Source organism: Rhipicephalus sanguineus, chromosome 5 (assembly GCF_013339695.2).
Source record: "Rhipicephalus sanguineus isolate Rsan-2018 chromosome 5, BIME_Rsan_1.4, whole genome shotgun sequence".
NCBI classification, from domain to species: Eukaryota; Metazoa; Arthropoda; class Arachnida; order Ixodida; family Ixodidae; genus Rhipicephalus; species Rhipicephalus sanguineus.
In genome coordinates, this window is record NC_051180.1 from 19,815,177 (window position 1) to 19,950,409 (window position 135,233).

A 135,233-nucleotide genomic window follows, 5' to 3' on the forward strand; every position below is an offset into this window, starting at 1 on the left:
GTGAGCACCAGTGTGTTCGCGTAACAAGATGAATTATTATAGCATTAAAAAATTCAGTAATCGAAACGGCGATAGCGGGAACTGCAGCGTTCGCTCCTCCATGTAGAATTTACAGCTCGTGTGCGGTTACGCTCGACGCTGTCTTCGTTTTAACGCAGGAGTGCGCAGGAAAACTCGAGTTTGTGAATAAGTTTTGCACGCAAGAGGCGACGCATGCGCGACTTTGTCAGGCACTAAGACAGGGTTCAAGACGAATGTGTCATCGGTTCAAGACGAATGAAAACGTGTGCCCCTGTCTTGACACATAAGCCGGTACACAGACACACACACACGCGCTCGCACACGCACGCACGCGCACACACATACACACACCCAACGTCACAAGTGGGCCGCACGGCAGGCCCAACGTGTTTCGAAAGCAGGAAAACATTTGACACGTGCATTTGTATATGTTTGTGCGCGACGACCACGCAACGCGCAGATGCGGGTCTCTCGTCCCTGTCTTTCTTCTGCGATCTGTCATACCCTCGCCACGGAGAAATCTCGTTCTGTGCGACAGGCAGTGAAAAGGATTCACTTTCGTAACTCGGCTCATCCTGAATGGGTGCTTCCAGCTGCCGCGGAAGTAGGTAATGACACACTTTCCTTTCAGGTCGGCACTATATACGTCTCGTGTTTCCTCGTGCGGTAGCACGCCCCAATCAGTGAGACACTATAAGCGGAAGACAGCGGGGAAACGCACCCCACGTGCGTCTTCCCAATGCGTGCAATCATGCGATGACGTCCTTCTGTCAAGGAACAGATATTACTTTCCCGCGACAATGGGAGTCAGCTCTTGTAATATCCGCAAAATGGCGGCTACAGTGACGTCAGCGAGCCACATTATCAAGCGTAGGTTGATTTCCTTCTCTGTGCATGACCGTTCCTTCAACGAATTAGAAGCGTTATCGATCCGTCATAGGCGCAACACGCGCCTGTCACGCTGTCACGTTTCTCTTTGCGCAATTTCTAGAAGTACCCAAAGATGGCGCACACGATGACCTCGACGGAAAATATCTGTACTCAACTTTCGACACGCTGCCGGCATTGTTCGATTTTTACGTATACGTTTCCTCTATATCGAGCCCCTTCTACCACTTTGACTGCTCGAACGCTGCGATACCCCGCCACGGTGGTCTTGTGGTTCCGGTGCTCTACTGCTGACCTGAAGGTCGCGGGATCGAGTCCTGCATGGCTGCGGCGGCCGCATTTCGATGGAGGCGAAATGCTAGTGGCCCGCGTACTTATAGATTTAGGTGCACGTTAAAGAACCTTAGGTGGCCGAAATTTCCTGAGCTCTCCGCTACGGCGTCCCTCGTAATTCCCCATTTTTTTCCCCGCCCTCTTCCATCATTATTACCTTTATAGCGCAGCTCTTAGGCGCCCGTTCCTGCATTGAGCGTCATCGCCGTTGGCGTCTGCGTCGTAACCGATAGAGCGAACGAGAACGAAAGAGAGCGAACGCGAAGTCTGTCGATGTCACCAGCCAACGGCCTCTAACCTCGCTTTCTTCCTCCGTCACGCGCGCTGGCCCCCCGGTCGGACCTAGTGCTCATGCAGGGCTGGCACGTGCACTGCGGCTGGCTTCGCCTGTCCTAACGGGGCTGTCGGCGTTTCGCTTGGTTCGTGACGCCTGCAATGCACAGACTGGTGTGCGTAGCACTCGAGCGCTGGCAGTTTCTGTATAAATAGTCAAAGTCGAAGTCAAAGTCAAAGTTTATTTTCCATTCTGTCGTACAGAAAGAAAGGACTGTGAAAAAAAGCTGTGTTAGACAGCTTACATTGCCACAACTGCGGATAGCCAAAACTTCCAGCACAGTTGACGTTCCCCCAACACGAAGCTGCGCTCAGCTATTCGCATTAGCCGGCATCGTAATCGTCGGTGAATTTTTAGGGGCGAAGCCCCTTAGGATCTAGACTTGTCCGTTGTGTCGTGTCCGTGCTCACGGCACATACCCGATGTTTATACTCGACGAAACATCTGTGACACAGATGTGTCTATGTTGCGACTACGATTACGATTATATAAAGTCTCAGATAAAAGTCATATGCAGCAACCAGAACACTCCTGAAATATCTTAATAAGAATTAAATCGAATAATAATAATTAAAGGCACTATGTTCCCGAAATCAACAAATCTGGCTAACACAATTCTTAAGGACGTGCACAGTGGGATGTGGAAGGTGTGCCTAACAGTTTGACCACTGGCTCTCCTTTTCACAGACCACAAAGCAGTAATAATAAAGGAAAAACGGAATCCAGAACTCAAGACGATGTAGGAATTATAAGTTGCGATTACGATTACAATTATGAAGACTCAGATAAGAGTCATACGCAGCACTCAAAACATTCCTGAAATATCTTACTAAAAATGAAATCGTATAATAATTAAAAGCACTATGCTCCCGAAATCAACAAATGTGGCTATCACAATTCTGAAGGATGTGCACAGTGGGATGCAGAAGGTGTCGTGCCTGACAGTTTGACCATTGGCTCTCCGTTTCGCAGACCACAAAGCAGTAATAATGAAGGGAAAACGGAATCCAGAACTGAAGACGATGTAAGAATTATAACAAGAGGATTAAAATAGAAGAGCATTAAAGAGGAACCAAGTAAATACATTTGCATACGTATATATATACACTTTATGTCACTCAATTTACATTCGCAGTGCCAACGCGCGGGTGACGTACGGTGACATACCGCTACGATACCCAGTGCTTCGCCACTCGTCATGATTCGCATTGGTGGAGACGCGGTGATTTATTTGTACTGATGACGAATAAGAAGCTGCGCCATTATTATTATTATTATTATTATTATTATTATTATTATTATTATTATTATTATTATTATTATTATTATTATTATTATTATTATTATTATTATTATTAACGCTGCGACTCCTGCCGATGCGTCATCGGGTCGTGCTCATATGTCATACGTTGACCTTGAGCAAGTCCTTCATGACGTCCTAAAGAGGGGATTTCCCCGCTGCCCACTTCTCTCATATGCAGCATTGCTGACATATGCATATTTAAGCGTTTTTAGGGCTTTACGTGCAAAAAAAAAAGAAACACCATATGATTATGCGGCACCATGTTTGTGGCACGAAGCCACAAGGAAATCCATACGGATTTCTCAGGAAGAAAGCTTATTAGCTGCCGAAGAATTCGTCCTGGTCTTGGGATCGAACCCGGGACCAACGCCTTTGCGGAGAGGTCTCTCTCAGTTAGCATTTGGCAGCGCGAGGGCGAATTAATTGACAACTCGATGCTCATAGACACAGAATACCACATTGAATAAAAAGACGGGGACGCCGACCACAAGAGAATCAAAATGTATTGACGTTTCGGCGCCCAGAACGGGAGCCTTGTTCACAAGATCGTGAACAAGGCTCCCGTTCCGGGTGCCGAAACGAGAAAGGGTTAAGAAAGGGAAATTCACATTCCTTGCGGCTATCCTTTGTGGCTTCGTGCTACAAATGGCTGGTCGTCAATTTTACCTCTCTCAACCCTTCCGCCACCTTGCGGGATTCCGCAGAACCGATTCGCACTAAATACACTAAAGGTAAAGATAAACATTTTAATGAAGAGCTGGAGATATTTGCCTGGCTGTCCTGGCATGCTGCTCCAGGTGCTGGGTGACGATTATGATATATACAGTGATAAACGCATAACAAATGCACTGGTGTTCATGCATTGAGTCTCTATCCTAATGCGGTCACCATGACCGAGAATCGCACCCGTGTCTTCGAGCTTAGCAGCGAAACACAGCCACTAACCTATTACGGAGGGTTCAAATGCATATTGACAGTATATAGCGTTTCTGTCACCGACAGTTTACAAAAATACTGAAATTTGACATTTTTACAAATGTAAATTAGTTGCAGCAAGTAGGAACTATATGCCGATATTCATTGTACCACATGTTTCTTTTCACCTGGCAAAGAATTTCATGCGAGTTATATGAACAGAGAGAAGCTCTCTGTTCATATAAATCGACGAAAATGCGTCACTGAAGTCTTGGTGGACCGTGGAATAAAACACTTTCGTGTTAAAAAAAAAGAACTTAGGAGATGGTTTCTCTCTCTGTGTGTCTTTTATACCTTTATTCCCTTCCCCATGTGTAGGGCAGCAAAATGGACGCAGCCTCGTTAACCACTTTGCCTTTACCGTGTTCCCTCTCCCTGTCCCTCTTTCCTGGTCGACGAAAAAGTAATCTTTCGTAAGCCATCTCCCAACTTGCGGAATTCCGCAGATCTGATTCCAATCAGAAGAGGGAAAAAAAAGGTATACGAATAAACCCGCTAATTATGTTGAACGGAACTGTTAATGGCGATCTTCCAGTTCGAGGGTCAACTACAAGGTCGCTAATACGTTATCTACGGAATGAGTTCCCCGTTATTGTCGATATAATGAAGAATTATTTGAGTTTATAATCGAATGTGAAGCTTGATAAAAAGACATGAAGCTATTCCGAGAGCATGCTTTCTAATGTCTTTTTATCATAATTATGCGAGATGTAGTTTTAATTTTATAGTATGGGCATATAGGGTGTCATGCCGTCGAAAAGTTGTGAATGTACAATAAGGCATCTTATTGCGTAGCGTTTCAAATGCCATTTTGCATCATATGGCCCAGTAGCTCCACGAAGGTGTCAAACATTTTTCAAATCATTAAATCGTTATCAACGTTACTATCTGAAAGGATGCCGCACTAAACCAAGTGAAATACGCGACTGCCTGGTGACCCAAGTGTATACTCTTCTGGAAATAGCTTTTAAATTTAAATTACTCTTCAGCAAGATACAAATGCTTGACTTGCATATTTTTCCACTTGTTTCATACGGCTGCGGCCACATTGAGCAGAGACTCAAGCACAACTGAATACTGAACTCCGTGCGTTTCCCATTTGCTTCAAGGATATAGACGAAAGGTTACGAACGTTCGCGCTATGCCACGTAAGATTATCGTGTCATCGGTGGCATATACGGTCGCCAAATAACTTGTTAGCGGAAAAGAATGCTCACCATTTTTATGGACTTCTTGAAAGATTTGCTTTGTTTGTTAAGGAAGACCGGCCTTGTTCTGTAGGTCCAATGACCTTTCAAATGTTTTCGTTCCGATGTTTAGGCTGCTAAAACAGAGGGCAGTCGTTGACACCTGGAGGCTCAACGACCCGAAGGAACTCGCGTACAATGGGCGACGGTGAAGCGTAAAGCTTCCGGTTCACGTCGACCTCCTGTGGTTCTCAGTCGGCCTCTCAATGCATGGCATACTGCAGCGTCGCAGAATTCTACTCACTGAAGTGCTTCCGCTAAAATTTGAACCCACGAACACGAGTCAAAGCTACCTCTGCGATTCCAGGACCGACGTCATAGGTTCCGTACGTCATTCCGCATTCCTCAAGAGGAATGTGAGATACATTCAGAAGGTGCTGCGACCGCAGTGGCGACGCTGGCGAGACCAGAGATCGCTCTCAATATTAACCACGATTGTTGAGGCCTTACGTCCCAAAATCACGATATGATTATGAGGGATGCCGTAGTGGAGGGCTTCGGAGATTTCCATCGTCTGGTGTTCTTTAACGTGCACCTAAATCTAAGTACACAGGCCCCTAGCATTTCGCCACTATCGAGATGCGGCCATCGGGGCCAGGATTAGATACCGTGACCTTCGGTTCAATAGTCGAACACCATAACCACTAGACCATTGTGGCGGGTAGAGAAATCACCCTCGCCTAGCCATATAGTTACAAATGCGGTACGTGTCACAAATGTAATACGTGAGTGATAATCACCCGTCTTCACTGTATACAACTGCGGAGAAATTTCACTTCTTCAGTACATTCTGCCATAAAAGAAATCACCCAGGCAGCGAAACATCCTGGAACAAACGAGGCGAATGGTTGGAAAGCGTTCGTGCAATTCTGCGTGCAAAATAACCTATCGCAACAGGTCTACCTTCTACAAGGGGCCAAATAAAGAGTGTGCGCTCTCGTATAGAGCAAACTACAAAGGTTACTAAATGCTACTACTGGCGCTAATTTCGCCTCTGCACGCGTATACTACTATATCGCGTTAACCTTTTATGAAGCAACACACTCACCGCCGCCATTCGTCAAGCTTATACACGATGTCAAATAGACCGGATTTCATTAACCGCTTTATCACAAACTGCGCGAGCTGCTAGGAACGGATATAAAGTCGCGCGCGAAACGCTCACGTGTTTATGTAGACGCTGAAATGAATGGGCACAGCGGCTGGCGCGTTGATGCGATCCGCGGTAACGCGTCGATTTCATTACAACTTCATTTACATTATTTCTCAGCATTCTGCAACAAGATGACGCAGCTTCCAGTTACAGCTTGTCCCTACTGTGGGAAGCTGCTCAATGGACCGCTTCGCACGCTCTGCTTAATTGCGTGCTACGTAAGGCGCGGTGTGAAGCGTGTATCAACACGGGCGGTAGAGACGCCCTTAAGCTATCGTCATGACATTTTGCCGAAGCCACGTTTAGTTCTGCAACGACCGCAAATATTAAAAACGCCAGGCCTGCGCGGAAAGCGCAGCACAGTGACAGCGAAAGCTGGAAGAGCGGCATTTCTAGAGCCCGTTGTAAACTCTCTTAGGGCTACTAATACAAGTACACTAGCAACGTACCCAATACGCCATTATTCATCATTGTGCGCAGAAGCGAGGTTCCAGCTACACATCTGTAAGGCATTATGTGCACTTTCTTTACGTGACGGCTGATGACGATGAAGAAATGTGGCTCAGCCCTTGTAATTGGTTGGAAGCTTTAAACGGCTCACCAGTTACGTAATTCGCATTATGTGACGCCCAGTCGCTATTTCACTCTCCCATCATGCAATATAACATACGTTGACGTGAGAAAGAGAGACAGAGAGAGGAGGGAAGAACTTTATTGAGACCCTGAGGAAATGGATGATGGGCATATGGGCTTCCTTGGCAACCAATGCAAGTGCACTTGCGAGGAATCCACTACGCTATAACTCATCATAATTTCTGTGAAGTAGGGAAACAGCCACTATGCCATTTTTCGTCATTGAAAGGAGAGCCGTGGTACCCGCTAAAAACATGTAAGCCATTATGCGCTTTGTTGGTGCTGTGCCTGATGACGATGAAGAATTATTGCAGAGCCCCTTGTAATGGGTTGGAAGCATCCAACAGCCCACTCGTTGCGCAATTCGCATTGTTTGACGCCTGGTTACAGAATTCGCGTTGTGTGGTGCGCGGTTGTTATTTCACTCTTCTACCACACTAAATTACATATGTTAATGTGGTTCCTTCTGGACATGAAGCCTGTATAGCGTCTTCTTGCAAGGCAGTTAGTTCCAAGCACCGGCATGGCTCTAAGGGTCTTTTCATTGCTGTGCCGCCAGCGTTGCTCCCCGCTGTAGCTCCGGCGTTCCGTGACCCTTCTTCTGAATCCAAGTCCGTGCTTGCACTCGAAGCGACGCTTGTGGCTGGACGGTCCTGCTTAGAAGCTGGTGCGGACGCTCCAGTAACCTGCCAGCTTAAATCTTTCGTCGCCTCTTCCGATGGCTTGGCCGGTGCTGCAGCCGGTTCTAGTGCTCTTTCAGTAGGTTCGGGCGTAGCGTCTCCTGCAGATGTTGACGCTTCACAGTCAAGTCCGGCTACACTCCCATCTCCACTACCTTCCGCGGCGTCCTCCGCCTCTGTTACGTCCATAATGTGTTGCGTTGCATCCTCTGTCTCCGCTGATCCCGTCACTGAGGCGTAGGAGCGGACGCACTGTGCGTCGCCGTGTCCAAAACGCCGGCAGCGTGAGCACCGCGGAACCTTACACTCACGACGCACATGTCCCGTTCCGTTGCACCGCAGGCACTGCATCGGCCGACCGGGGGCGACCACTAGGGCTAGTTCACCAGCGACTCGGATCTGGTGTGGCAGGTCATCCACTCTCATGCCACTATTGAGCTTAATGAGCACCGTGCGTGTTGTCGAACTCTTCTCAGTTACTCCTTCTACACGCCAACGCTCCCGGGTCACTTCCGTCACTCGGCCAAACGCCGCCAGCGCTGTGCGCACGTCGTCGTCAGCCACTCCGTGCAACAGCCAGTGCAGCCGTAACCTCACTTGCTGCTCCTGGGGGTCGATGACAAGGCAGCGTCTTCCCTTCACCTGAAGTTCCTTTAGTTGAACCAACTTCTTCGTCGCCTCCGGGCTGTTTAAGGTGACGGCCCACACGTGGTTGATCTGGTAGGCGCCCAACGCCAAAACGTCGGGAAGCAGCCGTTCCTTGTCCAGAGCGTCCCGAAAATCTTCGACCTTGAAAGGCCTCACTCGAATATCTCCGTGCAAAAACACCGTGTTTAAACAACGCGCCCTGTTGGCAAATTCGGCAAGATGATCTCAAAATCCTTGTCAGTGTCATCTGTAAGCCTGTTTCCGCGGCCGCCAAGAACCGCTCCTACGCAGAGGGCCCAGGTTCGAACCCCGTTCCATCCTGGAAATTTTTTTTTAGGTCGTTTTTTTTTTATTTCGAGCGATAGTGGTTACGGACACCGGCGGCGGCGGCGGACAACTACGGCGCCAAAAACGGCCGCTGAAATGATCTCATAACAGCTTTCGCTGTAACATGCCGGAGCTGCGAAGATCAATCGTATCCGACCAGTGCTCTGCATTTACTGACGCAGGTATACCTTTATAAGCGAGATTCAGCTAAAGCGCGGCAACACATGCCTCGAAATCATATCGAATGATGCGTCACCGCGTTTTCGTGGGATCTCGTTTCTATAGGCCCAGTCGTGTAGTAACAACCGTACGAAATGCGCACGACTACGAGCGGAAACAGTGGCATCGCCGACTGACAGGCGGGCTGCTGCAGAAAGACATAGCCTGACAGCCAACTGGCGTCAACTCCAAAACGGTGAGCTGGCTTTGCTTTCGGGGCCTTAGTTTAATGGAGTGGCGTATTGGAGTAATGAACAAACGGGACGAAGCGATGGCACAAGCCGTATCAGCAGAAATATAGGTAAACTTGGGAGAAGGCTCGCTGGTAGGGGCTCGTGTTGCAAATTAAGCCGCGAAAAATAGCAAGGACGATAAAGGAAGCAGGCATACAGCACGGGTGCCGATCTCGCGTTAGCAGTTCACTGTGTATTTGAGGAAAATAGGCACGGCGCTAAAAGGACGGGGACTAAGTGAACACACGAACCGACAAACGCGGGCGCCAAAGTGTGTGTGTGTTCTCATCCGCGTCATTTTTCGTTGGCTACTTTCCAGTTCGAGTCGATAGCTACCTAGCTGCTTATGAAAGTTATCGTAAATGAAAATGATAATATGATAAATGCGTGCGACATAAAGGTTAAAATGAAATTTACGTATGCACACAATTTAGTCACGCCGTGGTTCATCCATTTATTAAGCGCTGCAATGAATGAATATTTGTTCGCTGAAGATGTCGGCGTCGCCAAGGTATACCACGGTATACCGTAATGTAAAAAGTGTCTCGCCTAATGTATGAGCTGTAGCTGTGTAGGATACATTACAGTTTTAGAATAGGGTGAGCTGTAGCTGCCGTATGCAATCATGTTGGGTTGTCGCTACAGCACATGCATCAAATGCTAAGTACTCTTTGAATTAGCGCCCCGGCCTCTATTTTTCGAAAATAGTTAGCCTATTCATGCCGCCCCCGAGGCTCCTGTGCGTTGATCTCGTGAAGATTCGAGCGCGATTTGCTTGCATTTCGGTCTACGAACCCGACGCCTGCATGGGTACCCAATCCAAAAACTTTCTATCGTAGCATCCGCAGATATGTGCGGTGTTTGTGACGAATATATAGCCCACGTCGGCATGTAGCGTTTGAAGCCGCACCCGCACAGGTGGCTATGGCGTTGCGCCTGATGAGCACGACGTCCCAGGTTCGATTCCTGCCTTGTCTGCCACATTCTAATGGAGGCTGAAAGTACGAACTATCTCGTACCGTTCACCAACAGGTAAAATTATTCGTAGATCACAGTTTTTTTACGTGAAACCCCACAATATAACTCTGATAGGCTTTGACGCAAAATCATTTTAAGCACGTCAAAAGCGACTAAACTGGACGAGGTTCCTTTTCCACTTGTGGCGCGAATTACAAAATAGTGGTGCGTGCGCTATCTTAGCTCATGCTCTGTAAACTTGTAAAATTATTCAGGAAAATAGAACTGTAATACATACGAGTATATATGCTTCATACTGATACGAATCGGTCCGTTATGACCAGTGGCGATCTTGTATAACTTACCACGAAGTCTACTCACCGCAGGGCAATGCACCCGCATGCATTCCCTTCAGGTCACTGGGTGCCATCTTTTAACAATCTGTATGCGAAAAAATGTTGGCCGTTAAACGAGCCTCACCGTTTCCACCATGCCGTCTTCGCAGGAAAAAATGCCGTGTGGGTATGTCAAAACGATAAGAGCTGTCTGCATTTTTTTATTCGCGTTGCACGCGTCCGAGGAGGCGTTTGACGTCTAAGATCGAACAGTCTCGCGCATGTGCCGAGAAATAACACCATCAATAAAATGCATCCTTTTCATTGACTGTATGCCTTTCTTTTTATTTGCGCTGCACGCATCCACGGTGTTTGACGTTTACGATAACAACTGCGCGCTGACGCCTAAAAGTAACAGCAGAAATAAGATGAATTGTTTCCCTTTACTTAAGCGCGTACTTCGACTCTTGCTGCGTTCGTTCGCAGTTTAAGCTCTGAATGTGAAAAAAAAATGCACTTCGTGGGCAGATTCCACTCCGGGAGGAAAGCAAAGCAGTGAGTGCTGACGATGGAGTGAATAGACCGCACTTCCAACCGATTTTCACTGCCGCCCGTCGAGCCCCGTGGAAAGCAAGGAATCTTTGAATCACTCTCTCGTGGTCTGGCCAAGGTTGCAGTAGTAAGTGAACTGGGAATGCTTGCCACTTTTTTGTATAGTGTAGTGTCTACCAGCCGCTTCCGTTCGCTTAGTTCCCGTGAGCAAAGACGAAGCAGGTGGTACGCTGTATCAGCTACGTGTAAAGTTTGGCACACACCGCACTTCAGCAGATCCTGCGAAGCAGTGCCACGTTAAAAAAAATAATAATAATTGAGACGGTTTGGCTCAGCCAAGCAACGTAATATTGCGCTAGCAAATTCGAAATTCACGTTAGGCTAGGCTAGGCCGGTGCTTAACAAGTCAGTTTTTGTGGTGTGCCAAGTCCATTTTGGCAGTAGGCAGATGCGCTGTCGAGGATGCCCTAACCCAATTTCGGGCATGGGCCAAGCTAATTCTCATTCACGCCCAGCTAGAATTATAAACTGCCAAATTCGGCAAAGGTGACCCCAAATCCCAAAGTCACATTTTGGGTGAGCCATGACAGGTTTCGGGCATTTCAAACGTACTATACCATGCATTCAAAAAACGGCATTAAAAAAACGGCAGGAAAATGCCAGTCCCAGCCTTGAAGAAGACAAGTTCACTTGTCTAAACGTCGGCTCGAGCACCCACCCCCTGTTTACGATTTTTTTTCTTACCATACATTGCCATTCATATCCTACAACGTCATTGCTGAATTGTCCATTTATTGTTGCGTTGCCTTGCCTATCTATTCATCCCCAATGAGTCCAGTTAAAGCCTCGTGTGCCTGTGTGACATCCGCGAATTCTTGATAGGTAGGGTAGAAGTGATTTCTCACTAAGAATACTAACAGGATCCAGCCTGCGTTGGCGGCTAAGTTGAATTCCGGTTTGGGAGGATTGTTCTCTTGTCGCAGCTCTGACGTTCGCAGTAACGGCAAACGTGTCCTCCGGCCTGGCGTATGGTGCAGTGACAAGCGCACTGTCATACAGGCGTTTCTTATGCAGTGAATTTCAGCTTCAGTTTTCCTTTATTCATATTTCGTCGCTACATTTGGGCTTTTTGGCTATATTTGGGCATTTGGGCTACATTTGGGCTATAAAATAGGCGACATAAGCTGAAAACTTACCTCGGGGTTCAAAAAACACTTCAACATTGCAAACTCCATCCCGTAAACGGCAGAGCAGCCTCTAACCTATAGACGGAATATACCCTATTACCACAAAATTTCCTGCAGCCAGATGCTCTAACGTTCAAGTTGTTTTGAGCGGCCCCTCGAAAGCTTGTCAGCCCCTACCACTGAACTGACTACAAGACTAATGCTTGTGTCGAGAACAACACCACCACTGCACAAACGGTGTCGCTTACCGGATCCTCCTCTCCCATGGCAAGCAATATGTTGCGCAGACGAGACGCTGCCTTAATGACAGTTTATGGGAACATTGCAACAACGTCAAAAATGCGCGCGATGGGTGGCTCGCCATTTACTGTATGGCTCTTGCAATTGTGAACCGCTGTTTCTAACAGCTGTACTGTTGTTAGCAGTACGCATGAAATGCTTAGTAGAGCTGCTGTAGAAGCAAAAGATGTTCACAGTCTAGGCCCCGAGTGCACTAGCACCGCCCCTTACATTACTCAGCAATAAAGAATATGCTTCTCTCCGCGCACGTTATGCGATACTCAGACTGCGCATGCACGCCTGTAATTTTATCGCAATTTAGTGCACTGTATTGCTGTCTGTGCATCTCGGGTCTGCGTTCGCTTATAGTCACTTAGTACATGCCATCTATTCTACAATTTCCGCACTACATCTATGTCACTGCGCGCCATAGATGACATAGTTACTCCTAGAATCTAATTAAACTATATTGCTAATTACGTTCTTTACTTTCTTAAATGTAGTTAAGTTATATTACAAATTATAGCTGGCCGAAAGTAATGGCATTACCCGCTACAGTGGTTTAGTGGTTATGGTGCTTGACTGCTGACCCGCAGGTCGCGGGATCGAATCCCGGCCGTGGCGGCTGCATTTTCGATGGAGGCGAAAATGCTTGAGGCCCCTGCGCTTAGATTTAGGTGCACGTTAAGGAACCCCAGGTAGTCGAAATTTCAGGAGCCTTCCACTAGGGCGTCTCTCAAAATCATATTGTGGTTTTGGGACGTAAAACCCCACAAATTATTATTACAGTAATGACATCGCATAACTATGACTTTCGAAAAGCGATTAACTTCCCTTGAAATTACTTTAACTAAAAGTAGGCGTCGCTATTCTTTTTGAGCATTAGCTGCTAAACCATAGCGGCGACAACTTGTCTGTGTTTTGATGATGCGTCTCTCCAACCTATCTCAAAGCTTGATTGACTTTTTTAGGAGAATTTGTTTACGCGTTTGAAACGTTTACGCGTTTGACACCTCTGCATCCTGTTGCTGGACTGTGCGACATCAATGCGTGAAGCTGTCCTCGACTCCCACATGTCAGGAATTTCGAGCACCATGGCCTTGCAGCAACGTTATTCAAGGCTTCGAGTTCGGCTGCTGCGTGGCTTTTCTGTGGAGCCCGCCTCGTTCCCACGTTTGAAGTTTATCGCTTAGATTTAACTTGTCTTTGTTACTTTTCCTTCCGTTTTTTTTTGGATAAATGACTTGCGTCATAAAAGAAGTGGACATGGTATATATTAGCAAAAGCGATTGGGAAAGTATTGAGCAATTTTCTTGTAATTACTCGCTTGAAGTAATCTTGCCAACAACAGCGCGGAATTTTAAACGTGGACAAAACTAAGAGGAACAACACAGGACGAGCGCTTTTTTTTTTCCTCTCCGTTTTGTGCACGTTAAAAATTCCGCGGTGTTCTTCACATGATGACCGATCACCAACTCGACCAAGCGTGCACCCTTCGCTCGAAGCAATTCATAACATTACTAAATGACCAGCCCACAGCAGTAATCCATTACATCATGCATTACAGCAGAAAAGTAATTAAATTGCTGCAATTCCATTACTGCATCCAAGTCTGCTGCGCGTGTGCAATTTCTTGGAAAATTCCTGTAGGGATGATGAATGCCCCATTGTCGCAAAAGTGGTAGAGAAGCCCCAAACTAACTCACGCTTGCGTCATATACGTCTTTATACGTGCACCTCTCATCAACATCCTGCGCTGCCAACAGCAGTGATTTTTGAGGGCGCGGGTTTGATTCACGGCCCCGGCGGCCGCGTTTCGATGGGACGAATTGCAAAGGACACCCGTGCTCTTAGATTTAGGCGCACACTAAAAATCACCAGGTGGTCGAAATTGATACGGAGTCTCCTATTACGGCGTCCCTCTAATCACATCGTGGTTTGGCGCGTAAGACCAAAGCCAACTATTATTATTAATTCCAGTAAAGTGCATTACAGGGCATGCTTGTATGCATTCGTCACCAAACTTATTAGGCACTGAAAAAGCACGAGAATAATGACAAGACGCTTTTGGCCCAACACATGTAAGCTAGAAGGAAGATTGCCTTGCGTGGTACACTCAAACAAAAGAGTAAAGAGGGAGTCTTTTTTTTTTTTGTCCCACAACGATAATCGTCATCTGTCTTGCGTGCCTTTCCTTGCATTATCGTCGCGCGCCCGGCACTTCTGCAGGTCACGAACGGCAAGCGCGTTATCAGCGTGACACCGCATTCTTGATAAAAGAGTGGCGAACACCGAGTTTTCAAGAAAGGAAAACGCTAGCAAGGTCAGATGACGATTATTGTTGTGGGGAAAAAATGTGCCCTTTTTACTCGACCTTTTCTTAGAGTGTATAAATGTATTGCTTCAAAATGGACGGCTGGGGCTGGTTGGTATCTTCGAAACAATTTGTCCTGCAGTGTCTTGTGCCCCATTTTTAGCGGTGATTGTGTGCACGTGGTTGTATCTCTCTCTCTCTCTAGCTAAAAAAATCTCTAATCGCAACGACTTCGGTTATCAGGGCATCAGGACGGTCCTAGCGCTTTGTTCACTGATAGGGCACTAACGGTCGCGAAGGCGAAACCACTGCTGGTTGCAATTAGGGCACCCTGTGTAGGTATATGATAAGATTATCTAGGTTAATGTCAAGATTGCCACAGATAGAATACTCTATACAGGGGTATTCTTTTGATGTTCCGAACAAAACAGAAAGGATGAGAGGGGTTTCTTAATGACTGCTACAGGGGAAGTGCCGCTCCAGATAAGTACGGTGAAAAACGAAGCGATAAGAACAGTGCTCGATAGATATATAAATACGCGACCCACACAACAACGCTCAGGTTCGAATGTGTTCTTCTAGCGTGAGTTGCACAGGCAGTGTTTGTTCCCGGGCCGAAAACGTTCCTTACAGCTCATAAGACGACTACGTTTAATGAATGTTCACTTCTCTCTCGACTAAATGGCCGGCGAGGGCAGAGTCAACGTGCCACGTCTCCCCGTAAGTTGAACAAACGACGCAGTACAGACATTTGTTTCATTTTACGCAGGCAGCTGTGTTTAGTGTGGGCGACATTTAGTCAAATCCGGGTGTAAGCATGCTCGATCATGCCTGTTCAGACCTCGCGACGTGCGAAGCTCGCTTAAGATCGTAAATGTTTAGAGGGCATTACTGCTAGTCAGTCCAGATAGCACAATAGTTATACCTGTCAGCTACGCGTAGATGTTGGAAATTTCGCTCTTTCTATTTCTTTGAATAACACTCGCCTATCGTCACATCGCATGTCCCGTTTTTTTTTTCTTTTTTTAGGAGCACTCGTTTGTACTTTTGGTCTCTTGATGTAACCTTTTTCGTACATGGCCAAGCGCGATTCGTTTGCAAACAAATAGTTCTTGATATCGAAAATGCCGTTCGTCGGTCGCCCTTCATTCTTCTTTCTGTATACCGAATCCTAACGCGACGTACGTCACACTTCAGGATGAAAGGTTTCAGTCGAAGGATGTTTTCAAGTGCATACGCCACGCATGCGTTCAGCAAGGTTTTGCGAATGCGCAGTGTGCGTCGCTGTTTTGGTGCACTGCAACACGCACAGGGGTGGTCAAAAGTTCGCAGGCCGCTCTCCCATGTAATTCTACGGCAGCGTGGCCTGCGAACTTTTGAACACCCCTGCACATATCCTAATTTCAAGCGACAAGCCCTTGCGATAACAGCACCTTGCCTTATCGAAAAATTTGTAGTTTACTACATAGAGGAAAAAAACAGGTATATGACAATCTCTAGCCAGCTGTCGGTGTGCGGTTAATTTCAGTGCAAGTGGACTTTAACTTGCTTTAACAATGAGCATTGTTTGCGGTACGCTTTGCGAATAACCATCTTGAGCAATTTTGTTCATCAGCGCCTACGCCTTGTGTTCCTTCTGGCCGTCTTCGTGAAGTGTGCGCTATTTTTCCTTATGACGCTTCGCGAAAGAACGGCTGAATCAGCAGCGCTCGTAGCTAAAACCTCGGTCGGTGAACGAGCCCGGAAGAGTGAGTCATCCTCATGACGTCATATCTCAAGACACAACTGGCAAGTAAGTACACTCATGGCAGCCATATGGTTTGAACTAATTGGATGAGTTGGTACAGATGCATAATAAGAGCGCGCTGGCACAATGCAGAAATAAAAGGAAGAACACAGCTGTTATTGTGTTGTTGCCTTCTTTCCATTGTACTTTTTAGGAGTTGGCTCGCCAGGTTCTTAAGCTGGGGCAATGTCCCGCGCCGTAAGCGTAACCTTAGTTCCAGAGGCGACCGCTACAGGCGCAGCTCGCGCGAAAGAGAAGCCTTCTTCCTGTTGTTCTTCGAGCGCCTTGATGATGACATTAACGCAGGAAAAACCACATTTCCTCGATTTCTTCGACCACACGTTCGGCCACAGCTGCAAGGTCTGCGACCGCTTGTGGTTCGACAACAACCTGACCACAATCGCCACTATAACAACGTGTGACGTCTTCACATGATGGTAGATGACTTGTACGGAGCATTCACGATTTACCCGATTACCTCCGAGCCAGCTCCTCAATCATCACTCACTTCGTGGATATGGCGTGATTTTTTTTTTTTTGCCATTGAGGTGTCAGTGAAGCAAGCTATCCCGCAACAAATTTTCTATTTACCTTCGTTATTTCTCGCGTCAACCTTTTGGAACTCGTCTTTACCGGGCAATTGGTCCGACGTCGTACCCTAACGTCGTACCAACAAAGTAAAGCATATAGGCTTTCTTATATTACTTATTAACGTATGAATGTATTCGAGGGTGTGAGCGGCCCTTCAGACACACACGTGTACTACGTATAGAGGACCTAAAGCGCACATCCAGTGTGCGTGTCTCTTCCTTCTGGGATTGCTTATTTGCGCTTGTTCAGATGCGCAAGTTCAGCTGCCACAAACTAGGCCAAATTTCTGCGTTGGATAGCCTACGTATGTGTTTCGCATCCGACTGCCTTACCTTGCCACGACTCCACACATACCCACCTTGCTCTACGCTACTCTGTGAGCATGGAAGCCGGCTTGAGAACCTCTACGTCAGGTCGACCTTTCAGTGTTTACTCAATGGGTTATGTTCCTCTTTCCGAAAAGCCACGGTGTCTCTTTATGTATTTTTTTGTCCTTTTCCTATTATGTTTTGCGACATTTCGCAGCTGTCAAGAGATGCAGCGAACCATAGCCCCGACTTGCACAAGCCATATCCCTGGTGTTTCACGGTTGTTTGCAGCGTTGTACTCTCCTGCCACTTCTCACTCACGCTATGGCTTTTAGAAAACGACACGCCAGCGCCGCGTCGTCGAATACCGCTTGCGCAAGAACGCGCAAGCGGTATTCGACGACGCGGCTCCCTCCTCGTCGCTTATAAAGCGGCTTGTCGCGTGCGGCACAGCTTGAATTCTCGCGAGGGGATCGGCGCATACGCGCGAGACGAGCAACAGTGCAAATAAGGAAAAAGTGCCTGGAGTAAACGATAGCGCGTCCGCGCGCCGTTCAGGTATTGTAGCAACGTATAAAGCGCATTGCTATCCGCCGCTCTCTGCAGGGCACCTTTCTTGGCAGCGCGTAGCTTCCGCGAAAAAAAAAAAAACGAGTGAGAGGGAGAGAGGCACGTAGCTGAGAGGCCGTGCGATCGCCGGCTCGCGTTATTCGCAGACGCTCCAATAACGGCGGCTGCGGAAGAGGCTGCGGCCAGCGTATCCAGGGGTTTCGGAACAACGGTTACATCGTATTCGTCGTCATGACCGTACGGTACTTTCACCCGGCCGACTATGGCGTGCTGGTAGCCGTGATGGGCCTTTCGTCCTTCATCGGCGTCTACTTCGCATGGAAGGACCGCCGCAGCACCAACAACAAGGAGTTCCTCGTGGGGAATAGACAGTTACAGGTAAGCGAGGATTTCGTAACATGCGCTTGCACGCAAAGCTAACTTGTTTCATGATGCGTAAAACGTGTGTTCTTTGCTTTCTTCGTTTTTTTTTTTTCGTGATTTAAACCGATTTCCTTTGGTGCCGCCTTTAGCGGAAGACGCGAGACCATTTTAATTGACGTAGAACAATGTTTATCTTAGGATTTCATGTTTTCGGCGTTTATTCTCGGTGACTTGGGCTGATGATCGGTGGCACTCACTTCGTACGTTAAAAAGTGGTCGTTGTCAGCGTCTGTGTTACTTATTCCCGGCCTACCTTACGCTTTACGCATTTCTTCTAACTTAAATAAAGTGCTAGTTTGTTGACGACATTTTTTTAATATACAACAGCTCGACCACACGAAGTAACATATCATCGCGTGTGGAAGTTTAGCGATTTCGCCATGACCTTTCCTTTTTTTTTTCGAGTAACAACAACATGAACACAAAGCAACAAGATCCAAACGCATGTGACGTTTGTGTCGTTTCTTTCCCTATAGGTGTTGTCATCAATCTTGAAGTGTCTACCTATTATATCTTATATCAATTCCGTCTTATGTATCAGCGAAACCACATAATTTTTCGACCCCACAGAGGCCCGTGCTAACACCTGCATTGTACCAAGAGCGAAAATTCAGCGCTGCTTTCCGCAACTCGTGGTTTACCAGAAATGTTGCGCTGTGAGCGTTGAAGGCCCTGACATGTACTTTCATTTGTAGGTGCTTTAGAAGCGCAATACCCGCTAAAAAATTGTAAAAATAGCGTTGATTCCAGCGAATTCGTCTTTCAATCGAAATATGCAGTTGGTACTTCGTATATATCATCGCGATGTTGAACTTCAGGTACCATGGCTACAGGTCACGAAATACCACTGACCTGTAGCTGTTCGGCCTCATTGACCCTTGTGCAGTAAAACACCATATTCACCATCATCGTGGTTAGGCGCCCTCATGCGTGTGTTCATGCATGCGTGCTTGTCTCTTTGCCTGTTCTATAAGTTTGTTTGAGGCCCGTGTACTTAGATTCAGGTGCACGTTAAGGAACCGAGGTGGTCGAAATTTCCGGAGCCCTCCACTACGGCGTCTCTCAGAATCATATCGTGGTTTTGGGACGTTAAACCCCAGCCATTATTATAATTATTATTATGTTCTATAAGTTTCAACTGAGGGTCACTATTAATAAATCCGTTACCCTGCCCGCATCACTGAGTTTCTGACAGACAAGGCTTGTCTCGAAGCTCTGCCTTCTTTATAGACCATCAGACGTTTACAGACCATCAAAAACAGGATAGACAGTGAGCACAAGGCGAACGCTGTTCTGCCGCCCTTCCTGTCCGTGTTTGTTTTTATTACACTATAAACGTACGGCCTCGTGGGTGAGCTCTGCTAGAAATAACGTGTGGCTGAGGCAATATGTTCTTGATCTTTGCTCCGCTCTCTCTATGGCTTTTCTGGAACATACGTATCACGATGCGGTGCTTGTATAGTCGCCATAGGGCTCTCTAGCAGAGGAGCCTTGTTATGATAGAACGAAGCACTAATTCAAAAGCACAGGCACCTGTGTATTTTTTTTTAGAAGCTATTCAGACGGAGGGAGATGGTGCTATGGGACGTCCTTCTGTACATGTACACCCAGGCGTATGTTTGATTCTGAAAAAAAAAAAAGTTTATTTTTTTAAAAGAGGAAAAAAGGGGAGGCTAACCAGGGCGCAAAATCAAGTTTGCTACCCTATAATAAGGAACGATTGAATATTTGATTTATTGAAGGAAAGATTACTTTTAAGGGCTCGTTTTTTCTTTGTTATACACAATATTAATGAGAACTAACAGACAGCAGTGCCAAGGAAGGTATAGGGGGTGTTATTTGTAGTAATTAGAATATAAATGTGAAGAAAGTAAAGTGGACGAAAAGATAACTTGCCGCCGACAGGGACCTGTTAGTTCTCATTAATATTGCTGTCTGTTAGTTCTCATTAATATTGTGTATAACAAAGAAAAAACGAGCCCTTAAAAGTAATCTTTCCTTCATTCATAGCGAGGGTCTCGTTATGGCAGACTTGATGCCTTCAGGTAGTATGCGAGGGATTATTGGTCAGCTGCCTGCTCGTAAATAGATCACGTGCTACGTGACGCCAAAATAGGCAGAAAAAGAGTGTTCCACACTCGCCGCCATGGCTGCGACTGGCGCTGACTAACACTCCTAAGTTTAAATCCACATATATACCCTATAAAGTGGACGGGGAGATGACCGCCGCTGTAGCTCAGTGGTAGAGCATCGGACGCGTTATTCGAAGGTCGCAGGTTCGGTCCCTGCCGGCCGCAAGTTATCTTTTCCTCCACTTTACTTTCTTCACATTTATATTCTAATTACTACAAATAGCATCCCCTATACTTTCCTTGGCATTGCTCTCTGTTAGTTCTCATTAATATCTGTTTTACTGATACATATATATACTTCAGACCAACATTTTAGCCCTAGTCTGTAGCCACTTTCTATCTATCTATCTCTCTATCTATCTGTCTATCTATCTATCTATCTATCTATCTATCTATCTATCTATCTATCTATCTATCTATCTATCTATCTATCTATCTATCTATCTATCTATATATCTATCTATCTATCTATCTATCTATCTATCTATCTATCTAGCCGCCTACGACTGTGTGCTCTCCTGGTCGCTTAGTTAATCGAATGTACACCAAAACTGCTATGGCGTAACATGACTGTATGACGAACATGAATGACAAGTCATAACATGAAAATCATGACACGCATGTCATGTACAGCATGGTTTACATATGCCACGCTCATGGTGCGCTGGTGCCCGTTTCGCTAGCTTGATATACACCAAAATTGGTATCTTGCGACGTGACTGTGTGACTAACATAAATGACACGAGTTAACATGAAAATCATGACACGCATGTCATGTACAGCATGACTTACGTGCCACGCTCATGTTGCGCTGGCGGCCGTTTCGCTAGCTTGATCTACCCCGAAATTGGTATTGCGTGACGTGACTGTGTGACGAACATAAATAACACGAGTTAACATGAAAATCATGACACGCATGTCATGTACAGCATGACTACGTGCCACGCTTATGGTGCACTGGTGGCCGTTTCGCTAGCTTTATATACACCAAAATTAGTATCTTGCGACGTGACTGTGTAACGAACATAAATAACACGAGTTAACATGAAAATCATGACATGCATGTCATGCACAGCATGACTTACGTGCCACGCTCATGGGGCGCTGGCGGCCGTTTCGCTAGCTTGATCTATCCCGAAATTGGTATTGTGCGACGTGACTGTGTGACGAACATAAAAACACGAGTTAACATGAAAATCATGACACGCATGTCATGTACAGCATGACTTACGTGCCACGCTCATGGGGCGCTGGCGGCCGTTTCGCTAGCTTGATCTACCCCGGAATTGGTATTGCGCGACGTGACTGTGTGACGAACATAAAAACACGAGTTAACATGAAAATCATGACACGCATGTCATGTACAGCATGACTTACGTGCCACGCTCATGGGGCGCTGGCGGCCGTTTCGCTAGCGTGATCTATCCCGAAATTGGTATTGTGCGACGGGACGGTGTGAGGAACATAAAAACACGAGTTAACATGAAAATCATGACACGCATGTCATGTACAGCATGACTTGCATGTCATGTACAGCATGACTTGCGTGCCACGCTCATGGTGCACTGGTGGCCGTTTCGCTAGCTTTATATACACAAAAATTGGTATCTTGCGACGTGACTGTGTAACGAACGTAAATAACACGAGTTAACATGAAAATCATGACACGCATGTCATGTACAGCATGACTACGTGCCACGCTTATGGTGCACTGGTGGCCGTTTCGCTAGCTTTATATACACCAAAATTAGTATCTTGCGACGTGACTGTGTAACGAACATAAATAACACGAGTTAACATGAAAATCATGACATGCATGTCATGCACAGCATGACTTACGTGCCACGCTCATGGGGCGCTGGCGGCCGTTTCGCTAGCTTGATCTATCCCGAAATTGGTATTGTGCGACGTGACTGTGTGACGAACATAAAAACACGAGTTAACATGAAAATCATGACACGCATGTCATGTACAGCATGACTTACGTGCCACGCTCATGGTGCGCTGGCGGTCGTTTCGCTAGCTTGATATACACCAAAATTGGTATCTTCCGACGTGACTGTGTGACGATCATAAAAGCACGAGCTAACATGAAAATCATGACACGCATGTCATGTACAGCATGACTTACGTGCCACGCTCATGGGGCGCTGGCGGCCGTTTCGCTAGCTTAATCTATCCCGAAATTGGTATTGTGCGACGGGACGGTGTGAGGAACATAAAAACACGAGTTAACATGAAAATCATGACACGCATGTCATGTACAGCATGACTTACGTGCCACGCTCATGGTGCTCTGGCGGCCGTTTCGCTAGCTTGATATACACCAAGATTGGTATCTTCCGACGTGACTGTGTGACGAATATAAATAACATGAGTTAACATGAAAATAATGACACGCATGGCATGTACAGCATGACTTACGTGCCACGCTCATGGGGCGCTGGCGGTCGTTTCGCTAGCTTGATATACACCAAAATTGGTATCTTCCGACGTGACTGTGTAACGAACATAAATAACACGAGTTAACATGAAAATCATGACACGCATGTCATGTACAGCATGACTTACGTGCCACGCTCATGGCGCGCTGGCGGCCGTTTCGCTAGCTTGATCTATCCCGAAATTGGTATTGTGCGACGGGACGGTGTGAGGAACATAAAAACACGAGTTAACATGAAAATCATGACACGCATGTCATGTACAGCATGACTTGCGTGCCACGCTCATGGTGCACTGGTGGCCGTTTCGCTAGCTTGATCTATCCCGAAATTGGTATTGTGCGACGTGACTGTGTGACGAACATAAATAACACGAGTTAACATGAAAATCATGACACGCATGTCATGTACAGTATGACTTACGTGCCACGCTCATGGGGCGCTGGCGGTCGTTTCGCTAGCTTGATATACACCAAAATTGGTATCTTCCGACGTGACTGTGTGACGAACATAAATAACACGAGTTAACATGAAAATCATGACACGCATGTCATGTACAGCATGACTTACGTGCCACGCTCATGGGGCGCTGGCGGTCGTTTCGCTAGCTTGATATACACAAAAATTGGTATCTTCCGACGTGACTGTGTGACGAACATAAATAACACGAGTTAACATGAAAATCATGACACGCATGTCATGTACAGCATGACTTACGTGCTACACTCATGGTGCGCTGGCGGCCGTTTCGCTAGCTTGATATAAACCAAAATTAGTATCTTGCGACGTGACTGTGTGACGAACATAAATAACACGAGTTAACATGAAAATCATGACACGCATGTCATGTACAGCATGACTTACGTGCCACGCTCATGGTGCGCTGGCGGTCGTTTCGCTAGCTTGATATACACCAAAATTGGTATCTTCCGACGTGACTGTGTGACGAACATAAATAACAGGAGTTAACGTGAAAACCATGACACGCATTTTCCTTAGTGACATACAAGACGATGTATGCAGCTCTTTGCTGGCTGCTTCGCATTACATCGATTCCCACAATGCGTGGGATCTGCCGACTTTTGTTGCTGTTTTCTTTTGTTAAGGTAGGCTTTTTTTTTTCTTCTCTTCGTAAGAGCACTATTGTCACCAGAGCAATCTCACGGATATATAATGTAATAGAGTTCCTGGCTTGACACAATGTCATTCACGCGACAACTATTGTTAATCAGCCTAAGCGAATAGAATAAGTCTCAGTTGTGCAGATAGTTGGCACTGAAGTTTAATGCATCTTCGACGTCAACTAGGCTCATTACTTTAAGTGCGTACTCTATTACTGTCCATAACACAGCTAATGCTACCGAAAAAAGAATCGTATAGGAAACTTGCACGGCATACTTTTTCACGGGCCTATTTCACTGCCACGAAGGTCGAACGTGAATAAGAACAGCTGTAAAAACCTGCTTTGTTTTTGTATAGTACCTCGCGCTAAGAATAAAGCATGTTGACTGCGAAGTGACGGCGACAACAATCGCGATTATTCTTACTGCTCTCGCATTGTTTCCTTCCTAAGAACACTTAAATAAAACGAAGATTGTTGCTTTGTTTCAGTAAGTCCCATTCGCACGCTCTCCCCATGCTCTCCCCTTCGCAGAAACATGCCTGCACGAACACTTGCGCTTACTGACTGGTACCGTTAAAAGGGATGTTACATATAGCTTTTTGTTTTTAATCCTGAATATATCATCTACGAATACTGTGGTAAAATAGCACGTTTAAACCGTGCTAACACCGTCAGCAATTACACTCTTAAGAAGAAAAAAACAATACCCGTTACTCTTTTTTGGCGAGTTCTGACTTGCCACATATGTAACTCTCTTTAAATATAAACGCTAACTCTCTTTCAGAGAGTCATGACTCTCCGAAAAAGAGTTAACAACTGTATTTAACGAGTGTTAGATATGTGGCAAGTCAGCACTATCCAAAACGAATAACGGGTAACCACGTTCTTAGAGTGCATATATTGTCGCGTAGCACTTTCTGTAGAGTATGTGATGTGCTTGCGTCACTCTATGACAAGCGTTTACGCAATTTCTCTATTATTTATGTTTATGACTATTTATATTGTCCTTTCTTGCGTGTTTTCAGCTACAATTTGGGGATACCGGGCTCATCAGTAGTCAATTGCTTCATACTGTCGCAAAAAAAAAAAAAGGCTGCATTACACTTTAAACAAATCTTGCACGGCGAAAAGCGCGTAAACATTTGACGTAGATCGTCGTTCAAGCCTAATCACAGAGCTGTAATAATCAATGTACTTACAGGGCAATGACTGCACTGAAAATAGCGGTCTTACATACTGCAGGCCGCAATAAATATTAAACGACTCAAAGCGTCAACGAGATTCGCGGTATTACCGTAACGCGATACTGTGGAACGTGAACGAAGCCTTTGCTTGGCCCCCGGCTATTCTTAACCCAGTTATATTCAACGCAGTTGTACTTAAGTTACAAGGGCTAATTACAGGTTGCCGCTGCGACGATCTCAGTGAAATAGATTCTTAGAAGCGAAAACGGCATTTTATCGAGTGACGCAATCGTATATCTTTGCCTTGCGTGCGATGAAATCTCACGCGCTTCCTGTAATGTACTGTTATCACTGCAGGCAAAATAGAGCATGCGGAAATAGCTACATTGCTTCCGGTTGTTCCAATTGTCATTGCTTGGAAAGGGGCGCTTTCTTTGGGCGAAGCGTACCAGCAAAAAGAGCTTGTGGAGCCTCCAGCGTTTGTACACCTGGAATTGTCGGGAAAAAGTCGGTATTTACAAAAAGTTCGTGCTCTAGTAAAGTTTTATTTAAGGGAGAAAAAAAAAACATTAGCAAAGGCCTTCAAGAAATCGGAAAAAAAAAGAGCTCTTACGAACAAGAATATTTGTGAATTCGTACCTTGGTGCATCATTAAAGTCGCCACGGGTTACCTTATCACTCCTGTCTCATCAAAGTAGCCCTCGTCTTGTTTTTATCTGGTAAGCAAAAACAAAAACGAGTGTTATTCTTATCTTTCGGTCAACCCTGACCCCAGTGCATGGTAGCAACCCGGATACATAATGTTCCGGCTAACATACCCGCCTTCCGCATGTCGTTTATCTCTCTAAGTCATTGCGCCAGCTCAACCGGGCTTAAAGCAATGAATGAGACACGAGACTGTTTTTCCGAACTTGTCAAATTGTCTGATCGCAGCTCTTAAAGCATTCATTGGGCAGCCAAGTAATTGACATATAGAGAAATTTGACCTTAAGTTGTTGCATGATTCACAAAATTATTTGTCCGAAGAGTCGAATGCTTGTTGCTACGAAAGGATCCTTTCACCTTTAGCGTCTGTAAGATCAGTACCAATTAGCCCGAACTCGGTGCATGCTTTCACCTTTCTCGTGGAACAGATCTTGTCAGAAGAGCGTTAAACGAGTGTTTAAACATCGAGAGATTATTTATGAGTATATTAAAACCAGAGGTAAATGTAATCTTCCCATCAATCACTATGACTTAAACAGGCGGTAAAGAAAAAGGAAAGCTTTCTTTTTCGGTATTAGGAACTTGCCCTTTCTCGAATATCAAAGGCCCCGCTTTTGCAACGAGACGATGATATGCAAGGGATCGAGAAGACGAGATAAAAACAAAAGGAAATTACAGGAGACGACGTCGCCTTGACATTCCCGCACATACTCGCCGTGACGTCAGAGATGCTGACGGCGTCTGCTCAGGCCGACATATATATTTTTTTGTTATCGGTAAAAATGAATTAAGCTACCTGCTAAGGGAGCGATAGACATGACATAGCAAAATTTCAGGAAATCTTACGGAGCCAATGTGGGCAAAATACGGGGGGAGGGGGAATGAAATTACGACCTTCATTTTCTCTTCTAATTGAGTATATGATGGCCAAATTATCCGCAAGGGCACAAATGCAGCCCTGTTGGTTAGACATCATCTTCATCTGCACTTCATCTGCCCACATAACTTTCTGCCTCTCCCTCGCGCGCTTGCCTTCTCTTGTAATCCAGTCTCCTACTGACCAGCGGTTATCTTGCCGACACGCTACATGTTCTACCCGTGCCGAAGCACAAATATGAGTGTGGGGGGACGTGGTCGAAGTTTCACCGCAGCGACCCCACCCCATAGGTCGAGTACAAAGGACAACATGCTTCCCAATAAATGAAAAAAAAATTGAAACGTAGCGATGAAGTGCTTCCCACAATGTCCTGCCCTCGGTCCCTGGCTTTCTGGCAGTAAAGATGGGAAGTAAGCAGTTCAATGCAACATCGTGAACCTTCGGCCACCATTATCGTCAAAAGCCTGCGTGGCCATAACCCTGCTTTTTAAGCAATAACGGGACAGGTCCCATTGAGTAAACGTATGGGGCAGACTTCTGTCCCCCCCCCTCGTGCGCACTCCAGTGGAAGCACAGAAATCTAAAGGGCCGTATTAACGTGGCCGTTGTTGTCGTTCTCACTGTGTCACAGAAGTCGCCGCAGTTTCTTTTTTTTTTCATTAACAAATAAGCGTTTCCTTTACGAGTAGACCATGCACAGCACGTCGCTGGGTTAATTCGCAAGAAGGTCGTTAGTGCTGGCCCGGTATTTCAGTCGCGATGAAAGGAAACCAGATTGCTGGGTCACTTTGCGTCCTTTCTACTGCATGCCGCCGGTGACACAGGTGTCCGCAATCGAACAAGAGCAGGTGCTCTCATTACGGCCCGCTATTGAAACAGCGCCTGCACTCGCTCCTGTGTAGCTCCCAATGCGCACTCATAGTGTACTCCTTTCGCCGATTGTTTGCGCAGGTGTTTCCGGTGACAATGTCAATGATGGCGAGCTTTCTGTCGGCGGTCGCTATACTGGGCGTGCCTTCGGAGAGCTTCATGCACGGCTCCCAGTACATGATCAACTTCATCGGCATCGTCGTCGGCATCATTTTGGCAGTCCATGTGTTTCTGCCCGTGTTCTACGAGATTGACATGATCAGTGTCAATCAGGTGGGGACTATTCTAGTACACTATAGTGGGGACCGTGTTTCACTGCTTCAAGTCATACACAACACAGGCCTTGTAGTATACATATAATACACACATACACATAAAGCATTATTCCTTAAAGAAAAATAGGCGTTTTACAGCTTCAACCCGACCGCAATAGCAAAGAGTGACGATGATATTTCAATATCGTATACTATAAATAAAGGCTGCTGCATTCTTATTTTACTTTAATTGTAAGCAAGAATCATTTTCACACGCGCTGCTCATTTTAGTATCCCGCATGCTCGTTTTGTGTCTCTTGTAGCGGTTACCTGCAGCTCCTTGAAGGGCCCCTCACCAGGTGATATAACGAATTTTAGTTAGACATTGGAAGTTGTTGCGAGCCCAATAAAGAGCATTACGCCACAAGAATGTTTCTAATCGGTCCCTTAGAAGCTGAGAAAAACCATTTGTAGCGGCGCGAAACCATGATGCGGGGAGGCGAGCTGCAAATCCTTACCGCTCGCCCCGTGGAGCCTTCGCAAACCAAATCCCTTCCCTGCCCTCGTCGGCAGGCGAGCAGAATTATCACATAACGCATACGCATGAACACGTCATGCGCACAAAATGTCACGAGCGCATGACGTGCCCGAACCAACCCGTGCCCCCGAGACGTGAGCGGTGTTGTGGCGGCGTTCTTTGCGCTTCATCTCTGCAAGTTACGCCGAATGCGCCCTCGCCGATCACTTGGCTTTCAACCTATTACTGAGCACGAAAGCTGCAACATTTGTACGGACGCGAGACTAGCGGTGTGTCTCATGAACATCTAGTTAGACGCGGGAGGATAAGTTAGCCTAATGAGCGCTGGAACGCGGTAGAAAATTAGTTTTGTTGTAAAGGGTGGCGTCTGCACGATATGCACGATGCGCAAAGCACGAGAACACGAACGCGTGCGAAACGGAGGTACATTAGTCTCGAATCTCGCTGCGATTCGCAGTAAAAATCAAAAAAGAAAACGCACACATTCCGTTTGTGTGTTTTATTATTGCTCTGAAGTTTTATTCATCCATTCAAGCAACAAATTACACAAACTACACGTCGTGTCAAATAATTATCGCAGTTTCACGTGCTACTGTTGGCTACGTCAGAGCACAGTCGTCTACGTAGAGGAGCAACGTCACAGCACTACCATCTACGTAGGGCCATTCCACCATGTACGTCATCCCCTCATTCTCTGGGCGCGCGGCCGCGAGAAGAAGGGCAAGCAGCATTCAGCTTTAAATTTGACCCATTTACGCGGCGCTTAGCGTTGCAAATTTTGGCAGACGTAATCGTGAACGCCCAGTGCATGCATTGCGCTCATCAGCTCAAAATTGTCAAACCTGGTGAGGGGCCCTTCAAGGACTTGGATCATGCAGCCTGGAAGAAGTGTCTGGCAAATAAAATGCATTGAATTGAATTAACCATCAACATCGGATTGACTAGCATTAAACTTTTTGTTATGAACAGCAGTGCCTATGCAGGTTTTCAAAGGAGCAATTGATCGGACATGTCTATGCCATGTTAGGGTGGGCGTCTAGGCGTGTTGGTTGAGCGTGATTCGAGGTAAAATGCGCAAAGACGACGACGGACAAGGACACACACGCACACGCGCGTACACATATATGTCTGTGCTTTATACATCACGTCTGACTTCCACTGATAAACGAAACATGAAGCCGTAATTTTTTACAGCGCTAAGGATCAGTTACGGCACTACTGACCTGGCTCTTTCTCATGCAGTACCTGGAGAAGAGGTTCAACTCTGTGCTCATCCGCAAGCTTACATCTTTGATGACTACGATCCAACTGGTATAGTTCTTGCTTAATTTTTAAACGCCCGTTCGCACACATTCCCACATTATTTCATTTTTGTACATTTCAGTGTTTCTACATGGGAGTAGTGCTGTACGCTCCGTCGCTTGCGCTTGGGTCGGGTGAGTGACGTACCTTTGGTTAACACTTAGTGAAACGAAATTCCGAACACATTAGCCTAAAATCGTGCTCGTTAAGCGCACAATGAGGCAGTCTTTAGCACCTTTAACGTCTTCGTACGGTATTTATTTATTCATTTATTTATTTATTTATTTATTTATTTATTTATTTACCACGCCTGGCTAAGCTTTTTCAGGTCTGAGTGCAACTCAAGTCACTGATACAATCACTTTTCAAGTCAGCTTTTATTACTGATTTGCAAATTAAGAACACGAAAATCTGTTTTTCGAATAACATACTTAAACGCCAGCAGCAGCATCTCCATGTATGTCTTCCTTGCGCGGACAAAGTAGCCATATCCTTATGTTAGGTACTGTAAAAACTGCTTTTGTTCGCATGAACACAGAGATAAAGCTGCAAAACAACCTTGTTAGTGGGTCAAGTGTCCACGGTCATCATTTCAAGGTCATTACATAGTGTCCGAAAGGAATTCCGCGGTTTGTTTTCATTGTCTGTTGCTTTCATTCAGTACTTTCATACAGTGCCACGTATAAAGTACCTTCATGCAATGCTTTCATAAAGCGCTTTCATAAAATAATTTCATATAGAGTGTCGCGTGCTCTATGACGAACACGTGAAGTCATCGATTCCTAGCTGCAATTGAGAAGGGTTGTTGTCGGTGTGGAATCTAACGTGCAAGGTCTGTCAGGTGTACTACCATTTCCCGCTGATCCTCGGAAGAATGAGATATTGCCTGTATTGAAAACCGTGCTTTTTCTTCCCATGCAGTGACAGGACTTCCTGTGTGGCTCTCCATCTTACTGAACGGTGGTGTTTGCGCCTTTTACACGGCAATTGTGAGTGCTGACATCTCTCTCTCTCTCTCTTCAGTTATCGCGACATAAAATTTAATGCTGTCGCGCCTTATAAGAACAAGCTTTCATAATCAAATACGCGAATCGGTGAAATCATCACTCGCTGGTGAAATAATAATTCTCTGAAAACAACTCCAAAGCTGCATTGTAGAAAGTTATTTATTTATTTGATTTGCATACAAAGATACACAAGGACACAGAGAAAAGAGGGAGAGAGCAAGCTGGCAACTGCTACATAGATGGGCACAACGCCTGCCTGCTCTTTCGGGAGGAGACAGAGGAAAGGAAGTTAGGAGGAGAGAAACAGGAAAGAAGATAGGAAAGTAAAGAGAAAAAAAAATTCACGAAGACTTGCATAAGAATAGGTAAAAACACACACACAAAAAAAGAAAAGAAAAGCTTTTAAACAGATGGCCAGATCTGTTTGGTCCAAAAATGTCAGCAGAGCTCGGTGGGCTTGGTCGCGTTGGAAAATTGACCTCAGACAATTTCGCTACGTTTGCTAGAACCAAAGTCTAAAAAAAAAGAGAATACCACTCTGGTCGACATCCTAGTTTGTGCACGTGCTGCCAACAATATCGCGCGGAAACTCAAACTCAATGGCTTATCGCGGCGCCCGGTTGGTCTAGTGCAAAAGTCAACGTGCTTCACAATGGATGAAAAAATGAAAATGAAGCAGTGACGTACTTCTCACCATGGCCTGGCTTTCCGGGAGTAAAGACAGGAAGTAAACAGTACTTGGAAGTTCATTCACTGACGTCTGCTGCGACTTGGAATGCTGCAGCTGTAAGAGCATCAATGACGAAAGCATTCATATCTCACAGGGAGGGATCAAGGCCGTCGTCTGGACCGACGTGATACAGATGGTGTTGATGGTTTCTGGGCTGCTCATCGTCTTGATTCAGGTAAGAACACTTCCACTGAAACAATCCGAACACAAGCACGTATCGAGCGTGCGCAGTTCAATAAAGCTGATGAAAGCGCATCTAACACCGAGAACTTCATTTTCAGCAAATTTTGGGGAATTCCGCCCACCAAAAGCTGTGTCAAACAGCTTGGAAGCGTCTAAGGGGAACAGAACAGAACAGAAACACTTTATTGAAACATAAGTTATTCTTTTAGGGGGAGCCTTAGTGATTGAACCCTTAATGAACCCTTAATGATTGTTCTACGTATACGGGTGTTTGGCGTTCTGTTCGCTTCGAAATTACGCTCGCAGCGTGCTGGGCTCGGACCGCGTATACAATAAACACCGCATGCAAAAATTAGGCGATCAAGCACAGTTCGGTGTCATACACTCCTCGCCACTGTTACATTGCAAACCGAACATGAAAGTTAAAACTGCTTTCCTTACATGCAGGGCTTAATTATGACTGGTGGACCTGCGCCAGTTATTGAAGCCGTGGACAAGCATGGACTACTGGAGTTTTTTGAGTAGGTGTATGATACATTACGATTCTCGTCTAACAAAAACTTCGCCCTTGTATGCTAATCAGAGCGAGCGTTGCGTCAAAGATGGAGAAGTCTTCGTCGGATGTACCAGGGGTCAGTCAGCCTACTGTTCTTAGTAATATTTTTCGCCGCCACTATTGGCATATACGAACGCTTCAGAGCAGGGTTGCCAGGTTTGGCTACATTGCGTCAATTTGGCTACTTTTCTAGTCCGGCGGTGGCAGAAAAACGTCGTGGCTACTCGGCTACTTCTTGGCCAATTTTTTCTTCCCTCGACTGGAGCCAAATTATGAATGTCTGATGAAGCCCGCAACCGTTGGCGTTCGAGAATGTGATGCCAAAACATAGCGCCCAAGCTGTCTTTCCTGCTCCCAAATTTGAATTAGTCGTCTGCACTATGAAAAAGCAAATGTTTTCGGATGCATGGCTGGAATTCTGGGAAAACTTTCGCATGGGGCCTGAATTTTCACACTGATCATTGCTGAACGCGACTTTAAACCGAAGTTGGAAGCGAACACACTAACAGCAAGCGTTCCGTATTCCGCATCGAGGGCGCTCTGCACACAACCACATTACGAATCGCATGTCCGACTAACTGCTTGCGTCGTTTCTTGGAATTAGGTAGGGGCTGCGACTGAGGAATACTAACTGCTCAGATTTCGTCATCAATCAAGAAATGTTCATGAAAGTTCATCTGGGAAGCACGCGTCGGCTATCTCGGGATAATGCCGCGTACTGCGCAGTTTAAAGGAGCAGACGGCGCGTTGCCCCTGTGGCTGACCCGAAGGATGGATGCGAAGCCGGGCAGCTAAGCCGCGGCAGCAGCTATCGGCCAAAGCGAGTGGCAGTGTCCATCCAGATAGCCGGTGCACGTAGTTCCCACAAAATGAATTCTACAATGTGTGAATGAATCACAGCAACTTTTTTAGCACACTCATGTTGTGGTCGTTTTACAGCGAAAGCTGTTATGAGATCATTTCACCGGCCGTTTTTGGTGCCGTAGTTGTCCGCCGCCGCCGCCGCCGGTGTGCGTAACCAGTATCGCTCGAAATAAGAAAAAAAAACGAAATAAGAAAAAATTCCAGGATGGAACGAGGTTCGAACCTGGGCCCTCTGCGTGGGAGCCTAGTATTCAACCTCTGAGCCATGCCGTTTTTTTTTTTGCTTTATTGCCTGCTTCCAGACATAAACCACATCACAAACACATAGAATAAATAACATCAAATGTTGTCCGTCCTACTGGACAGACCTCAATTTTAAAATTCCTTGAGCACTGTCAAGGGTTCCACTCTCGATAACCACTCACGTACAATCTCCTGAGTTTTCTGCAATTCAACAAATTTCGACATACACTCTCGAAAGTACATTCTTGCGGGCCTTGCATCTGGATCGCGGTGAAATCCTGCCATACGAGCCCGCCATAGACAGTGGAGGCCGGTTAACATTATTAAGTCTAACGGCAATCCATTCTCATTATCTATTGGGAGAAACCTGATACCGTATTGATCTAACGGGAATTCCTTCTTGATTGTCCTCTGTAGTACATCCCAAAAGTACACGCCCTCCCAGCAATGTAAGAAAACATGGTCAATAGTTTCTGGCTTATTACAGATAAGGCAGTCTGAGCCCCAAGGTAAGAAAAAACCACGCTCCTCAAGGAATACCTTGACATGCAATGTGCCTGTGTGAAGCTTAAAGAAGAAGGACTTCGTGGAAGGCGCCACTTGCATTCTTTTAACCCTTTTTAGCACGTCCTGCCCTTGGCCTCTACTGTGCATGGCTCTATACAGAGGGACGGGTAAAATTGCATCACACACATCTTTGTACAGCTTTTTACGTGACACTGAGAACAGATACTCATTAGAAAATCTAACAGACAAAAAGCGAATACTTAGAATCACCTCCTTGAGATACCCGCAGACTGCGCCATTCATGTGATCTGTACCAACTACATATCCAGGTAGAGCCCTGATGAGCCTCAATTGGCACACCGTGCGCAGGAAAGGGTCACTCACATTACGGAAAAAGAAGAACCTGTTTATGATTTGCCGAATGAAAAGATGTGGCAGTCCCAGACCTCCTTTCTTTACTCGTCTAAACAGATTGGTTCGACTGCATCGTTCCCAACTAGAGGCCCACACGAAAATTGCGAAGACACGATGAAATTTCTGTATATTTGCCCGTGAACAATGCAATACCTGCATCACGTACCACAGTTTCGACGCGAAGAATAAATTGCAAACCGTAGCTCTTGAGAACATTGATAGGTGATTACCCTTCGACCTATTCACTTTCAACTGAATTACTCTTGCCTGTTCTTGCCAATAGTTATCATTGTCTTTGTAGTATTCGAGCGGTACACCTAGATATTTGGCAGGTGTCGTCCCCCACTTAACATTGGCGAAAAATTCTGGTCTAGATGACCACACTCCGTGCCAAAAACCCAAGCACTTTCCCCAATTTACCAGACTACCAGTTGCATTGCCGAAATTCTTTACTACAGTGATAACCTGTGCAACACTTTCTTTGTCGGTGCAACAAACTGCGACATCGTCCGCGTATGCCAGAATTTTGACTTCTGATGCCTGCAACCTAAAGCCGTGAATGCTGCTGTTTTCACTTATTGCCAAGCACCGGCATGGCTCATTTTTCAGCATCTACATAAAATGAGCCATGCCGGTGCTTGAAACTGCTTTGCAAAAAGGTCCTATACAGGCTTCATGTCGGGAAGGAACCACATTAGCATATGCAATATAGCGTGGTAGAAGAGTAAAATAAGCACCAAGCGTCGCACAACGCGAATTCTGTAACCAGGCGTCACACAATGCGAATTGCGCAACGAGTAGGTTGCTGAATGCTTCCAACCAAGGAGGTTTAAACCTCCTTGCTTCCAACCCATTACAGGGCTCTGCCATAATTCTTCGTCGTCATCAGGCACAGCATCAACAAAGTGCGCATAATGCCTTACATGCGTTTAGCAGGTACCGCGGCTCTCCGTAGAATGACGAAAAATGGCGCAGTGCCTGCTGCCCTACTTCTCAAAAATTACAATAATTTATAGCGTAGTGGGTTCCTCGCAAGTGTACTTGTATTGGTTGCCAAGGGAGCCCATAAGCGCATGATCCATTTCCTCGGGGTCTCAGTAAAATTACAATGATTTATAGCGTAGTGGGTTCCTCGCAAATGCACTTGTATTGGTTGCCAAGGAAGCCCATAAGCGCATGATCCACTTCCTCGGGATCTCAGTAAAATTCGTCGCCTCCCCCTCCCCGTCTCTCTCCCACGTCAACGTATCTTATACAGCATGACGGGAGAGGGAAATAGCGACCGGGCGTCACCCAATACAAATTACATAACTGGTGAGCCGTTTAAACCTTCCAACCCATTACAAAGGGCTGAGCCATAATTCTTCATCATCAGTCGTCGCGTCAACAAAGTGCACATAATGCCTACAGACGTGTAGCTGGTGCCTCGCTTCTCCGCAGAATGACAAATAATGGCTTAGTAGGAAAGGGAAAATAGACAACCACCCGTTTGTAGCACAAAGCCATGGCTTAGTCGGTGCTTCCCAACTTGACAAAAATTGTGATTTATGGCGTAGTGGGTACCTTTCTAGTGTACTTGTATTGTAGCCCCAAAAGAGCTTACAACGGGCTCTAGAAACGCCGCTCTTCCAGCTTTCGCTGTGACTGTGCTGCGGTTTCAGCGCAGGCCTGGCGTCTTTTTATTGTCACCAAAAGGGTGTTACTTCCAGTACTTTTCAGAAACTCACGAGAAACGCGCAGAGAGTATGCCAGATTTGAGACAGCGGAGGACACCTCATTAGACCGAAAGAAATTACTGTTAAAGTGAACAATTAATGATTGCATCTCAACAATTCCAATTATGAAGTATTCGCACCATACTTAATTGCATTTTCGCCAAAAGGCTTTTAAACTTAGCCGTTTAAATAAAAACTTCGCAGTTGCTTCCACATACGCGTGGCTACTTTTGGCTATTATTACTAACCGTGGCTTAAGTTGGCTACTTTTTGTCGTTTCGACCTCGCATCCCTGCTTCAGAGCTCCAATTGAAGCATCGTTGATTGATGAAAGCAGTAATAACACTGATTTACCTAAAACATCGCGACGAGATAAAGGATTTGGAAGGGTTTCCAAGTAAAGCTTAGATACCACTTGCAAAGGAAAGAGAGGCCCCGCCCAGATGACGGAAGCGCGGCAACTGACTGACACCGCAACTGCAGAAAGAGCCCCGCTCACGTACTATAATGTTCTCCGGCAGGGGTTAGGGGAGGAGTCACCAACCTTGCGGCTTATGACGTCAGTCCACAACGCGCGCTCATTGGTGCAGGTTTGTGTGCCTTTGAGGGGGACGCTATAGCATCGACACTTCTTAAAGCATCATCATAGAGTCTGTGGAATCGGAATTCATTGCGTTCGACCGCATCTATTTCTCCGTGTCGTATGAAATCTAAAAACTGAGTTTCTTACCGTCGTACACATTTTTCAGTACCAGGATACCAATGCCCGTAAGCGCATAGCCAGCAAATTCCTATGAGATCAAAACAGCAAGCCCTTGTTATGATCTATGGTTCTCATCTTCTTTTTTAGGAGGCCTGCCTACGACACAAATTAAAGAAAAACTAAATATGCATGGTGACCGCAGCGCTGTAAACACGCTTTTATAAAGGTGCACGTATGACATTTTTTTGTGTAGTTAGACTACGTTCTTTACCGTCGATAATGTCAGGAGCTGTGCGGGCATGGATTATATTTTCCTAATTTAGCTGGTTTTAAATGCGAAGCATTTCTTAGCGAACCTCTGGCACTTTGAGCGTTTCTATCTATCTATCTATCTATCTATCTATCTATCTATCTATCTATCTATCTATCTATCTATCTATCTATCTATCTATCTAGCCGCCTACGTCTGGGTGCTCTCATGATCGCCTCCTTAACTTGGTGTAGACCAAAATTTGCATGGGAGGGTAAGAGGATTTGACGAATATGATTGCCGGGTCATGACATGACTAACGTTAAAATCCTGTCGCGTACGTCGTCAAACCCTTTCCACTAGACACGTGTGGCACATACCCGTTTACCATGGGCCGCGGTGTACGGGTATGCGCCACAGGTGATTGACAGTTTATATCTACCCAGGAACGGCGAGAACAGACATTGGTTACTTAAATGCTAAAGCGTTAAGGAAAACCAACATCGGCAGCATTGACTCAACGAATAGAAAGAATGAAAGTTAGAATCCCGGCAGGAATCGAACCCAAGAATTCTGCGTGGCCATCAGGTATTCTACCACTGAGCCACGCCAGGTCTATAAACTGGTTTGAAAAAAAAAACAGCCTACGCAGGCGTAATTCGGTACAACGTCAATTGTGGTTGTGGTGCTGGCTATCTAATTTTACAAGAAAGCAATAAACGCTGCATGATACTCCTACGATATGTACTCCTTCGATACAGACGTCGTATCAGATTAACGTCTGTAGTTCCAGTGTCGGCTCCGCTTTTATAGCAGTCTAATAAACATTACGTTTGTATTCCTATGATTCAGCAAGCTATATTGAAGCATTGCTCGACCCCGGAGAAATACATTAACGAAAGTTACATATGATATCCACATCACCACACCGTAAAGTGCACTTCGTCCACCAGAACGGCGCAGTGTCCTCTTCATTTCTTACGAGGCTGGGCGATGGCCTCATGCTGACCGAGGATGATGCCAGATTGATTGACAGCCGCTTTGTAGATTAGGCTACGTAGGCCACACACACCCAGGTAGTCTACGAACACGACAAACACCATCCACTGATGTTGGTCTACGTAGCACTATCCAGGCCTACCAGCCTCGACGGCCTGAACCCAAGGAGGTTAAACCTCCTTGCCTGAACCTCACCAATGCGATGAGTGGCTTCAGGTTCCGACATGTCGCCGGCTCTGTCGACAGACAATTTGTCGACGAAATGACCGAGGCATCCACGAACTCCAACAGCTCTACTATACCACATACTTCACTACACATGGACCCCTCGTCACCACGATCACGACCGGATACTATAACAAGTCATGACCAGCTGCTGGTGCTCACTGATTACGGTGATGATGCCCTTGTTCAAGAGCTGTCAAGAACTTCTTGCACACATGTACACGGGATCCTGAAACGTGCGTGCGTTCTTGAGACAGGTATAAGCACTACGTATCAGCTTACCGCTACAGGTGTTGGTAATACCCACGTTGCATACGTAACCGTAAACAACTGGTTATATAACACATATGCGGCTCTGCAACATATGTGTGCGTATAAAATTTACACAAATCTTTAGCGTCATTTTGTAACGTGTCGCTCAGTAAAAAAAGTTACGCCACCGTCCCCTACCCGCCGCAAGCTTCGCATAACGTCGACTCCCATGGTACGTGGGATCTGCCGAATTTTAGGGGCGTAGCTCCTCTTAGTCTAACCTTGTCACGTCTCCGTTGTCCGGCGTATCTCCCGGCAGCCTGCAGTAAACGGCAGTATCTGTCCGGTGGCGGTGGTGGTGGTGTGCGGCGTGACCACCCTTACTGCGCATGCGCATCCCCTCGCCACACACCTCCTCTCCACTCACCCTCACCATTCCCCATGTCCTCTACCCCTCTCACCTTCCCCTCTCCACTTCCCCTCTCCCATACCCCTCTCCCTCCCCCTTCCCACTCTTCCTCTGAAAAGCGGGCTAGACATGCCGAAATTCTCTCCTGCGCAACGCCGCGATAAGCTCGAGCGCATGCGCGTCCCCTCCCCTTCTCTCTCCTCTCCTACGCTGCCCCCCTCTCGCCCGCCTGTCGACCGCATTCCCCGCTCGCCCTGTGAGAATTAACGGCCAGGCTAGATGGAAGATACGACGCGCGTAGCGTCCCTCTTCGCATTCCACGACGCGAGGTCGGTAGCATGCCCAACGAACGCCAACAGAACGCGATCGTGCAAGTGCTCCGGCTTCGCATCGCCTCATGGTCCTCCCACGGTTCCCCCCCCCCTATCTTGCCTCGCGGCGCAGCGGCGCCGACGCAGGCAGCGTCTTGATTGAAAAAAGCGACCGCTCGCGCTGCACAACCGTTCACTGACCACCCCTTATATATCCGCCTCGTGCGCTGCTGCTTTCAGTGGTACTGGTGGCGCCACCAACGGCGGACGGTGGCGATAGGTGGATCTGCGCACGGCCACCTGGATCGGGGCGCGCGGCGGTGTTGCTCCGGCCGTCCCATTCGGACGGAGGAGGCGTAATTGCAGAAAGGGGCGTGACCGCTCCTTTCGCCGCACCGCGGCGCGCGCCTACTACCCCTCCATTCCTTTGCGCTCTATGCGGGAAGGTTTGCGGCGCCTTCAAGATATCGCTGTAGAGTAACCCTGAGTTAGCATAGCACTTCCCCCACCCTCACAAAAAGCACATAAAAGGATGAATGGCGGCTATCGCTATATTCTTTATTTTTTTGTGTGTGTGTGTGCGCCAGTCCTTGTCGTGATGATGGTGACCGAAGCGAAAACACCCGCGAGTCACATTTCAAGAAAATTGTTTTGGTGTTCTGAAGTGCAGCATATCAGTAAAAAGTATACATGCGAAGGAAAGCACGAGATTTATTAAAAACCCCTTTTTTTCTGAGTGCTTCCAGAATTGGGGAAACGATCCGAGGGTTGGTTCCGCTGCTTAAAGGAGGTTGGCGGATTTCCCTTGGGATGCTGCGGCCTTGAGTGCGCGAGCTTTACCTGCTGGAAGGAATGCCACTTTGGCGTCGAGGCAACGTAATCTTTCTTGGTGTTGACTTACAGTAAGGCACGCAGCCGTACGGCACGTTTCTGAAAAACACGGTAAATGAGGCAAGCGAGTGAAAAACTCGCAGCTACAGCTAACAGGCGTAACCTCGTGGTACGCAGACTAAAAACAAATTACTTGCCTGAAGTCAATGTGGTATGACAATGTGAAACATCTAAAGAGAGAAAACTTATATTCACGTCTTTCTTTTATTGTGTGTTACGTATTAACACGTTAATTAGTGCAGACCGTTAGAGGCGTTTATTTCCGTCTTACATGTGCACTCTGCCCGTAATTAATTCAGATAGAGTTAAACGCCTCTATAAACTGCCCGTTCACATTAAATACGACACGCACCAACACAACAGAAAAACAATTGATGCGTTTTGTTAGAACACGCACAAAAAATAAGAAAAAAAAGCAGAGCAATACTAGCGAGAAACGTCCGCAACCGATCTACGGCCGTCGGTAAATCGACGCTTATGTAACGTCGGGCCTTGGTCAACCCGCGAGCGGCATGCACTCGGCATCGTCGGCCACGGTGGACGGGCCTACATCGGGTGCCGACGCAGGCCCACATGAGGCCAATGTCAATCCCCAAGACCGGCCCTACATTGGTTGCCAAGGTTGAGCCAACGACAGTGCAGTTGGCCAGCGACGTCAGGCCGACATTTTGCCAAGGATAAAATGTTACTTGGGAAACGGGCTCTTTCATGCTGTCGCGTTAAAACGACAATTCGATACCAAAACGAGAAAAAGTGGCCATTGCGCGACCGACCCTTAGCTAATTCGCAGGCGACAAGCGTCACTCATCGCTTTCGCGTTCAAATTCGCCTACATGCGACCTGCGCTTAAATAAGAACGTCGCATTCACATCACTGTCGTATCGTGGGAACTTCAGAATGCAAAGAGACGTGCCCATATCAAAATGTTGCCTATCATCGGCAAGGAGAAAACGACTACAGCATTATCATTACCGCAATTGTTTTCCAGCAACGTGATGCTCTTAAGACAGCGCTCGACCGCAGAAGATAGCTATGCAGTGCCGACGACGACAAAATGTATTTCCTTTAGAAAGAAGCATGGCGCGCGCCGGTCCAGGCGGCCGTGGGAGAAACGATTGCCAAAACAAAGAATGAGAAGCACGGAAAATCACGTACTCGGCACAATATATGTGTCATGGCACTTATGTAGCGGCCGTGGTCATGGCACATGAACGCGCCGCGCCACACGAAGTCTCTTAAGCACGCTGCTTGGCTCTATCTCGATTGTAACATGTTACAGAGAACAACACTCACTGTGTAAAGCCCGATTAACATTACATAATAGCGTACCTTGATTCCAGTCACCACGTGCACGATGTCCAGTGTGCATTTTTCCAAACACATGTGCGGCTGTCTACGGCGCGGTCAGCGCGGCATCATTCGCAAGGATGGATGGATGGATGGATGCTATGAGCGTCCCCTTTAAAACGGGGCGGTGACATGTCTGCCACCAGGCTCGAAGAAAAAAAAAAAAAAAAGCTTCCTTGTTTCATGTTGGCCTAATACCTTATCTACATTGATTAAATCTATGTTATTATACCAAAAAATATAAATTCACGGTCCATCTCTCTGCCTCTTAAGGCAGAATGACCTTATTTTTCCCCCATTATTTATTTTTGTTCTTTATCTCTACTTTTCTGCCACCAATACTCTAACCGTCTCTTACTTATTTCTATCGCGGACGTGTTCAGCTTTCCATTGTTGTCCCTAAAACCCAAGGCTTCATGTAGACTCGTGCCCACACGTATACCTGGGTGAATATCGCCACATTCAATCAGTACATGTTCCATCGTTTCCTTAGTTCTCCCGCAGCATGTACATTGTTCTTCTTCGTTACTAAATCTCGCTTTATAACTACGCGTTCTAAGGCAGCCCGACCTTGCTTCAAACAGTAAAGCGCTTCCCCTTGAATTATCATAAAACCTTTCCCTCCTTATTTCGTTTTTTTCCTTTTCGGTAGTTACTCAGAGCCGGCTTCTTTTCCATCGCTGTCATCCAATAAGTCCTCTCCGCCTCTCTGACCTTCCGCTTAATGCTCCTTGTTGCCATATCGCCCGCACTGCCAGCCGTATATTTACTGGTGAGCCTCCTAGTTCTTTTTCTCCACTGCGTGTCAACGCTTTTTCTATACAAATACCTGAAAACCTTCTCTGCCCATCTACTCTCCTTCATTTTCCTCAGCCTCTCTTCGAATCTCATTTTGCTCTGCGCTTCCCTCACTTCAAAGCCTGTCCATCCCATATCACCCTTTACCGCCTCATTTGTCGTCTTCCCGTGAGCGCCCAACGCGAGGCGGCCCACCGTCCTTTGATTTACATCCATTCCTGATTGCACCTCTGACTTCATGCACACCACTGAGTTCCCAAATGTAAGCCCCGGAACCATCACACCTTTCCACAGCCCTCGAAGCACCTCGTACCTATTGTATCCCCATAAAGCTTTGTGCTTCATAATTGCAGCATTCCTCTTTCCCTTTGCTACCGATGCTTTCTCTTGTACCTCCATATATCTATCCCCCTCATTTACCCATACTCCGAGGTACTTGTACTCGCTTACCCTCGGTATTTTTTGGCCCTGTATTAATACCGTATGGTCTCCGTGATCATTGAATACCATCAATCCACATTTTGTTGCACTAAATCCTAGTCCTAGAGCCTCACACTCCCTTCCGCATATATCTGCCAGTCGCTGTATATCATCTTGACTGTCCGCAAATAAGACAATATCATCAGCATAAAATAGACCTGGAAGCCTCTGCTCAACCATCGCTCCGACCTGTTTGTGTGACAAATTAAATCCAATGTTGCTACCTTCTAGCGCTTTTTCCATCCTCGCCATGTACAGCATGAATAACAGCGGGGACAAAGGGCATCCCTGTCTCAGCCCCTTGCTAATTTCAACGCTGTCCTTGCTACTTTTTCCTTCCCATTCTATACAAACTGTATTTCCTCGGTATATTTCCCTCAAAAGCTGTACACAGTCGTCACCTATGCCCACTTCCTTCAATATATCCCACAAAATTTCCTGATTAACGTTGTCATACGCCCCGGTGATATCTAGATAAGCTACGTATAAGGGCCTGTTTTCTATTTTAGATATTTCTATACACTGGGTAAGAACAAACAGATTATCGTCTAACCGCCTGTCGATTCGAAATCCATTCTGAAGTTCTCCCAAAATATCATTTTGTTCTACCCACGCTTCTATTTTTAATTTTACTGCCTGCATCGCCAACCTGTATAGCACCGATGTAATTGTTAGCGGTCTATACGAGCGAATGTTATCCTTTTCTCCCTTGCCTTTATAGATTAAGTTCATTCTACTTTTTCTCGGGGTAGGAGGAGAGCGCCGCGTCGCGGCGCGCGTCTGAACTACCTCAATTACAACTTTTCAAAGGGGCGCGCGCCGAATGGGACGGCCGGAGCAACACCGCCGCGCGCCCCGATCCAGGTGGCCGTGATCTGCGCGGCTCAGAGAAGCCGTGGGTAAAGCGCCTGTTACTCTCCGTTTTTCTATTCATGTTTCATTCTGGTTTGATATTTGTACTGCCGACGCTGCTCCACTAGACAACCATGCCGTCTGTTACGTCCATTGTTCTATATTATTTGTTTTAAAATGACAGGCCCGTTTTTTAATGCGTGCGCGCGATGCACTGCGTACGTTTCTTACGTGCACGTGTCCAAGTTGTTTGCGTGATCTGTTAACACAGATGAAATAAAAATTGTTGCAGTACAAAACAGCATTCTTGTTTTATTGAACACCCCAAACAGTACAACAATGACTATTACGGCTGTATGCCTGCTTAAGAAACGCACAAAAGACACGCGATTTTATCTTCGCCCAACACTCGTAGCACTCAACTAGGCCAAGAAAACCAAAATCTAACTTGCTGAACGTTTTAACAGCCGTCACACAGCTGCATAATAATGCGTGAAAGTACTGTAGCAAATGACCAACAAACATTCACACAGCGTTTTTTTTTTTGTTCACAGACCGTATTAACATATGAGAAAGTTCTAACTGCATTGCAATCACATAATTCGGAATATCTAATCACTTTCACCATTGAAGCCACAATCCTCTAACACATGCGCTTTAAATTGAGCATGGTATTACTCAGACTTATACAGGAAATGCGCACCCGTGGCATTACTCAGATTTATATAGGAAATGCGCACGCGTGCAATGTATCTCGTATGCTAGATTCTCCTTTGGTACGTGCAGCTCAAAATAAAATGCGATTCTAGAAGTAATGTTCGTGGAGTAGCGAGCATATAGCAGAACAACTACTTACAGCTTCACTTACCTTTGCCAAAACGGTATTCCAATTGCAATTCAATATTAACCGACGCAACAACGATAACAACACGCCTGTTGCACACAGGCGTACCAGGTTGACGCTCGAGGCCAAGCGCGGTATTTTAAGTGTAGCACAATCGTGCGCGTACAGTACGCTAGAATATACTGGCACAATGTCGTCAAGCTTGCAGTCACTTCAGCGGTTCCCACGATGTAGCACCAGTTGACGTCCTCGTGTCATCAAACTGCTACGACGCCGAGAACTACACACACAGCTGACTTGGAAAAACGCGGTCTTGCAGGAGGCCATCTTGTCCCGCAACCAACGGACAAAAGTACACAACTGAGGCGTCTGAAACATTGCCGTTGATGAGATGGCAGCTGAACGAAATCAGGGCTCGTCATCCGACGTGTGGCCACCGCCTTAACACAATATTAACGTTGCAACGTTCAAGGAAGACGCGACGAGCCCAGCCGGTCTTGTCGGGTACGCTACAGCACAGTGCACAGCGCGCGCTCTCACGGCCACCGAAAGAAATAAAAGAAAGTGGAGAGAGGAGTTAGCTTGGAGCATGGCCAGTCGGTGGAAGCAAGAGGACGTGTTGCGTCGTCGGTGTGGCGTATTGTCGAGAGATGGCGCTAGTTTGTTTTTGCGCAACGAAATCGCAAACTTGATTCAAAATGCATGGGATCCTATGGGGGGTTGGGAGAGGGCACATCTTCCTTTCTCCTCGCTAGTCACCAGGGGAGCCGAGCGGTGGCGCCACCATACCGATGCACGAGGCGGATAGGCACTGGATTTTGACCTCCAAGGTAGTGTGTGTGTGCGATTTCTCCTGTGCGTGATTAAACAATGAAAATTCACAGCGTACATGTAAAATTAAAGTGAGCTGCAAATCGTCATAACTCTCATCGAACCTTTAGTATAAACGCGCCCGATCTCACGTCGGTGATGATGTACTGGGCAGAATTCACGGAAGATTCACGGTTTACCGATGAACCTCCGCAGCTTCGCCCACTCATCATCATTCACTCCGTGGATATGCTGCGATTTTTTTGTAAGTTAGCACTCTTTCCTGACACTGCTTGGTCCATGATAGGTCATCGTAGCGCAAGCGCTTTTGCATGAGGGACACAACGATGGCGACACATACAAGCGCTTATGTGTGTCGCCTTCGTCTAATTCCTCGTCGAAAAGTTTTTGCGCTAAGACGACCTGTCATGTGCTACCAACTAGTCCCATCGAGCACTTTACTTATAAGCCATCCTTCTGTCGATCGTTGCTGTTGACCTGAAGAAAAAGTACATGTTATCTAATAAAACATTGCGAGGAATTCCACTCTGAGAAGGTGAATGACCAGCGATGCTGTTTAACATACGACACAGAAACTGACACAGAATTTCGAACCATAGCGAACCGCACACCCAGTAACTCAATCCGAAATATCTGTACAGAAAGTCCCTTTTGAATTAGCGTACGCTCTTTTAACTTTTTTTTTTCGAGCAGCATGGTACTTGCTTGAAATACGAGCGCGTAACTACACAGGGACGCAAGAAGACAGGGACAGGTTCATTTTCCCTGTCTCCTTTGGCCCCTGTGCATTTACGCGCTCGTACTTCAAGTATGAATCACCAAATCGTCCAATCAGCCATTCTGACGTGGTACTTGCGTCTTGTCGCATTCTTCGTTTCGCTACATGCGCCGTCATACCTGGCTTGCCGCATGCGCTTGACGTGCTGCCGCGGGTGGCCGGTGTGTTCCCTCCTCAATTTTTAATGACCGATGTAGGGATTTACGCAGTTTACAAGCGTTTTTGCTGACGCACACAGAAAATGCATGGGACCATACAGGTTTGCTATAAAATGTGAACACTTTTTCAATGGTACCATAGTTTGAGTGTGTACCATGGTCGATCGATCTAGCTAATCAGATTCCTTTCCTTCTCGGTGGCAAGCATCAGCTTCGACATGCAGAAGACCTTCACCTTCTGGAGTGTGGTCATCGGCTGCTCTGTCACCTGGAGCATGGGCTTCTGCACCAACCAGAGCATGATTCAGCGATTCTGCGCCCTCGGCTCCATTCGCAAGGCACGCACGTGAGTGATCCAGAAGGCGACTGTGTTCGATGACACCATTTTGTGAGAAAACAATGCAAAGGGCCCCGTTGTTATCCCGTCTCCATTGTATGTAGCTGACCGCGCAGATAAAATCGATGTGGAAAGCATAGACTGTGTGTCTTTAGGATGATAGTAACTTCGATTGAGAGTGAGCGTATACACTTAAGATATTTGTCAGATTGTGTTGTGTACAACCAATATTATAGCTCGTGCTTGTTCAAGTCTCACAGCAAGTATATATCTGCCACTTTAGCGAAGCTCTTCTTCTTCCATATAACCTGGTTTCTTCTTTTTAACTTTCGGCTATTGCCGTGTACCCGCCATGACGGTTAGCAGCTACAGCGATTCGTCGCTAAGCCTGATGAGGACGCAGGTTCGATTCCCGGCCCCCACGGCCGCATTTGGAGGGGGGCGAAAGTCCCAAGACGTTGTTTTGTCAACCAAACTATTGCCTGATCATTCTATTCGTATTCAAATTTGATGTCGCCAATATTTTTTTTTTTTAATTTAAGCATTACGACAATTTCTATGAAAAATTCGGCGGATCCCACTCCTTGTGGGAATCGGTTTCATGCGAAGCAGTCAGCGAGTACTTCTATGCTGTATTTTATGGCCATTATGGCTTTGAGCCAAGCGTTACAAGGTGGATCGAGATGGTTTTGTAAGTGTAGTAGATGTGTGCACATCGTGTTCTTACCAGGCACGTCGACAACACTGGCATTTAAAGGGTAACTTGTGGTGCGACGTAACGTCAGCCCTCACGTTAGAGTACATACGTCAGCATTATCGAAACTAAGTGCACTTTATGGTGTAATCATGTGAATATCTTACGTAACGTTCGTCAGTGTATTCCTCCGGGGTCGAGCAACGCTTCAATATAGCTTGTTGAATCATAGGAATGCAAATGTAATGTTTATTGGACAGCTATATGAATGCGAAGTCAACACTGGAGCCACAGATGTTAATCTGATATGACACCTGTATCGTAGGAGTACATATGTAGTATTTATTGCTTTCTTGTAAAATTAGATAGCCAGCACCACAACCACAACTGATGTTGCACCGACATTACGCCGGCATAGGCTGTTTTTCCAAACCTGTTTATATACATGGCGTGGCTCTGTGGTACAATGCCTGATTGCCACGCAGAACGCTTGGGTTCGATTCCTGCTGGGATCATAATTGTTATTCTTTCTATTCGTCGGGTCAACGCTGCCGACGTCGGTTTTAAAATACCAATGTGTGTTCTCGCCGTACCTGGGTAGATATAAACTGTCAATCACTTGTTGAGCATACCCGTACACTGCGGCCCGTGGTAAACGGGTATGTGCCACAGGTGTCTAGAGGAAAGAGGTTGACGACATGCGCAATAGGATTTTCTCGTTATTCATGTCATGACCCGACAGTCATATTCGTCAAGTACTCTTACCCTCCCATGCCAATTTTGGTCTACACCAAGTTAAGAAGGCGATCGATAGATAGATATAGATAGATATATATAGATAGATATATATAGATAGATATAGATAGATAGATATAGATAGATAGATATAGATAGATAGATATATAGATAGATAGATATAGATAGATAGATATAGATATATAGATAGATAGATATAGATAGATAGAAACGCTTAAAGTGCCAAAGGTTCGCTAAGAAATGCTTCGCATTTAAAAATTCATCTGTGCTAGGCGCGCTTATGGTAACGCAGGTGCTGCGCGTTGTTCCGGAGCTGTGGTAGCATCAATACTGTGGATATATAAGTTGGCAAAGGAACGATCACACACTTGGCGAATGGGTCCCTTACAGTGCGGCCTCGATCACTTTCAGGCAGCGATGCGCGCTTTCCGATGCACCTTTCAAAACGCAGGCTCACACTTGCAGGGCGCTGTACATCAACATGCTGGGCGTGGCAGTCACAATGATGCTAGCTGTATTCTGTGGCTTGGTGCTTTTCACTCTCTACCACCAGTGTGATCCAGTCAAGGCGTCCATTATTAACAAGTACGACGAGGCAAGTAAACAAAGAAATTTCTTATCTCTATGAATGCCGTCGAAGGCCTCTGAAAAATCATTTTATTTGTTATGCAGCCCGATCATTATACACGTTGCTGCATCTGTCACTGACACAAGCAGTGATAAACATATATGAGTGTTTTATGATTATCTGCATCGAACTAATTATTTCTGGCAATTTCTGTTACTGTTACTGATAAATACTATTACTGATAGTAACACATAAAGCAGAGGACAGTTAACGCAAAGAAAATATTCTGATTTATCTGTACATGCACGGCCACTGGATGCAAAAGCAACAGCAATCTATTCAAAGAAGACTAAAGGTACCTTTTGTAATGCCAGTAGCTCTTTTCACACCATAAATTTAGTCATCACATAAACCTCCCTCATAGCCAACATTTTTATCTCACCCCATCTTTTTTAACAGTCCAGACAGCAAGCTCTGTTGTAGATATGAGAGCTGGCACTAAGTAGCCTAGAACAGCATAGAACATACGCAGCATAGTCTAATGCAACTGGTTTAACAACCGCAGCAACAAATCGTTATCGAAGGTTTCTTTCTGGTTGCAGTTAATGCCGTACTTTGTGATGGACACATTTCATCGCCTGCCTGGTATAGCTGGGCTCTTCGTCACAGCCGTCTACAGCGGATCCCTCAGGTACAAAGGAATCACCGCTGTGTTATTATTATTTGTACCAATAAAGTAAAGTCTCGATATAGCTATGCATCCGATAAAGTCGCGATAGACCCTGCTGTGATAGGGTGACCCACCGTGGTGACTTGGCCGCCACGGCATTGCGCCGCTAAGCTGAGGACGCGGGTTCGAGTGCCGGCCACAGCAGCCGGGAGTCGAACACACATCCTCGAGCTTAGGGGACGAAATGCAAAACTGAGAAATGCATAACGATGCAAATGCAATATATATATATATATATATATATATATATATATAAAACTAGGGTAACCCACTACAGCGTGTCTCATAACGTTATCGCGATTTTCGCTCATTAGACAGCAAAATCTAATCTGATAAAAAGCACTAAGGTTCAATACGCACTTGTTGTCGTTACTGCTTCTGCAGTGCAACAAGTTCGTATTGAACATCTGTTCTTTTTATCAGAATCAACCAGAATCAGTGCAGATAAGGAGTTTGTAACGTTAAAGTAAATATTGCAGCAAGCTAGGAATGAATCATGTAAAGCAAAATATTCTACTTGATGGTAGCGCAGGCTAAAGACTGGGACAACAGAAAAAAGGCACACCATATGTTGTGTCGTGTGAGCCTTTTCTCTGTTGTCCCTGTTTTTAGCCTGCGCTACCATCAATTACCATGCAATACCAGCAAGCCCACATTGCCACCCTCATAGACTTAAAGCAAGTTAACTTCGGTTCGGTAACACAACACCCCGTATTTGGCATGGGGCTCGTATTGCTACTCCAGTATTCATGCTAAATCAGAGTGGGAAATGTTAATAATATGTCAGCTCCTTTGATCAATCCTAATTTCTTTATTACAGCACGATGTCATCTGGTTACAATGCATTGGCTGCGATCACATGGGAAGATTTCTTAAAGGCGAAGGTGAAGCTGTCGCCCAGAGGAACCATGTGGGTGACGAAGGCTATCGGTATGCATGTACAAATTACCAGCTGTTGATTTGTGCGTGTTGAGTTGTGAGTTAGTGCGTTACAGTCGAGTCGCATTATGATGAAATCAGTCTACAAGTGAGTGCACGTGAAAGAACCCCAGGTGGTCGAAATTTCCGGAGCCCTCCACTACGGCGTCTCTCATAATCATGTGGTTGTTTTGGGGCGTTAAACCCCAACAATTATTATTATTATTATTATATAGTCTACAAGTGAGATGTGCGCAGATTAGTCTGCTATGCTTTCCCGCACAATATATACGAGCATATCTTAAACCGAGGCCGAGAATCGGGCGGCTTCAAGATAATCGGGCGGCTTGAACCTTTGGTTGGTCTGTGAGTCAGACCAACTACGGATGTAAGGTCGGCCCGAGCTCGTGCAAAGGTGCACCGCACATGTAGGAACGATATTTCTTTTTTTTTTTTTACGTATAGAACGGTGCAGTGTGAAAACGGCTGCCTTGTGTGGCTTGGCACGTTCGGTAGAAGAGCTGTTTTTCGAGCGTCCCAAGTTTGTTCATTCTTTCGACGTTATTGGTTGTTTTTAGGAAGCTATTACATGAACACGGTGAACGAAACTGCAAGGTCACCTGCAATGTTATCGCTGGAAAATTCATCTAACGCGGACCCTAAAGACGGCGCCCGTGGCCCCTGTCTTTCCTATTTTCTGCGTCTGCGTCCCTTTATTTACTATAATTAATTGATAGTACTTGTCACTACATAATGTTTTCTTATCTTAATTCAAACTACTTTGACTTGAGAGCATACATCTGCCTTTTGCTGGTACCACAGAATGTAACGACCACCTAGCACGAATCAAACCATAATTTAAATTCCAGCGGTACAGCGCTATAACGTGCTGTCGGATGTTGTTCTTGTAGTGTGTTTTCATGCTATCGTTGCGACCATCAGCAACGTCGTTGTTGTTGTTTTTTTTTCGCAGCTGCCGGTTACGGTATCCTCACGGTGGTCATTGCATTCCTTGCCGGCAGCCTGCCTTCCGTCATGTCGGTAAGACAGCCTTAAATCAAGCGCCGTTTTCAACATACAGTGATACTGATGCTCTTTAAACAAAATCTCGCGAATATTTAGCGCTGAGACAGTTTCAAGCGCGGTAATCAAGGGTTGAAAATTGCGCGTGTCCCTTATTGCTCCTGAACGTTCTTCGGTAATGACATCTAGCAAAAAGGTCAAATCTTTTCACTTGCCCAGCCTGTTTGGTAATAACCGCGGAATGTGTTATCACAGTTACAACACGATGCGCCAGTAACCGTTGCGCTACGCTAAGGTGTTTACCCTCGTATCCGCAAGTTGGATGCGACTCGGCATGTCGTCTTCAACTTCGTTTAGAACAATGCACTGGTACCTCTAAATGAAATCAAACGTAGAATTTCAATAATACTCCTCTGTCACTCTTGATGAGGAGCCACTCAAGAAATGCACTCTCACACTAGCACATTTTGAGTCAATGCTGAGAAGGCGTGGTTCCAAGAAAGATGAATTCTTAGCCATTTGAGTTTTCCTGGAACCGTGCGCTCACACACACATAAGCGTAATGGCACAGCGCTTTATTCAGCGCTTATTCAGCGCGCTTTTGTTATAAACAATTAAGCCTGTCGTGAAACACAAAACAACTTGGTCAGAACTTCAGCTCGGCAGCGATACCAGAGGGGGTTAAGCGTATACTGCAGGTTGTGTCACCTGCTTAGTAAACTCTTTGTATCTTTTGCATTGGGCTGTGTTACCGTGCCAATAAAAGGGCTGACCAAGAAAGTGCTTTTCATACGCAGGCAACTTTCGTCACAACTGGATCCTTTGGAGGTGCCTCTGGAGCCACATTCTTCGTCGGTCTCCTAGTTCCATGGTGCGGAAGCCTAGTGAGTTCATTGCACATGAATCGCCTTCAGCGTTGTGCTTAGCATCACTTTGCGCAGCAGCTGGTTTATTGTAATGGAGCTTGGAGACCATTTAAAAGAACGTAATATACCAAGAGTCTTCCTCTCTTTGAAAGTAAAGTAATATCGAAATAGCTAACTTGTGTTCGACAGCCTGCCTCGTACTTATATGCAAACCGGCCGTGATGACCCCCTGACCTATGACGTATCGCCGCCGATTACGAGGTCCCGTGTTCGAGTTCCCGCCGCGGCGGCCGAAACTGACAGGAGGCAAAGCACAGGAACGCTTGAGCGTTTAATATGAACGCGAATCACGGAACCCCGAGCGATCACAGTTAATCCGAAATCCTACATACAAACCAATAATGCAAACCTTGCACTGGGACATTGAACACTGGGAATCAATTGGACACTATTTGGCACATGGAATATGCGCAGATCGCTGCTTTGCACGCTAGCTTTGTGCGTAACACGCTGCCATACACATTTTTGCTGGATTTGCTATACGGCATTCTCTGGCGACCTTAGAGTGTCGGTTCAGGCTCACTGAACTTTATTTTTCCTTCCATGCTCGACACGTAAATGCCATAATATGATTGACAGCTAGGAGAGCTGGCACGGATGCGCTGATACAAACTGCGCGACAAGACGGAATAGCAACGCAGGAAAGCGTACAGATGACAAGGACTCACAAGTCCGCACTTTGCGACAAGTACATTTTTCATACGGATTCACTGCGTTACGAGTGAGGAAATTACGGTAAAATGCTGCAACTATAGAGACTGGCGCGAAACGCTTAAATCTTCCACAAACGTTTCAAGCAGCAAATGCTATATGTTCGATATTTTTTGCATAGCTAGTGACTTCCGTTACACACATATATCTGTCTGTTATGCGTTCCTTCATTGCCAAATACTTGTCTTGGTGCTGTCGTCGTATAGTGCAGTCGCGTGCGAGTAAAATCGTCATGTTTACCAGCATAAGAAAGAACAAAAGAAAAAGGCGCGTTTGTTTTTATACGTGTCTATCTCAAATGTGTTTTTCTGGTTCCTTCCGCAGAGTGCTTTGCTGTCCATGGTCACGGGAATGGGACTGTCCTTCTGGGTGGCCATCGGAGGCATGCTCTATCCTGCAAAACCAGTGGCTGTCCGCACTACGCTTGAACAGTGCACGTTTAACTACACGACTCGGGTGCCTATCCATCGGACATATTACACCGGGTGAGATATTTGCTGACCCGTGTGATTGTGACAGATGCCGTGCTTTTCTGTTTCATTCATTTGTAGCCTTACAGTGATAGTGTCGTTGTAATTGTGAAGAGAGAGAGAGAGACGGGAGGAGGAAAAGCCAAGGAAAGTAGCTAGATTTCATGGATAGATACCCTAGGCGTCAAAAACAGGATGTGAGAGCGAAAAGGAGAAAAAATCTATCTATCTATCTATCTATCTATCTATCTATCTATCTATCTATCTATCTATCTATCTATCTATCTATCTATCTATCTATCTATCTATCTATCTATCTATCTATCTATCTATCTATCTATCTATCTATCTATCTATCTATCTATCTATCTATCTATCTATCTATCTATCTATCTATCTATCTATCTATCTATCTATCTATCTATCTATCTATCTATCTATCTATCTATCTATCTATCTATCTATCTATCTATCTATCTATCTATCTATCTATCTATGATACTTGAAACACTTGATACTAATTGTATCATGAATAACCAACTCGTCCAATCAGCCATTCTGGCAAATACATATCTAGCTGTCTGATGTATACCTCTCTCCACATTCATACTAGCGTTTATAGAAAACGAGAGAAACCGCGTGAACAGGACAGAGACAACCACGGTGTTCTTACACCATGTTTACAACAATCAAGCGTAAGTCGGCGCTTAGTCCATCTGTGTCATGTTGTTCTGTTGTTTGCGCTGCTCCTCGTTTTCTATGTGTACTGACCGGGACAAATAAGCAATCCAGTACTGGCGTTCCGCGCCCGTATATCTATAGCTCGGTGCGACCGTGCGCTGATGGCGTTTCTTCTTCAAAGCACGCATGCGCAGCCCCTAATTTATTCCATTGCTTGTGTTTACAGCGGCATATACGACCTGTACCATGTGTCCTACTTGTGGATTCCCGTTATCAGCTTCCTTACCACTTTCATCGTAAACGTCCTCATTACGCTCCTTTGTGGTGAGTGCTTCTGTCATGCTGCTTTCCGGCAGCATACGGGGGAAAAACCAAATGCCAAATGATGACGCCCGAGGCAGTAAATGAAGCTTTAATGCCCGTTTACAGCACATCTCTTAGTCAGGCCCCTAAGAATCAAACATTTCGAAAAGCGCAATTTTTTATGCAAGCAGTCAGCCCAACAACTTCGAAACAGAACGCTGAAAGAAATGGACGCCACAATGCTGTAAGCTCCGTTGCTACGGCATCCAAAGTAGATGAATAGATAAGCTGGTACTGTTTGCATGAAATAGTTGCCGAACGGCAGTAGTACGTGTTTCAGTTGAGCAGTTAGGAAGCCAAGAAGTTCACTCGCACATTTTGCACAAAGAAAAAAAAAGAAACATCTAGCTTAAAGGAGTCCTGAACCATCCCTTAGGTTTGGTGAGCAAACACATCCTGCGGAAAGAAGACACTATTATATGAACAGCTCAGCCAAACCATGCAGTCCAGGGGCGTAGCCAGAAATTTTTTTCGGGGGGGGGGGGTTCAACCATACTTTATGTATGTTCGTGCGTGCGTTTGTATGTGTGCGTGCCTATATACGCAAGCAAAACTGAAAAATTTCGGGGGGGGGGGGGGGTTGAACACCCGCAACCCCCCCCTTGGCTACGCCCCTGATGCAGTCGTGTGCTGGAAGGAGACTTCAGAAGTTGCCATCTTCTCAAACACGCTCTCTTCATACAGAGGCCCACTGGCGTAAATCACGGGGTCATGACCCCCCCTTATGTTCAGGCTGGGGGAGACACCCCTTAAGATTCAACTTTCAAACGCCATATATTTGAATTGCTTGAGAGTTAAGTATAGTACGTGCAATCAACTTTTTTGCTAATGCATGTTTACTTTGTAGTGCGTAGGGATTGTGTTCAATATGCCTGAGCTGTGTCGCACCTGCCGCGTCACCGCTTTCAGAGAAGATTCAATAGAACAGTGCAATTACGTGGGCTGGGAACGCCATGCAGTATTTTTTATTTTATTTCAAAGCGTGATTTTAATTTTTATATAGATAAAAATAAAAACAGAAATGCCCACCATGGCAAGATGTGCGTCCCCCTTGTAATTTTTCTGGATTTTCGCCACTGCAGGGGCCCGTTCTCGCTCTCTCCGGTGGGCAAACCCTGCTGCTTGACGTCGAAAAACAGGTAGCATGCTATTGGCCAATAGCCGACATAGATCAAGAGCGGCGTTTGTATCAGATGTTCTCCTTGGCATGGGGTGCCGTCACGTGCCGGCGCTGTGCTCCATAGTCTGCTAACATTACGCAGTGAACCACACTCGCGCACAGAAATTGCAACGAGAGAGAGCGATTGCGTCTCCCCCTTGTCATCCATCCCTGTGCAGCTTCCAGCGCACTCGTCGGGACGAAATAGGAGAGAAAGCGCTTGAAGCGTGCGGCAAATCCCTGTAACTACGCTTGTTCTTGACGGACTCGAGAAATTTTTGCGTCAATCGATTCGTGAGGCAATAAACTCAGATACTGAGGTCATTCGATGATTTCTTAGAAAAGTAGTTCAGCACCCCTTTAAGAAATGGCTGTCGTTATTTTGTCGCCACACAGGTTTCAAGAACTCGGCTGATGTTGACCCAAGCCTAATAGCGCCGTTCATGAGGAAGCTCTACTCCAGGACGATAACTACAAAGCACAATGAACAAAAATGTGGATCTCCTAAGGCGGAGGTACGTATATCCACGACAGCACTTACAATAAAGTCAAAGGTCGTATAAGGAACCCGCCACGGCGTACAGTGGTTACGGAGCTCGGCTACTGACCCGAAGGACGCCGGTTCGGTTTCTGCAGCGGCGGTCGCATTTCGATGGAGGCGCGATGCTAAAGGCCCGTGTACTTAGACTTCGGTGCACGTTAAAGAACCCCAGGTGGTAGAAATTTCCGAAGCCCTCCGCTACGTGTTCCTCATAATGATATCGTGTTTTCGGCACATAAAAGCCCAGCAATCATTTGTATAAATATCGCATAAGCAATGATAAGAGAAATATTTCTTTCTAAGAGATCAAAATCCCTGTATACGGGGTGTCGCTTAAGCCAACGGTTTCGACAAGTGGTCTTTTCTTGTGCCTTGAAGAAGACGAGACCAATTGTCGAAATGTTGGCTACAGCGACACGCCATGTTCGAGAACTGTTCATCTCTTCAAGCTTCATCTCTTCAAGCCCCTGGACATCTCCCTTATTTGGAGTTATACATTCTAAGTCATTCGGTGACCTATAGTCAGCGCAATGCCACATCCTGGTATATACGTGTCACAATGCAATACGTATACCATATGCTCACCGTGTGCCCAGTTTGACGTAAGGTTGAGCGACCGGTCAGTACGGTGAGAATTTTCAGCTGTTGTGATTTTGATTTATTAGGGAAGTGCACGTCCAAATGCGCTGAATCACTTTCACCTCCATGTGCATTTTCAAGGTGCGTTCTTATGTTTACTGCCGTGACGTTCATAGTGGTCCGTGTCCTTATACGAGTCTTTTCTTGCAGAACAATGTCGCCGAGAAACCCGCCAAGAAACTCCACGACATCAGCATCATTTCGAACGGCCACGTGAACTACGCCATGACCAATGACGACGGCACACAAAACACAGCCATGTAGCGAGCCAAGAAGATTCCTACGTGTATTACGGCGACGGATCGTTTCCGCCGTTGTTGTACCTGTGATTTATGAGCCGTGAACTGAAATTTGACGAGTGGGACTCGTGCAGCACACTCCCGAGGGCCCTGCAGCGGAGACAGTACAAACTACAGAGTGATGTCATCCAAAGATGTCCGAGGATTCTGCAGCGGCAATCGTACAAAACTAGTGATGTAATCCAAAGATGTCGTTTGTAGATGCCAACAAAATGTGACGGGGCATACGTGTCAACGATCTGCACGCTGAAGTGCCAAGTGTTTATTACCAGAGTTTATAACGGAATCGCGAGTGTGATTCCATTCCACATGTTCGCGTCAAGTGCGGCAGGCCCGCAACAGTCGCGCTCGTAGTTTTATTGTTTGCCTCACTTTATTTTGCGCTTTAATGGTTTCTCTAAGAAACATAATGTCGAATGCTATTTGCGGCCGTATTCTTGTTTTCTATATAATTTTAGTTTTCGTTGCGTTTTAGTGTGCATCATCATCCTCAAATTGTTTCATGTTCCATCTTTGAAATATGTAGCGTGCTTTTTTTGCCACAAACATCGTACTTTCTTTTAGCTACACTTGGTGCGAGAGCAACAAGGGTGCTGTCAAGCAGAGCAACGAGCTCACGAACACCGTGAACGGAACATGTCCGCGTTCCTACAGCGTTCATGCCACAATTGTAAATACGCGTGTTTTCATTGTGCAGTCACAACATTGGTTCCTTGTTCGGTGCAACGGAGCAGTACTCGTTCAGTTCAGCCTGATTGCATCTCAATGAGTTCCTAAAACTACAGGCACTGTGCCTCTGCTACGAGAGCTTTACCGGAGGTTTTAAGAGCGAGTTTTTATTGCCTACAACACACACAATACAATGTATTTAATATATCCAGCAAATGCTAGCGCGGTACAGGCTGACTGTAAGGACATCGCGAACGGAGTGAAATCCTCGAAGATCTTATACGATACGCCAAGAACTCTTGGAACTACCTCGAGCTTGGGTAAACTGTAATCTTTCTAGTTTTCCAAGGTCTTGCAGCCAATAAGTTTGTACAAGATTGTTCGTTCCACTTAACTGTCCCAAATAATGCTTGCCTGTTTGAGTTTTCGGAATACACATTTACTATTGCACATCGTTCAAGCTTCCGAAACAAAGAAACAGAAAAAGCTACCCGAATTCACGAGATATACTCACATGCATTACGTCATTCCTTGCAGAGCCAGCATATATGTGTCTACATTTCCCCGACTGCTTGTCTCCTCTAGAAGAATGTTTATTCCTATCGAAGCCGTTAGGTGATTTACTAAGTCACTTGAAGATGCCATAAAGTGGGCTTTGTCGAAATGTTCTCAAGATTATTGATTATTTTACAATATCTGTCAGGAATACATAAGTGTATAGTTTCGCGCCATGTTTAAAATGAAGAGATGAATTTCAAGCACGCACAAGCGTTCTGTTGCATACCAAAACGACTGTTTTAACTACAATAGTGTGTATAACTACAGGTGCATAGCACATAATGCATTTGTTGTGAAAATGTTTTATTTCAATAAACGGTGTATGCCAGTTGTTTTGCTGTTTTATCAAAGGTAAGTACTGTTTGAAATGTGGCCGCCCTAGAGGCCCGTGTGCTTAGATTTAGATGCACGTTGAAGAACCCCCAGGTGGTCTGAACTTCCGAGCCCTCCACTACGGCGTCTCTCATAATCATATCGTGGTTTTCAAAGAAAGACTAAGAGCTCCCTTCATCATTCGTTTGGTCTTGTACGCACTAACAAAGAGTCACATTTAATATTTTCATCGGCCAACCATAACAGTAAAAGTGCAGTTGCGTATGGGCTTGTATACGCTAAAATATGGACTCGCACGTACGGTGACGCGACACTGATTTTAAATAATTATTCGTGTAAGCGCGCGTAAACGGCGCACAGTGATAGAAAAGGAAGAGCCCTAGTAATTTCCTCCATAAAGGTACAACCCTCTGTGAGCCTCCCACTTATTCCAAAAGTACGAGTTGCTACAGTACAGAAGACTGCACTACAATCGGTTAGTCTAAAAACAAGTACACGCTCCGCCCAAGAACTTCGGCGTGCCTGCCACTCATATGCGCAAGATTGTCATGAGAAGTGGTTTCCGTGGTAACCATAGTACCTATTCGCTGATGTTACTACGCAAAGATTATTATTTCATAGGTCGTCGTTCCTACTTAAAATGTTCCGTTCTTCGGGGAAGTGACGGCAGAATCTTTGCTGAAATTTCCCTGGAAGTTTTTTCGACCGAAGATCAGCGACACGAACATGTTTGTGTATGAGAAAATCACCTACCTGAAAAGCGCGAAAGCTGCTTGACGTCACGGAAATGAGCGAATGCGATTGGATGGGGCATTTATGCAAATGTTCTCTGGGTGGGGCAGCGACAGCTGTGGGTGGAGCTTACATTTATTCTTAGGTTGCAACCGACTACAGGTATATATTCAAGATTGGTGAATATATTTAATTTTGCGCCGAAAGATCACAGATGGCACAGAGGGATTTACAGATATTACAATAAGCCTGCTGATCGCAAGCATGCATGTAAAGGTTCGCGCCGCTCAACTCGAGGACGCAGGTTCGACACACGGCCGCTGCGGTCACACTTAGATGAGGACGAAATGCAAGAACATCCGTGTACTTAAATTTCGGTGCACACTAAAAAGAGCCCGGGTGGTCAAAATCAGAAGTGTGCGCAGGATTCTTCATTGGGGGGCGGGGGGGGGGGGGGGAGCCAAGTGGGCGAAGTTTCATCCCAGTGCCCCAATTACCTCAGAACGAGGCCCTTACGGTCAGAACGCAGAACAAAGACGAGGTATTCGGGGGGAGACTCCTCTCTACAATGCTTCAACGACTGAGGGTATATATGCAAAATAAATAAATAAAAAGGTATTATTTTAATATACATATATGTGTATAGCAAATCTACACGTGCATTTTCGCCATATGCTGGTGACAGCGTATGCACACGTGCGACGCAGATTTCAGAGGCATCGTTTTACCAAAAGGTACATCGCGTGGATTGACTCATATCTGACGTGTGCGAGCATCCGAACGCGGACGCGAAGGCCTTCATGTTCTTGAGCGGAATGACGCAGCGATCCCTCCAGGAGGCGTAATTCGCGAACGACGCGCTGGAGTTGGCGGCGCACCACTTGATACAGCTGGCAATGAAGAAGAGCTGCTGCGCGTTGACGCGGAGCTCCATCAGGCGCTCGGAACTGTCCCGCAGCAGCAGCCCCTTGTACGCGGCGAGCGCTAAGACGACGCCCGCGAAGTCTGCCACGTTCTCGGAGTCGGCCGTTTCTCGCGAGATTCCGTGGGAGCGTCGCAGGCACAGAAGCTTGTCGTCGTAAGAGAGACGGGACGACTCGGACCACCAGTCACGCCGCTGGCCGTCACTGTCCCACAGCATGCCCTGAACGTCGAAAGCATGAGTCATTTCATGCCCGATGACGGTTCCGAGGCCTCCATAATTATAGGCCATCGGCGCACCGGGCGAGAACACCGGAGGACGCAGTATGGTCGCCGGCAGAATGAGCACGTTGCGCATGGGAAAGTAGGCGGCATTCGTGGAGCGCAGAGAAAACTTGAAGCTGCTTATGTTTCTCATCTCCCACTGAATGTTCAGCTTCATCGCAGACAACCACGGCTCGAGAAAGCGACCGGAGACGTTCGGATAGCGCGAGTACACTTCGTCCAGCTGTTGGTCGTTGGCGAAATATCTGGGATAGCCCACGTGCGCCTGGAGGGCACGCATCTTGTCCAGAGCCGTCGCCTTGGTGAAGTCGTCGAGCCAGCTGGCGCGACGGATCTCCTCGATGACAGACTGCCGTATGCGCCACAACATTTTCCTGGCGGAGTTGACGGCGCTGGCCGGAACGGCCCTGAACAAGTAGTGCGAAAGCAGCGGCACCTCCATGGCCCTGATGACGGAGCGCAGGCAAATGAAGGAGAAATTTCGTACTTGCGCTGCCAATGCCGGCGATGTCAAGGGCGCCAAAGTGCGCACGAGCTCCCACGCTACCAGAAGGCTCGTTGTTGCCTCTCCGAGGTTCGAATAGATTTTGTCAAAGTAGGACAAGGCACTAACGCTAATTTGAACTTTGTGCCCCTTCCGGTAGATGTTGTCGCTGTGAGCCACGATCAGGGCTTCCCAACGGCCAGGACGTATGCTGGGCGTGTTGATCCCAATGTCCCCGACCGTCGAGAAAACGAGGCTGTTCACGTTCTGCAGAGTGTCCTTCGTAAGGAGACCGATGGCCATGTTCTCAGATTCGGCTATCTCAATGGCTGTTCTGAAGGCTTCGTGACCATCCTTTTGCAGGCCGAGTGCGTAAAGGTGCGGATCATAGAACAAAGCCGTCAGCACGTTATGGGATCTCTGGCGGAACCAGACCAACTGGTGGGCATTGAGCGTGATCTTGATTTCCCTGGCACCTTTGTAGAGTTGCGAGTCTTCCAGATAAAGCCCGAGCAGAGTGAGCAGGTTATACTTGAAGAACAGGAACAGGGCACGGTCCAGGGCTTCCGCGTGGGCGTAATCGGGCACGGAGAGACCGACGCTTTGGACAAGCTCCCTCAGCGTCGCAGACTCGTCGAGGTCGCCGGTTCGAACCCTCAGGCAGCTGTTGTACAAGGCTGCAGCCTTCTGGGCGGCGCTCTGTCTTCGCTCAGGATACCTGATGGACGAAAGAGCGCGGAGTAGTGCGTCGTACATCTCTTCCTGCATCTGCGTGATTGTCTGTGCCGACGGATTCCTGTACGCGCCGCATGCGAAAGCGTAGAAGTCGCGGCACGGCTCTTGCGAAGTGTTCACGAAGGGCTGGATGAGGTTCAGTATGCCGGCGTCTAGTTGCACTTCTTCGCGCGACGTTTCGGCGGCGGAAGCCGGGTGCGTCTTGTTGCCTCCGCCTGAAAACGACGCCGCGCGAAAGGTGATGGAAGCGCACGTGATGGCCGCCGTCAAGCCGGCGACGACGACGACACGGGCTAGCCTCTTGGCGCTTCCGGCGTCCTTTGAGCACTCTGAGTCAGACAGCTTGTCGGCTTCGGAGTCCTGCGGCGGAGAAAGGTTGGGGACGATGCGTGAGGGTGCGTGCACATTTTTATAGAGACGAAACGACTGTTTTGTAAAAGATACATCGTAAGCGCTGTGTCCTGTCTCATTTTTCTTCTGCTAACTTTTTTCGCAATAGAAAATATATTTCGGGGCAAGAGTGATAGCACCAACTAGCCCCACTTTCTTCCTTAGCTATGATTGATTCGAAGCGTGTTGCATCCGACAAGGTTATTCCGCAGCCTGACGCGTTGTCACCTCGCCTCGCGCTGCTGTTAAAAAAACACCCCAAAAAACTGAGCCAGTTCCAAGCCACAAATACCGTTGGACAGCGAAGTTGTAAGCGCGCGAGTGTATGTGAAGGCATAGGCGTGCGCACAAGGGGGGGGGGGGCGCTCCTCTTAATCACCTGGGGGGGGGGGGGGGGGCGCAAAATCTGCCCCGTACATTGACTTAGTAGGGTGGAGGGGCGCTGCGATGAACCTTTGCCCCCCCCCCCCCCTCCCCGTGATGGGGAACCCTGCGCACGCCTGTGTGTGAGGGGAAACTAAGCATCTGTCTCATTTCGAGCATCATCATAATTTCGACCTGCATCATCATTTCGTTTTATTTATTTATTTATTTATTTATTTATTTATTTATTTATTTATTTATTTATTTATTTATTCACTCCCCCTTCGATCTGTGCAACGTGACTTAGAACAGCTACGCTGTTAAAATTAGCATGCTGCACGGCCTTACAACCCTCCTCTGACGCGTCAGGCCCAGCTAGAAGAGAAACTTCTTAACCTGACACACATCAGGTCCAGAGTTTGCTTCCTTACATAGCTCATTTTCTGTGTATCCGCCGCGCGGTGGCAAAGCAAGAGGGGCATTCTGTAAGCGTCCACGAAGTAAGCTTCCATTTCCGTACGCACTGATTGGATACAGAGGTCAACAGCTGGAGGACGACCAGCGCCAATCGTAACCGCTGCTATCATGCCCAACCAGCGCGCACTGACGTATAGAGTCCAGTTGGTGGACAGTTACACAATACGACGCCAGATGGCATACTCAGGCTACGGCAGACGAGAATACGCCAGACGCCAGAGGCTACGCCAGACGGCATACTAGAATAGGCTAGAATAGAGTTACTGTATATGCTACCTTTAGGTAGTGGAGTTGCGCCTAGCTCTGGAAAGCAACCACATCTATTCGGCGAAGCCGCTCTCCGTTTTTGCAGTTGACATACCTACCGTGTCGCCGATCGACATGTCTGGCGTGTCGAAAACCGGTGATTAACTTAACTGTCGATGTCTGGTGTCAATCCAATTCGCTGCAGCGGCGGCGTAGAGAAATAAAGAAATTGGCCCAAGCGGCAGCTGCTCCGCAATGCATGGTTGCTAGCGGCGTTTGGAAGACCGATGCGCAACTCTGCTACCTAGAGGGCAGCATATACAGTAACTCTAGGCGGTGGCAACTTTTAGAGAGCTTTCGAGAGATTAATTTCAAGCACTCGGTGTGTAGCCGTATCGAATGCTTAACGGCAGAATGCTGAAGTATTATTATTCAAACGCATGCAAGAGCGAATGTAAACTTTGGTAATGGCGGCGCGCTGGCTTCACCTGATACCTTCGCGCCCTGCTTTGAGACTGCGCTTGTTACCAGATGAGGCGGTTTTGCAGCCTCGACTTTTAGACACGTCCGCAATGTGCGCGATTTTTAATGGCCAAGCTAGGCTTGACAAAGGTATGTGTAAGTTACCAGCGCCGCGCAGGGTCGCGTAGGTGAGGTATCTGTATACAGCGCGCCTGTGCGGACTATTATTGTCGTGGATGAAATCTGATAACATTCCCATCGTTAGTTCTCTTTAGCTTCGTTATCACGGCAACTGTCTCTAAGAATTAAATACTATTTCGCACCTACACAACCTACACAACTCAAGTGTAGAGTCACCTCGGGCATTTTCGTACAGTTAAACGCCACGCCAACAGACACGTGTTACTTCTGGTACTTTAGAGGATGTGCACTGGGTAGATGCCGCGTGCGGTCCAGACCTTTCGGTAGCTGTCGCTTACCATCATTCAGCCCCCCCCCCCCCCCCTCACCCACTTCTTTAAGGCCCCCCAGCACCCTGGAGGAAGCAGAGGAAGCTGCTATAGCGTAAGCAATCGCCAAAACCAACGTCGCTTACATACTTAGCAAAACAGTCATTCTTAACTTTGCCCATGGTCGCGTCCATCCTCCCGCGTGGCAAATATTGAAGGTGTGTACCGTAAATTCCGATAGGCTTATTGAACTCGTGTGGGTGCCGGCTCACTCTGGCAATCTCGGAAATGAGGCCTCCGATAACATAGCCCGAGGACTTATTATCCGGGCAAATGGCGACCCCAGCCGGGATTTCTCGAGAGAGCGGGCACACACGTTCTCTGAACTCACCCAACAAGCACGCCTTGCCCGTCACCTCTACACCCCTCCCCACCCCCCGCCTTTCCCACTCGCAACAAATCATGTGGAGGCGACTCCAGACCCGAACTCTTCCCCCCCCCCCCAAGTCCTGTCCCACTTCCGCCCCATTTCTCCGGAGTGCCCTCTCTGTGGAGAGTCGCATGCCACCTTAGACCACATTCTCTTCGGCTGCCCTGCCGATCCTCCCCCGCAGGGGCAGCCCGCCATCAGAACATGAAAGAAATGGGAGGCCCTCCTTGCGTCGCAGGATCTGGACGCACAGTTTCGCTGTGTGAACCGGGGTGCCAGTGCCCTGGCCTTGCGTGGTCTGGACACATAGGCGCAATGTGATGACCGTGCGGCGGTCCAGGGCCCGTAAATGGCCCAAACTCACTCGCCCAATAAAGTATTTCCTTCTTTCCTTCTGTAAAGTTATAGACCTGACTTGGCGTAGTTAGTATACATTACCACTGAGTCTTCACCGCAATACGCAGCGGCGCTTCTGAGAACGGTAAATTTTGAGAGAACGGTAAATGAGAATGAGAACGGTAAAAACGGAAGACTGCGCCCGTCTTCGTTCCCTTCCTTGTCCGTGTTTACTTTGCGCAGCACCTTGTTTCATAATGTACGACCGACTCGCCCAGCAACATGCATTATTGAACGGTAAATTTATAGACAGTGAGAATGCCTTGCTCGTAATGCAAGCCTCTGATTGGAGCGATAGTTGCAACAACCATTAGGGAACATGCTACTGCAGTTTGCCGTGTATAGCACTTGTCGCGCATTGTCCGTATTTCACTCGGGCGCCACAGAACGATGAAGTAGAGACCCCTTGTCACTCCAACAAAAGTCTCATAGAGTCATCAAGCACAGCTATAGTCGCTGACCAAGTTTAGTTTGTTGGGTTGGTTGGTCGCTTTGTGAGCAGGCAACTTGTTTACTGAAAAACTAAAGAAAAACTAGGTATAAGGTCAAGGTGCTTACCGTGGTAACGGCGGGCATCTTCTTCTGCTTCTTCTATGCCCTTTCTTCATGGTCCTTAATTTTTTTTATAATATGGACAATTGTCATATTATACCACGTCTTTCTGTATTATGTACTGTTCTACTTTATTACTCGAGTAGGTAGTAGACTTCACCTATCTGTAATACTCATTATTCGGCTGTGTATCACTGCAATGGCCTGAGATTCACACGTGTACTAAAGGTGTCGCAACTTAATGCTTTCACACTTGACCATCTTAAATGTTCTTACCGTCCTTTAAGGTATATATATAAGCACATTGCCCTCATATCATCCTCTTATATGTAATTCTTCGTTTCTATTTGCTTGATAATGCCTATATGGTTTAAAAGTTAAAAGTTACTAAAATCAAGAAAAAGAAAGTGAAGGTTGAAAAACGCAGCCACGAACAAGCCCTAGGCTACAGCAACAGGAACGTCCGCTTGCATATGCGAATTTCTTGGTGACACACGAAGAATTCCTTGTTAATATTATTCCCAATCAAAATTTGGTACTTCGGAATTCCTCTCACTAGTTGATTGTATTCCATATTATTGTATTACTCTTATCTTTTTTGCTATATGAACTAATTCCTCAATTTTTGGTTATACCCCAGGCGACCGATTTATTCCTCACCCTTCATCTCAATTCAAAAAATTTTCCCTTACATTAACCGCAGGTCTCATAGCCAATCCCCCGTAGTGGGTGGGAGCCAAGAATCAAGGAACAAGCAAGCAAGCAAGAAGCCATCGCCATCTCCATCACCGCGCGAGCTGAGAAGAGCTCGAGACCGAGCACGGCGAGTGTCGTTGGAACGTTCACTTGTCGCGTAAGTTCAGCCCCGCCCTCTCACCAGCTTCGACCTCGCCTCGTCATTTTGCAAGACAACAGCGGACACCACAACTGCCGCGACGTCTCGCTCAGGTAAGGTCTTTTCCGAAGCAATTTCGTGCAGTAGCCACCCTACAGGCTCGAAAAATTACGCTGTAAGGTACGCTAAGGTTAACGCTTCTCGACCAGCCGCCCCTAAACTAGAACAGGTTAGGTTAACAAAAACACAAGTTTGGGCCGCGCTACGAGTGGCAGGCGCGTAGGCCAGCAAAAAAAAAAAAAAAAAAAAAAAAAACGGAACGTACCCAACGTTTGGGCGGCGTGAAAATGGACACAGACGATAACACTGAGCCGAAAAAAAAAGAGGCTTGTGACCTCCTAAGTTAAATTTGATCCAATATACAGGGTGTTTTTTCAGACAATACAGATTTTTTATAACGTTTCTATGACAGTTACCGAGTAAGGCTCCTGTCGTTTTCGCACGCGAACTCCACGTCGAGGCGGAAATACTTTGCCGCAGTTAAAACGGCACTGGTGCGACTAATTAGTAAAAAACTCGTTAATTAACGTTTTAATTTTTGACTTGAGGGCAGGTGTTTATATTGGAAGTTGTATTGCGTGCCAATTTATGGCATGCCCGCTTTTTTTTTTTTTAGAAAACACGAAAGTTGCACGTAATTAGAGATATTCGTCATCGAATTTCAAGGCCGATACCGAAACTAATCGCGGCCGGCGCGCAAAAAGCGAGACCACTCGGTTACGTCAGACCGAAACTACACGTGACAAGGAAGTGACGAAATTTAAATCTCCGTTTACTTTCTCTGTTAATGGTAAAAAAATATTGGACCAATGAAATGCTGACGGATCGTCTTCAACGAATCGTCAACCGCAGCCATATACCTTGTGTTCGGTACCACTAAAATACACATTGCGTTGTCTTTCGTCAGCCGTAGCCACTTCAGCGCTCCATCGCCTAAGCTTGAGAAGCCGCGATGCAAGCTCACTTCATCTCGTCCAGCAAGGGTCGCGCTGAGCGAGTCCAGGCGGCTAAGGCCACCTTCACGTATAGGTCAGTGCTGCTCTACACTCAGTCCTTGTTGTTAGTATTCCATTATGTAGCTTTTGCATAAGCATCTGTGTGCTACTTGAAAATTTTGTATGTGCTCGACTACCATATTTACGTATGTATCACAACTATGTTTATTATGTAATTAGTCAGCTATTATTACTTTTCTTGCTATTCATTATATGCCTTTCTGTTTCATTTTATTTTACCTCTGTTTTTTTTCTTTTTTGCATGTAGCCTCTTGCTTCTATAATGTACACTTACCTTGAGGGTATTGTAAATAAACAAAAATTAATACATCTAAATTAGATGCGACTGAACACGTGAGTCAGCCTGCGTCGTGACAAAGTTCCGCTGTTTCTGTACGGCATGCAATATAGTACAGACCATGGTTCACCCTTCCTGAAGTCTTCGTGTCGACCTTTACGACCATACCGCTGAAAACTGATATAAGCAAACAGTTACTCGCATGTAGTCCGTACACTTTTGGCTTTACGTACACGGTGCATCGAATATTTACTGTCCAGTGCGGTGTCAGAGATAGCATTTCATTAAGTATGAACATCTGGTGAAATGAACCTTTATAACGATATAACGGTACCATGGCTGCCTCAGCACGACACGTGCGCCACCACCAATTTTGAGTAAATACGTAAACCTATCTGTAGTAAGCTTTTGTGTCTGACATTGCAGGGCTAAGATTTGAAGTTGCGCCATAATATGGCTGATTAACCCATAAGCAACAACAATCGCCAGTCTTATGTATACTCAGGTTTTATAGGTAATGCATGTACTGAACCCTGACCGGTTTCAGTTCAGCACTTGTACCGCGTGCCCTAAAGTGCTGAGTTGGCAAATTCTAACGAAAAAAAAAGAAGCAGTCTGCGAGCTTCAGCTGAACCTCTTTGCCGCATTCAGCCATACTTTATAAAATCGCTTAATGCCTTCTCTGACACACACGGCAACGACATTAAGGCGGCTATGGTGTGCGCAGGTGGTGGCACGGCGTGACGGCCACCAACGTGCTCGTCTTCACGGCCTACTTTTTCTTCGTCATCTTCGTCGAGGTACACAAGGAACCGGAAGCGCATCTCGACATCGGCACCGTCTACGGACGTACATTCAAGAACCTCGAGGTAACACGCCAACAAGCGAGTGTGCAGCATAGACACGGTGGTTCCGTGTTCCTTTCGTCAGAGGAAGTGGTAAAAGATGACGGTAGATCTCGCGCTCGTGGTGAAGTTTGACGTCGTATCGCGGGCTGAACAGCTAAAACCAGATGGGCGAAAAAGAAAGGAGGACAGCAGCACATACGTGCGCATAGGCGTGCGCAGGGTTCTCCTTTAAGTGGGAAAGGGGGGGGGGGGGCAAGTCTTACGGCAGCCTGCCTCCCCTCCTCCAGTTGGTGGAGTCCAAGTCCGAAAGAAAAGCTTTACAATAGATCCAAAATGAAAATGAAACGATGACGTACATTTCATAACTACCTGCCACTTGTCGCCGGCTATCCGGGGGTAAAGATGAGAAGCAAACAGTTCTTTGAATGCAACATCGGGTGTCCTTGGTCGTCATTATTGTGAAAAAAGATGCGCAGCCATAGCCTTGCGCACTAGAAAATGGCGTGGAAGGTCCGACTAAGTAAAGGTATGGGGCAGAATTGGCGCCCCCCCTTTAGGATGCATGCCTGTCACGAGTGAGTGCCAGGCGGCCAAAAGACGACGACGGCGAAGTTCTCAAAACATTCGAAGCGGCACGAGCGCGTGCACGGAAGATTCGACAGAGCTCGAGGCACACGAACCGAGCCATGAAGGAGGACGAAGAGCAATGAGCGGGGATTGTCTTCGTGGGCTCGGCGAAGGAAGGTCGCATCGCCAGCAGACGCACTGGCGACGGCAGCGACGGGCGTTCGGGTCTGCGGACGGTGACGCGGGCGTCCCGAGGTGAGGCCGGCGAGATCGACGACATTCGAGCAAGGCACCTCGGCGACGCAGTGGCCGCGCCCCGCAAGTACGGACGTTCCCGGCGCAAGACCCCTCCCGAAGCAAGCCACCGAGGGCAATCAACGGAGGGCCACGTCAGCGGTGGAACGCCAGGCTTGGCGAAGGAGCCGACAACGACGTTAGGCCTAGCGGGCCTAGCCGTCAGGAGAGCGGAGTGCCTGCTTGTGAACACGCAACAACGGTTGGCGCATTGTGCTACGGCGTGGGCCAGGTCAAGTTAAATGACCGGACGACGTAGACACCAGACGGGACTTTGCCTTTGCACCAAGTCATCAGAAATGACAAGTAAGGCCGGTCCGCCGTGTTAGTTATAAGACTGGAGCAGGCTAGAGGTTATTTAGTTATGTACTGAGTTGAGAGGCTGAAGTTCATAGCGATTGTATTTTGTACATTTGTATATTTTAGAGTGCTAAGTTTTCCTTTTTTGTTGTTTGATAAAAGTTGTCAGTGCTATACCCCGAGTCTTGACTGAGTCCATCGCACCGGGCCACACGAAATTCGTGACAATTGGCGAGCCTGCCAGGATTCAATTTCCTGCCCGTTACGGATTTCGGAGCTGTGGCAATGGACTTCGTCAAGATTCTGAGCTTAGCGAGAGACCGAGGTTATTCAAAAGAAGAGGCATTGGAGTTTCTCGGAATGGAGCAAGAGCGTGTTCGAAAAGAGAGGGAGCGCGCGCGAAAAGAGCTCGAAGAAAAACTTGAGGTAAAACGTGCTGAAGCACGTGAAGCACATGCTAAAGAGAAAGAACAGCTCGAGCGCGAACTGAGGTTGGCAAAAGCCACAGACGTTAGACCGGACGTAGGAATGCCAAGGGAGGATTTACCTCGGGAATTGAAATGTCCTGATGTTCACAGCTGCGACCATGTTGAACATATTACTAGCGACCATGGGAGCTGTGTTAAGGAAAGTGGGCTAATAATTAGCAAGGAAAATGAGATCTCAGATACATCATGTAATAGCAATATTGAAAGTGTTAGTGCATGGCACGTCAATTGTGTAAATCATGGACCAGAGGAAACGCTCGCGCTTGAGCCAGTCTTTGCAGAACGTGCAGAACAGGAGAGTAGTCCACCACTCAAAGTTACTTATCTTGAAGAAACAAACATGGGGCATGCACCAGGGAGGTTTATACCGGAGAGTGTGACGTTCATTGGCTTTGCTGACGCTCACGGTGCCTCTCAGTTAAAGCAAAGTAGAAAGAAAACCGCCCCCAAAACTAGGTACAGATACACGGGTGCTAAAAGAGCTGTGCCAATGCTCAGCCGAAAACGTTTAGTTAGGACGCACCCCAGAAGAGTAGTGTGGATGAGGCGTTTGATGATTGTTAAAAGCAGAAATGAAGGCAGCGTTTGCAGTGGGCGTTCGCGAAGACGCGCAGTACGACGACGCAAAATAAAGTCGCGAAAGACGCGCACTGTTAGAAGACTGAGAAGTGTGAAATGTTTCAGTCGTGGACAGGCAATGGAAAAGAGTGAGGTGGGGATTTATTAAAAGTTTCGCATAGAGAGTTACAGTTTGGTGTGGACTTACGCAAGTTTGTTTTAGACAAGGTTATTTGGAACAATGTGAACTGTGACTACTGGTAGCGTTTTGTGTAGCGTTTCCGAAACTGTGTAGTGGTCAGCGTTTTGTGAGTCGTGACGGCCATCAGTGAAAAGTGTGTGCTCAGTGTAGTTCAAAGCAAGCAGACGCAACTTAAGTTACACCCCAAGTTCAGGACATAGAAAAGCAGTTTTTTGGGAAAAAACTCTTCGAAATGGTGGCGTATGTCACGAGTGAGTGCCAGGCGGCCAAAAGACGACGACGGCGAAGTTCTCAAAACATTCGAAGCGGCACGAGCGCGTGCACGGAAGATTCGACAGAGCTCGAGGCACACGAACCGAGCCATGAAGGAGGACGAAGAGCAATGAGCGGGGATTGTCTTCGTGGGCTCGGCGAAGGAAGGTCGCATCGCCAGCAGACGCACTGGCGACGGCAGCGACGGGCGTTCGGGTCTGCGGACGGTGACGCGGGCGTCCCGAGGTGAGGCCGGCGAGATCGACGACATTCGAGCAAGGCACCTCGGCGACGCAGTGGCCGCGCCCCGCAAGTACGGACGTTCCCGGCGCAAGACCCCTCCCGAAGCAAGCCACCGAGGGCAATCAACGGAGGGCCACGTCAGCGGTGGAACGCCAGGCTTGGCGAAGGAGCCGACAACGACGTTAGGCCTAGCGGGCCTAGCCGTCAGGAGAGCGGAGTGCCTGCTTGTGAACACGCAACAACGGTTGGCGCATTGTGCTACGGCGTGGGCCAGGTCAAGTTAAATGACCGGACGACGTAGACACCAGACGGGACTTTGCCTTTGCACCAAGTCATCAGAAATGACAAGTAAGGCCGGTCCGCCGTGTTAGTTATAAGACTGGAGCAGGCTAGAGGTTATTTAGTTATGTACTGAGTTGAGAGGCTGAAGTTCATAGCGATTGTATTTTGTACATTTGTATATTTTAGAGTGCTAAGTTTTCCTTTTTTGTTGTTTGATAAAAGTTGTCAGTGCTATACCCCGAGTCTTGACTGAGTCCATCGCACCGGGCCACACGAAATTCGTGACAATGCCCCCCCCCCTTCCCATGCGCACGCATATGCATTTGCGTATTTATACATAATACCCTAGGCAACTAATATATCGACAGCGAGAGCTGTGCTGACAACCACCTCATGGCACCACGGGAAGCCAGTGGTGACTCACTGGCACCTCAGTGGTGTCTTCGATATGGCAGCCCTTTCATTAGTCAGGCATTAAATTGACCTAACAAAACGTAATCTCCAAGATTAGTGCTATCTCGGAGGTCAGGAGCGATTGTATAGCGCACGGTTCGCCACATATTCTTGCGCGCAGGTGTCTGCCTTCTTCGGCGTTCCTTACGCCAAGACTCCCATGGGCTACCTGCGGTTCCGACGGCCAGAGCCGATGCCCGCGGGCTCGCAGTCGTTTGACGGCCGCAACCCGCGCTACCCGTGCGTGCAGCACAACCTGTACTACGGCAACGTCACCTTCATCGATGCGTCCAACACGTCCGAGGACTGCCTGCACCTGGACATCTACACGCCCACGGCCAGCTCTGCCTACGAACAATTCAGGGGCCCCGGGGGCATCGCGGGCGGGGGACATAGCGCAGTCCTGGTGGCACTCATCGACATACACTTCGCCAGCGGTGGCAACTCGTATTTCTTCACCGACCCGCGCAGCTTCGTCAACCAGACCGGCGTGGTGGTTGTAGTGCCCAACTACCGGCTCGGAGCGCTAGGCTTTATGCGCAGCGGAAAGCAGCGGGCAGCCGGCAACATGGGACTACTGGACCAGGTGACAAAAAGTTCAGCGACATCGACACTACAGTATAACGCCAGCTCACGGCTCTGGCAAAGCCATTTATGTGATAGCGTCGAAGTGCTCCTTATCTCCGAAAAAAAAAATAATAATGTTAATACCGGCGATTACGATACCCTCTAATGCGAAAAGTGACCGCAGCTCTACGCGTGTTTCCATTTAGCTAAATAATGAGGCAAAGAATTTGGAGAGACAGGCATATGCACCTACAGCTGCAGATTACTGTTTATTTTTAGTTATTTGTTTTTAATTTTTGTTCTTCTGTTTTATTATTATGTTCATTTTTTAGTTTTTCTTTCTTTTCTGCAGTGGCGGCGCTAACTGCAGTTACTAATCAACCCTTTATTTTTATTTATTTTTCTTTGTAACTTTTTGTTTGTTTTGGCGACGAAGGTTAAAGAGTAATCCAGCCAGCCTCGGCAAAAGAAGAGCGTCGCGTGACTGAAGTCGCGCGATCGAGCCAGGATATTGACGCTCGTTCGCTCGGTTACGGCAAGGGACAACGAGGAACGACGTTTAACCCAGTAACGTTCGCCTAAAGGCCTGAACACACGTACGCGTTGCAGCGTGTCAGCGCGTGACTTTTTGACGCGGCGTCGCGCCCTGAGGACGCGACGCCGCGTCAAAAAGTCACGCTGCAACGCGTACGTGTGTTCAGGCCTTAACGGTTGCGCTCTAAAATTATTCCCTCGTTCTGATCACGCTAAACAGTTATGGGGTTTAACGTTACACGTGGGTTCGATATATCCTGGTTCGACTGTATCATGTAATGTCGAATAAGGCGGAGCCGCCCTAAGGAAATAAAATTCTGGGGTTTTACGTGCCAAAGCCATGATTATGATTATGAGGCACGCCGTAGTGGAGGGCTCATGAAATCTAGACCATGCGTTCTTTAACGTGCGCTGACATCGCACAGTACAAGGGCCTCTAGCATTTCTCCTCCATCGAAGTGCTACCACCGCGGCCGGGATCGAACCCGCGGCTTGGGATCAGCAGCCGAGCACCGTAACCACTATATACACCACCGCGGCGCGGACCATGCCGTAGTGGGGGACCCAGGACTAATTCTGGCCACACGTTAACGTGCATCTAAATCTAAGTACAAGGGTGTTCTTGCATTTCGGGTCCATCGAAATGCAGCAGTCGTGGCCAGAAATTGAACCCGCGTCCTCGCGACAACTATATCTGCTACCACGGCTGGTTGTGCGGTTAAGAGGTCTACCTTTAATTGAAGCAAAAGAAAGAAAACATCTGGTCTCCTCCTCGTTCCGCTTGCACTTTCACCACTGCAGGCCATGATGCTTCGCTGGGTGCGAGACAATATCTTCAGCTTCGGCGGCAACCCGCACAACATCGTCCTCATGGGCGTTGGGGGAGGCGCAGTGGCCGCCGGCTACCACCTGCTGTCGCCCATGACGCGAGGTTTCACCAGACGCGCCATACTGCACAGGTAGGCTGGTGGTTCTTAGAGGAAGCAAGCTTTATGCAATGGAGCAACTGTTTCTTACCATTAGCAGCGGAGCTGTTTCAGCTTGAGTTCTGTCCGCGGCCGGCGACCGCTAAAAACTCGATGCAGTTTCGCAAAGCGAATTGGAAGCATAGCATAGACATGCATGCATGGTATAGCAAGGGGTGGGAAAGGGAAGTGACGGTTAGGAGGAGAGATGTGAGGGTGAGAATGGAAATGGGAAAAGGTAAACATAGCATAGTCAAAGGAGGTGGGAAATGGAAGTGAGGACGAGAAGTAACGTGAGGGTGAGGAGAGAAAAGAAGGGAGAGTGTAAACATAGCATAGGCATGTATAGTATAGCAAGGCGGTTGGAAATGGAAGTGTTGATGAGGATTGATGTGAGGGTGAGAAGGAGGGAAAGGGTAAAGCACAGCATAGCCATGAACAGGTGCCCCAAAAGCCGGATGTGCGTCGGCACATCCGGCTGACCCATCCCGAATTCTGATGCTCGCTTTGTCGCCGGCTCGAGCAAAGCCGCGCCGCTACCACTCAGACTCCTATGTACTCAAATTGAGCATAACTATTCGCCTTATGATGACTCACGTTTATACTCACGTCTACTCACATATACTTCAAAGCACTAGCGTTCATACGCCATCTCAATAATTATTCATTAGAGGCGTGAGTTACGAAAGTGGGCGAGGGGAGGGGGGTTTGACCTCCCTCTCGCTAAATCTTTCACGGGAAGTTCTTGATAAAAATATCTCGTGTGAGCCATCTTTCAATAAAGATGTCCTTACTGGATTATAATCATTGATAGCTCGTATTTGAATGTATGAGATCAAAACGCGCAAAGTAGAAGGCCAGTAATAGGGGATATTGATGTTAAAGAGCATTGACACTATGCATGGTCGAAAAAAGTAAATTATACGCTAATGGAGCCCCGCCACGGTGGTCTAGTGGTTATGGCGCTCGACTGCTGACCCGAAAGTCGCGGGATCGAATCTCGGCAGCGGCGGCTACATTTTCGATGGAGGCGAGAATGTTTGAGGCCCGTGTACTTCGATTTAGGTGCACGTTAAAGAACCCAATAGGTGGTCGAAATTTCCAGAGCCCTCCACTACGGCGTCTTTCATAATCATATCGTTTTGGGACGTCAAACCCCAGATATTATTACTACTATACGCTAATGGACTGATGAGTCGAGTCACTCGGACTCAGAAAGAGCCGTGAGTCTGAGTCCGAGCGAGCAATATTTTGGTGAGTTTGGGTCCGAGTGAGCCCGGTTGGGAAAATTTTCAGTGAGTCTGAGTCCGAGTGAGCCCGAATAAGGAAAATTTTGGTGAGTCTGAGTCCGAGTGATCCCTAAAAGCAAAATATGTTTCACGAGTGAGTCTGAGTGAGTCCACATTTTTTGCCGACCTATGCCACTCACTACTCGTCAGAGGCGAAAGTGGTGGCAATCCTGGCGAGGCAGAAAGCGCACGCCTCCGAAGTTTTCTTCGCGACGTGGGCAAACAAATGTATAAAGCACTGAAAGCGTCCCTGGCGAGCAGTGATGGTACAAGCGCAGCTTCGCTCGAGCCGGCGATAAGGCGAGCATCAAAATATCGGGATGGGTCAGCCGGATGTGCCGACGCACTCTCACTATCTGCAGCGCATCTACTGATAGAGCGCGCCGGCACGCAATTTCGCCTAGTTTGGCCAAAGCTCGCGCGCTCCGTTTTACTTTTGGGGCGCCTGTGGGAAGTGAGGAAGGCTGGGAAAGGGAAGCGAGGGTGAGGAAGGAAACGATGAGGGGAAAGGGTAAAACAGTATGGCCATGCTTAATATAGTATAGAGGGAAAGGGAAGTGAGGAGGAGGGGAAGGCCACCAGATCCACTGTTTCCTCAGTCTTCGCACCAATAGTGCGTAGAATTTTCTTTCCCTGAATTCCTGCTGTAACTTTTCTTTATTCAACCGTGAGCAGTATATATGACGCAGTAACGATAAACCCGCTTGTGTATCAGCCGCCCTTGTGTTTCCCTTGCAGCGGTTCCCCGCTGATGCCTTTCCCGGAACGTTCGAGCCACGACCCGATCGAGGAGGTGGCGCTGCGAGCCCACTGCATCAAGACCGAGGACGATGCAAGCGTGGACCTGGCCTCCGCGGTGACATGCGTGCACATGACGCCCACGGAGCGTCTGCGCCCAGCACTCACCGTAGATCATTACCCGATAACGCACGACTCGTTCATGCCACTGCCGTACGAGAGCATGCTGGCGCAGTCGACGGGACACAGCGCGCAGGTGCTTTATCGGCCATTTTGTACATATAGCACGAAGTTCGCACTACCGTGTGCGCGCTTGCTCCCTTTTGTGCCTTGTCCAGTCTACAAATAGTTTTGCTTTCCGATAACCTCACATGGAGGAAGAGACTGAGGCCAAAAATTACACATCATCTCCCCCTACGGGCAACCATGGTGGGATGCGAAAGCATCGCGGGGGGTGCGCGTCGAGTTTCCGTTTCTCTTATGTGACTTATGAGACGGTGGTTGTCGAGGCGTTTGAATTACCGCTTGCCGACGCTGACGTTTACGTTCGGCTTCCCGAGCCTTCCTCTGCTCCGCGGCGGTGGCGCTGCCGCTGTAACTAGCGTAAGGTCCCTAGATATCTAGGGACCTTAAACTAGCGCCGACGTTGACGTTGGTCATGGCGTTTCGCACACCGTTGCAGAGAGAGAGAATAACGGAAGCACAGCGAACGCGCGCTTTCGCAGCCTCGCAGCTTCGAGATCGCTTGCCGGCATTGCCGTTTACGTTCAGCTTCGCGAGCGTCCATAGCGCCGTTGCGAAGGAGAGTGCAACGGGAGCGAGCGCGCGCCGCATTATATACGAGCGCACAGCTGTGGCGGAGAGAGAAACGAAGCGGAGGCAGCGCTCACGCGGGGAGAGGGGGGGGGGGGGAGAGTTGGCGCATGTGCAGTATGGGTGCGGACGCAGCAGAACGCACACTGCCCCGAGCATAAGATGCTTTCGAATCTAAAAGTACGCTTATGTTTTAGCATTCCTGCTCTGCTGGCAAAGTTGCGGCCGCCAGCACTACCTGCTGCGAACCAAACGCTTCCAAGCAATACGCTCTCCCTCTAGAGGTCACGTGTTGGCATAGGCGTGAGCATAGGGGGGGGGGGGGGGTCGCAAAGTCTGCCCCATACCACTGCTCATTCGGACCTGCCCCGACACTGTTTAAAGAGCAGGGTTATGGCCACGCAGGTTTCTGACGATAATGGCGGCCGAAGGACCATGATGTTGCATTCCAAGAACTGTTTACTTCCCATCTTTACTACCAGAAAGCCAGGGACCAAAGGCAGGCCGTTGTGAGAAGCACATCATCGCTTGATTTTCATTTTGTTTAATCCATTGTGAAGCATGTTGTCTTTTGTACTTTTGTCACATCTACATGTACTGTTAATTACCATCGAGTCCTATGGCCGCCTACAGGTGACACCATTTTATGACAAATATTGCTTAGTTGACAGTCCATGGGATTATCAGAACTCTTCGCCAGCACCATAGCTAAGAAGGATCTGTCAAGCACGTCTTATTCCCCGAATTCCTCAGTAACGTTCTTCCGTTAATGCATGCTCACGTCTGCATCGGCAGGTGCTTGTGGGCAACGTGCGGAACGAAGGCGGAATGCTTGTGGCACACGAGTTCCGTAACCTGACCAACAAAGAACTGCACAGCACCAACAGGGACGAGATCATCGACAGGCTGCTCAAATACCTTGAACCCTATCACATCCCGTATCTGGAGAAGATCATCAAGTATGCACGCGGCCAGCATATACGGTTCCTCTGTTCTCATAACATAACACCAAATGTGCCTCAACGGCAATGTGAGGAGCTGTAATTAAAATTATTCTGCTATGCTATACAAACCCAAACTATAAACTTCCAAAATGTTTACATTTTGTATGTGTATGTGGAGACGTACACATACACACGTACGAACATAAATAAAGGAATATCAGACCCCTCCTTGAAAAAATTAGTCTACACACGTGAAGTCTTGTTCCCTCTATCCTCATAACCTTACACCAAACATGCCTCAATGACAATGTGCGGAGCTATAATTACAGTTGAACCCCTTTATAAGAGACACACACCGGGGAACAGTTCTTTTTCTTTATATAAAGTGTCTGTTATAAGCAGGGTACCATGTTCTCATTTTCTGATCAACCGCTATTTCCATCTAGGCATACTGGTGTTGCTTATACCCACATGTCCCTTACATCAGTGTCTCTTATACAGGGGGTTCAACTGTAAAACTATTCTGCTATACCAGGGGTCTCGAACATGTGGCCCACGGACGTTTTGCTAGCGCCCCGCGGCTACACAAAGAATAAAATTTTTGCGACTTTGCTAAATTGTACTTGCATTATTCACTCGCTTATTGCGATTAATAACGCTTTGTTCGGGTAAGCTACAGAGGAGGGACTGGTCTCGACCATTTTTTTTGTGTCGCATGCCATGCAGTAACAATGTGTTGAAACATAACCGTGGAACGAAATCTCTATTTCAGAATCGGTGTCCAGATTGGATCCATTCTGGAGATCAGTATGAATATGTTTCTTGAATCCCGATGCCAAATACCCTTCACAAATGTTCCATATATGAGATATGGGAAATGCATTCTTTCAAATGGGAGCGTTAGGTGACATTTCGTACAATGCCCCCCACCCCCCCACCCACCGACTTCGACCTGCTTCACTGTCCCAGCCCTTGCGGGACTAAATTTCGTAACTGCGGCCCACTGGCTGAGGTGAGTTTGAGACCCCTGCACTGTACTATACCAACCTGAACTATAACCCTCCGAAATTTTTAAATTTTGTATGTGTATGTGTACACACACAGGAACATCCAAAAAGGAGGGTCGGACCCCCCCCCTGAAAAAAAACTTATCTACACCCCTGATGTCTTGTCCTAAAAATACCTTAATTTCTTGATTACTAACACATTGGTGTCAATGACACTGATATCTTAGACTTCCTCAAAAATTAGTATAGTATCACTGTAAACCAACTTTTAATCTGCCTAAGGGATCCAGTGTATCATCGGCTAAAAGCAGCAAGCAGAGCGATGTTGTATATAAGCACCAAAATGGCTCGACGGTGTTACACTGCCACGCAAAATGTTACACGCACATAAACCCATCCTCGCTAGCAGATGCGAGTAGCCAGTGTCGGTATGATAGGGGTGCAGCCATCTTCTTTTATTTTGGAAAAGAGCACTGACAAGCTATCTTGAAAAAAAGATTTTGCTTTGTTGAGCATATTAAAAGGACTGTTTAGCCCTTTGCGACACAGCGTCCTCATTTGGAAATGACTTGCTTTTGACATTTCTGTGCACCGATGGCAAGGAAGAGACCACAAACGCTGAGCTAACAGTAAAATTAAGCATTCTTGTTGCCCAAGTTCCTTTATATCACTTCTGGTTGAACTATTTGCTATGCAAAATCGCTTTGGTGAAGGCAGTACCGTGCTTAATAAGACGTTGGATGTGGGGCCTTTTGCAGGGATTTCAAAATATTTTTTTTACCTTTTTAAGAATGCTCGGTGCCGGCAGATAACTATCGCATGTGATTTGAGCGGGTCATTGAATTCGGTTTATGAAGGAGCATAACATGACTGACTGTACAACGTACAATACTTAGATAATTATTTACATTGTAATTACAATTAATTTCTGTCAAATATACTATAATTCATTCTAACACTTCCATTTGCTTTAAATTTGGTCTCCAGAACCTTGGCATCAAATTATGTAAATTTCGTGCATTTCTAGACAGTCAGATCATAACGCCTGTCGCAAAGGGTCAGTGCATGCACATCACTCTGACACAGGGAGTTTTTATGGTTTTGGGCCTTCATGTGACAGACGGGCCACTGAACACTTCAATAAATGAATCTGGCCACTGGTTGACGCAGCAGAGCTGAAAGTGTGCTGTGTCGCTATAGAGGATGGTGAGAAAGCTTGAAAGGAAGCTAAGGTCAGCACAATGATTGTAATGAAGATAATTTGCATGGTGTTGCTACATGTGCCCAGGTGCTACCTGGCAAACCCAGAGAAAGTGCAGCAGCTGCCAAACTTCATCGACTTGGCCTCGGAAGTGCTGGGTGACCTCTTTTACGTGTGTCCAATGAAAAGGTTCGCAAACCTTTTCTCGGATGCCGGCAATCGGGTCAACTACTTTGTGTTCGATTACCAGCCGGAGGCAATGAAGAAGCTGAAAACGCTCCACAAGGATGCCACCCAGTTGGATGATGTGCTTGCTGTGTTCGGTGCACAGCTGTATCCATCTGAAATTGTCTTCTCACACACGATCATGAAGCAATGGGGTGACTTCGCAAAGTCCGGGTGAGTGTGCTGCTTTCACAGCAATGCTCGCGAACTCTGTAAGAAGGCTCCAGTTGACCCTGTTCATCATATAAAGCTTATAGATTTAGCACCAGTGTGTTTTACCACAATGCACTATAGTCAGTTACAACCGAAGAAAGAATGCCAGCTCTGCCCACGGCCATCGCTGTCGCCCCCACAGAAAATTTGCATAAATGCTTGCTCCAATAGCAAGTACTCATTTCTGTGACATCAAGCACTCCTCGGGTGTTTCGGATACATTTGACTTTTCCATATAGACCGATGTTTATGTCACTGGTTTTAGGTTGGAAACTTGAATGTTCTAGTAAATTTCATCAGGGATTTTCACGAACCTTTATCTATTAATATGTGCAGTATTTACATTAGCCGAGAAACAGTAATTACCGTTCGAGTGGAAACGAGCTAGCACAACTGTCTTTCACAGGTGCAGGGCAGGCATTATGCGGTTCTGTGGGCAGAGCCTACATTTTTTCTTAGGTTGTAAACAAGTATAGGTAGTGTCAAGAACGGCTGATCAAGCCAACATTTGCATATAACCGAAGTTTTACAAAAGTCAGTTCAGTCAACGTCGGAACGATGAACGAGCAGTACACAGTGGTTTGCCAAAGTGTCATACTGGCTTCAAACGGCTTTGTGACATGGTAAAATGATTGCTTGTGAAGAAACATTAGTAGCTATGTGCAGCAACTTGCAATGATTGTAAAAGTGCACTGAGACTGTCTTGCTGAGTTTACAAAAACCACAAGCAAACAAAATACTTTCATGAGCGAGTTAGCGCATAAGGTATGGGACAAGAGCCAGGTGTGCCTTCCTTCATGACTATGTACCTACTTTTTGTTGTGCCATTCACAAGCTTGAAAACTCCATGCACTTATAAATATAGAAACACTGTAAAGATGATAAATAACGTCACAACGGCCGTGGTACAATCTACACGCGCAGAGACTTGCCATCACTGAAGGGTGGCCGTCCGTGGCCACCGTTCACGCGAGACAATCCTCGCTACGTGTTCCTGAGCAACCGCGGCCAGACCACCCAAAACGAGCTCGCCACAGAAGAGAAGGACGACTACAAGGACCAGTCGTGCAAGTATTGGGAGGACTACCTGAGCATGCAGGCCACCAACCAGCAGCCTGAAGAGTTCTCCTTCAAGTGTGAAGAGATCAGTGGAACCTAGCCATGTTGCGTTTCACGTATCCGTACATCGTGCAAAATGCACAAGCCCTTATAAAATTCGATATATACGTGAAACCTTTCACTTAAAGTACCGTGAACTCCCAGTTGTCCCCATGACACCTTTTAACTGTGTGATGCATACCTGCCAAGTGTGCGACCTTTGAAGTTCATAAAGTTAGACACAATAGACCCTTTTCATAATCCGCAAGTGCGCTTCCCTGTACTGCACACTCGCCCAATTATTGGCAGCACTTGTGCTTCAAATGGAGAGGACGTCCTAGTTGCACATGCTGGGGCTTGTCTTTATGCATGTTTATGTCAAGAGAGCTGAGTCTACATTTTTTGCGTCATAGCACAAGCAAACTGCACTTGAACACGCTGTTTGCAGAAGTGATTAGCTGCCATTAGTTGGGCTAACTGCACCGCAGGAAAGCTAGCTTTAAAGGGCCCCTGACACCAAAATTTAAATGTCGAGATGTTTGTGTTGTTTGACTTTCCTGTATACGGGGGCACATATGACCAATTATTAGTGACGAACGTTGCCTTAAGATATCTTAATTTGGTTTTAAAGTAAGCGTGAGTGCTCATTTGAGTTGGCTGCACCTCGCGACACCCTGGTATGACGTAGACAGAGGCCCCGCCGAGTAAAGCAAGTATTGTGGACGTACAGAAGGTTAGGTGCACAATACGACTGGCACTCGGCGAGGCCTATTGTTCCGCACCCCTCTCGCTCTGTTGTCGGGCTGCTCTGAGGTAGTTTTCGTGCTTAACAGGTTTAACCCATACCGAGGCACCCACATGCTTTCATCTCTACATCGCGCAGGGCCCTGATTTGAAAATCGCGCTTTCAACGTCACCACAGCTTGAGTGCACGTGGTCTTTGACGCTCCCCCGCATGGGGCGCTAGTTTCTTGTGGTTTTTAGGCGGGCGTATTGAAGTGACGCTAAAATGGTCACAATTAACTACGCTAGAATTAGTTATACAATACGCTAGAGCATTTACGATTTAACTTAGGGATTACCAGACACAAAGCTACAAATTACAGTAAAAAAGTCACCAACAAAAATTTTGCTGTCAGGGGTCCTTTAAACTAATGAAAAAGGTCCATACCAACAGGAGGGGATGGAGGTGGTGAACTAATTAATAATTACTGGGGTTTTACATGCCAAAACACACTATGAGGCACACCATAGTAGAAGACTTTATTTAATTTTGGCCACCTGGGGTTCTTTAATGTGCACCTAAATCGAAGTACACGGGTGTTATTGCGTATTTTTAGGTAGCGGGAGCTAGTCAAGCTGTTTTAGTGTAGCTTTTACTCCCGCCATCCTTCATGTAGTACCAAACATGAAAATAAAGATTCAATTCAATTCAATTCACCCCCTTCGAAATGCGGCCGCTGCGGCCAGGAATCAAGCCCACGACCCTCAGCTAAGCAGCACAACACATGGGGGTGCTGCATAGCACTATTATCTATGCTTGCCCTATATGCAAGCCTTCCCAGAAAAGCGTGTGCACATTATTAGTAAACAGTTATTTTTAGGCGCACAACACAAGAAGCAACAAATTTCGCTTGGCAAGTGCTGTACTGACAAGCAACAGAGTCTTTTGAGATCACAGTGACATTTTCTATTTTCAGCAACTTTCGTGTTGCCGATTTAACCTGCTTATGGAAGTCATCCGTACAAACTACTTGAATGATGCAAGCAATCCCCCTTGGGACATTTCGCCATTGGAAGGCTTTCCAAGTTCCAACGGAACGTTTGGGGGATCAACTAGTGATACTTATTAAAGTAATATTTTTCGGAAAACATGACGCAACATTTTGAATGTGCAGAAAGATCCCATATTCATAAACTTCGCAGAAATTCCGAGACGGCTTGCAAGTATGACGATGAGACAAAGCAATTCCTTAGTTACACTGTGCAGTCAGTGCTCTCAACTTCTGGAGAAAAAATTGTAGCGCAAGAAAACACAAGGACAGACAAGTTACACAGGACTGGCACTAGTGCCAGTCCCCATAAGTAGCTATAAATATAAATCACTGGCGATAATCGATAAATATAAATAACCGATAAATATAAATAACTGGTGCTAGCGCCAGACAAGGAACACGGGAGTGGCGCTAGCACCAGTCCAGTGTTCCTTGTCTGTCCTTGTGTGGTTTTGCACTACAATTTTTTCTTCAGAAGTCGTGAACCAACAAGCCCAAGAAAATATTTCGCTAAGGGCTCTCAAGTTAGACAACACGTTCATTTACCTATACGGCTGCAGTACTTATCTTTCGGCTGCACTCAGAGTCAGAATAACTCCTACCTCACTTATAGACTGAATAATGGAGGTTATGCTGATTCTTGGTTGGAGTGTATCAGATGGTCCTGTGCTTCTTCTCGTCCCCGTCTCCTTTTACGCTAGTAATCATGTCCTGTCATGCTCATTACCAACTAGCCCAACTTTCCACTTTAACTATCAAACTTACTTCTACCATTCTTGCGTGCACGAGTTGAAGTAATGACACTGCCCAACAATCTCTGGCCGACATTTTAACAGGGCATACTTTTCTCTAAACTAAAGCTTATTGTGGTTGTGGTACACTTTTGTTTGGTTTTTCACTGAGCTGTGCGTAGTGTTAAGTGGATTTATTATCACGAACACCAGCTTAATCTTTTGCAGTCTCCCTCGATGCACGATTTGTGAGCCCGAATTAATCCTGCAAAATCTACTTGACTACCTGCTCAGTTGTCAGCTATACACGACATATAAAGCAGAGTATGAAAAAAAAAGAAAACGAATTTTTAACTTGCCTGTGTGAGTGCATAAGATCAAAGTAATAATTCAACAGCTAGCAACCACATGTTCTACCACGTTCCTTGGTGCCATTCAAGTGTAGTCGCAAAGAAAATGAGACAATTCCCATTCCTAAAACTTCGTCGAGATTGCTTCAATGGCACCGGAAAAGCCATTGAAGCTTTTAGAGGACTATGATCATGCTAGAAACACGAACTAAGTTGACCGAAGTGAAATATTGTTGCTGCTAGCCTTTAAGCAGATATACATTGAGTGCCTGTCTTCGATGCTTACTGGCTAAACCCAGTAAATCGAGTTCAGCAGGAAACAAGCAGAAGAGATGTAGTAAGATGCATTTTCATTTACAATGTGTGAATGTATGTACAAAGGATGAATAGCAAATGGCCCTTGGCTACGCAACAAGCCTCCACTGGCCTCCACAGGGACAAAACCGCACCCACCGCTGTTCCCAGGCCCGAATGGTGCCTGCCTTCACTCCAGGCCGTACCATCGACATGGAAAAGCACCTGCAAATTAATCCGACAACAGTTCAAAGAGTTCAGTTATTCCGAAACGGGCCTCAATATAGCACATGCTCTTACTACACAGAACACCGGGCACCTATTTGTAGAGGGTCGACCACATCTAAGATGAACACCTCCTTAGTATTCAAGCCGGTAAAACTAGCACACTCGAGTACTTCATGGGGGAAACACCCTTTATATGACGTCCAATCATCGCGTTGATAAACAATAACTGTAGACTTATGTATTGAAATTAGCTTTTATGAGGTCTTGAAGTAGTTTCCTACTATATTTATTAGAGGGAACTCTGGCCCTACGATCGTTCAGCCACCATGAGAATGATGTACACAGATTTGCTTAATCTTCGTGCTTCCGGCATCGAATGCACTTGTGGCTTTGTTTATTGTGTTTTGGCTTTTGTTTCGAATAAAAGAATGGATCGTTGTGAACTTCGTGAGCCTATTTGAATTGGTGAGCCTAAAAAGGTCAAGGTGGTGAAGTGGAACTGCTGAGTGTTTGCTGGACTTCATTTTGCAACAAAGCGGCTGCAGGTCACACGGAGCCAAATGGAGCCGAAAGAACGAAGCTTAGACAAATCTATGCACTACCCATCATTCCCATGTTGGCCGTACCGCCATGCGTTGCAGCTCCCATAGACACTACCACCAAATTTCCCTCTAGTGCGTTATTAGGAAACTCTATGGCCTTGAGTACTAATGAGATGTTCAACTTAGATGTGGACGACCCTGTACACTAACAGTAGAGACTCCTTTATTGTAAAGTGTTAGCCAACAGAAAAGTGCCACCTCTTTCAAACATGGTAAAACTTCATATTCGAGTGTGTGAAAGGAACACAAGCGTGATCGACCAGTGGTGGCTTGCTGTACTGATACATGGCATGTAAGCTGCACCAGCCTACAAGTATGTTTTATATCTTGATTAATATGTAACAATAGTAACCACATGATGCATAGATTGTGACTGTGTAAGTGTGCGTGGGAGCTGTGGGTATTAACAATGCACCCAGCCCAATATTGATGGACAATGCATGAAATGGCTCAACTTTGTTTTTCCCGCTTGATTATTACTACAATACAGTTAAAAACGATTAATGGCCCCCTATGCTTTCTCTGGCTTTATTGTCTGTCGGATTCATTTGGTTTTTTCTCACTTAGTGACATTGGAAGTTCATCATTTTTAAAATTGTACATGATTTGTTGGCATTGTTGAGTTATTTTCACTTAAAGCATATCATATATTTCCGGCCAAGCTGCTGGTTGTAGAAGATATTCACAGGTGTGACACAGGCACGGAAATGTCGCATCATGACAATGAATCACAAAAGAGCCAGAGCCACAAAGTGCTTATTGCATGCTAGCTGAGATAACTAGCTCATATATATGTACAGGACTCCCGGATTGAAACAGGACAATTTAGGGCAAAGTAACTCACATACTTTCGTCTCCACCGTCTTCAGTTCGGGTCATATCAGCGTAATTTCGACTCGAACGTGTAGATCAGAGCCAACATTATCTTTAGAGACCAGACTCGTCACGACATGACGTGGTTATCTAAAGGAATTGCGAATAGCAGTCGTTATACTAAAAAAATTTTGTCTGATTTGAATCTGGGAGTACTGTACATTCAGAAATAGTTAACAGATGAACTTTAGGAGTACAGTAAACCGGGCTAGTTGGTATTCATTCATTATGTAACAGCACGAAAAGGACGAGAAAAGCTTTCTAAGGCACACATAAGACAGGACACAGTGCTGACTATGAACTGAAATTTTTTATTCTGGAAATGGGTTTATAAGGGGTAGGCTGGACCTGCGCACACTTAATCACAACACACATGATGCAGTTGATATGAACTATGAACTGAAATTTTTTATTCTGGAAACGGGTTTATAAGGGGTAGGCTGGACCTGCGCACACTTAATCACGACACACATGATGCAGTTGATAGTCAGCGCTGTGTCCTGTCTTATGTGTGCCTTAGAAAGTTTTTCTCATCCTTTTCGCGCTATTACATAATAGATGAACTTTGCTACATTCCTCACACCTCCTACATGAGAAGCAAACATTGGGTCACAGGTGACCCTATCTCAAAGCACGTGATTGATAAAAGAAGCCTAGAAAATTAGTTTGTACAAAAGTCAAGCCTTTAAAAGGCCCTTGTGAAGCTGACACTTAAGCAATGCATCTGCGTGGCATGCAGTACGGCTTCACAAATGCTGGAGTGAACAAAGTCTAAAGACTTTTTAAGGAAAATCTATTTTCAATCTCGCTTTAGACTTCCTGTAAAATGCAACAAACAAACAAAAAAACTAGGAGGACACTTGAGCGTTGCCTTCAAGAGTAGAAAACGATAGCAAAATCGAGCACCGTTCACATCACCTTCTCAACTGCTAGCCTCGCTTCGCTTCACAGTGAACAGCTCAACCGTGCCACAAAAGGAGAAGTGTCCGTGCGCATAACACTTGGAGTTTTCAAACTATCCTAGAATGCCTACTGCAAATATAGTAGCAAAAGGCCCACTACGCCATAATTCTTCCTCCTGCGAATGGACAAAGTACCCACTACATGTCCATAAGGCGACACACACAATTTCGCAGCTGCACACTTGGTTGATGCTGTTGCTGATAATGACTGATGCACACTTGGTTGATGCCTGTGCGATTTGCAATTGGTGGGCCTTTAAACTTACCACTCGTTGCGCAGTTCACGTTCTGACACCTGATGCAGTTCTACGCTTCTGCCACACAATATTACATATGTTAAAGGAGTACTGACACGATTTTGAGACATCACAAAAGGGACATCTTTAATTTCCTTGGTATGCAGTGTCAACGCTCTCCACACACTGGAGCCGGAGAACACATACACTCAAACCTCATTATAACAAAGTCGCATCTGCCACGAAAATAACTTCGTTATATCCGAAAATTCGTTATAAACGTTTATTTGTAACACTGTAGCTATTACAAGACTATTCTTCATTTACTTCGTTATAACCGATAATTCGTTATATCAGTGTTCGTTATAACAAGGTTTGAGTGTATAAAATATTTTATTTTGACTTTGAAGTTTTCGTCGCTGAGCATCTCCAAGCCAGCCCCACTGCAATGGACATTATCCCGATGAGTTGACACAGTTCCCCCCAAGTTTGTGAGCTCTGTGTCCTGCATGCAGCCTAAATTGTAGAAATCCCTGTCATGGTCACTGGACGACCATTCGCTCATCGTTGTTTATGTGCACCACGAGCAGATGACGTATTTGCCGCTAGTACATCACGAGTTTCTGTATCCCCGTGACGTCACACTGCTATGAAACGTCACTGAGAAGCCGCCCCCTCAATATCGAAACCGAAAGTGTTTTTTAAGGTAGCGGTAATTAAAACATATTTGATGCATTCCCAGGCACCACAATACTCATTTTAGGTTTCTCGACACCAGCATTCTTATAGGTTTTTCTTCTGAAACAGTTTCAAGCACAGGGGTGGCTCTGTGGTAGAACACCTGCTTGCCACACAGAAGTCCTGGGTTCGATTCCCACTCGAACCGAAGATTTTTATTACTTATTTATATCTATCCCGAATTTTCACTCATGGACAACGCTGATTTTTCGCTCACAACCAACGACACCGATGCCGACACCGGAATTTCTGCGAAACGAGCTCTTTAACGCTATCGCATAAATATGGTAACAGTGTTCAAGATCAGTTCTTGTCAAAACAATCAGAATCACATAACAGCCAACATGCCTAGTACAGTGCCTCGCCGAAGAAGGGTTCGTTCCGAGGCTAATGTGCCGCACGATGTCCATCTTGCTTGGCATGGACACGGACCCTTCCACAGGATGAGACTTGGAAGGCACGTGCAGAAAGTCTGGAGTTATGCCGAACTCAAACTGCATTGGCAATGAATTGAGGAAGAATGCAGGACTGGCCACACCTACAAGTTACAAGAAAAAAGAGAAAAAGAAATGGAACACAGAAATGAAGCTGTACAGGTGCATGTACAGGTGTCAATATCATCATCATCAGGCTGAGAATTCTTTTTTACCCTGTTCAATTATCGAATCACTGCCACCTCATCTAATGAGCCTAATGAAATCAACAGACAATGAAGCTAAGGTACAGGGAATGTTATTTGTAGCTTTTGAACTGTAATATAGTAATTATGACATAAGTGAAAAGGAATTACGGTGGATGAAAAATCAACTTGCTACAGGTACAGAAAGAACCTACAACCTTTGGACAACGCATTCCGATGCCTTTGTTGATTTTTTGTCCACTTTAATTTCTCTATCTATTTATGCCATAATTACTAAACTCATTTAAAAAGCTGCAAATAGTGCCCCCTATACCTTCCTTAGCTTCACTTTCTGATGGCTTCATTAGGTCGTGTCTAAAAAAAGAAATGAGCCCTCGATTAATCCCCTTATTTCGTTCACTCATCTAACGAAGAAACATGTAACTGGGACTGAAGTTGTATCTGGGAAGAGTTGCACAGTATGTACGTATTTGTATATAGCTGCCGTTCCAAACTCTCAGCTTGCAAGTCTGGTTGGTTGCAAGCCATGATGTGGGAACAAAATAAGCATTATTCACTGCTCTGCACGCGTCATTGCAAAGTATTTCGATCATTTTTTTTTTCAGGCAAGATCTACACACATTGCCATTTTAAGTGCTTTCCTGGCCTTATGAAAGCGGTAAGGCCACTGCAAACCTATGTGAGCGAATCGAAACCAAGCTTGATCAAGTTCGCATGCCACATCCGCCAGCACTTCACAGCACTGCGATGACACGACACATAACGAGCCGTGTGACAGGCAAGCACGAAATACCGCCGTGGCTTCAACCTTCCCGATTTCAAGCAGAATGTTAACACAACAATGAGCATTCGAAACTTCTGCACTAATGTCATTGCAAAAAATGCTCAGGAGCCTACGTTTTTCATAGCAAAAGTACCCGAAAAAAATGTTAGGCAATAAAGGTTGACAGCCACAACATCCATCTTAATGAGGCACGAAATACTGAGGTTTCCATCGTACAGCAGACCACATCATATGACAAAAGCCATACTTGCCTTCTGTGTGGTTTCCAAGATCGATAGATGGTATGAGTATCTGGCTCGGTAAAAGGCAACACTCATCTGAAATCACAAATTCCGGTTTGTTCATGGCACTTCCTGGTCCACTACTGCACATTAATTGTAGTGTGCCCCCGCTACTCGAAAAATGACTTTCAGTGAGCGCTAGTACCATTAAATTTGTCTTAAATGCATGTGCACATGCTTACCCAAGAGAGTTTCATCAGGTTCGGAACCGTGGTTGAGCAGAGTCTTGGTTAAAAGTTTAAATAAGAGCGAGAGCACATCCAGGTTGTCTGGAAAGATAAGTGAAAACAAAATGCTTGATTACCTAGAGAACAGATGTGGGCAGAATCAACAACATCCCTGTGATTCACTTTTGTACTAAAATACTTCACCTCAAGATTTATACTTTTGAGAGGCATTAAGGAGTACAGATAGTATTGTCATCTACTCGTTATCTCAGTACAGTTGGAACTTACTACAAGCTCCTTCATAACATACAAAGTGCCGACTACATGAAGGCTTCATTATAAGCGGACACTATAAACCACGCATGATATTTATGGACCAACTTTAGCATTTAAATTAAAGAGGCATCATACAAATGTTTCACAACCTTCATACTCTTTAAGTGCCATCCTTTCATATACGAGACGATACTTCCAGAGTGGGTGCGAGTACTTGTTTAACCTCTAGGAATTTAAAACCAGCGGCATTAGACCCAGCTGCTAAGTGGTACCTGTCATCTTGGTGTAGGCGGGAAGACAGCTCTCGCTGATGAATCCCCACATGCGGAAAATGACCAACAGCTCACGAAGCATGTTCAAGGACTTGGCATCGGAGATGAGGCCACCCTGTGCAGGAAACAATATGACATGAGAGTTTATGATAAGATACAAACATACGGGGACAAGTATATAAAAACTCACAGGGTCTCTTATGCATTCGCCTAAGACGACTCGAAGGTGAAAGCCATCTTCCTCTTTTTCTTCTCATTCGATGTATTGATCCCCCCCCTGCCCCCCTCAGAAAACTGTCTGCACCTAACGTGGTTTTGCACTGCCACTACAAGCTTTGTGCACCTTACCTGGTTTGCACTGCCCAGCCCACCTTTGACAAAGCCACAATATCATGTGACAATGTCATCATGTGACGTCACCTTTTGTGACACCACAGAGACATCATGACGACGTCACAAATTTTTCTGATCTGTGACGTCGTCATGACATCGTATGGAGACATCATCACACGATGATGATTCTTTGCATCACTCGTGTTAACACCGACACCGCGGGACGCTGACGCTGCCGACGGTCAATTTTCGCATTCGATGAGGCATCTAAGGCTTTCACCTTAAAGGGACACTAAAGGCAAATATTAAGTCGATGTTGATTGTTGAAATAGCAGTCCAGAAACCTCGTAGTGCTACTTTTGTGCCAAGGAAGTGCTTATCTTGAAATAAAATCACGTTTTAGTGGTCCGCATCGCGTTAGTGCACTTCAAATCACCCGCCTGAAAGCGGTCTTACTGACGTCACTGTTGCTGTGGCCAACGTTGCCTGCCTTTACTGCGCGGCCGCCGACGCTAGTAGCAGCAGAGTGAAAGTAGCGGGAGCCACAGCAGCAGCAACGGCCATCGAAGCAATCGAAGCTTGCCGCAATCGCCGCAGTGGATGCAGAAGGTGTTGCAAGTCATGGCACACAGACAAATCGGGCAGGGTGTTGAGCCGATTCTCTGACTCTGGAAATACCGATGGAACGGCGCTGCGGTAAAGCCTTGCTCGAAAGGGCACAGTAACAGCCTTGCCCAAGTTGCGGTTGGTCTCGTAATCCTCAGCACGAAAGTGCAGCGAGCACATGTGCAGAGTTTTTGACTGTTTAGCACACTGGCGCAATGGCATGACACTCAGTAGAGGTGAGACAGCTGAAATTGATTTGGGAGCAGTTTTCGGAGCAGCAAAATTTCAATTTTGGAGCAGAAGAACCCTGATTTGGAGCAGATAGCGGAATTTTTCAAGTCATATCAGGAGCTTGAAAAACAGATTTCTAGCAACTTGGGGGGACAAGTACACATCTAAATTGGCCAAAGATAGACATAACACTGAAGCAGCATTTGGAGAAAGTATCGCCAGGTATGAACTATACTACCTCTTTAAAGACTATGCGACCTATCTAGCCCGAGTAAGAAACGCATGAAATAACTGAAAAAGAAGGTTCTGCAAACTATGTTCACTGCATAAAAAATTTGAGAAAAACAACAAAAAGAATGTGATTGCACAAGAATTGCAGTTACATAGCAGTAGGCCTGTTTAGGATCCGAGATGTAATTTAGCAGATTACTGCTTTGGCTTTTATTGCGATAGCAATTATATGGAAAGTCTGAACAGGTTTGTGCCGTCGGCATCGCAGTCATGTTCCATATAAGGTCCAAATCGATAACATCCCCTGCGCATCATGTTTTACGGACGCAATAACATACACCGCATGCCAGGCCTGCCGTTGATTGCTACTCATCAGAGAGGAAACGCGCTGCCCATCTTGAAGGAGCACGAAGCAACGCGAGGGAGAGGGATGGGGGGGTGTCGCTTAAAGGGGTCATGAACCACTTTTCCAAGTAATGATCTAATGGCCTCAGTATCGGAGTGTACTGCCTCCCGAATCGATTGCCGCAAAAATTTCTCGAATCCGTCGAGAATCAGCGGAGTTACGGGGGTTTGGCGCACGCTCCCAGCGCTTTCTCTCTTTTCTCGTGCCGACGAGCGCACTGGAAGCTAGACAGGGAGGGATGGCATGGGGGAAAGAAGTTACGCCAGCGCGCGTCATGAAACGCGATCGCTCTCCCGCTGTGATTCGCTTGCGCGAGTGCGGCTACCGTGTACTGAGGAGTGCGGCGCCGGCAAGTGGCGGCACCCCGCGGCAAGAAGCGCATCTGATCCGAACGCCGCTCTCGATTTACGTCGGCTATCGGCCAATAAGCATGCTATGTCTCTTGAGACGTACAGCGGACCGACGCCCTGCCCACCGACGAGAGTGAGAACCGGCCTCTGTTTGAAAAGAGGGTGCCTGGGGAAACGGCAACTTCACGCTCCGCTTGTGGCCATTACGCGGCGCGCACGACTGTAATATTTGGCAGAGCAGTTCATAGCCGTGTCAGCTTTCCGCAGGATGTGTTTTTTCAATCAGCCCAAGGGGTGCTTCATGACCCCTTTAAGCAGCAACTGTGGACTTAGGGCGCAGACGCAATCTCTGACACGCGCGCTATCTCGGCTGGCATCACAGACGGCTCGTATACCCCTAAGTGCTGTGATCTCAACGCTTCTCTCCTTCGGGCAGCCGCATTCTCTCACACCAGCGTTTTGTGGTTACGCGAGATCGGATCCATAGCTGCAAGCCTTACTTCATATAATATTACGATTTGATGCTATCACATTCATTGCTTCACTTGTGGCAAAACTGATTTCTTTTTTTTTTGTGGATCTGCTTATTTAGCTTTTTAAGCTTCTCCAGAGCTTCCTGTAGGTCAGTGTTTGTAAGGAGGACATCACAATAAGCACCTTCAACTCGGCCGCAGAGTTGGCGTAGCGTACAAACCTGCTGTCGTGCGGGACCGCCTTCGAGAGTGCGGCGCGGGCACCAAGATACCTCGCCGCATTGACTATATATCATAAAGCTATCTCGCACTGATTATCGCGTATGGTAATGCGAACATAGCACCGTTGTAAGCGTACTGCACGCTTTTATTGGGGAAGGACACAAAGGCGCTTCGCATCAGTCCGCTGCCTAATTCGGCGTGAAAAACCGCCAGAGCATCGCGGAGGCGTGCCGCAAGCAGGAAGCTAGTTGTCGCCGCGTTGATGCAACAAGGGTGATGCCTCTGCCGCGCACGGTATGGGTCGTAATAGTACAAACACTCCCACAGCAAACACGCGCGTAGGTGACCACGCGCAGCAGCGTCGGCGCGAAAACCATTGCGACCGGAGGAACACACTACGCACAACGAAGAACCTGAGAGCTATTCCCGCTACACATGCCACAGCCTAGCGATAAGCAGCAGCCCACTCGGGACACCGCAGAACATTTTTGAGGCACCACGCATATTTACAACAACCCAGAGGAGGTTAATTATGGCGGCATCATGCGAGCCCTCATCAGAAAGGTGCATAGAAACACGGTTGGGGGCGTCTAGACGTTTTGCGAGCGTCTCATTTTCTTGGTATCTGGAAAATTGTGTTGTCAACTCCACCTTTTTTCCCGACGAAGCTGACGTGGGCATCGAAATTCTGGCTTTGAAGGCTGTTTTGGAGCAGTTCGGCGCAATTTTTACAATTTTCATGTTTTTGGAGCAGCTTGGTGCAGGAAAACGGAATTGTATCAAAAATGCGCAATATGCGCAGCTGTCTCACCCCTGCACTCAGCCACTTCGAGCGTAAGGGTTCATTCTGCGGCACCCAGTGAAAAGACACACGAATTTCTTTGCTGCAGCACTGGTGGCGTGCACCATTCGGGCATCCGGCAACATCACATGCATGCGGCATTTTGTCGAACTTTCTGTCAGAGCAACTTTCACGGGCTTGCAAGACACACGCAGCAGTACGCGATACTGAAACTACTACTGAGACGCGACCGCGTGAGCGAAGCCGGGCACTGGGTGAAGCGCAGTTCGGTGAAAACTGAACCTTTGAACCACGTGTGCCGTTTGCCACGGCAATGCCAAGGAGGTTCTTTTTTCCATGAATCAAAGAGAAACGAACAAGCAGCATTTTATCACGTCTCCTGATGCACGGAAGGTTCTTTTTTTATTGAAGCTAGTTTGATTACTAGTGATTAATTGTAGTCGGACGCTCTCACGTCATTGGGATCATTTCCAAAATATCCCACTCGTGGTGCACATTGTGTGATACATTTAGCTTAATTTCTCGGTAAGTAGGGCACTGCTGTTGATAATATTGTCGTTTCAGATGTCATACATTGAGCTTTCACTCTGACATAAATTGTTATTTGCCTTTAGTGTCCCTTTAATGCGAGTCTGCATGGAGGTCTTAGGCACTACACCATATGCTACACTCCATCGCAATGTACGTTATAAAAGCTGCAGCATTCTCTCACATCATCTGTTCTTTGCTTCTGTGTCCTGTCTTCAAGCTGTCCGCCATAGCAGGTCATCATGCCAACAATCCCGACTAATGACCATTTTCTTACAGCCATGTGCTGTGCATTCACATTTAGCTATGTAACACACATCTGCTGCAGCTTTGGAGTTTGGATAGGCACATTACATGCAACTAAGCATTTGTACAATTTCCCATAGTAACTTTACAAAATTAATAGTGAAAGTGTTCACTGTACAGTTGAACTCCTTTACAAGAGACATGCACCAGGGAGCAGTTCTTGTCTCTTATAAGCAGGGTACCACATTCTCATATTATGATCCACCCCTATTTCAATGTAGGCACGCTGGTATCTCTTACACCCAACTGTTTGTTACATCAGTGTCTCTTATAAAGGGGTTCACAACTGTAAAACAAAAAACATATGGACTTTGTTTTCTAGGAAAGCTGCTGTAAAGTGAAAGAACAGCCTGCACCACAGAAAAGTGGAAATGTCAACGAACTTTTCCATGAAATTCTCACAGAAAGGAGGCTCAAATTTTAGTTGCCATTATTGCCTTCGTTGTATGAGAGGAATTGCTGCTATTAGGTCAGAATAGGTCAGAACACAGAATAGGTGGCTGTGTTTTATTTTTTAAAATGAGTTTGACCTAAAACTGCCCACAAATAGAAAACCACAGAAATATATCAGTGCTAATGTGACAATCGCAAACAAGCCGCGAGAAATGCGGCATCTTACGCTAACATTGTAAAATTTGTCACGTACATAGATCCAATGCGTGTTCTGTCAACTGCGCTGGATCTGCCAACGCCAGCGTCTGACTGCACATTTCGGTGGCCCGGTAGGGCTTTTGTGGCTGTTGGCAATTGCACATCATCTATGCCATTATCTAGCTGAGAAACCTTGCAGAATCCTTGGTCATATCCCTTTCAGCAGCGGTGTGTAAAATTATACATTCAACCTTAGAGGCGCATCATGCACTGCATGTTTCTTCAAGTGCTCAAAACGCAGTGTGAACATTTGTATATGCTTCCCAAGTGGACAAATAGCACTCATTTAACTTCACTGTGCTGCGCAATGCTGCAGAGGATCAATATGCTGGCATCACTGCCATGTTCGACGATCATTCGACGTGCCGCTTTCCAGGACTAACGTCAAGAGCATTATTTTTCTTTGCTCAAAACGAATACAAGCAAAAACAAATTTGGCAGGCATTTTGAGCCTAAGATTTGATTCTTTTAATGCAAAACTGAGACATAGCTGATTGCAGAATAATTAGGTATAATTGCATGCTAATTACAATTAATTACTGAAACTCGCACAAAACATATCACCTCATCCTACTTCATGGGATATAATATCGAGTGCCTTAGAATTATGTTGTGTGAACTTGACGCATTTTCAGACAGTCCATCATAATTCGCGGCTGAAGGGTATATGACTGCTTGAAAGCTCTGACACAAGGGCCGCGATCTTGTACACATTCTATGATAGAACGAAACACGTCATGATAGGGTGAAAGGGAGCACACAGCCAATAAGCGAAGGGGAAACACCCTGGAAGAATGCGTCATGTTTTGATTGTCTACTGGGGCACCGTATAATGAATTCAGAAATGTTTTCGACACATGAAGAAATATAGAATTATTATAACTTGAATCAATGTCAGTATTAGGGGGCACTGTTTTTAAAAGCTTGAAATTAAAAAGCGTGATGACTTTGACAATTTATTTGTGTTAATGTCTTGAATGGGCATTAGGTGGCGTCACAATTTCACAAGACGTTTGGTGGTGGCACTGGTGGCATTTTCGCAAACTGTCAGCGCGGGGTTAGATTGAGCCAGACACCAGGCAGGCTAATTCACTTCTCTAGCTCGAGCGCTTACATTTCGATCCCAATCCAGGTCATCCGAAGACCATCCTATATCCGTTCTATCGGACGGAATGATGTCTCTGCCTGTTCTATGCCCGTTCTTTGCCTAGCAGACAGCAAAATGATTGACAGCACCGCCTCTTCTGGTTGCTGTTCTTACATCTCACCATCAGATGCATACGTGTAGTCCTCAACCAATGCTGTGCGGCCCGGCAGAATGTTCTATCACAGAATGAGTACAAACTACGCCCAAGCTTTGTCACTGGCTGTTCTCTGGTTAACACCAACACTCGCATGACACCTCTGATAATAAAATACCGACCACACAAGGCTATTGTTGGAGTTCTGCACAGCAGTTTCAGGGTAAATAGGTTTGTACACCACGCACCCCTGGGAAACGCATGTTGTTGTAGACCTGCTGCGGCAGAGAGGCCATGAGGTACAGCGTGAGGTCAGCAACCCACTGGGTGAGCTGCTGCAGCGACTGAAGGATCAAGGGCTCCACCGAGAACTCCTTGGTCTCGAGGTGAAGCAGCACCTTGTCCAGATTGCTGATCACTTCCCGGCTGCCCATAACAGCTGCATGGCCAATACAGGCAGCTAAATCAAGCATATGAGCAAGAAGAACTCGCTATGCTAACTCCTTCATCCCCCAACAATAGTACAGTCAACTGCCGATTTTTCGGACTCCCTAGGGACCGCGAAATCGTCCGAAAAATCGGGCAGTCTGAAAAATCAAATTCATGCTTTTTTATTTAGCTGAAGCGGTCAAATCGCCCCAGCCACGTCTGAAATAGCTTTAATGCCTCCCAGTACAATTATCAGGCATTTTGGTGCACGCCCAGGCTCTCGCAAATACATTCGGTACCTGCCGCGAACCCCGCTTAACTACGTACTGCCAACCGCCACTTCTGCATCTCGTGATGAACGCCGCCGATAATAGCAAAGCGCGGAATAGATTACGGCTATCTCGCATGAAGCGTAAGACAGAACGCTGTCAAATGTTCACCTTTAAGCGTTTGTAAACGATGACGCGGAACACAATGACTGTGGTGGAAGAGCGGACGACTCGTCCGGCTTTCTCCGATGCTTGTGCGCATGTAAACGATGTGCACACACATCGCCGATACGCAGCATTTGCTGCCGTGTGAAGCCGATCGTTTCTAGTTGTGTGCAGCACATCGCCAACTAAGCTGACGCTGTCACTTTACTGTTGCTCTATCGTACGCACGCATTTATCATGAAAGGGTTCGTGATGCGCACTTAGTTCCTGACCGCACACGGGCGCGGCAATGACGAGTTGGTTTCGTCCGCGAAGGCAACGCGTCTATGCGGCGCACTTAGCGGTCTCGCACAAAGACGCAGCAGGAATGGCGGCGCGGCGTATTTGGGTTCTCGCCTATTAAATGCGTGCAGTACGCATGCAACTGCGCTAGGCCACCTGCACTACCGAGCAGTTAACTGAAGATGCTTATCGTAAAGGTTGTCAGCGATTAAGCCGTACTGGCGCGTTTGCCAGCTGCCGCCATCACGCCTCCGTGCATTTCCGCTGCTTATCCGTAACATCGCCGCACGGCGCCGCGATAGCGGCCCCTTTGAATTTCTGGTCTGCTTCACCCCATAACACTTCGGCATTGCGGCAAAGCTGACTTTCGGACTCTGCTACTGTCTCGAACAGATCGACTCGCGAAAGCGCTGGTTCGAACCTACGAGATAATAGACGCGGCAGAGGTGGGGGCTTCAAATAATGCCTTTCGGACCTGCAATTTGGGCAGAAAGTCCGAAAAATCGGACGCGGAATAGCTTCAGCGTCCGAAATTTCGGACGTTCTAATACATTGAAGTCTATGGGGCTGGTGACGGTGCCGCGAAAGCGTCCGAATTTTCGAGCATGTCCGGAAAATCGGGCGTCCGAAAAATCGGCAGTCGACTGTAGTTGCATGGAATAACCTGCCATCCCATGCTGCCATACAAACCGATTTCATAACTTTTCAGGAACTTATACGCACCATTTCTGAGTAAACATTCGTCATGTACTCTTTTAATGTTTTTTCATATTTTGTTCAGTGTACCTTTTTTTTATTGTCATCATTTTTTTAATGATTTAAATGCCATTGTACAGGCTTATTCATATTATTTATTTATTTGTCAATAAATCATAACAATAATAGTACACTGTGTAACTTCCGAACAAGATGTAATTTTACTTTCTTTCCTTGTATACTGTATTTGTTAGTACCTTTAGTTTACGTTTTCTTGGTCAATTTTCTACAAGGGGTGTGCGAATATTCGAAATTTCGAATATTTTTCTAATAGTGTTTGCTATTCGATTCGATTCGCACTGGAATTTTACTATTCGAACTATTTGAACTTCCCTTAAACAAATACCGTCAACGTCCGATTGAAAGTGATCCCTTCAGATTTTCAATATGCTTCACCTCATTACACTCTCGTATTGCGGCAAAGCTGCCTTTCAAGCTCCGTTACGATTGAACTTTGCCAAGAGACAGTCAACATCCGTTTGGAAGTGGTCCCTAGATTTTCAATATACTTCACCTAATCACACCTCGGTATTGCGGCAAAGCTGCCTTTCAATCTCCGCCACAGTCGCAAATGTATTAACTCAAGAAAACACTGGTTCCAACATGGAGGTGAAAGATGTGGCAGAGTTGGGGGCTCAATTAATGCTGTTTTGGACCTGAAATTCGGGCAGGAAGTCCGAAAAATCGGAAACCGAAGCTTTTTAGCATCCAAAATTTCAGATGTTCTTTTATATCGATGTCTAAGAGGCAGATTTGGAACTCAGGACTTGAAGGGAGCAGACCCTTGTCCGCCACATCAGTTGGGCTTCCACAGAAGTTGAGAGAGGAGAAGAGGCTGAGGAAATGGCATCTTTGCCTATCACGTGTAAAGTGTTGTCAGCAACACTTTGGTCGCACCAAATCATGTACATAAATAGAATTCGGCCTCTACATTGCCTCATTCTTGATAAGACAACTATGAAACACCACCCCGCCAGTGCTTCATCAGCCTAGCGAAAAGAAACACTTTCATGTTGCTATCTCATAAGAATATGCTTAGGAATCCTTTCTAACTTTTTTTTCTGCAATTTCGCTTCAAAGTATTTGAAAAATATTCTAGCAATATTCGAGAAATATTCAAAAAATATTCGATTTGATTTGCACTCACACTTCAATATTCGAATTCGCTTCGCACCCAAAATTTTGCTATTCGCATTGCTCTACTAAAGACTACTCCACACATCGACGACACATTCAGGAACTTCCCACTGCTTTTGATAACTGACTAAGGTAAGAGGCAAGTCACAGCCTCAATATGTTCAGTCACCATTAGTAGTAATTTGACTGAATTCTTCACTATTACAGTGCTTCCAGGAACATCGAATTTGACAAATTGTGCACTTATTAGTTGTAAATGCACCATTTCTTTTGTATTGTCATATAAAGATGCTGTAGTAAATGCCACAATGTTCACAGTAAAATGTGTACAAGTTAAGCTCCCCAGTTACAGTTGAACCCCTTTATAAGAGACACTGATATAAGAGACACGTGGGGTATAAGAGACACCAGCGTGCTACATGAAAGTAAGGGTTGATAGGAAAATGCATAACTTAGTACCCTGCTTATAAGAGACACCTCGTATAACAGGCAAGAATTTCTCCCCCATGCGTGCCTCTTATAAAGGGGTTCAACTGTATTTGCTAAATCCTTTCAAATGACACTGCGGCATGTCGCAAGTACATTTGGCAGCACAGCAAACTTTCCCGTATAAGTTACAGGACCAGGACAAAAAATTTTTGGCAGGTGTAAGCTCGTGCAAGTGAAGTCTAGGCAAAGTATAACACAGCTACACAACAGGAATATAAGAGGCCATCAAACACAGACACCGCAAACAAAGAAGGGCCATAACAAAAACAAACTAGTAGTAGTGCTAAAGCAGCAGCACGCAGACGAGAGAACCGTCATGGACGTACAAACACACACACACACGCACAGTGTGTCTCCCTTGACATAGACCACACCCTCCCCCTGGCATTTCAGGTTGAGGGTGGTGGAATCCCCCCCCCCTCCCAAACTTTTCCAGCTCGTACGCATCTAGCGTATGTTCTCGCATACAACCCACACCAAAAAACCGAAAAATGTGCTTAAAAAGTGGGGGTGGGGGTTATATGCTGGGCTTATATGCATTTTTTTAACTATAAAGTTTATGTTAAGGGTGCGGGTTATATGCAAGGGCGGGTTATGTGTAAGAAAATACGGTATATACATGTGCACATGCATACATTGGGGACGGAACCCTCCTAAAATAAAATCCTTGCTATGCTCCTGCTCCTTGGTTCTCCTTTTGTCCATGTGCTGTTTTGGCACTACAGCAAGATACAATATCTCCATCATGCAATACCAACAAGCCCCCGTTGCCACTCTTTTAATAGTCTTTAAGGAATGATGCGAGTAAAAATAGCTACAAATCCCACCAGAAAGTGTTTCAGCAGGGCCCTTCTCATGGCTAGACATGTCTCTGGGTCTAAGCAGGCCCTTCATCACAGCGGACACAGCATTCAGCATGATCTGGGCGTGGCAATCGCCAGCCTTGGGCTGGCCATTGTTGAGGCACCTGCAGAAAAGTACATGGCAACACCGTCAACGACCGGTGAAGCAAACCGATTTCCATTACACCTTTAAAGGAACACTAAAGTGAAACAATGAATAAGTTTAGATTGATAAATTGTATACTCTTAGAACTCTAATGTTGATAATTTCACTATCAAAGGTTTATCAATAGAGAAGAAAATCAAGTTCAAAGTTTCATTTTTAAATTTCGCACCGAAATCGTCACACGTCACGGCCTGGATTTCAAAGAGTGTTTTTTGTATTGTGGAGCCTTTGGCTCAACGAAATTTTTTGAAAATTGGTGTGTTAAGTCTACGGCCCCTTCAGAGGACAATTTACTTCATTTTTACTAATTCGGAACTACATAAGGCCTAGTATATGCCATCAAAATCTGACATGACAGTGTTTGGTGCAGGAATTTCAAGGTGGTGTCCCCACCCACTTTTTTTTTGTGCACTTTTTCTCGCTTACCTAGTGTCTTCTTGCGGCAAACTTGGTGATTTTGGAATTGTGAAAGGGCAATTTACAAATAAGAGAAAAATTGGTTTTCTTTTTAGTGTCCTTTTAAAACTCAATAAGACGATCTATGCTACAGTTGCGAGAGTTAGCCATTGTAATCATCCAGGATTTTTTGATGCCAGGGTTTTATCTTCTACCAATATGCCTTAAATACCAGAAAACATAAGTTTGGTAATCACACCATGGTCACCACTGTTCAATTATAGTAGACGCAGGCATTGTGCTTTGAGCATAAAATGCACAAAATACAACACTGACCTGTACAGGGATCCCTTGATAGATAGAAATCTACTAAGAAAGCACTGCTGCATTCCAGGTGGCTGCTTGTTGAAAATTTCAGTGAACTTGTCACAAATGGTTTCTATCACTCCTGAAAAAAAAATTATATTGCCAATCAAGGTTCACCTTTGCAATGTACAAGCTAACCACAGCAAAAAGAAAAGCATTTTATTAATACACTTAAATACAGAGACCATTTTCCATATACTACAGGCATATAAGGTACAATAAGGAAAAAAAGAAACTCAAAGAAAAGGTATAAAAAGCAAGCAAGATCACCTAACTACCGTTTTGGCCCTGACAGATGTATATTGTACATGTAGGTCATTGTAAATAGCTTTTGTCCCAGAAAAGTGATCTTTGTATTATATTGTTAGACTACACCTTTACAGTTTTAGTATGTTAATAGTACTAACCCTACTGGCTGTTTTTAGCCCTTTTGTTCACAATTTTATCATTTAAACCTTTATCACATCATGTTTTTGAGTTCCCTTGAAACCTATTATGATGCTTATTTGTAACCAATATTGAATAAAAAGTCAAATCAACTGATGTGTAACAATTGAAAGAAACATAACAAGTGAGCCTTCCAAGCACTGGATATAAAACAATTCTTTAGTGACCTTCTTTGTTTGTTGTGTATTCAAGGCTGGAGAAAAAAAGGAAGCACGCATGCACTAGATTCCAAGTAGGTTGTCCCTTTCAAGGACAAAAAACGCTCCCTTATCTAAACAAGCCATTAAAGCACCGGCTGGTTTTCCCTAATACGTGTGCAGGACCACCCTCAAGGTCTAGTAAATCACGAACTTTATGTTCCAGCGTACATGATGGATGGCAATTTTAAAGGGGCCCTGCAACACTTTTCCAAGTAGCCATGGAATGGCCTCACTGAAGGCACTTATTGCCTCACGAATCGAACGCCGCAAACATTTTTAGAATCCATCCAGTATGAGCGGAGTTATACAACGATTTGTCGCATGCTGCAATTGCTTTCTCTCTTCTCTCGCTCCGACAAAAGCACTGGAAGATAAGCAAGGGGGGGACGGCACGGGGGAAGAAAGTACATCACACGTGCCTCCTGACCTTGAGCACATTTTCTTTTTTTTTTCTTCGAACGCGTGGTGTACTTTCAGTGCAATAGTGTGCGCGCACGCAGGTGGCGGCCTCTTGCGGAGGCCTCTCGCGGCGGCCACACTAACTACCGAGCGTGCCATGTTCAAATCAGCCAATGGCGTGGAACCTGCCTGTGATGCCGTAAGTGTCCTTTTTTTTTTTTTTTGAAAGAGGATGCGTTTTTTAGCTTACTTTGCAAATTTATTGTAAATCCCAGGCCACGTGCTGCACTATAATATTCGGCTCGCGTATTCTCGGGAGCCTAGACTACCGTTTGGCAGCGTTTTCTGACCATGCTGAAAAAGTGTTGCAGGGCCCCTTCAAGGCCAGAAACTACACGACTCCACATGTTCCGAAAAATGTTACAAGGAAATAGACTAAACAGCACATGGACACCTATAACAGTACAAAATACTAGCAATAACTACTAAAAGCAAATGAATGCCACAACAGCTGTAGATGTGAATGCAGTTGGTGGTGCAGCCCCGTACTTGAGGCTATACGGTACGAGTGCCAAATTGCCCACCTGGTCTCATGCTGAGAAGGACGTCCCACCAGTCAGTGCCGGTCATGAGGCAGTGCTCCAGGAGGGTCATCGTGTAGCTGGGGCTGACTGGAGTGCCTGCATTAGAAGGTCGCTGTGAATGTCTGTAAGAAAAGTTGTTCCCAATCTCCCCAAGTCCAAAGAGCTCGGAGGGCAGTCTAAGGGTTCAAAAGGACCTTTAGAGTCTGTTCTAGACGCAAGAGCTTACAAGTACGATCATCCCCCTTTGACAGAAATAGCAAAACATGCTTCAACTAGCCTACACAAAGCTTTATCCATTGCAGTGGCAGAAATCAAATGAGACGCAAGAAACCGGAGTGCTTATACAGTAGAACCCCGCTGTTACGTTCCTCACTGCTGCGTTTTCCCGGCTGTTACGTCGTTTTCCGCCGGTCCCGGCATAGCTCCCACAGGATACAATGTATTGGGAACCCCGCTGTTACGTCGTAACTGTCGGACCGTTCCCGTATAAACGTCGCGAAGTGTGCCCGGAGCCGACCGAGTGACTACGAAAGAGAGCGGCCATGGTGCATTTTCACGCAGCTTGGCCTCGTTTGACCGTAATATTAGCCGCATGAAAGGCGCAAGCAACAGAATCTTTCAACTGATGCAAACAAAAGCATGGCCTTCGAGATTCAAATTGCAAAGATGGCGTCTATGACGTAACTGCTCGCGAAAGCAAGGCCTTCGAGATTGGCATTTACTATTGACAAAAGCATAGCCTCTGAGATTTGCATTGCACAAACATGGCGTGTATGACGTAATTGCTTGCGAAAGCAAGGCCTTCGAGATTGGCATTCACTTCTGCCATCGCGTTGGCGTAGACTCATCATCATCGTTATTTATCGGAGAACGGGAGGAGTTCGAGCTGGTTGGAGCTCGCATGGTCGTGCGTGCGGTTCGCGGTCGGACTCGCCGCGCCGGTTGTGATTGCGTGTGCTTAGTTCTTTCATGCCTACAGCTGTTGGTGTTAAAAAAATCACATATGTTGATTACATTTCTGTGGATAAGGCCGTCCTAAGCTCCGCGTTTCTATCCATCGACTAGATCGCGGCTGAGCGCGCCAATTTTCGTGCTGCTCGTAAGAATTGAAATAAAATTCTGTACCACTAAATATTTTGCCGTTTTTCCTGTTTTTCGGCTCTTACGTTTCCCGTCTCTTACGTTTATTTCCTACGGTCCCTTCAAAAACGTATCAGCGGGGTTCTACTGTAGTTGTACATCACATTTGTTACTTCAGCTGCCTTCAACTAAATGTGGTGTCACCCTTGTTGCTTCCAATATTCCATGTGCTATATATACACATACAATGGAAGCAACACAGACATCACCCAAAATGCAATGTTCACAGATGAAATTCCCAAATTATCTCAGTTGGGTCATTCCACGCCAAACGTCCCAGCCATTTTGGCGACCATCTCAAATGTGATCGAATAAAATTGGCTGATTTCTTGTACTGAAAACAGTACACCGCTAGAATATCTCGGAGAGCGAAGAATTTTTGGTCATGTGGGAGCCTTCCAAATTTCGCAGAATGTCGTCTGAGTGACATTTGTTCAAAAATTAATTCGGACAGTATCGTTTCGTGTTTCAATGCCAAATTTAGTTACATATTAAGCAAAAGTGTCTGCGTAAAGTGTTCAAATCTCAGTTATATCACTGCAATTTTTCTGCCATATACACCTCCAAAATTTTGTCAAAATGTTGTATGTTCGCAATCTTTCCCTTGTAATACTGCGCTATGTATGAATATCCCAGTAATCAGTACTTACTCTACGGAAGGTATATTTTGCGATAAAAATACTTTCAGACCACTGAAGTTTGCAAACCTTACGAGAAAGAAATCACGAATTCTCAAAAATCTTCATTTTGGGCCATTATGACACGCAATTCACAACACGTGGGGCTACAATTAAAAATCAGCTTTATACTTCAGTCGAAAGCAAATAAATAGTAGGGGTGTGCGAATATTCGAAATTTCGAATATTTTTCGAATAGTGTTTGCTATTCGATTCGATTCACACTGGAATTTTCTTATTCAAACTATTCGAACTTCCCAAAAACAAATACAGTCAACGTTTAACTGAAAATGCACCCTTCAGATTTTCAATATGCTTCACCTCATTACACTCTCGTATTGCGGCAAAGCTGCCTTTCAAGCTCCGTTAAGGTCAAACGTAGCCAAGACACAGTCAACGTCCGATTAGAAGTGGTCCCTAGATTTTCAATATGCTTCACCTCATCATACCTCCGCTTTGCGGCAAAGCTGCCTTTCAAGCTCCGCTACGGTCGAACTTTGCCAAGAGACAGTCAACATCCGATTAGAAGTGGTCCCTAGGTTTTCGATATGCTTTACCTCATCACACCCCGGTATTGCGGCAAAGCTGCCTTTCGAGCTCCGCTACGGTCGCAAATGTATTAACTCGAGAAAACGCTGGTTCCAACATGGAGATGAAAGATCTGGCAGAGGTGGGGGCTCAATTAATGCTCTTTTGGGCCTGAAATTTGGGCAGGCAGTCCGAAAAATCGGACGCCGAAGCTTTTTAGCACCCAAAATTTCAGATGTTCTTATATATCAACGTCTACGAGGCAGATTTGGAACTCTGGACTTGAAGGGAGCACACCCTTGTTCGCCACATCAGTTGGGCTTCCACAGAAGTTGAAAGAGGAGGAGAGGATGAGGAAATGGCATCTCTGCCTATCACGTATACAGTGTTGTCGGCAACACTTTGGTTGCACCAAATCATTTACATAAATAGAATTTGGCCTCTACATTGCCTCATTCTTGATAAGTCAACTATGAAACACCACCCCGCCAGTGCTTCATCAACCTAGTGAAAAGAAAGAGTCATGTTGCTATCTTATAAGAGCATGCTTAGGAATCCTCTCTAACTTTTTTTTTTCTGCAATTTCGTTTCGAAGTATTCGAAAAATATTCTAGAAATATTCGAGAAATATTAGAAAAATATTCGATTCGATTCGCACTCACACTTCAATATTCGAATTCGCTTCGCACCCAAAATTTTGCTATTCGCACAGCTCTAATAAATAGTTCTTATATGGCAACTTTTATCATTACAATTTCTGTGTTAAGGAACAAAATAATTTTTGAAGTTTCCCATTGATGGCAATTGGCAACATCAATGACGAAGCCGTCGTATGAACAAATGGAAAGACAGCCATAATTAGGGAAATTAAAAAATTATTTTCTTCCTTAAAACAAAAATTTTAACGATAAAAGTTGCCATACAAAATGAACTATTTATTTGCTTTTAGTTGAGGTATAAAGTTGATTTTTAATTGGAGCACCATGTGGTGTAAATTGTGTCTCAATACGGCCCAAAATGATTTCGCAAATTCGTGATTTTTTCTCCCAAGATATGCAAACTTCAGTGGTCTAAAAATTGTTTTTTAAAACAATAATTGTTGTACAACTTTCGCAGCTTATGTATTTTTATGTGCCGACTCTAAATATGCAATTATTTTCTAATAAAGTATGTATTTGTTCAAATATCGAATATTCCTTGTATTGTTAGCAGCAAGAGTTTCTTCTAAACTGTGAGAGTTACGAAGCTAATCAACCTATCCCAATAATCTGAAATGAGAACTGTATGCAATGAAACAGAAATGGATGTTATAAACCCACTTTAACAAGAGTCGTGGTATGTCAAGCTGGGGTTTCACTCATAAAAGATCAACATACCATAACATTTGTTTAAATTGGGCTTAGAGTATCCATTCTTGTTTTAGCGCATACAGTTCTCATTCCAAATTATTGTGATATCACATTGTAGCTCTCACAGTTCAGAAAAAAGGTCTTGCTCCTAATAAAGCAGATGAAATTATTGATATATTTTAAAAACTGCTTATTTTACCAGAAAAATAATTGCGCACATGCTTGAAATCAGATATACACAGGCTGTGAAAGTTTCACAGAAATCAGCTCAAAAATAAATAAATCTGTTCCTAAAGCAGGGTCCCCATTTCAGGAAGACTGCTCACAATGGTACCCTCATGATATATGAGATCGTACGCTCTCGTAGGATGTAGTGAAAGTGCTTCTATAAGATACTCAATGTATTAAGGCGGTAGCCTTAGATGCCTCATCAAACACGAAAATTGACAGCCGGCGGCCCGCGTCGGCAGCATCAACACGAGTGATGCAAAAAATCATCATCGCATGAAGACGCCACCATATTATGTCGTCATGACATCGCAGATAGCCGAAACTTGTGACGTCATCATGACACCACTGTGACATCCTTGTGACATCATGTTGTGTGACGTCATCGTGACATCACTGTGATGTCGTCATGAAGTCACACAACATGATGTCACGTGACGATGTCATCACGTGACATCATTGCTTGGTCAAAGGTGGGCCGATCAAGAAGGCAGTGCAGAGCCAGTTGAAATGCAGAAAGCTGGCAATGCCTCCGATCCTGGAGGCAGTGGGAAACCATGTTAGGCGCAGAAAGCTTTCGGAGGGGGGTGGGGGAGGATCAATACATCGACTGAGAAGAAAAGGAAGAAGATGGCTTTCACATTCGAGTCATCTTAGGCGAATGCACAAGGGACCCTGTGAGTTTTTTCACTGAATAATAAGAGATTTAAAAAGACTCACTGGGCTCTGTAACTGGTGCCAGCCTGAAGAGGTAGACCTGTGAGAGAGAGTCGATTGCCACCATCACACTGCTGGTCCAGCTCAGTTGCATGTGGGACACTGTGGCGCTCAGATGCTGGTACTTGATGCCTGCCTCCACAAGAGACAAAAAGAGCACAGGATTGCAACACCACTTATAAATTGCACGAACTGCGTCTTTTCTACAATCACATGTTCTAGTTCAACATGTAGAGCTTTATACCATAGTCAAACTGGCAAATTTAGCGTCATTTTGAGTGACTGCACTTACGCTCCCAGAATGTCACTTTGGCGGCGTGCTGCTACACGAGAAAGGGAAGTGTAATTGGAAATGATGGAAATGGCGATGGGTACTTGAGTAGCACAACAGACATTTGTTATCTCAGGCAACTCAGGCTGCTATAAACTTTGTAATTTATGTCCGGACAATGCGTTTGTGTTCAAGTGAGGTGAGCAGAGGGCACATTTCCCATAAGGTACTTTTAGTTGAAAACTAGCCATCACCTCCCCCCCCCCTATACAGCTAGCAAGGACACTTCAGCTCAATGCTGTTACGAAAAGAGTCTGTATGTCAGGACCCTTACCACAACAATGAATCAACATGTTCAAGTATTGTCACCAACTAGCCCAGCTATCAGTTCTTCTACAACATTAGCGGCACAAAGAGACGAAATTCCAGTGGGCAACAAGAAAACCTTGCAATATAGCTTGATAAGACATTACCACATATAGCATGAGCATCACAAAACAAAAGAGACAATGCAGAGAGAGGCATAACAGTACATATCTAATGTAACATTTCTCAAGCATAAAACCAAGGTTGATAGCATCAGAAGCAAGTAATGGCATCTATAGGTTTGAATCCCAATGATTCAATCAGCGCGATGGGTACCCAGCCCTGCAATAATTTCACACATTGCAATGCATAACCTCGGAAAGATCCGTCGCCCATGTTGACCCACACAAAAAGGAGCACGAAAATTTGTTACTACTGCCAAATACTTTTCATGCTCGCAAAGCGCAAACTTAACGCACCATGGTCATCACGTCGATGGGACGCAGCATTGATGTTGATGCAGCACAGGGTGTTCATGAACTCCCTAGGAGAAAAAAAAAACATTATTTCATAGTGAAACTAGACACAACATCAAACAGGTGCACAAAAAGACAGTCGTTAGCTTCATGTAATAGTAACTTTTTGTCAAATTTTTCTGTCCAGTCCACGTAGTGTTCAAAGCACTCATGGTTGCCAATTAATTGCCATAAGCTTCACCCGTCTACAGCCTATAGTCATTTCAATTCTCAATAGAAGCTCTGCTATGGCACATAAGTGTTCACTGACATACTTCTGTACATTGTAGCTTTAAAAAAACGAACTACTTTCCAAATTATTTTTACAAATTAGATCAGCAAAAGCCCGCAAGGTGGTGTAAATTTTGTTAAAGAAAGAACTGTCACTAACCATTTGTAACACAAAGCTAGAAAAGAAATCTATGAAGATTTTTTAGAAAGAAAGCCTTTTCAGTTTAAAGAGACACTAAAGGCAAATGTTGTCAACGTTGATCGTTGAAATAGCGTTTCAGCAACCTCGTAGTGCTTGTTTCGTGCCAAGGAAATGCTTATCTTGAGAGAAAATCGTGTTATGTGGACCACACAGCTAGTGCTCTTCAAATTTCCCGCCTGAAGAGGCCTTCTGACATAACAGTTGCCTGGCCCAACTTTGCCACCTTCATTGCCCGGCAGCCGACACTGCGGTTTCTTGCACATACAGCAGAATAGCGGCCATCAACCGGTCCAACACGGAGCTTATTTTGACTAAAAGCAGCAGTAGAGTAGCAGCAGTGCGAAAGTAGTGAGAGCCACAGCAGTGGCAACAACCACTGAAGCTTGCCGCAATGGGTCTCGAGACATGGCACTCAGCCGCTTCGAGCGTAGGGGTTCATTCTGCGGCCCCCAGTGGAAAGTCATGCTGGTTTCTTTGCTGCAGCTGCTGTTGCTCAAGTGGCGTACACCATTTGGGCATCCAACAACATCACACGGACGCAGAATTTTGTCGAACTTTCCGTTAGAGCGACTGTCATGAGTGTGCAAAGCACACGCAGCAGTACGCGATAACGAAACCACCACTGAGACGCGACTGCATGAGCTGAGCACAGCCCGGCGAAAACAGAACTTTTGGACCACCCATGCCGTTCTCCATGTTAACGCCAAGAAGTTCTTTTTCCACGAATCCAACAGAAACACACAAGCGGCATTTCATTACGTCTTGTAATGCACGGAATGCTCTTTTATATTCATAAGTAGTTTGAGTACAAGTGATTCATTGTACTCGGGACTCTTGACATCATCGGGCTCATTCCAAAATGTCCCAATCGTGGCGAATATCGTGTCATACATTTACCTTAATTTCTCAATTAGTAGAGCGCTGCTGTTGATAATACTGATGTTTCAGATGTTCTCAAACACTGACCTTTCACTCTGACATAAATTGCTGTTTGTCTTAAGTGTCCCTTGAAAAAAAATTTGTCCTGGTCTCTAATACAAAAATCTGTACGGATTTTCATCGTACCATTGTACTACAACCGACAGGTGAATGAAAGTTCTCCATTTCATCCCAATTACTTATGTATCCCTTGGTTATTTAAACCTAACTGCCAGAATTATTTAATTTCACAAATCCCAGGTGTTTGGTGGTGGAAAAGCTAACCTTGAAAAGCACTTGATGACATTGTCCTTGTAGGCAGCAATAATGTAAGAAGGAGGCGGGCTCATGTCATAAATGGAGAGACGAGGTGTGCACAGAGCCATAACCGGAGATGTGTACGTCGTCGATCCATGGTGTTGCCAGCCCTGTGGAAAAAAAACGTTCTTAGCATGACCACAGGTGCAGGCAGCTGAATCCTCTGTGCAGAGGGTGTCCCTCAATTGTATGTCAAAAACAGGGTCGGATTATGCGACCAGTCATTCCTTAACAGCATGACCAAAGCATCCCTTTTGCCAAGAACACAGCTCTTTTAGGAAAGTGACATATAATTATATATAAACCATAATTCTTGGTACGAATGTAAGAATGCAGATAAGTTACCAATGACTTCTTATTTAAATGAGAACTAAGAAACAACCAAGACAAGGAAAGTATATAGGGGATGTTATTTGTAGTAACTATGACATAAATGTGAAGAGATTAAAGTGTACGAAAAGACAACTTGCCGCCAGCAGGGACCGAAGCTGCAACCTTCGAATAACGCATCTGATGCTCTACCAGTTGAGCTATAATGACGGTCGTCCTCCCGTACAATTTATCAGGTACTGTATGTGTGCATTTCGAAGGTTGCAGGTTTGGTCCCTGCCGGCGGCAAGTTGTCTTTTCGTCCACTTTAATCTCTTCGCATATCAAAATTAATAAAAATAACATCCCCTATACTTTCCTTGGCTTGATTGTCTGTTAGTTCTCCTTTAACAAAGAAAAACGAGCCCTTAAATTCCCCTTTCGTTCAATGACTTCTTATGTTACACTGATTCTAATTAGCAGTGATTAATTGAAACAAACACCGGGAAATGTTAAGGAACTTGTTCAGTAAGTGTTAGGCCCTTTAGAAACCATTCAATAAACTAGACTGGTAGACCCTGCCCTTAGGATAGAAAAAGTACCAGGTCTCTTGTAACATGAGCAACACCTCATTGTGCAAGAAAATGACACAAGAAACAAAGGCCAACAGCAACTATTTCATCAGACCTCTTGCACTACCTATGTCAGCAGTGGCAATTACAAAAGGGCCAGCATTAGCATCAGCAAACAAGCATAGGCACATCTGAATTTGCAGGACAGCTCTCTCCCTCTTTTCCTGATGAAGCATTGAGCAGTAAATGTCTTCCTATACACACACAACTTGAGCATCTTGAAACAGCCTTCCTTATGGCACTTTAATGAATAGGTGAGTATGGATTAACTTGGCTAATTAAGTGCAGTGACAAATGCTAATAACAACCTGCAGGAGATGACAAAACATCTTCCAAAATGAAAATTCTGTGCTCTCTGGGCCATAACTATGAGACAAATACATACTGAACATTTATTTCCTAAATTCTTCTTGAAGTAGGCTCTCATGTACATACCCTTGGCACCTTAGAAATTGGCATGCTTTTTCAAATTCATGTGACACAGTCAATATTTAATGCTCATTGAGCAAGATTAATTACCGAGACTAGTATGGTGAAAACATTCAAGCAACACAGCCTGAAAGTTATCAAGAATTCAATTATTCGTTGAGACAAGTTGTTTTTTTTCCTTACTACAGTCTTGGTAACAGTGTCGACAGAAGGTGTGTGGAACATCTTGTGGAACCGCACAGGCTTTTCTCGCAGCTCCCACAGCTCGATAGTGCTACCAGCAGAACCTGAAAAAGTAACTTCATACAGCTACAAGAAAACAGACAGGTCATCTGATAGCTATCAAAGTGTGAGAGTCACAATTCAAGGTGTGTAACATCCCACCGTAACACCAAGGTCTATGAGGGGCTCCTTAGCAGAGTATCTTAATTAATTTCGACCCTCTGAAGTTCCTTAAGATGCACCTAAACTAAATTGCATGAGCATCTTTGCGTCTTGCCTACTGTGAAATGCAGTGCCATCAAAATTCCATCCTACCCGAGGTGTTTACAGTCGAACCCGGGTATATCGAACTCGCCAAAAAACATTTATTAGTTCGATATAGGCCCGCTATAGGATTTGATGACACAAAGGCACATACCAATAAGAAAAGTACTTTATTAATATGGTGGCTTACTTGCGTGCCCTACTTTGAACAACGACTTCGTGGCCTGCGTTGTTTCAACAACTTCGCGGCCTGCGTCAGCACGCACGCCTCCACGTTGTCCAACGAGTCGGAGCAGCTGAGGCCGCAACCTTCCATATTCACGCAATAGCGCCGGACCAACGCAAGTGCACTAATCACTTCGGAGGATGTAGGCAACGGGCCATCGTCAATTTCCTTATTGCTGTCGCTTTGGCTTGTGGTCGGCACGTCTGCAACGTAGTCCTCATCTTGTAGCTGGCCCATGATGGCGACATCATCGTCCGCACTGACGAATTCGTCAAATGTCGATCCGTCTATAGCACCCGGGAACTCTGCCAGCTTGCTCCAAACTTCGGCGGAAACACCTGCGGTGTCTTCTTCTTGGAATCTTGTACGCGGCGGCGACGTCGGACTTCTTCACACCACGCTCTACTCGATTTATGATTTTGAGTTTTGCGGCGAACAGTAAATTTTGCCTCTTTGCACAAGCCATGACGACAGCACGCCAAGAAAGTTCACAGAGCGCCAACAGGCAACACCACCAGCACGGACCACGCTGAATGAGGACTCGAGGAAAAGAGGCAGCAGCAGGCACGCAAGCATAAAGAAAGAAAAAATGGCGCTCACTTGTACTGCCTCCGCGCCTCGGAGAAAGCACGACGGCCTCTGATTGGCTGTAAGCGCTGCTGCGAGCAGGCCAGGATCATTTTTTGCAGGGGGGTTTTCGCCCGTGCACAGCCGGGTCTAAACCACTTTTTCTAGGGTGGCGCCAGCAGTTTTCCTCACCACCGCGAGGGAAAGCCAACTTGCTGGGGCACTTTTGAGGCACATGGAGATTGATATATCGGTTGTCGTTGCTATTTTCGTTCGATGTAACAGTAACTTTTGCTATATATTCTCAATGTAAATTTACCGTGTTTAGAAATGGTTTGATATACAGGATAATTTGATATAAATGGGTTCGATATAGTCGGGCTCGACTGTACGAGGTGCAAACATGAAATTTGCTCCAGATATCTTAGTGACATAACTGTCACTGCACTCATTAAATTTACAAGAGATATACCTGCGTCATTAATAATATGAATGCTACATTACTGTCTTAGCGCTCTTCTTGCTTCAACTTTCTCTAAATGCTCATTGATTGCTTGCCTGCTTGATTGATTGATTGATTGATTGATTGATTGATTGATTCATTCATTCATTGCAAGAATATTTTACAAATTTACTAATCAATAGATTGACAAGGCTTGCACAATAATAATATCAGGGGTTTATCGTCCCAAAACCACGATGTGATTATGAGAGACGGCGTAGTGGAGGGCTCCGGCAATTTTGACCACCTGCAGTTCTTTAATGTGCACCTAAATCTAAGTACATGGGCCTCAAAGATTTTCGCCTCCATCGAAAATGCAGCCGCCGCAGCCGTGATTCGATCCCGCGACCTTCGGGTCAGCAGTCGTGCGCCATAACCACTAGATCACCGTGGCGGGGCAAGGCTTGCACAAGATGCAGATGAAAAGAAAAGGAACTAGCTAATTTTGTCAATCAAGAAATTAGCAAAGATTTAACATCACATGTAAAAGAAGGAAAAAGCACTGACCTGAGACTGACACAGCCACAGCATCGGCCGCTTCTCGTAGGACGAAATTGAGGTGCGTCACACGCGTATGAGCTGAAAACAATTTTGACAAGATCCTTAGCACAAAATTGCGGCAGTTCCCAAAGCTGCAATGCAGACTTACGAGGCTTTTCCCGGGACTGAGCCGTGGCATGGCAGTTGAGATAAAAGCTTGAAAAGGGGTGACAGGTGATGATGCACTTATCTGCAACCAGCCCGAAGTTGAAAAGCGATGTTAGTGCTCTTCACAAAGAAAGCATGGTTGACCACTCTGTACCTTGATTCAGTTTCAGTGCTATGCGAAAGCAGTGGACTGATGACTGTACAAGTCCGTCACTGGTCACAACCAGAAAATCACCGTCTGAAATGGTAGAATCGGTTTAAAAAGCAAAAGCATTTGTGGTGGTTTACACGTTAATTAAACATACACTCTTCTTTCTCTCCATTTAGTTGTGTATAGTAACATGCAGTTGGTGAGCTTCAAGAGGGTTCTATCTATTGTATATTTCTAGAAGCTTTATTGACTTTGAACATGCATCAAGTGTTCATACCACAATACAAAAGCATGTTTTCCTTTTTTTTTTTTTCACAAGGAATGCACCTGAAAGTGCTGGCCTGACACGATAATGTAAAATCGCTAAACTCTGCTCAAAAGAGTTCAAGGCTATTCAGCGTCCATGCATGGTCCGTACAATTCATGTCTAAGGTAAAGGAAAGAATAAGGCTTTTGTGAAATTATGCTACTGAAGATGTGACAACATTTCACAAGTGGCAATAAAGAGTGCCTGGAAGGGCTGCTTTATAGCACACACATAACACACAAGTCTTTTGGCAAGTCTTGATGCCAAAATTAAAAAGACACAAGGACCTGCTGCTACAGTGACAGTAAGAGGCAAACCTACTCACTCTTTCCATAACAGAGATCAACAACTTTGAGTCGGCTTCTGTACAGCCCCAAAATCTCAGTGCCAGTGATGACCGTCTCATCAGACTGCAATATAACCACACACACCTGCGATAGAAAAAACAAAACAGCGACTCATGTACACTGCCCCAGAATGCAAATGTATTATCATATGAAATGTGAGCAGGGCTGTTCAGAGATGGAATAAAATAGAATGAAAAAAGTTATATCACTCCTGCACTGATTCAATGCATAATATAGTATTCAGATCACACCATGCAGCTTAGGAGTCGCTCTGTGCATGCAAAAAAAAAAAAAAAAAAACACTTTGATATAAGCGAAAGCCAAGTTACACTCAATATCCTTGATAAGTGTGTGGGAACCATGGCTTATTCTTTTTTTATAGCCATGGCACCACAGATGTCAAGCTATAATAAATGGCTTCTATAAAAATGAAATTAAGCACTGCTGTGATGAATGTCAGCACTGTCAATAAAAGTATGACAGTATCATATAACCAAAGACAAGTCTATTGACATGTAGAGTTTTCTACAATGCAGTTCAGGTTCCATCTAACTCTCTCCCTCTCTCTCTTTCTTACTGATTGATTGATTCAAAGAATCCTTAAAGGTCGTCCACACTATGGTATTACATTGGGCAAGTCACACAGCATTATATAATGAAACAATCCAGCTTTCAGAGGAGCGAGGAAAAAAACGAAGTGATGTTGTAACACTTGTAAAAAGAAAAAAAGAAGCTCTGGATCCCAGTAAAATAGATGAGAAACTTACACAACACCACTTATACATCCATAACATCATTAGAATGGAATTAAACAGTGTTAAGAAGGGACAACGTGAAGACAACATTCAACATTCTTCAAATTTTTTTCCTGTCTTGCATGCTGATCGATTCCGCTCCAAATTTCCTCCCAATTCTCCTTTAATAATATGCCTTTATTCATACCAAATACACACTTGAGAAACCAGCCAATTTAAGCACCTAAAACATAGCCGTAGAAAGCATGAGGAGAGATAATATGGGACTTTCTGGAGCCTTACCAGGCCAGAGCTGGTCACAGCAATGCAGCCCTCACTTGGTTTCCCACCAACCTGACGTACTGATGGGCCAAATCGCACGTGTACATACTTTTCCAAATACAGTACGCTGTCCTTCTTCTCCATGTTCAATCCAATCTGAAACAACAACAACCACGGGTGAAGACACTACCAGACTTAAGGGCATAAATTCCACACTGCAGCGAAACCCTGTGCAAAAGTCAGCGGGGTTGACGTCAGCAAGCTTAAAAACGTATACTTTTTTCATACATTGTCCTACCTGGTAGAAAAAAATTAACAGGGTTTTAAGTCACATTTTGTGCATGAAGATTATGTAGTATATGTGCTTACTGCCCCGTGCGAAAAGAAAATGTACCAAAATGCACATTGTGTGAAGTTACCTTCAGTCCTCTCATCGTTTCGGACGCCAGATGTATCATAGTTGGCAGCACACACACAGTCAACAAAAGCAATTACAGTACTGCTCGACTGAATACTTGACAAAACTTTTTTCTAACTGGCTATATGATTTTACGAAAAATTATCACAGTGTGGAATGCTCAAAGCGTACAAAACTATACGAGGTCTTTAGAAAAAAGAACACTTTCAAAAATGTAACTTCTCTGCAGCATTCAGAAATATTGCTTCAGAAATGTGCAAGTTTTGTGGATTGTGAACATTAGCATATGCTGCCCCTGTCAGGCCAGCTAGAAACATTCCTTAACTGCGTGCAAAGTCACGTAATATTCCAACACGCAAAATCACCTCTACGAAGCAACCCTTGAACCAAACAGGCAAGCAAGCGAAATTCGCTCTAGCAGTACATAATGAGAACACTTTCGCCTCAACCGAATGTTTTTTTTTTTTTTTTTTTCTGAGGAAGGTTGGTTTAGCACGAACCTTTTTCCCATTGTGAAACCAAGCGCCCGTCAGAATGTACTCTCCCGGAAACGACGTAGAAGCGATCATGGTCCAGTCATTTAGCAAGTAATTCTGCAAGAAGGTGAGAAATAGCGAATGAGGTGATGTAAAGTAAAGCGCCACATGTGTGTGTATTGCAACGCACCTTCATGGACCATAGCTGAATTTGCCCGACAGCGTCAGTGATTAGCAACTTGGATGCACCAACGTCCCATTCAACGCAGGTTATTTCTTCGGAGTGCGTCATGACTCTGGAAATAAGAACAACTGAATGAAGGTTTTCGGTTGTGAAAATGTGCCTGCCCGTGAGCCTAGTGCGAAATAATGTTTTTGCCCGGTGATGTCTGAACGTGAACAAGTACGCTGTTGGTAACTCACTTGTGTGCATCCCACGGCATGTTGAGGTCAACAACAAACACATGAAAGCAGGTGATTTTCCCGACGGGTTCTTGAACGTCTGACGACGAAGTGAACGCAAGCGTGTTGTGACTCGACACAGAGCAGACAGTCTTGCTTTCCGTGAGCCTGAGGTGCAGACATAAACCATCAAAGATTCAATTCGCGGTGGCATTTCGTCGAAACATGCGACGTATGTGCATGCGCGCATGATACCGAAGGTGCCTTACCATTCTGTGCTTGACGGTACAGAGCTGGGAAACCGCTTCAACACTGAATAAACGTGATCCATTCTGTGAGGCTGCCTCTAAAAAGCGCCCTTAGCCCAATAACACTCAAATGGTTATTTGAGATAGTTTGCAATGCCGAGTTATATCAGTATTCACCGATTTAAGCTGGTTGTCACGTCCCAGACCGAGTTTCTCACCGGCGGCCAACAATGTTTGGCTTTGGAGCTTTGGTAAGGTGGCTAGTTTTTGGCTTTGAACATGGCTACGGTTTGACGTTTTAATGGCTGCTTGTATAAGCCACTGACTTGGCTACACGCGTGCGCGCGAGATTTGATTTACATGATACAGAGCAAGCTTTTAAATGCGAAGCATTTCTTAGCGAACTTCTGCGACTTTGAGCGTATCTATCTATCTATCTATCTATCTATCTATCTAGCCGCCTACGACTTTGTGCTCTCCTGGCCGTTTCGTTAATCGGATGTATACCAAAATTGGTGTGTCATAACGTGGCCTTATTACGAACATAAATGACAGGTCGTATCATGAAAATCATGACACGCATGTCATGAACAGCATGATTTACATTCCACGGCCTTTGGTCTCCCTGGCCGTTTTTACACACTATTTAAACCGCTTAATGCATATCCGAATAACACCATTGTAGTTTTGAGACCTGAGAATTACTCTTCTTATTTAAAAAACGGCAGGAAGTGGAAGATGGAAGCTGCGATGAAAAAATGCGTGAGCACCCACCCCCTGTTTACGGATTTTTTCATCTTATTTAGGAGCACTAAAGCAACACTTGCTACACCTGTGTGGGTTCAGTCCGCATTGGCGGCAAGCTGTTTCGTCCACTTTCATTCCCCTTTACATAGCTCATCATTAACACCCTTACATTTAAAGCTGCAAGCAACGTTCACTATGTTGCCCTTGGCTTCATGTAATTGCGCCTAATATGTGGTCTAAGTGGGCTTCTCGCCCCTTTTTTTCATCCACCTCCGATGCTTGCAAATCAGTTTGTCCAGTGGCTTTTTATGTTTTGTTTTGTTTGCAGATGGAATGTGATATATTTTTACTTTTAGTTCGAAGCGCACCGGAGACGCGGACAAGAGTAAAGCAGACAGGACAGCATTTAAAATCACAACTGAATATTTATTGAACAGAAACGGCTTTACAAAAGCAGTAAGAGAAATATTTTGACATATGCGATTGAAAGACACACCACAGCGCTGTGGTGTGTCTTCCAATTTTCTCTTGACCGTGTTGTTTTCTCTCGATGTTTTTCAAAGTGTTTTCTACGACTGACACGGAATTGATGTGATTCACTGCTCTGACATCCACTTTGTATTTTGATAAATACTCTTCAAATTATGAGTTTACCTGTCTTCCGTGACTGTCACTTCATCATGTAATTTAGATATTAAAAATTTATTTCCAAAGCGTTATACTGCTGTTCAAATTATTAATTCAACAGTTTTATATGGCTGACATTTAATCGATGTAATGTACTGTTGTGACCAGGCCCGTAGCCAGGAATTTTTCTCGGGGGGGGGGGGGGGGGCACTTGCTGAAAACCTTGACTATTTGAGAAAAATGCCTATTTTTATTATTTATTTTTGGTAAAAACACCTACTTCACCAAAATTTCGGGGGGGGGGGGGGGGCTAGCCCCCCCCCCCCCCCTGGCTACGGGCCTGGTTGTGACACCCAGTTTGTATTTTGATAATTGCGGTTAAAACTTTCAGTTTATCATTTCTCTATGACTGATGTGGTTTACTGCTGTAACCGCAGGGCTTAATGTCAGTGGGCGGGGGGCTCGGGGGGGAGGGCGGCCCCCCGTCCATTTCTTAAGGAGGGGCTTTGTGTATGTGTGTATGTATGTATATAGGTCGCCGCCCTCTGAGGGCCCCCCCTCCATTGAAGGGAAACTTCAAGCCCTGTGTAACCGATATCCAAGTTGACAGTAAGCGAAAGAAATGGACCTGCAGCCAGGGCACGTAATGATCTTGAGCTTCGCCTAAAGAGCAAGAAGAAGAAGAAGAAGAAGATGCTTTTAATGAGAAGAAGGAGGAGAGGTCGGCAGAACGCGATAGCGTAATCGGACCCCGTTCGCATCGCCTTCCCAATCGGTAGCCTCTCTTCGCTTCTCGGCGGACACCTCAACCGTGTCCGCCGAGAAGCGAAGGAAAATAACACCTGCGCAATTAACATTGGACGTTTAAAACTATCACTGCAAGTACGGTTGCGAAGTGCCCAATACGCCATAACTCTTCATTTGCGAAATAGCGAAGTACCCACTACGCGTCCGTAAGACAACACGCGAACCTACCAATTGAAGTCCTCCTTGGAACCTACTCAGCTGCTCACTTTTTATTGCCTTTGCTGCTGATAATGATTAATTATGTGTGAGCGCCTTGCAATGGCTGGGCCTTCAAGCCACTCACTCGTTGTGCAACTCACGTGTCTTGAAGCCTGGCGCGATTCTACGCTTCTGCCACGCAACATTACATGTGTAAAGACGTTTATTGGCGGGCACTCGGCGACGATGCACGACAGTCAAGGCGGGGGCCGACTCTCAGCACGAGCTGCGTTCTCTCCGAAAGGAGCCGACGAGGACGACCCACTAGAAGGTGCTGGAGAGGAAGATCCACTGCAAAGTTCCAAGGCTCTATTACACATGCTGTTAAGGAGACCCCTGAGGGACTAGCCGGGGGGACCCGTTGGGGCCTCCGCATCGCCGCTGGCTGCTCCCATGTCGGTGTAGTGCTCTAGAACATTCGTATAGGTTTCTTTTTCCCTGAAGCAGTTGCAAGCAATGGCGTGGCTCTGTGGTAGAACACCTGCTTACCACGCAGAAGGCCCGGGTTCGATTCGCACTCGAACCGAAGTTTTTTATTATACGCGAAGCATTTCTTAGCGAACCTTTGGCACTTTGAGCGTTTCTATCTGCGTATCTATCTATGTATCTAGCCGCATACGTCTGGGTGCTCTCATGATCGCCTCCTTAAGTTGGTGTAGACCAAAATTGGCATGGGACGGTAATGTGTCTGTGGGGTCATGAATGACGTGAAAATACTGTCGCGTACGTCGTCAAACCCTTTCCTCCAGACACGTGTGGCACATACCCGTCTACCACGGGCCGCGGTGTGCGGGTATGCGCCACTGGTGAATGACAGTTTATATCTAGCCATGAACGGCGAGAACAGACATTCGTAATTTAAACGCGAGAGCGTTAAGAAAAACCGACATCGGTAGCGTTGACCCGACGAATTGAAAGAATAAAAATAGGATCCCAGCAGGAATCGAACCCAGGAATTCTGCGTGGAAATCAGGTATTCTACCACAGCCACACCAGGTTTATAAACTGGTTTGGAAAAACAGCCTATGCACGCGTAGTGTCGGTGCAACGTGAATTGTGGTTGTGGTGCTGGCTATCTGATTTTACAAGAAGGCAATAAACACTACATATGTACTCTACGATACAGGCGTCATATCAGATCAACATCCGTGGTTCCAGTTTTGGCTCCGCTTTCATTACATTTGTATTCCTATGATTCAGCAAGATATATTGAAGCATTGCTCGGCCCCGGAAGAATACATTAACGAAAGTTACGTATGATATTGACATGATTGCACCATAATGTGCACTTAGTTTCGATAATACTGATGTATGTACTCTAACGTGAGGGCTGACGTTACGCGTTGTGAGCCTACGATGTGCACACGGCTACTGCACTTACAAAAACACGTCGATCCACCTCGTAAAACTTGGCTTAAAGCGATAAAATACAGCAAAGAAGTACTCGCTGACTGCTTCGCATGAAACCGATTCCCACAACGAGTGGAATCTCCCGATTTTTTTTATTTTGTTTATTTGCATCTATCTTGAATTTACACTCACGGACAAGGCTGATTTTTCGCTCACAACGAACGACGCCGACGCCGGAATTTCTGCGAGAGGAGCTCTTCAACGCTATCGCGTTAAAATGGAGCCATGCTCGCACAAGATAGGGTAAATTGGAAATGACTGCAAGAGGCCTTCGTCCTGCACTGGACGTAAAGTAGGATGGCAGTGACAACGATGATGATTACTGCTGTAGCACCTGACCAGTTCGTTATTATGACTGTGTTTTGGTGGCAGTTGCCAGCTTGCTCTCTCCCTCTTTTCCTCTGTGACCTTGTGTATCTATGTATGCAAATCAAATAAATAAACAAATAATAAATAATGAGCAGCGACGTCTCTTTTTCGGCCCTCTGAGCTTACGCCATCGGAGAGGAAGCCTCGGTGCGATGGCAACGTCGGCAAAACAGCTGTGGTTTGAAAGTTGTAAAAAAAAAGGGGGGGGGGGGTTACGAGCGGGATGTGGCCTGTCTGGTCTCTTCTTCCGCAGGGCGCGGTTGTTCTCGGGGAGCCCGCCGCGTCGGGGGTCTCGTCCGCCCACGCCCGGACGTCGTCGGTCGACCACTCGCGGCCTTCTTCCCGGTCTTGTTTCCTTCGCCCGTGGCCTCGCACGGGCCAGAGGTGAAAGCGCAAGGAATTTAGTGCGACCTCAACTGTAGCGGACGTCTCGTGCTCAGACTCTTGCAAAAGTGCACGGATTCAGGGGACGTGTCTGTATATCAACTTGATCAGGTTGATCGAAACTTGATCGGCTTATTCTACTTTTATTTTCTCACTGTGGAAGGTACACAAGAAGAGGCAAGTAAATTACTAAGCGACAAAATTCGCTGGCAAGGCTGTTTCCTTCAGCCTGTTAACTGAGACAAGCAGATTAGATATTTAACCTCGCTTGCTACTCCAGGCATAGGCGGGCGCACGGGGGGGGGGGGTCTATTTACCTAAGAGGGGGGCGCAAAGTCAGCCCCCACACATTGACATAATAGGGAAGGGGGCGCAATGTCAGAGTCATACATTGACATAATTGGGGGGGGGGGGCGCTGCGACGAATCTTCGTTCCCCCTGAAGGGGAACCCTGCGCACGCATATATGACTCCAGGTGTCTGGTGATGACTAATGTACATACAATAATTACACATACAGACATACAGACACAAAAGAGTAATTGATAGTGTTTTGTTGAGGTGTGTCATCCTTAAGAACAACATGCGATACATGGCCACGGGCTGGGGACGTGGTGGAGCTCCAAGTCCGAGACGCGCTGCAAGTGCAACAGAAAGAGTATAAAGCCGACAGTAGGCATGAAAATTGCCTAATGTCTGTGACATAATCAGAGGGGCGGTTCGGGGGTTCGACACTTATCCCCCCTCCCCACACATGCTTATATATACGCTCACACGCACTAACCTACATAAATGTGTGCTGGACCACCTCCCTAAAAATATTTCTGGCTTACACACCTGCTTGTGTCTTAGCCCTTTTCACTGCATGTATTTTATTACCGCAGAAGAGTCATTTTGTGCATTTCGTGGCACACGACTCTAGAACGAGAAAATAATATTGCTATTGTGCCGCCGCGGTGGTACAGTGGTTACGGTGTTCGGCTGCTGACCCTCAAGACGCAGGGTCGATCCCGGCTGCGGTGGTCGCGGTGGTCGCAATGTGGTCGAAATATCCGGAGCCCTTCACTATGCGGCATGCCTTGTAATTATTATACCGTGGTTTCGGCACGTAAAGCCCCGGGAATTATTCACTAGACTCTTACATAGGAGGTGGACATACAAAATAAAAACATCAAAAAAGAAAGAAGAATACAACGATGACAACGAGTTATGTATGCGACAGGCAGCTCGTGACGGTTTGAGCAAATTTACCTGAGCAGGCGATGATGGTATAGTGCTGTGGTAAAGACCGTTCCATTCGGATACTACGCGTGGATTCTACAGGTGTCCCTTTCACTCCGATTTTGAATTAATTAATTGCACGGCTAGATTCCTCGGATTACGGTGAGTGCTGATACAAGCATAACTCCTTTCGTTCAGGCGCGGTGAGTATTCTGCTTGAGGAGGATGCAAACGGGAAAATGTATTGATGCGCCATTTACGAGGTATGTGCAACCTTGAAGAAACAGTTGGATGCGTCGTAGTCGTCAGTGCGTCCTCAATTTTCAGCACATCTTGAAACAGTACGAGCTTGTCGGCTCAAAAGCAAAATTAAAATAAAAAAACAATATTAACGACAGAAAGACAGAGGCGTAGCCAGAAATTTCATCGAGGGGGGATTGACACCCCCCCCCCCTATCCCCCCCCTCCGACTACGCTAATTATTAAAGACCACTGTTTCTAATAATAATGTAACTCTACCTGTACATTCTGATTTAGTTATCTTGATGAGGAAACATGTCCATCAAACTGGTGCACGAAACTGCACATGACATGACAAGAACTTTATTGGAGTCCGAAACTGCACAGGTGGAGCGAAAGCGAAAATGACACGCGCGAGCGCGTTCGTACATGTCACCGTGCTTAGCGAACATACACGGAGGACTTCGCGCTTGACTGCTGATGGTAAACGATGACAGAACCAACTACATCGGGCGTCGCGGCGTGCATTTTTTCGTCATGTTCTCCCACGAATGAGAACATCCCGAGAGAGTCGTTGCTCGCGTTTCATCAGTTACATGAGCTATACTAAGGGTCTCAAGCCCACCTCGGCTAGCGGGCCGCACTCACGAAATTTAGTACGGTACGCATTTAGGCTAGTTGGTTCATGATTACGTGTGGAAAAACAGCGCTGAAAGAAGGGACAAGAAAGGACACAGACCACGTGTAGTCTGTGTACTTTCTTGTCCCGTCCTTTTAGTGCTGTTTTTCCATTCTTAATCGGAAAGTTTAGTCTTCCGATGGGCCGGGATTGTTTAAGAAGGTTGGAGAAGGGGGGGGGGGGATGCGCAGTTGTAGCAAAATGCCAGCTGACGTCGCCATTTGAAATAAGGCCTTTCCCATATCTCACATATGAGTCATTTCTGAAAGGGATTTGACGTTAGGTTTCGAGAAACATATCCATATTGATCTGCAGAATAATTGAAATCTGGTCGTCGATTCTGAAATGTAGATTTTCTTCCACTGTTATGTTTTAGCACATGGTGGCCGGATGGGGTGTCTCAGGAAAAAAATTCTTCAGACCAGTCACGCTTGTGTAGCTCATGAACATACTTATGAAGAAAATAAACAAAAATATGGGGCGAGGACTGTTCAATGTTCAATGTGAGGGCCGGGCCGGTAGTGGAAGTTCCGCAGGCCACATGTGGCCCGCGGGAAGTCGACGGACTCATTGAGTGCGTCTTTCAACGCGTGTATGTCTATCATCTGAGCTCTTGCCTCTCTTTTAGATCTGTCTTTTGTCCCAATAACCAACATTCATTACGTGCGTATATGGCTGATGCTTCGTGCCGCGCAGATATAGCTCTGGCGTTCTCCCTGTGAGCACGATGTTGCGCGTTCGATGAGCGACCGCGAACGCCGCCACCGAGAAGGGGTCAGTGGAAGGAATACGTTAGTGCACTGAGCGTTGCGTGCGAAATAAAGGCGAACAGAATTATTCCTTATCGAACCCTCCATACACATAGTCATAACTTGAGGCAACATAAGTCCGTGCAAACCGGAGAAAAATCATTGCGCACACAAGAAACGGGGAAGACGACACAGATATCGACGTTGTCAGCATGTTTTGTATAAATAAATAAATAAATAAATAAATAAATAAATAAATAAATAAATAAACCCGAAAAAATTATGTTGGATTCTACGTCTCGCACTGAAGGTTTCCCTGATGATATATGCTGTGGTTTTGAAGAATAAGTTTGTTTCAAAAATCGACAGAACATAATTGTATACTCCTGAGCGTGGTCTCAGGCGTCAATGAGCGCTAAATCGCACGGAAAGAATCTGTCCTTTCGAACCATGCATCAGTAGTAGAATTAAGGTGCAAAACCCGCATACGTCCGTTCCATTTAAGAGGCAGTTCAACATATATCCACTGTTGGCGCGGAGTGCTTCCCTCTCCGAGGCGAAGGCTAGTGCATATACGTATCATACATACATCGCCCCCGCATTTGCTTGCACGGCAGAATCCTCGAGGCACGGCACGGCCCACACAGCTGTTTCTTGCGGCGGGCCCTAGGCGTGGTCAGTGATGTACGGGACGTCGGAACCATGGACAGTCCTGCCATTCACTCGGCAAGTGACGACGCGACGGTCCCGCGACAGTTGACCGGACGGGACGAGGTCGCCCGCGACGAAGGCACGGACCCACATGGCGACCCTGTCCATGCAGCGGCGTTGCGTGTGCAGAGAAATCGTGCTACACTGCATCGAGGTCACCGCTGCATCGTCTCTTCCGCGGACACCCCTTCGCAAGGCACGAAACTCGCCCCATGCGCGTGGTGCACGGAATCTGAATGAGCGGGATATATGCGAGGATGAAGTTCAATGGATCCGGTGGGAGATGCGGTTGGAGACAAACGCGCGAAACGCAAGCTTTACTAACGTTTCGGCAGTAGGGCCTGCCTTCGTCAGAATTATCTATCTATCTATCTATCTATCTATCTATCTATCTATCTATCTATCTATCTATCTATCTATCTATCTATCTATCTATCTATCTATCTATCTATCTATCTATCTATCTATCTATCTATCTATCTATCTATCTATCTATCTATCTATCTATCTATCTATCTATCTATCTATCTATCTATCTATCTATCTATCTATCTATCTATCTATCTATCTATCTATCTATCTATCTATCTATCTATCTATCAGAACAGGCAGGCCGTTAGGCAGCCTTTAATACTTACACAGACAAGAATGATGTGTGCATGTAGGGATGTGTACTGCATATATGAGGAACCCAAGTTACATATACTATACGACGCAGAACAGATCGCCTGCTGTAGCGCGTTTGCATATTCCCGGTCGCCGTCACATGCGGGAGAGTCCCGTGACCTGGGCAGAAACGTCACTTGCGTCGTCACTGGTAGAGCGGCACGTCACTGTCGGCTCTGGTTCGGACAGAGGTTATGCTGGCAAAATACAGTGAGACCCGCGAAGCGGCACCGCGTATAGGTTAGTGGCCTTCCAAGTGATACGGGCCAAGAACAGACACTAGCAAAACAGCGGTACTTGGGCAACGCCAGGCAGAATCTGCGCAACGTTTCCGATCAGGTCACGTGGCCCTCCCGCATGTGGAGGGGACCGCGAGTTCCGTTATTGTGCTCTTTAGGATATGGAAACACGCCCCGCTGTATACAATGGTACAACTACCGCATTAATTATTCTACATACCGTTAAAACGCGATTTGACGAAACCCGATTTTATGAAGTTCCCTATCTAACGAAGAAATTTTGATTTCCCAACAAATATCTATAGGGCTCAGTGCAGGCCCGTAGACAGGGGGGGGTGGCTAGCCCCCCCCCCCCCCCCCCGAAATATTTGTGAAGTAGGTGTTTTTACCAAAAATAAATAATGAAAATAAGTGTTTTTCTGAAATAGTCAAGGTTTTCAGCAAGTGGGCCCTCCCCGAAAATAAATACCGGCTACGGGCCTGGCTCAGTGTTATCGTCAACCCGAACTAACGAACTAGCGTGGCCACCAAACTCGACTGAACGAAGTTTTTCCAGAAATAACCGAGTAAAAAAGCGGTGATTTCCTTACAACTTTGCAGAGACGGGTTTTTCTTTGAGCGTGCGCTCGAACGATATGGCATTAAAACGTCTAGGCGCTCACGGCCCTAGCATTAATTTGACGAGGCTGCACGCCGCGCCCATGCATGGAGCAACGGACTCGGCATTCGGTAGCGCTCTTTCTTACAGGATGGTGCTACGGGAGGTGGTGGTTGATTTCGTGATTTCATGGCGCTGATCGTCTCCTTGCAACTTACTGGCTCGGCCTGCTCGCACAATCACTTCATTCGCTCTCCGCGTCACTGCATATCATTTGCCCGTCATTGCTTCACGTAACCCGGGCATGGTGCACCATATGTCCATGCGACATGGAATGCTCCACGTCAGGGCCGCCCTCGCCGACTTTTCACGTGCACAGAAGTAGATTGGTCGCAAGAACAATGCCCTGGGAGCTTTTGGTTGTCGCCGCATTACAATTTTAGATTTCGAAAAGCCGAAAAATTCCTTTCTCAATTTCACGAACTTGCCGATTTAACTAAATAATTCGAGTGTCCCCACCACTTCGTTAGACCGAGTTTCAGCTGTAAATGCAAACATTCACGTTATTCTCAACACTGTGCGCGATAAAATATAGCCTATTTCTTTTGTATTATAAGCTATTTGAATTTGTACATATGTATATTACCCTCCCCTCCTCTCTCTAATGCCCACCACTGGCCGCTGTGGATATATAAGTAAATGCCACTACTACTACTACTACTACTACTACTACTACTACTACTACTACTACTACTACTACTACTACTACTACTACTACTACTGCTACTTCTACCATGGGCGTCGGCAGGGTGTGCAAAAGGGGCACTTGCACCCCCGAAGCCATACCATGTCCTTACCCCCCCCTCGATGTAACACAGCTTTGCACCGCCCAAGACGAAATCGTGCCGACGCCTATGACTACTAATACTGATAAAGAACTTCAGGAGTCATTTCCATATCGAGAAAATGCGGGGGCCAACCGAAGCTTGGCGTGCGCGTGTGTGTGTGACCTATACTACTTTTCTTTCTTTCTTTGCTTCTTTCTTTCCATCACTGTTTCCTTCCGTCTTTCTTGCTATCCCCGGCGGGAGCGAAACGGCTCTGATTGGTTGCGGGCGTGGCGTGAGGGCGCGCCTACGCAGTTGGCATCGTGCTCAATGACTCACGTTCCGGCGCCGGCACCGGAACATGCCATGCGTTCATATCGAGGCAACAATGAAATGTGGCGACGTGAAATGACAAGTGACCTCGATGAAAGATCAGACTGACATATCAGAAACGGCTGATCACCGAGAAGCCCACGATCGAGAGAGCATTAATTATTGGAAAACAGCGCATAGAATAATGCGTGTGACCGGCGCACCTTCGCGGGCCGCATTTCTGTACCCGGCAACGCCGCCACCGAATTCTGTACTTCATAACAAGCTTCACTTGACTAATAATAATAATAATAATAATAATAATAATAATAATAATAATAATAATAATAATAATAATAATAATAATAATAATAATAATAATAATGGTGCTAATAAATGCTACCAGCTTTAGAATACGCACGTACTCATAGGCTTACTACAACCATATAACATTTCTGTCGCAATGTCAAGTTTTGCTGTCCTGCAGAATCGATCGGCGGGTCGTTCGGCCTCCCGAGTGCGACCTTGCGCGCGCAGACGCAACACGAAGCGCGTGCATTGCGATACAGTGATCGAGACGCAACACGTGGGCTCCGTACCCGAGCGTCCCATGCGCGTGTGCCCTCGCCACAGGTAGCCTGGGTTCTTATCAGCGCATTCTGGATGTATCCACCCCGGTGGCCGGATAGTTATTTGTAGAGTCGCGCTATTGACATTCGAAGTTTGACCGCCCTAGCAAAAATTCCCAATAAAAAACCAATAGCCTATTGGGTTATTGACACCTATTGGTCTATTGGTTGTATAGGTCTATTGGTACCGTATAGGCGGCCTAATGGTCCTGTATTTGCCTAATGGTTTTGTATAGGTCTATTGGTTTATAGGTCTATAGGTCTATTGGTTCTGTATTTGCCTATTGGATCTGTGTTGGTATATTGGTTCTGTATTTGCCTATTGGTAATGCACTGGTTCTGCATGTGTCTATTTGGCATCCATTATCCCATCAAAATTGGTCTAGCATAAGTGCGTCGCTGGTGTCTGTTTCCATGTAGAAGGCCCACAGTGTGGTAGCACTCCTACAATGATAACCAGAGTAGACAAATAACACTCGTTCGAAATATATATTCTCAGTCAACATATATTCAAATGAAATCTACAATTGCCTCTTTGGCTCTTCATCACGTCGGCAATCTTGCAAGCAAGTATCTTGCCAAGGCAACCGTGCCTGATGCCAAGTTCTGCAGGGCTGCTGCATCGGCGCTCGAGGTAGTGGCGGAAAAAAGTCTGCAAATAAACAGAGCCATGAAATTAAAATTGAAGCAATATCTTACATAATAAAATTTAATGGGACACTACTGACAAATACTACGTCAACCTGGACTGTTTGATAGCGTTCTAGAAACCTCATAGTGCTTGTTTCATGCTAAGGAAATGCTTAGTTTGAAAGAAAATCATGTAAATTTACATGACTCTTTACATTTTACATGATATTTGTATGCCTCCAAGACTGGGCTAGCGACTTAGCAATTACCATGCCTGCCCTTTACTGCCAAATAGCACAGCATGGCTCAGCAAAAATGGAACTTTTGGACTAGCCACGTCAATCTTGAGGGAGACATCACGTAGTTAGCTAGGCCAGCAGCTATCAAACTGATATGCACAAATTGCATGTTTCCTTCCATGTAGTGATGCACTGAAATCAGGCTTATGTCAGAATGTCCTTTAGTGATGAAAATAATGTACATTTAGTTTCATTTCTCTGTTACTAAAGCACCTAGACATATATGTTTTTGACATTCTCAAGCACCGACTTCTTACTTAGAAATAAAATTTCACTTGCCTTTCATGACACTATAATTCGGATTGCAATCGTGCACTGTTGAGGGCACAGTAAGAAATTACGTAGACATTTCATTCACTGCATATATGCAAAATGTAGCAAAAGCTGCAAAAAATAGTATGAAATATTGCACGTATAATAAAGCATCTTAAATGGGCTTGAGCATACCTTTCAGAACGCCATATTTTGTAGGATCCAAGGGTGGCCTGGCTTCTGTTTTTGTCCGATTTGAAGCAGCGCCCGTGACACTTCTGTTAATGAGACCAGCAGTTGAAAATATTTGTACACTGGCCTCACGAACAAAAATGCCATCTTTCGGGCGCTGCATCAGATGGTCATAAACACTTTTTTTCATCAACACACCGCTTCCTAGGAGCACCTGAAAAATATATCCATAGTAACATCATCGCAAACTAAGTTTTATAGCTACAGAAAATCAAGCCATGCTATACTATTTTTCTTCAACTGTTCCTGCCACTGCAAGAAGTGATTATGGCACTCGCAATTATCACTGAACAAAAAGGAAGGCAGCTGGTTGTGGAGAATGTCATAAAAATTTTTATGGATATGAATATAAAACAGTGGGTGTATAAAAATGAGACAACAAAGATAGAAAAGCAAACAAGAAAAAAAAAAGAATGTGACACAAACAAGCAATTGGCACTGATATATGAACTCACACAAGATTATGATATTTTTCTGAAAACAACAGTTCTGCGCAGTCACGCGCAGCACGAAGTAGTGGTCTATTACAATAAGCATATTCTTTGAGTTCCCTTGATCGCTGCAATCAATATTTAAATTTGGCAAGATACTTTCAGAGCTATTAGTACTCTATCCCACTGTCCTCCCTTTTTTCTTTCCTTCTGCCTCCTCCACTGCATGGAGCTGAGCAGAACACAACATTAAATAAACAAATCGAAGGGTAGCACAACAAGGTACAATTTTTATGTACGAATAGGAAAACTGAGCATGTCAGAGTCGCAAAACCTCAATATTGGAGTATACAACCAAGAAACGAGTCTCAGCAGGTAAACTAGCCATTTTTTTGCCTGTAGTAAGAAATGAATCAAATCCACAATCACAAACCTCATTGCCAATCTGCGAAAACGGCTTTGAAGTTTCCAGCATCTCGCCGTTTCAGAGTCCTGCTGGCTTACAGGGCGTTCAGCCTCTGCCGTGGACTGTGGCCTGACTGGCGAAGGTGATGGTGGATTAAGTGCGGGTGCAGCAGGTGAAGCAGGCTCCGCCCTTTCGCAAGAAACTTGCACCGGCGGTGGAGGCTTCTGATGGATGTGTTGTGGGCAGCGAAGCTGATTGTCTTTAGACAGCCAGTATGTTTCTGCACAAAAACGCAGTGGTCATGACCATCAGTCTGCTATGCCCACACAGGTTTCTTCTATCTTTCTACAAATAACCTGGTCTTGTGATAATTGCTTCCACACTATTTTCAGCCCAGAACTCTGCAGATCTTCTGTAGACATGCAATGAATAGCAGTGAAGAGATCATATCCTAGAATAGATCCCAGGAAAGCGGGATACCTTGTATATGCATTACCTTACGACCAACAGTGTACCAGGCCCTGGGAAGAATTCTAACATATCTAAATGATGAGAAATGGGAAGTCAAAGACTTCAATATTACCCGACAAAATCTTCTGTCCATTGCACATAAGGCATCTACAAAGGTAATAGCTAATCGAACTATGATGATCTTAAAGAGTAAAATGAACCAAAATATGTACTCAACAGAGAATACTTGTTTCTTGCTCAATAACCTTCAACATTCATCTGCCATATCAGTTCAGTATTAGTGAAACATATAGCAAACAGCAAACAGTAATGTGCTAAATATGAGCCTTTAAGAGAAAATTTACCATGGACAATGAAGTAAGAAGTGTGACAAAATGCAAACCTGTCTTGAAGATCTTACTGCACAATGCTTTTTCAAGCCTTTCCACCCTTTTATTTAATTTTTCATTATTATTTTTGAGCTGCTCATTCGCAGCTTTCAGCAGGTTATTTTCTTGTAGCAGCCGCCTGGCATCGGCTTCCCAGTCTGGGTCACCGTGGCCCTTTCTTGGAAACAGTGCATCCATTTGTTCCTCGCGAAATGTGGCCTCTGCTGCTTTCTTTGATTTTCGCTGCTGAGCAGCTTTTTTGCTTACCTATATTTAAAATGGAAATGAAATAATATGAGCAAATTATTCACTGCATTCTTACAGGGCAAAACCATCAGTAGAAAATTTGCAAAATTGAAAAACTACAGCATGATTGTTTGCTGTCTAGCAAACGAGCTGTAAGAGAAATGTGGTTATTTTTGCTACATAACCAAATTATTTGATACATTCCATCCCCCAAAGCTGATACACAGAGAAAAAACTGTGCGGTTAACATTAAAGTGCAGCAAACTTTTTCAAAAATCAATTGCAATATGCCTTTTCCGGGATGATGGCGTGACCAATATTCCTGGAGTATGCCACTAAATCTCAACTTAATGATTGTGTGAAATAAATAATGATAGGGTAGTTTCAAAATGAGGCAATAAAAATGTATATCAGATTGTAGGCAAGGCAACCTAGATTTCATGTTTTTGCATGGCCAACACAGTCACGATAAAATGAGCTGGATAACGCATATGTTACATACATACTTATCCAATTAAGGCAACTGCATTGATAAATCCCACCAATGTACATATGCTATGCCTATTTTTTATAGAATATAGGCATCAGCTAGCCTTTATCATAATATTCTGTTGTGACGATAGATGGAACACGTTTGGTAAGCTGCTTGGCGCGCTCTACTACGTAGATATCGCATGAACTAGAGAAAAGACGAGGCGATAAACGCGTTTTCGACACAACACGCAAGTTGCACACACAGGACGTACAGTAAGCGCCAAAAGTTGACCACGAGGCACAAGAAAAAGCTGAATGTGTCCGACATATGCTTCGGCAGGCAGTCTTGAATTCACATTTCCCGCCTGCTCTAAAACACACAAACATGTGCTGTGAAGCTCGACCGAATAGTCACAAATTGCACAGCAATTTAAGTTTTATGAGACCTAGTGGTCTCTCAACTTTTAACGCCGATTGTGCGTACATATAAAGACAAAGGGTCAACGCGATTTATAACTATGGGAACGCGCAAACTTGCGTGTCTGGCCTTTAATCGATGTATAAGTTTTTAAACCATACGGACAAGCACAAAAACAGACTGAAATAATACATGCGCACAATTTTACTAACCTCCACTCGCGAGGCTGCGCTTGAGACAGAGGCATCGCTGGCCTCGCTGGCATCGCTGCTGTCTGACGATGGAGGCTTCAGGCAAGGAATTCGTTTTTTCGGCTGTTCAGCCTCCTCCTTTGTTTCTAATAGCAAAACAAAAGTGGTATCAAACAAGAGCAAATTAATACCATGCACGCAATCCATGCAAGAGACTCACCAAACAATCCGAGCACTTGAGCCTTGAAGTATCCCTCTTGCTTTTCATCCCGCCAGTGTACGCGATACCATACTGTCGTGTCAAAATCAAATATATCTCTGGCACTAAAGCGCTTAATCTTGTTCACATTGACGACAACTTTCACGTTATCGTCTCGAAAGCGGACCAGAGCGTACATCGTCCCACTTTGTTCCACTCGACCACGCCACAGAACACCACGCCAACCACGCTAACAAAGCTTACAGCTTAACTTGGCCGTAGTCTAGGCTTGTCTTCGTTCGGCCGAGCGCGCGGGCCGTGCGGCTGATCGCATTTGCAGATTAAGAATATTTTCTCCCGTATAGTTACATTACAACTTTTATAGCTTAGAATAAATATTTTTAGCAAATATAAATGCTATTTAAAACTTTTTAAGCTTAGAAATTGTATTTGCAAATTAAATTATGTA

The 135,233-nt window shown here is 45.8% G+C and overlaps 4 protein-coding genes across 4 annotated transcripts; 2 read left to right on the top strand and 2 right to left on the bottom strand.

The window, feature by feature from the left end:
- Positions 1–8,705: 8,705 nt before the first annotated feature.
- Positions 8,706–58,459, top strand: LOC119393337 (sodium-coupled monocarboxylate transporter 2). The gene is made up of 18 exons (XM_037660308.2): positions 8,706–8,957; positions 18,020–18,251; positions 27,710–27,901; positions 29,663–29,731; positions 29,805–29,856; positions 30,644–30,711; positions 31,554–31,634; positions 32,090–32,163; positions 46,275–46,415; positions 48,322–48,451; positions 49,027–49,115; positions 49,975–50,084; positions 51,046–51,113; positions 51,893–51,979; positions 53,057–53,217; positions 54,110–54,207; positions 55,802–55,920; positions 56,736–58,459. Exons 2-18 carry the CDS (start codon positions 18,105–18,107, stop codon positions 56,847–56,849), a joined length of 1,800 nt encoding a protein of 599 aa, XP_037516236.1. The 5' UTR covers positions 8,706–8,957; positions 18,020–18,104; the 3' UTR covers positions 56,850–58,459.
- Positions 58,460–59,819: 1,360 nt separating this feature from the next.
- LOC119393589 (membrane metallo-endopeptidase-like 1) lies at positions 59,820–63,214 on the bottom strand. Its single transcript, XM_037660697.1, has 2 exons — positions 63,197–63,214; positions 59,820–61,961 (listed from the first exon to the last, which is right to left on the bottom strand). The coding sequence occupies exons 1-2, from the start codon at positions 63,212–63,214 to the stop codon at positions 59,901–59,903; spliced, it is 2,079 nt and encodes a 692-aa protein (XP_037516625.1). The 3' UTR covers positions 59,820–59,900.
- A 3,964-nt stretch (positions 63,215–67,178) lies between these two features.
- LOC119393338 (carboxylesterase 5A) lies at positions 67,179–81,767 on the top strand. The gene is made up of 8 exons (XM_037660310.2): positions 67,179–67,290; positions 68,282–68,423; positions 72,163–72,627; positions 73,944–74,101; positions 76,135–76,390; positions 77,743–77,906; positions 80,187–80,498; positions 81,462–81,767. Exons 1-8 carry the CDS (start codon positions 67,214–67,216, stop codon positions 81,694–81,696), a joined length of 1,809 nt encoding a protein of 602 aa, XP_037516238.1. The 5' UTR covers positions 67,179–67,213; the 3' UTR covers positions 81,697–81,767.
- Positions 81,768–84,827: 3,060 nt separating this feature from the next.
- On the bottom strand, positions 84,828–118,965 carry LOC119393339 (mediator of RNA polymerase II transcription subunit 16). The gene is made up of 22 exons (XM_037660311.2): positions 118,737–118,965; positions 118,489–118,635; positions 118,256–118,361; positions 118,090–118,182; positions 117,193–117,327; positions 116,134–116,239; positions 115,505–115,588; positions 115,352–115,432; positions 115,210–115,281; positions 113,105–113,208; positions 111,519–111,661; positions 109,847–109,911; positions 108,794–108,922; positions 104,152–104,247; positions 102,492–102,603; positions 101,579–101,718; positions 97,473–97,663; positions 90,845–90,959; positions 90,312–90,398; positions 90,100–90,165; positions 88,773–88,962; positions 84,828–85,010 (listed from the first exon to the last, which is right to left on the bottom strand). The coding sequence occupies exons 1-22, from the start codon at positions 118,796–118,798 to the stop codon at positions 84,896–84,898; spliced, it is 2,439 nt and encodes an 812-aa protein (XP_037516239.1). The 5' UTR covers positions 118,799–118,965; the 3' UTR covers positions 84,828–84,895.
- Positions 118,966–135,233: the final 16,268 nt, after the last annotated feature.

Bases quoted from the DNA above. Each gene is read 5' to 3' on its own strand.
- LOC119393337 (XM_037660308.2), top strand. From the start codon at position 18,105: ATGACCGTACGGTACTTTCACCCGGCCGACTATGGCGTGCTGGTAGCC. The intron at 18,252-27,709 runs GTAAGCGAGGAT...TTGTTTGCGCAG, and splicing joins TGGGGAATAGACAGTTACAG to GTGTTTCCGGTGACAATGTC. The intron at 51,114-51,892 runs GTAAGACAGCCT...TTTCATACGCAG, and splicing joins GCCTGCCTTCCGTCATGTCG to GCAACTTTCGTCACAACTGG.
- LOC119393339 (XM_037660311.2), bottom strand. From the start codon at position 118,798: ATGGATCACGTTTATTCAGTGTTGAAGCGGTTTCCCAGCTCTGTACCG. The intron at 113,209-115,209 runs GTCAGTGCTTTT...TTACTTTTTCAG, and splicing joins TGTGGCTGTGTCAGTCTCAG to GTTCTGCTGGTAGCACTATC. The intron at 102,604-104,151 runs GTGGGCAATTTG...TTTTTTTTTCAG, and splicing joins CCTTCTCAGCATGAGACCAG to GAGTGATAGAAACCATTTGT.
- LOC119393338 (XM_037660310.2), top strand. From the start codon at position 67,214: ATGCAAGCTCACTTCATCTCGTCCAGCAAGGGTCGCGCTGAGCGAGTC. The intron at 74,102-76,134 runs GTAGGCTGGTGG...TTTCCCTTGCAG, and splicing joins AGACGCGCCATACTGCACAG to CGGTTCCCCGCTGATGCCTT. The intron at 80,499-81,461 runs GTGAGTGTGCTG...CTACACGCGCAG, and splicing joins GGTGACTTCGCAAAGTCCGG to AGACTTGCCATCACTGAAGG.